Source organism: Syngnathus typhle, linkage group LG17 (genome assembly GCF_033458585.1).
Source record: "Syngnathus typhle isolate RoL2023-S1 ecotype Sweden linkage group LG17, RoL_Styp_1.0, whole genome shotgun sequence".
Taxonomy (NCBI): Eukaryota; Metazoa; Chordata; class Actinopteri; order Syngnathiformes; family Syngnathidae; genus Syngnathus; species Syngnathus typhle.
The window spans coordinates 5591667-5694917 of NC_083754.1; the positions used below are offsets into that span (position 1 = coordinate 5591667).

Below are 103251 nucleotides of genomic sequence, written 5' to 3' on the forward strand. Positions count from 1 at the left end.
ACGGGAGTCCACACGGAGTCGAACCAAGAATCTTTCATGGTTCTTGTGGCATCGCTCTACAAAGTTCTGGAAATTAGTAGCAAAGTGGTTCTCATGGCTGACTTTCATGCAGCTGGCGCGGTGTCGGTTCCCAGGCAACGTCCCATTATGCGATTGACTGGTGAGCAGTCAAGGATGAAGTCAGCTGATATCAACTTTGGTCACCCTGAACAGGATATAACGCAATAGAATGTTTTTTTTTTTTTGGAACCCTGCTAACTAATCAACGGTAATTAAAAGAATACGTCTTGCCTTCGTGCGAAGGACGCCGGCATTTCTCTTTTTTTTCTTTTTTTCCTAATTGATTGCAGATGCCAACCTGAATGGACTCAATTTGTTAGTCCTCCAGAAAGTCTCTGAAAAGAACACACACTCACACCCGCGTCATCATTTTGGAGTTTCACCTGCGGCCAACAACAGCTTGATGCCTTCCAGATGTGCACACGTTGTACTCTCCGCTCTTAGCTAACCTCGGATGCTAACCTTCAGCCGGGTTTTTACAGTGCCCAGGAGGTCTCTCTGAATGGGTGGGGGAGGAGGACTGTCCCTTTTTTGAAGCTCCTGCTGAGCCCACAATAAAAAAAAAAAGAGGACCTTTGCATCCTTTCCCTTTCACACGTTAATGGCTCGTCGATCTTCAAGCAGAGTCGGGAATGAAAAGCTGCCCGAGAAACACGGGTGTGGTTTGAAAAGACATCCTGGTTCTCTTGGGGAGAGGTGTGCTTCGGTCCAGATGGGTCGTGTTATTTGGTTTCACGCTGGGCCTTTGGCTTTCTTACCTCTCACGGCCTTACATGGATAATTTCCGCTAAAATGTAAAAATCAACGACTCGATTCTCAGGACTCAAAGACCCCGGTGTCAGACGATCCTAAATTTTGTTTGTTTCACAATACAGAGTCTGGAATGTCACATGTTTGTGTTCAGTTCCTCTACTGGGCTTGCTGTAGTATTGAAACAAGAGAGTTTGGTGTGATTTGCATGATTAAAGATAGGTCCTCTGTAGCTTTTGTTTGTTGCCACGATTACACACAAAAAAAACATTAACATTGAAATGGATGGAATTTAGGTGCATAGCTGCAGCTCAAGGAATTGATTTTACTCTGCTCGCCCTAATGACATTTTTTTCAGTGGCAAAAGCACTGGCGGGACTAGAGGGGGGGCCGTTGGGGCACTGCCTCCCCCCATGAAATATACTTGGACACCCCTAGGTGGCAGACCAGATGATTGACTTTTGTTTATTTTTCGAACCGATCAGCATTTTATGAATCATTCCCCCCCTCCCAAAGAAAAACTCCTAGCTCCGCCTCTGCTTCCCAGCAGGCCCGCCGAGACCGAACGCAAGCGCTACCCCCCCCCCCCCCCTCCAATCCCACCCCACCCGACCACGACAAAGACGCTGCGAGCTGGAACAAGCTCCAGACCTCTGTGAGAAAGTACCCATCTGCAGCGCACGCTGGAGGCGGCCCAAAGCAAACAAGTTAAAATTAAACCACAGCGCAGACATCCAATAGTTTCCATGTTTCAAGCACTTGCAAATGGAGAATCTTTACCATTTCACAGAGTGGAGAAATTGTCAGTATTGTGGTTTTGCTTCGCCACAAATGGACCGTGAATGTGTGTAACAGCTGCAAGGCTGAGGAACAATGCTGCAGAACAGCTGATAGAAGTTTGGAAGACATGAACGTGTCCACAGGTGGATGATAAGCTCCATTTATTTATGATTTACTTGTGAAGGAAATACGTCAAGTACAGAACGACTTGTGGGTTCTATTTATTTAATCGAGACGACAGAGTTAAACACACTTTATGTTGTTTAAATGTTTACTTTTGTTGTGAACAAAATACTTCAAGTGCTGGATAAACATTGTGCAATAAATATGGACAAGTATTCCACTCATTTCGTGAAAACTGTTCAGAAAAATCCCAATTCGATGACACGTAGCAACTTTATTTTTTATTTGGAAGCGAAGTAGAAAGAAATGGGTCAGCGTTGCCAGTGCGACGTCGAAAGTTCACGGCGACCTTTCTGCGGTGGCCGCGTTTCATTTCTTTCAAGATTGTCAACACGTTCAAGCCACTTCCAGTGCAACAAAGACCGCATTCATTTCTGATTCAGTCAACGTCTCAAGCAACGTTACAATTTATGCCTTTTTGACATAAATGGCTTCATGTACAGACTTCTAAGGAATACACTCTATTGACCTTGGCAAAGGTCAGGACTTCCCCTTGTTAGAAAAACACACTCATTTACTTTTCCTTTTTTAGCTAATAGAAAAACAAAATTGGGATTTCCCTCTTTTAATTTCAACACTAAGCCTTTCTTGGACCTTGTGAATTGAGCTGCTAGAGCTACAAAGTCAGTGTGTGGTCGCCGTGGTTACCAGTTGGTACCTGTTTGAAGCAGACCCCCGCTTCTTCCCCCCCCCCCCCCCCCCACTTTCAATCTTCTAGCATAGGTGAGGAATATGACATGATTGATTTTAGATGCTTTGAGAGCATGTGCAAGGCTTTTGGGTTTCTCATTTGACATTATGCTGCCATCTAGTGGTGACAAGCCACGTGAACCTCAGACATTATTTGTTGCACAGAATTATTTAAAATAAAATCAAGGATGCAGCAAAACCGTGCTTAACAACAACCTAAAATAGAACAAACACAAAGCGTAGTTCTCAAACTAACAAATCGTTCTGTTGATTTTTCTCAAGCTCTTGTCAGATCTCATTTAACCAAGAGGGGGCGCCATAGAGTTTCACATTTTATCCAAGCAGTTGAAAACACTGATTCAAACCTCGTGAGCAGATGTCATCGCATTACTTCTCCTTGGAGCCCGAACCCCCCCAAACAGTTCAAAACATTGACCAGTTATGACTCCCAGAATGCATGACATCATCTATCGCTCAGCACTTACTCCACCTTAACCCACATTTCTCACATATAATCAAACACAGACACACACACACACACAAAAAAAAATCCCCCGTTGATGACTCCCCTCACCATTCTCTTCAAACAATTTTCATTTCCATTGTGCCCCTCTAAATATTCACATATGTTGATGATGTCACTCCATTCTACTCCCCTCCACCTACGACACGACCTTAAGACATGATTAATTCAAGTGTGCTGTTTGGAAATATTGACTGAACTCCACTGCAAGTCCATTTTACGGTTTAACATTTTATAGAAAGTTGTGAAAATTTTAATTCGCCTTTTCTGAAAGTGACTATGCCAATGAGTCATTCTGGAGTTCAGCCTCACTTTAATATAATTTAGATTAAAAAAAAAATACAATGTTTTCTCTACCCATGATGGGGGCACCTGCTTAGCAACATGCAAACATCATCCAAAACAGTTTAATCATCTTGGAAATGGGCTTTTTTCTGAGTCTCGGGAACAACCCTGGCTCATTTCCACGTCAAAAGACTGCTCGCATGAGAAAAGCGGGGCAGCAGTGAGGATCAAAAATGAAAGTGAAAGGGAAGACTTTTAAAACAGATTAAAACCAGGGGGGAGTTGGGCCAGCAACAATTGAATTGACTTCACAGTGGCGCCACAGGAAGTCTTTGCAGTTAAGCAGACGCAAGCTCGAGTTTGCAAGCAGAACGTGTGGATTACTTGAAGTGAAATCCTTCTAATCAGGCAGGAAGGGAGAGCAAAAGAGAACCGGGGGAGGGAGGGTTCTGATAAGTAGTGAGCAGACCTGGAGGTCATCTGATAAAAAGAACAAACATCAGGAAGTCTAGCTCGCACCTCACAACACACTTCCTGCTTATATTTGAAGGAAATTTCACATTTCCAGACTGAAGCTGCCAGTCCATGTCCTCTTTTATTTGTAATATTTGTGGGTGTAATAGTTGTCAGTGGGAGGCAGAGCCCCACTTGCTTGTCAAGAGTGAAAAAATTAAGCAAATAATTAGAAAAAAATATTTTTGGATTAATTTAGTCTGTCTTTTATATTGATCTTTTTAAATCTAATAATATTTAGAATTAATTGATTGAAATAGCTACATTTGTTTAGCGTACATAATAGAATTGGGAAGTTCAACAGCCTCACTTCAGATTACAAAATCATACTCCAAACGTTAGCAGCAAATTACACAGAGCGCCATCCGTGCTACAACAGTTAACATTTTCACACCCTTATAAAAGACATTCTGATATTTCGTTTTCCTCATAGCATAAAACCCGCAGATAAAATGTGAGGTGAGGCAGACGGGGATTCTGCCTCCAGATTGTTCCCACCGTTCAAAGGATTCCAAACCGTCATTTGAAATAGAACTGATCAGGAAAGACTGACCTCACTGGCAATCACTTCTATTTAACATCAAGTAAAGATAACACAATATAGTTATTTCGTCATTTTCACATTGCGACATTATGGAAGCTGGAATGTATGGAAACGTGACCTTTCCTAAAAGCACACATCCATTCCAGTAAATGTCCCTCCCTGTTTTAATGATGTATAGCAACAATGGAATCCTTCTTTGGCAGACGGGCTTAAATCATTTTCACTCTCCTGATACACCCGAGCAGGATGTGTCAAGCCCGAAAGGGTCTGCAAAGAATCACAGGAAATGCGCTCAATTAAACAAACTATGGTTGGGATGCGAATAGCATTACAAAACTCTTTTAATCACTCAACCGCTTCCACTTTCGCTAAACATGTTGAACCAGAATGATTTACAGTCTACGATGTTATTTACGACTAAGCGGACCTTCTAAAGTCAATCACCCCAGAAGTCATCCATTTGAAAACTCCAATTATCAGTTGAGCCAACAATCGTAAAAGTTAAACCTGTTCAATATTTACGATAGCTACGTGTGTGGTCAAACCGATCCACAGACTTTGATTGTGGCGTGAAACTTTTTTACGACTTCTTCTTTGTCTATTTGTATGCATACCCTGTGGCACTACACTGCCTCTCACAGGCCAGTCTTGGTACTACAATACACATCTGATTTGGGGGTGCTCCTGAATCAGCAATTTGAATCTATGACTCAATGTGACCCATCATAGACAAATATTTAAGTCGGGGCCAACTAGGTTATCTCAAGTTGGCAGTCTCGCAATCCCTGACGTCGGCATTTGGCTGTATATATTTAGCTGATATTTGAGCTTTCCTGCTTTAGGGAAGCTGATGAGTAATAGGAAGCGTACACGGTGATTTATGTTGCCGTCTGAAAGGCTTTTGGAGGAAAAGGGGAGTCAAAAAAGATACTTGGATGATTTCCTCTCTCTTGCGCAAGAGGCACACGGAAGGAGCATTGTTGCTACAATCACGTTACACTCGGTCTTGCTTCGCGAAGTCGCTATAGTGTTCTGAGTTTTTTTAAAAAGGGGATCGAGGTCAGGGGTGATATTGGAGGAATAGCGAGAAAAAAAGCATCTGGCCACCAAACGCTGACGTCAAATTTATACAAGCGAGTTGGATAAGGGCCGCGCTGGCTGACAAAACTCATTATTCATTCGGGGGTCTGCACTGTGTTTTCATATGAGGCTGTTCCATTGTTCTACTTTCACAACCTTTTCCAAAACAACTTTGTTCCTTGACGACACTTTCACAACAATCGCTTGGTGATGTGGCAAGTGGATAAAGAGAAATTGGGTTGTTTTTATTGGCATAGTTTTGATTATTCCTATTTGTCACCTCGTAGTAGCTTTTGTATATTTGGGTCTTTGGTTAGGGTCAATATTTGCTGTTGATTTACTATTTTGAATTTTCAAACAGTAGTCTCGAATTCCACCTAGCAACAAGCAACTGTTACTGGGATGAATCACTTCATCTTTGTGCACACTAAGGCTGCTCAATTATGGGAAGAAAAATAAGATTTTTTTTTTTGGTAATAATTGAAATCACGATTATTCAAATGATCATTTGATACGAAACAGGAGAATTTTTAGATATAAATTAATATTAAAGCAATTTTTTTGGGAGCATCATTATGTAAGTTAGTTTTGGGCCAAACTAAATCTAAATTTTTTTTTATTTTAAAATAAAAAAATGATACAAATATTTAAAAGCAATTAAATATTCAGGTATGGGTTGCTTATATAAACAAATTTGAATCCAGATTAATAGTCGATTTTATTTTTACAATGAGGCCAATTTTGTTATCATGACGTATAATAATCGTGATTGTAATTGAATTCCGATTAATTACCCTATTTATACATTTCTATGACAAAGAAGGAGATGGCAAACTAGATGGGAGTTCTGCCTTTGGTTTCATTTTGTGTGCTGACAGAAACGGTCAAAGCTCATTAAGCGAATGTTTTATGATCTAATCGAAAAGCTTGTGCAAGCTATCTTGCAGCTCAGAGTGGAGAAAAGGGCACATGATGTGATTTGATAGAGTGGGAGTGTGTCAGAATCATGGCTGCAATTTCAACAATGTAACAAACTTTTTGCATGCTGGGCTTTAATTAAAAAAATTATCTTTTTTGAGATAATGCGGCATTTTAGTTGATACAAAGTGATAGTGGGAAATGTGGAATTTACCCTTTGCTAGTATTGGAACTCATTTTGTCTCCCAAAATGAATCCAAAGGTGATTCATTAAAAGAATTCCCGGACCCAACTAACATCCAAACACATCATGCATTTCCTGGAAATTCCTCAACTTCAGCTTCCATTTTAATCGGTGAACACGATGCAAACAGGAAGTGAATGGACAAGGTGGATTGTGGAAAGTCCGCAGTTTAGCTTGGAAGAAAATTCAAAAGGCTTGTGCAAGAGGACGGGTTTCGATTTGATTTCAAAAGTGACATTTTCTGAAATTCTCTTATCTTGTTATTGTAAGCTTTGTCCCATCGGAAATTACTGATAACAGACACTCCATTTCCTATCACCAGTATTAACTGCACAGGCAGTTTATTCCATCAGAAATTTTCTGAAAGCACATACATTTCTGCTTTTCATATATATATATATATATATTTTTTTTTTAATGGGTTGCTTCTCATTTGATTTAAGATGTTTGTCTTTTTGTGCGGTTACTGGGGTAGATTACACATGATGATGGGTGGTGATGCAAAAAAGTCTTTTTTATTTTTACAAGGGGAAAATGAAATAAAAAATTAATAATAATTCAACGATGAGCCAACTATAACAGCTACAGTAACTTTAAGAAATACAAATACCAAAAACTAAAAGTTGGGCTGTATGAAACTTTGATTTATTTATTTATTTATGTATGTATGTATGTATGTATGTATGTATGTATGTATGTATGTATGTATGTATGTATGTATGTATGTATGTATGTATGTATGTATGTATGTATGTATGTATGTATGTATGTATGTATGTATGTATGTATGTATGTATGTATGTATGTATTTATTTATTTATTTATTTATTTATTTATTTATTTATTTAAAAATATACCTCTCCCGTCACTTTACCTTGTTCAGCAGAGCTCTATATTTCTTGTCTTTTTTTTTTTTTTATTGTTGTAAATATTTCAGATGAAATAAAAATGACCAGCAAATATTTTCACAACAGCTGTGTGTTTGCATCACAGTTGTTTATTTCCATGTCCCAATTTGCACTTTCATGCAGCTGCTGCCTCAACTTTGCAGTGTAACACGGCCCAACTTATTGGAAGCAGGAATCTCACACGCACACATGCACACACACACACACGTATCAAATGAACACACCTCCTTTTCTCTCTCTCTCTCTCTCACGCTCTTTTTTTATCGAGCCTTCTCTTCTACTTGACATTTGTGCAACGCATGAGAGTGGTACACAAGTAGCTCTGAGTTGGAGAAAAGGAATCACCCAAGAGGGAGAAAGGGGAAATGGGCGAAAGGACAACTTTTACGCGCCTCTTGTTAGGGTTTCTACTCTGCACCTCAGGTAGGAACAACTCTTTGCGTTTTAGTCAAGTGTCACGAATATTCCAGAGTAACTGTATTTTATTTACTCTCTGACTGAGAACAGCAAATTTAAAGATTTACATACTGCACATACAACATTATGTCCATATTCAATATTAGTTTCTGCAACAAAACAGATTATTATCAAACAAATTGTTCATATTTTTTAGAAATAGTTAAAAATATGTATTTGAAGAAAAAGGTTCAAATAGGATTTAAAATCACGATTCCAGTGTAGTTGTAATGACTGTTCATAAAGTGCATGTTTGTCATTATGCAAGATGTTGACAGTAGAGTTGAGTTGAGGGAATACGATTTTTTAGCGTTTTCCTTTCTGGGCGGAATTAAAAGGTCGCACGGCCAGAGGAAGGAAGGGTTTCCTCGTTATGTCAGTGGAGCAAGGCAGTGACATATCCTCACTGAAACCGAACTGGACGGAAAACAATAATCACATGACTTTACGCAGGTGCCTGCTGCCCCATCGAGTTGAGCCCACCCAGAGTGGTGGTGCGATACGGAGACCCCGTGTCGATCAACTGTAGCACATCCGACCCCATGTACAAAGGAATGGGTTGGGAAGCTCCGCTAGGCGGCACGGGCCTGAAGCTTGTGCGCCATTTGACTTGGAGCGTGGACAAACTCACTACTTGGAACATCTCGCCGACGTGCTTCCTCAGCCACCGGGCAAAAAGCGGACGAGTGCAGTGCTCCAATAAGCCAATTGTGGTTGTTTACAGTGAGTGTTAAGCGATTCATTGTCATTTAATCAATGGTTTCAATTTTGGCTTCTCACAATTATGAAAACATCAGGAAAATAATTCATGTGTTTTGGTAGTTTGTCAACAATCACAATTGTTTCGGGGAATTCTTTTTTACATAATAGCTCAGCTCTATTCAACACATTGACAAAATGGTAGCATGGGGTCATGTGTCTGATCACTTCTTTTTCCTCCACCAGCATCTCCACAAAACATCTCCATCCAAGCCAACAGTTCTGTTGTAAAACACGGAGAGGCCATTAAAGTGGAATGTGTCGTCAACAATATAGCGCCGATTGAAAGCGTCACTGTGCGCTGGTACAACGGCGAAAAAGTCATCATGGAAAGACGCCCAGAGTTTTCCAGGAAAGGACTCGTCAATCTTGTTTTGGGCTACACCTATCAATATTCCCAGTCGTTTTCGGAAATGCAGCAGTTTGTCCGGCTCAGATGTGAGGTGGTGATGGACCTGACACCCGAGGGACCGTATCTCGATTTCCTTTCACCCGAGTTCAATGTCACTGTTGAACGTAAGATCACAATTTGAATACGCAGATTAGTTTGTGGAAATTAGCGCATATTTGATTGCTTGGCGTAGTTGAAATCATTTTTGTTCTTCCCTTTTTAGATAACTTTGAAGACATAGAGTTAATTTGTCCAAATAACTACACGGTGGTGGAGTACGCTCCTCACGACCTCAACCTCTCCTGTTATGTGGAAGGCGGCTCTTCCGAACCTCTGATAACTTGGTACAAAGACGGAGAGCAGGTGGAGTTATCGGAGACGCTGACAAGATTCGACGCGGGGCAATACGTCGTGGTTGCCGCGTTGTTTTCAAACACGGTCAACGCCACAGTGGACCTCAATGTTGTATGTGAGTCTGATTTCAGTTGCCATTGATGACCAAACGGGAATTTAGTTCTAACCACAAATTGTTCTGGGCAGATCCGCCCTCACCGATAGAAGAGCTGGAGGCCGTTGAAGTTGAGCTTGGCTCCGAAGTGTATCTCAAGTGCTCCAGCAGAGGCAACCCGCGACCCGAGTACTCCTGGACCGCACCCACTTTTCAAAACGTAGTTCAGGTTAATGAAGATGGCATTTCCCGTCTGCTGATCGAAAATATGGCTTCAAACCACACAGGCGACTACAAGTGCCACGCCACTAACGAAAGAGGGACTGTCGGGAAAAAAGTCACTGTGAGTGTGAAAGGTGAGGCTCATACACACACACACACCCCAGAAGTCAAGTTGAGTTTATTTCTATAGCTTTGAAATCAACAGTTTGAGAGTCCATTCATTGACATAAAGTGCTGCAGGTCGACTGCTCCAGCAAAGTGGTTTTCGAAGTAGCGAGGAATCACTGTACTTCCCTGGCCTTGGACTCTGTTTAGTCTGTCATAATATGTGTGAAAATGACAAAGAAAGTGTGTGTGTGTGACAGAGTGCGAGCCCGGTTGGTTTCGATGTGCAAATGGCGCCTGCATCTTGTCTCATCGGATGTGTGATGGAGAGGACCACTGCGGTGATGGCAGCGACGAACTACTCTGTGGTAATTATTATTATTATTATTATTATTATTATTATTTTAAAACATTATCATAATCTGTCACACATTGTTCGTAAATAACGAGCTAGTTAGTAACGGCGCTGTAATTGCTCATGCGCAGTTGATGGCGTACATAGGGAGGCAGGACCGCTGTTTCTTCCCAGGAGGGAGGAGCAAGAAATAGCCAGGCATGTAGCTTTAGCATTTAGCTCGCTCACTCAGCTGGAGAAGCTGACACACGCACACGCGAAAGAGGCGCCGCCCGGCCGGAGTCACCCTGGCTAGCTAACGGAAGCCGGGACAGTGCCGTTACGAATCTGGGGGCGAGGGAAAAAAAAAAACCAAACAAGTCAAATGGATGATTTAAAGTGGCTTCGTTTTCTCTCCGTCTTCTTGACTTTCGAGCTGTCGCTGTCGAACGGAGCCCAGTCGAGTGAGTAAAACGATTTGTAATGTGAATGATAAAAATATGACAGTTGTCTAAAAATAATCATGCGGTTGTTTGTATATTGTGCAGCCAATCGGTCAGAGGAAAATTCACATTCCAAACGTGTCTTGAATCAGAAGAACAAATGGGCACATTGTTTGCGATGAAGACTCTTTTTTTAAATAAATACATTTTAAAAAAAACACATATTCCACACAATTTTTCTTAAGTTTTTTCGACTTGAGGAATGTGCACTGAGATGGTGGATGATGCGTTCAAGTCCAACATTAAGACCTCAGGAGCAGTCTTTCCTCTGGGAGGGTCTTTCCTTCCTGACTGCCTTCCTTTCCTGTTGGACCTTAACAAACAGCTTTTGTTTTACATGCTCCCTCATGTCAGCACGACAGCATCGCATGCATGTTCGGGAAAGGCTCCATGTTGCAGCACCTGTGCACATTCTTCCATGTTTGTGAGATTTCGATCTATTCCCACAGGTGAGCACCACCAATGCCCCATTAGGATACACCCGGAGAACCTGGTGCTCCAATACAAGGGCGAAAGTCAGAACGCCACGTGCATGTTCACCAGATCCAGGAAGTCCCGAGCTATAGCCTGGCACGAGCGGGACCCCGTCCACCTCAACAAAACAACTTGGACTCCGGACACCCACACCGACTGGGACCCTGCTCCTCGTTGCACCGCCTTCTTCCAGGGGCAGAAAATTTGCCAGAAGCCTCTGAAATTCACCCTCTATAGTGTGTATATTTATTCTTTTTTTCCCTATTTTTATTCTATTTTTAACGTGCTTTTTTTCCATTTTCTTTCAATGACCACAACTAGAAATGCCGGACAGCGTCGCCGTCCGTCCAGTCAACGAGGAGATCTTTTTTGAAGGCCGGCCGTGCCAGTTGCATTGTGACATCACCAACGTGGCTCCCGCACAAAGCCTCGTTGTGCGCTGGTATCAAGGCAATCGAAGCATTGAGCCGTCATTCAGAGGTAAGGAGTCAAATATCATTTGAATTTGTTCTGAAACAAAAATGACAATTCAAAATACGTATTTCAAATCGTGTTTCAACACTGAAAATGATTGGAAATTCCAACACTCAACAAAATAGTTTTCTTACCACATTAAGTGGGAATTGGGTTGCTTCTTCTGGTGTGCACACCTTGTCCACATGGGGGCAGTATAATACACACAAACAGCTAGTGCATGAAAATCCTCATATAAATTAATTTCATAACTTTTTATTTGAATTTGTTCTGAAACTAAAATGACAATTTAAAATAGATATTTCAAATCATGTTTCAACATGGAAAATTAGGGAAATTCCAACAAAAAAAAAAGTTTTCTTACCACATTAAGTGGGAATTGGGTTGCTCCTTCTGGTGTGCACACCTTGTCCACATGGGGGCGGTATAATACACACAAACAGCTAGTACATGAAAATCATATAAATTAAATTAATAATTTTGAATAAGAAAAATGATGGCTTCTCAGTTTACTTTTTTTAATCTGACCAGAAAAATTAACATTTGTCTTTTTCCCCAAAATATCCTTCAGAGCCTCTACAATTGGCCGACTGCCTGCAAGATTCAAACACGTCGTGTGAACCGGGCGTCACCAGAATGCCAGTGAACGTGTCCGCCAGCGCCAGCTTCCTTTTGAACCGAACGCATCATGACGCAGCTTTAAGTTGCGAGGCTCTATTAGAGCTCGGACCGGCTGGACCGAGGCTGTCACCCTCCGTCAAGTCACGAGCTGTCAGCTTGAGCGTCCACTGTGAGCTCATCTTTCATATCTGTTAGTTTTTTTCTTTTCCGTGGTGTGTATCTACTTGTCTTGCCTTGAACAGACAAGCCGATCATCAACACCGCAAAGCTCCCCAGAGTCGTCCCGCTGTTCCGAGGTTACCCCGAGGAGCTGGTGTGCGAAGCTGACGGTCAGCCGCCTCCCGTCATCTACTGGTCAAATACCCAAGGCAAAAACTCTTTGGCGGGGGGAGGCAACATCACAGTCTTGGAAGCGGGCCGCTACGTCTGCATGGCCGTCAATTCCCTGGCTTCGGTCACGTACGAGGTTGAAGTGGTCCCAAAAGGTAGGACTCGCACAAAAACTCCTCCATGTCATCTTTCGCAGCTGTTTTCCAAAAGTGATGCTATGAATAAAATGCAAAATCCAACCGAGCTGGCTATTTTTTGCGAAACACAAATGTGATTTTTTTTTTTTTTTTTTTTTTGACGGCCTGCAAACCGTTGCTTCACTTTTGCTGTGTTGTGTTTCGACCGCAGAGGACTACCTGCCTCTCATCGCCGGATTTGTGGCGGCCACGGTGGTGATCATCTCGGCCATTTTCCTCTTCATCTACTCCATCTACTACAAGAACACCAAGATGCGCCGCTACAGCCTGAAGAACCCCAAACTCAGCGGCCACAACGCCAACGTGGCCCACAACGGCTGGGACTTGCAGTTCCCCATGACCAAGTTGTCGTGACCGACGAGCCGTCTGCCGACTGACTAACAGTCATGTCTTCTTCCAGATTTGACTCTTCATCAGATCCTTTTAAAGACTCTGGCTTGCGCTGTACCCGTAAGTATTTAATACTTCACTGGACGGGGAGGTGGCAAAAAAAGGAGACCACATAAGCTGGATTTTGAATGTTTGATAAGCACAAAAAGGGAGTTTGTTGCATATAATTCTGAAAATGGAAGTGCACTACTTTTTCTTTACTAATCAGCTGTGCTTGATTTGTGAAAAATGATGTGACGTGTGTCTATCACTGAGCCTTTTGCCCTTTGGCCGTGCCTGCCGTTAGTCACTGTGCACTTCTGTAGCCTCACTTTCTCTCTTTTTGTCTGTATTGAGGTCAGATGCTTTTCTATGAATGAATGAATTGCCCTTAATGTTATATTAAATAGTTTATATTCTGTTAAAACTTTGAATTTTAAGAGTGAACAAACACTGCATTGTGGATGTGAATATGGTGTCTACACTTGTGAAATTTGTTGTACATATTTATAACTGAAGATTTTTATTGGTGTTATTAAATGTGCCTTTCCGGTGAAGTTGCATTGTGCAGATTCAATTGTTGATAAAAACAAAACACTTGTTTTGTATGACACTGAGGATGTTGAAAATGTGCTTCCAGAATATGATCATTATTTTCATTTAAACATGCATCTATTCCAACATTATTTTGGATTGTTGGAAAGTCCCGATTTTTAATGATCATTATCGTGTGTTGCTTTCATAGTCATTGGGGAAATTGCGGATCTGACAAGCAACAGGCGAGCAAGTTCCCTGTATTACATTGTCATGACATGTTGACACAGTGACGTGATTGGCCGGATTTTGCTTAATGTGTCGAAACATTAACTTTGGCAAATTCTAACAATGACGCACGTAGGAGTAATGCGGGTGGGTTGGATTACTGTATTTGGTTTATTCACATGAACGCAGCTGGTCGTGTGAAGACAGACTTCGTTTCTATCATTTTCCACTACAGTTTAGTTTGACTGCGCCTATTTTACCACGTTCGTGATGATAATCATCTTACTCAGCTTCTTAATAACGTTTGCAGGTAAGAGTGGTTTTTGTCATTTATTCATTCGCTTGTTAACTTAGCTGCGTCGTTGTTTTAAACGTTTTGCTGCACCAGTCCATCCGTGAAATACTTTGTCGGTTTTTAAACCAGGCTGCTCTCCAACCATGCGTGGTTTAAAGTACGCACCCATTGAGTCGCGTGTTTTGCAACAATGCACATTAAGTACTATTTAACATTAATAATGATTTGGTTTCGATTTACTCTCATTTTCTTAGCATCATACTGCCCCCAGCTTGCCAAAACGTGCATGTGTTACATACCAGAAAAGAGTTGCGCAATCGCAATGATTTTTTTTTTTACAAGCATTAAAGTACAGATACCTGAAAAATCGAAGTACAGTGATCCCTCGCTACTTCGCGTTTCGTTTATCGCGGCTTCACTACATCGCGGATTTTTCCAAATTTAAAAAAGAAACATTTAAAAGTCCAAATAAAACTTCTAAATTGAGGAAATCTTCGTTTACATTCCTTTAGAAGTCCGTTTTCGCGAATAAGCATCTTTCCGATAACTCGTTACCCTGCCCGGTACTTCTTGTTGGTGACCGTACTTTGCGGATTTCGCTTTTTAGAACCAATTATCCGCGATAAACGAGGGATTACTGTAGTACAAAAGTATTTTACCGTTATTTCCCACCTCTACCCACCAGTTATGCTGAAGAATAGAGAACATTTTCATTTCTTTCCAGCACAGCCTGCAAGCACCACCTGTCCACTTGAAATTACGCCTCCTGCTGTGGCGGTGCCTTTTGGCGGCACCGTCTCGGCACTATGCGAGTCATCATCTCCTCAGGTGAAGGGAATGGGCTGGGAATCGCCATATGGAGGCACAGGACTGGTGAAGGGCGTGTCCAACCTTACCTTACAAATTGATTCGTTGCAAAAGTGGTCCGCGCGTCCCATCTGCTTTGTCAATCTCAATGCTTCTCAGTGTACTAAGGAATTAAACGTCACCGTCTACAGTAAGTAGCCTTCATTTCGGACGTGATGAGCCAAAGGTCAACTTTGCTCCGTGCCTCACTTTTTCATTTCTCCTTGCAGAAATGCCAGATGATGTGAACATAGGCTTATGGCTTTCTGACACCGTGGAAGAAGGGGAAAACTTTGCGGTGGAGTGTGAAGTCATTGAGATTGCGCCAATACATCGAGTTTCTATAAAGTTGCTCAATGGCAATAAAATATTGGGAGAGATGTGGGGCAACGGAAGTACCAGCTTTAGCCCAGTTTCCCGAATTTTTTATTTCCTACAAAACGGCACGAGAGAGTATAATGGAGTCCGGTTGCACTGTGAGGTAAAGATCGACCTTGGTCCAGTGCAAGATCTTCCAGCGACCTCCTCAAAGCCGTTCCAGCTGATTGTGCATTGTAAGTCGACACCAACTGGGGAAAGATAGAAACAAGGAAAGATTAGGACTGTGCCATGCAGTTCTTTAACAAATCTAATCTTGTCCCAACAGACCCTCCGACTTTCAGCCAAGCGGAGAACGAGACTCTGACACTTTCCGACGGCGATCAAATGAGTTTAAATTGCAGCGCCTCAGGAGAGCCTGCGCCACAGTACAGCTGGAACATTCCTCACATGTCCAAAGTGCCGAATGGAACTCAAGACATTTTCAATTCCTCTTTCAAGTACGCAGGCACCTACGAGTGCACCGCTGCTAACTCCCGGGGTGCCGTCACCAAGTATTTCACGGTCACCCAAGCTCCAAGTAAGCTCGTCACGCTTCTTGTACTGCTTCTCTCAAACAAAGCGGATTCAGAATTCCTGACGAGACAATAACGGAAACATCCATCTCCTGCAGGGGTTCGAACAACCTTGGCGGTGGTGCTCGGGGTTTTTCTGGCCGTGGCAGTCGTGCTCGCCATCCTGGGGATTTTTTTCCTCACCCCACAAGGGACGTTTTCTTGCAGTAAGCTCGGCTTCACTCCTGTGTCAGGTCCTGTATGAGCCTTATTTAATTTTGGGCTCCAATAGACCAAGTTAAATCCATTGTTGGCTACGAAACGGCAAATACAGGGTTTCTAATTGCACCTCCACATTTTCAGGTACCACTGTGCAGTGTGCTCCATGATTGTATTTGATGTGTTTTATTTTCTATTTGCACCTTTTTTTATATCATCGGCGACAAAGCTATTTTATGACGATTTGCATGTGTCTGGGAAGTTTTGCACTGTGAACACTAATGTGTAAGTTTGATTCTCCCCAATGTTTTGTCAAGACAATCATCCGATTTGTTGTACTTGACTATGTTAAGCATTAAATGGATGTAATTCCTCTGGTGTCAATTTTTTTTTCCATTTTTACACTACTGGATGAAAATATTAGTTTTATTTTACAGTGGTTAGCGTGGTTTTGTATTCGTACTTGTTAATAATAGCTGGACTTGATTTAATTATAAGGATGTTAATCATGTTAACTGTTATGTATGCCATTTATCATGTCAATTACGCAATTCCCCAAATACTCCACTAGGTGGCGATAGCGCCCTAAAAACAGCTTCCTGTTTCCTCCGCTGTGTATTGTTTTGGTAGCTTCAAAAGGTGAGAATACTTTATTTTTTAATCATAATGAATACAAATTTCCTTAATTTTTTATTGAAATAGTATTCTTTTATTAATAGTTTAAATTAACAACAAAATATTTTATTTGACACTAGATTTTGACCTTTAAAACCACTAAGCAATGATGTAAACATTCTCCAGAGGAATACTGATTTGTCTTGCTTGCCTTTAACTGTTTGCGTGCCAGCCTTTACCTCGCTTCGGCCCCCTCTTGGCCCACTGCTGCTCTCATTCACTTGTAGGTTGCAAGGCCGCCATACTAATTAGACGGGGAATGTAAAGTATAGCCTGACCCGGTTTGCCCATTTGCACCATATTCCTTCACGTTAAGAGCTCAAAAGTTCTATTCTGCTTAAGTCATGTGTTCCATGCAGCTGTCCACATTGTAAATACACCGCAGAGAATCCAATGGTGCTGCAGCCGTGCAGGATTCTGCTCACAGTGGGAGTCCGGGGAACAACAACAACAACAGCCGGCCCAGAATGCACATTCAAGTGAAAAGAATGGAAATAAATTCAGATTTGACCACCCACCATTTTGTAAGTGCTTTAACGTCATGTCTGAAATATGATATTTCATTCCACCTGGCAAAGTCGCCTCTTTCCCTTCTCAACAGACACACACACACAGTGAAGTCAGATGGGATGAAGGGGGCCCTTGTGTCCACCAAGCATTGTTCCCTGCAGAGTTGGCCAAGCTTGTGTAACTTGGGATTTGTCTTATCCGGGGCTGCTTCACCGCCAAGTGAACATGGCCAATGTGGCGCCTCTGCAGTGGATTGTGGCACTTTGCATGTTTTGTTCAGGTAGGATGCAATTTTTCTATCCAGTTAGCGGCATGATCCTTGATGTCACCGTCTCAGTTTCAGGTGACGGGTGCTCCCTAATCCTCAAACCCGCCAGGGCAGTGGTGGGCTTCGGGGAGTCGGTGTCTGTCAGCTGCGAGGCGACCCGGCCGGTGCGTGTGCTGGGCTGGGAATCGGCCATCAGCGCGGCGCACACGCAGCGGGGCCCGAGCGTCCAGTGGAAGGTGGACAGCCTCATCGACTGGATCGAGGAGCCTATTTGCTACGGGGTGTTCTTCAGCGCACCGCGCCAGTGCGAGGAAAAACTCAATCTCGTCCTCTACAGTGAGATTATTAATGCATATGTTTTTATTCCACCGATTTACTTTTGATTTTTTATACTCTGTTTTGGTTTTTGTTGTTCTCACAGAAAGCCCAGACAGCGTCACTATCACGGTGGTGAATCATACCGGGCCGATGGTGGCGGGAAAGGAGTATCAGCTGCTATGTGAGGTCCAGAACGTGGCTCCCGTTCAATATCTCAATTTGAAGTGGTACAGGGGCCGCAACGAGGTGTATAACCGCTCCTTTACCGACCTGACTTCTCCCTCGCCGGTGCAAGTTTCCTCTATCCTGGTCATCACGCCTTCCCAGGCCGACGACGGCGTTCGGTACAGCTGCGTGGCCGAGCTCGAACTCGGACCGGAAGGTCCGCAACCGCCTCTGACTGTCACCTCGGTGCCGTTGAGAGCATCTGTGTACTGTGAGTTTGTGTTACCAACAACATTGAACCCAAAGAACTACATTGCAGCTCTGCTTACCTCTTGCTTACCTCAATGTAGTTCCTCCGACGTTTCAAAGCCCCGAAGCGGAAATCGTGGACGTGCCAGAAGGTGGTGAAACAACGCTGAACTGCACCGCTGCTGGGAACCCGGCACCCGTCTACAGCTGGCAACCTGAGCCGGAGCCAAAAAGGGAAGATGACCAACAAGCCGTACTCGCTTCATCCTTGCTGCTGCCCGGAACCTACACCTGCACCGCCTCCAACGTGTTAGGGAAGAAGACCAAGCAGTTTACTGTCAAAGCCAAGAGCAAAGGTAGACAGAAGGTGTGAACCGACCACCAGGGATTTTTACAACACTCAGTATTTATGCTAAATTTGTCACCATTTTAACATAGATAGCTGTCTAGTTAAGTTTACATATAGTTGCTGATGTCATTAGCTTTGTCTGATTTTCTACTCTGATTTTCTACATTGTCAGAAAAAAGGTGCTAAATTTGTACCTCCAGTAGTTTGCCACTGGCGAAGTACCCTCAAGGTGCCCCGACCTGACAATCTGCACCATTTGTAGACAAATTAAAAAAAAAAAAAGCTTGTCATTGTAATCATTTAGAATGAATGTTCGAATATGTTCGTCTATGCGGAAAACATATGTGCTTGTTTTATACATATAAATGTATAACTGGCTTGAATGTCATATAAATACACCAATTTGAATAACAGAGGGAAATAAAATGTATTATGGTTCAAGAAACTTCTCCTCGAATACATTGCCACACTGCCATACCATTAAAGGTCAACAGATGTCGCTGTGACAAATTCCATTGGCTCGCTGTGCGTCACGTGATCATAACAAGGAAGGAAAAAAAATCGAAAGCAGTCTGCAATGCCAGCAAAAGATCCTTGCAAAAAGCATGCTTGCGCCATCCAAACGTGTTTACAAGGTATATTGCGGTCAAAATATGCTGTTGTCCAAATGACTTATGCACAATGCTAACTTGATATCATTCCGGCAGCTAACAAGTATGTGGAGAGCATGTGTGCGGATGTGATCGATGACATGCGGCGGTGCTGCCGGATGCATGGCGCAAACTCCCTCTGCTGCTCTGGTTTTAAAGAACCAAAAAACATGGAGAGGAAACCCAACACGTAGCCTCCAACAAGGCTAGTGGGACAACAGCAGAAAGCATCACTGGCTGCAGTGTAATTTATTAAATAAATATATGAATATATGAAATAGGTGCAACGTGACATCATTCGTATTTTGAGATTAATTTCAAACAGTTGTTCGGACGTGATGTTCCTTTAAGAACTGGTAGCGCAACACAACTCGCCGTGTGACGTCAGACGCACGACGTAGAGCAGAAACAAAATTACTTCCTTATTTAAATAAATTATTCTACTGAATAACTATTTTTTACTATAACCCCCTCCACAATTAATTACTAAATACAAATCTCGGTGCTGATTTCTTTCTGAGCAGGAGGATCTCAACACGCAGGCGCAAAATGACGTCAGACGTACGACGTGCACCGGAAATTTCCAGCAGTACTTTCTAGAATTTCTTGAGTAGCTAACCCGAGTGAATCAGTTTTCATTTTAGATTTCATCTTGGCAAAACGACGGGTCTTCCAACTCACTTTCGAGTTAAGCATCTTTGCTTCTTAGATTCGGCAGGCAGCGGATCGCACTAGCTTCTTTAATCATGTCCAAAATAGACTACAGCGTGTGGGACCACATTGAGGTGTCGGACGACGAAGATGACACCCACCCAAACATCGACACTCCGAGCCTCTTCAGGTGGAGACACCAGGTATAAATTGATGGGAAGGAATGATCACGAGGTTTATTGAAATCCATGAAGTTTCACAATGGAGATTTCTTTTGATAAACAAGAGTTAAATCGCTATGTAAACAAAAATGCTCGGTCTTGAGTGATGCGTTTCACTATGTAGTATTGGACATCTTCATTTTACTTAGTAGTGGATGGTGACATTTTATTGCACCCTCATTGCAGTATAAGTGAAGCAAAAACAACATCAAAATAAAATGGTGTGCCTTTTTCGACTGGTAAAAAAAATGCCGCCACTCATGCCATTTGAGATTTAAAAAAAAAGGCAATTGAGTTGTGTCACAATGCAGTGTAAATCCAACTGGGAACTTGTCGTTTCTAGGCCCGCGTGGATCGAATGGAAGAATTCCAGCAAAAAACACAAGACCTCAACAAGGGACTCGCCGAGTGCCGACGCAAGATGTCAGAAGTACAAAAGAAAATCCAGGAGCTGAGCGTATCGGCGACGGACGAGAGCAAAGCCGATCTGAGCAAAGTGCAGGCGGAGGAGAAGAAACTGAAGAAGGAGCAGCGTGACTGGGAGAGGAAGGTGGAAGATCATGCTCGGGAAGAGAAAAAGATGCCGTGGAATGTGGACACGCTGAGCAAAGAAGGCTTCAGCAAGGTGGGACAACCCGTAGGCGGCCAGCACATGATGATTCTCAAACCTTCTACTGCACTTGATGAATCACTGAAAATATTTTGTGCATAAAAGTTAAATCCTACTTAAATATTTATTTGAAAACAAACGGGTCTAAAACATGCTAATCTGATGTGTTGAAAAGTTAAATACAACTAAAAATGCAATGTAATGGATTGTAAAAAATGTAGCCTCTAACGTGTGCATTCATTTGCGTACCGCTAGAGGGTGCTGTTGTACCACACTTTGAGAGACTTAACCATACCTGGCATACAAAGGCACGTCTAATTTTCAGATGCACATTCATTCCCTCAGGACAGAATATTGAACCCATATTTATTTAAAGTGTGCATTACCACAGCAGTAAAATGCAAATGAACTATTAAAATAACATAATTTTTCCCATTAATAAGTGAATGAATGAAATAATTTCTTAGTTGTCATTCTGGCTTTACAATAATGATGCATGTATTATTTTATTAGTGGCCATGTTAGGCTAAATTATTTCACTGTTGTACATTTCTTAATTTGTGATTAAAATTAATATTCAGAATAGAAAACATTTTGTGTGGTACTGCAAAATGCTAACTGGGTGTAATGAGTGCTCAAAGCAGACCTCATCCGTGCTTCTTCAAATGACGCAATAGTGCAATGCGTCCTCTCACAAAAAACTTCCAACGGAGGTTGATAAAACTGTCAAAACCTTTGTGGTTTCCTGATGTACCTTTTGGGTCTGTTTTTGCAGAGTGTTGTCAACGTCAAACCCGAAGCGTCGGAGGAGTCCGAAGACGACAAAGAGAAGAAGCATAAGACCTTTGTGGAAAAACATGAGAAGCAGATCAAACATTTTGGTGAGGATAGGCATTTGGCTTGCATGCTTCCTTCCTGTTGAGAGGGTGTGCTAAATTTCCCTCCTGGTGTTGTGTTTCCCTCAGGCATGCTGCGGCGCTGGGATGACAGCCAAAAGTACTTGTCTGACAACCCTCATCTGGTGTGCGAGGAGACAGCCAACTACCTGGTCATTATGTGCATTGACCTCGAAGTGGAGGAGGTAATGCTCCCTCGCTTTTTTTAACTCGCCTGATGGATGGATCAAGGCTCAAAAAAGGTGGTTCCGTTGCCGTGGCGAGTCGATTTGCGCTTCATCAAAATAAGAAACGTGTCACTCGTCACCTCGCGTAGATTGACAGCTAGCAGCGGCGAGCTTTGGCTGGCTATTTGTGCAGCGAAACGAGAAGAAACAAAGGGAAAGGCATGCTACATGCCAAGCTAACTTTTTTTTTTAATTGTTTTCTCACAAAGGGATTACAAGGAAAGGATAAGCCATGCTAATTGCTAAGCTAACGTTTTGTGTTATTTTTAATTTGCTTTTGTTTTGCGTGGTTTCTGATTTACTCTTTGTGTTTAATGTTAATTGCACTTCCGACTTTTCGCTTCAGCTATTTAGCCGAGACACACAAATGTCCGAAAAGGCACAAAACATTCGCTTTGGCTCTTTTCAACAGAAACATGCCTTGATGGAGCAAGTGGCTCACCAGACCATCGTCATGCAGTTCATACTGGAGTTGGCGAAAAGCCTCAAGGTGGACCCCCGAGGATGCTTTCGTCAGTTTTTTGCCAAGATCAAGGTTGGTGGTTGTGCGTCATGCTGCTTCTGAAAATACTATTAGACGATGTAAAGAAATAAATATTTTGCACTATTTTCCTCCGCAGACATCAGATCAGCAATATCAGGATGCGTTCAACGACGAGCTGGAGTCTTTCAAGGAGCGAGTGCGCGGCAGGGCCAAGATTCGCATCGAGAAGGCCATGAAGGAGTACGAGGAGGAAGAGCGACAGAAGCGCTTAGGACCCGGCGGACTCGATCCCGTTGACGTCTACGAGAGTCTACCACAGGTCGGTCCCTGTTACTGTTTGAAAAATGTTTGACTTTCAAGTTCCTCACATTTTTTTTTTTTTAATCTACAGGAGATGCAGAAATGCTTTGACGACAAGGACATCCAAATGTTACAAGACGTTATTAGCAAAATGGATCCAACGGTAAGCAACTTCCTCCAGTCCCCAGTTTCAAAATTCAAAGTTTGCCCACCAATTAGAACGAACGCAAGCGTCACTCTATTTATTTTGTATCGATTTTTCTTGTCTGTGATTCAGGAGGCCAAAGTGCACATGAAGCGCTGCATCGAGTCCGGACTTTGGGTGCCCAACTCCAAGCTGGGCGACGGCGACGACAAAGATGAAGAGGCCGTCTACGAGGACGTGAAAGAGGAGCCTGAAGACGCCAAGCAGGACTGACGGGGGGAGCCTTTGCGAATGTACTTAATTAAACCCTGCTGCAAACTCATAGCAACTCTCTTAGGTGTGCGACTAGTTTGCCTCGTGAGAAAAACAAAGAGCTTGACACACACATCGAGCTTTTCAGTAATGGTTTGGCTGTCACACAATTCCCCGCATTCTTGATGAATTCTGCTTGGGAAATAACCACGGCTTGTTTGAGTTGTTGTTTTTTGTTTGTTTTTTTATATAATACTTGGACACAAAATTTGTTCTGTACGCTTGAGGTACCCTACCGTTGAAACGTTTGGGGTCACTTAGAAATGTCCTTGTTTTTTTTAAATAAAATTGCAGTTTTCAGGAATCAGGAAAAGCCCATTTCCCCAGCAACCATCCCTCCAGTGTTCTAATAGTTCATTGTGTTCCCTTGTGCAATTATGTTAGTTTTTATGGAAAACACTAAATTGCCAGGGTGACTCCAAACATTTGAACGGTAGTATATGTATTATTGTTGACTCTTATTTCCCCTTCAAACACGTTTGTTTTTATTTTTTTAGATGTAGAACTTCTGCAGTCGGTGTAGTTTGGTTGTATATTCCCACCAATTTTATATAAACTTAGAAAGGTTTACCCAAAATCTAAACAGCTTCTTTTTTTTTTTTTTTTGCATAACGCACTTAAATTATATCTTCCAAGTCACAGTTTCCTTTCGAATATAATTTAACATCAACAAATGAGTATCATTCACAGAATTATTTACAGAATTTCTTCTCTCACTGCAATGGCACAAGTCCAGAACTGACTTGGTTTCACTTTCGATTTGAAAGTATTTGCGTTACTTCGACGTGTTCGTTACTGTCAATACCACCATAAAGAAAGTGCCTATTTTTAATTCCGATATATTTTAGAAAGAAACCACGAGGTTTTTTTTTCCTTTCACAAATCTGATCTTTATCTGACTCGTCGAGGCATTTATAGACACGCTTCTGAAACGTCACTTCCGGTATTGATATGAGGAAGTAAAACGTTTCGAGCATAGGCGAGACATATGAGAGCGGGTGGTGGGTGTAAGATAACCGCTTTTAATGGAAGTCTTAACACCAATTTATGATCGTACATGGTCTGTAAACTGATAGCCCTGCAAAAGGTCGCCGTTGAAAGGTAAGCTCGCCGGTACTGCTGTCTTCTCTGACATGACAACGTTGCTGTAAAATGACGCGATTTGCCTCTAATTAATTAGTCGTCGACATACAACACAGATCCTCGTGTTGATATGTAATATACGTAATGTATCTCTCTTATTCCACAAAGTTCCCGGAAACTGCCAAAACTTATTTTTTTTAACTTATCGGAAATCACTTGTATGTATTGTTTTCCTGATTGCTGAATTCGCATATATCCTGACGGTACGGTACTTGTGTCATTCACAAAGTCTAATCACAATGTAAATAAGATACATACGGTTTATTATTCCTTTTTATTTTTTTATTATTTGCATCTTGTAGTAGCCAAATTGGACACCCATACTGTGTTATTAACCACAAAATGGATATTGCACAAACTAGATTAGTCATCTTCCGTATAGGGTAGATGTTGGATGATGTTCATTATGCTATTTAATTTTTTTTTCTCTGTATTACCCTAAAAAGATCATCCTGCAATTTAGAGGAGCCCATTAATCCGTTAACAAATAGGCTATAGATGTCAAACTTTATCAGTCAACATTATTGGCAGTACTACTTGATAGCATCTTTGGGTTTTTGAAAAGCGCTATACAAATTTAATGAATTATTATTATTATTATTAAGAGGTAGTGGGAATTATGTCAGAATACAAATTTAATGAGAATTCATCGTTTATCATAGATTAATAACGTGTGTGTGTTTGCATCAGGACTCTGCAGTCATGTCCGGCAGGAGGTGGTCCAAGCTTTCCAAGCGAAGGTCCTCAGTGCAATCCCTGATAACCCCACAGGATGACGGCATCCACCTCTACCTCTTCTGGAGCCCCGATGGAGAACGTTATTTATCGCACGCGGCTGCAAAGCAGGTCACCGCAGAGGAGCTGTGCATTTTAGCCGCAGAGGCTGTCGGTGAGAATGAAGACTTTCCGCTATAATGTATAAAATCAGGTTCTATGTGTAACCCAGTGTGTCTTAAACAGGGATAACGCCTGTATTCCACGTGTTGTTTGCTCTGTATGACCCCTTGTCATGCTGCTGGTACAGTCCAAATCACATTTTTCACCCAGAGGATGGGTCCTGTCTCATTCTTCACTACCGAATGAGGTGGGTAATATATTGCACACAACAAGGCGCTTCACTGCTAATACCTGTTTTGTCGTCGGGCAGGTTCTACTTTCGCAATTGGCATGGACTCAATGAGAAAGAGCCAGATGTAACTCGCTTCACTGTCAAAAGTGAGACGCATGCCGAAGACAACGGCGGACAAGCGCTGCTGGAAATCAAATCGGGCGAGTATTTATTCGCCCAGGTATGTGTCAGGCTTCCTCGCAGCGGGTTGACGAGACAGTCCCCTGACAGCGCGATCTTCTTACTGACAGGCTAAACACGACTTTGTTAATGAACTCATTCCAATGGAGAACATGAACACAGAAGAGGAGCTAAGTCGCTTTAAAAGCGAGAGTTTGGGAATGGCCATGCTCCATCTTATGCACCTGGCGTTGCAGACTGGCAGCACCTTGCAGCGGGTTGCAAAAAAAAACAGGTAATATTTTACACACAGGGCACGTGCACAATCTTATCAGCTGTTGGCCAAAGTCCTGCTGCCCTCATAAGATCATAAATCTATTTTTATATGCAATTACATAAAGGCATATTGTCAAGATTAATGTTACAAGGTCATGCTTTTGAGAAAAAGAAAAATATGCAAAATGCAAAAAAGATATATGACAAAAACATATTTTCTTAAAAATATGAAAAATATAAATTTATATTACATGAATAAAGTCATCTACTTTTGTGAAAAAAAGTATTATTAAAAGAAATATTAAAATTTATTATTATAATATTTATTTATTTATTTATGTATATTTATTTATTTATGTATTTATTTACTTACTGGAGTACCAAATGGGAGAAAACAAAAGGTCTCACTATTCTGAGGGAAGATAAAGAAGGTCAACATTGCCGCAGAAACTCCAGTGCACCATGAGTCCAGCTCATTTTTAATATTTCCATTTTTAATATCACTTGTTTTTGCTTTTCTTCCAGCTTTGTAAAATGCATCCCCAAGTCGTATGCCAAGCACATATCAGAAGACAGATTTTTGACAAAGATGAGGCTGTGGTGGATATTTGAGCGATCCATGCGCACCTACCAGCACCGCATGGACGCAAAGCAGCCGGACCCGAAGGAGATTTTCTGCAAGTACGTCCACGCTCTCGAGTGCTTGGCGCCACGTTTTGGAAGCGAGACCTTCGCCGCGCGCCACCTGAGGCTGAGCGGGGACGACGAAGCCGCAAGCGGCCATGCTTCTTCCATAGGCGACGGCGGGGCCTCAGCTACGCACGAGCTGATGGTATCTGCCACCAAAGGCCTTCAGTGGCGGGAAGCAACCAGCTGCGAGAAGGTTTGTTGTATTGTCGCAGGAAATATTCACCGCTTCCTGCTTCCTCGCTCCCCTTGTCTTGTTTGATCACGCAGGCCAACAACAACATGATCGGCGACTACGGAAGGAAAACAAAGCGACGGCCCGGGCAGACGAGCGAAGCCGCTCCCGTTGAGTGGACCCCATTCTGCGATTTCCCAGACATCATTCACATAGGGCTCAGTGAAGCTAATGTTTGCATTAGCACTCAGGACAACAAATGTATGGTGAGAGCGCTGCTTGGATCAGAAATATAATACGGAGACTCTCCACGTTTTGCTTTTTATTTCAGCGGCGGTCGACTAGTTAATTATGAATTAACAAAGAGCGCCATCTATCGGAACTCCCTTCCCTCATGCAAAGTTTCCACCAAAAATATTTTTTATATCCGTCCAATGCAGGGAACTTTTTTTTCTTCTGACATTTTTATGTCTTTAGAACGCGTCTGTAGGTGGCAGCTGATTTGCTAAGCGCCACTCGTTGTCTTTGTGAATGCGCACGTAGGAGGTTGAGATGAGCTCCGGCCAGGAGGCCCGCTCCTTCATCTCCCTGCTGGATGGATACTACCGGCTGACTGCGGACGCCCACCACTATCTTTGTCACGAGGTGGCGCCCCCTAGGGTGCTGCTGAGTGAAGCTAATGGACTGCACGGACCAATCCAGTGAGTTGTTGTTTTCAAGCCCTTTGTGGGACGACAAAATATAATCTGTCACGACTTTTTCCAGTGATGACTTTGTGCTACACAAACTAAAAAAGGAGCAAGCGGAAGAAGAAGCTTGCCTCGTACGTTGGAGTGTCCTCAACTATCACCGACTCGTCCTGGCCGTGACAAACAAACCACAGGTGAGTCGCCGCCATGTCAGTCCGGGTGAGGGTGTCGTCCTAAAAAAAGACTTCTCAATGGGCAGCAGAACGGATCGGCCAGCAGCCAAAAGCTGTTTTGCATCCAGCATAAAGATTCCGTCTTCTCGCTGGATGGCTGGGAGGAGAGATTCTCCACTGTGCAGGAACTCACAAACACCCTGAAGGACTTCATCCTCAAGTCCGACTCGGAAAGCTATACCATTCAAAAGTGCTGTCGGCCTCGGCAAGGAGGTTTGTGTTTCGTGAACATCAATTTTAAATTTGAGTTTTGAATTTTTTATTTTATTGTCTGCCGCAGAGCTTTCCAACCTCCTCGTAAGGAGACGTGGCAAAGATGGCGGAGCCAGCGCCCGGACTCTATCCCCGAACAAGTTGGAGCTATGCTTCCAGATCAAGTATAAAGACCTCGTTCTGGTGAGAAGTTTGTTCGTTGAAGTTACGATGCCCTTGTTCTGGTCGACCCGGCTGAGGTGCCGGGTGGTGTGTTTACGGACAGGGGCAGCATTTGGGTTTTGGCACGAGAACTCAAATCTACTCAGCGCATCTCCAAGTCGGGTTGGCGACTGACGGGCAGGACGACGACGACTTGGCCGGCGATCGATACAAAAAGGTCCAAGTGGTTCTCAAGGTTCTTGAGCAAAGCAAAGATGACATCACATCCGTAAGCGCCCGTCACACTGGGATCCGACTTTTGTCTGTTGATTGAAAAAAAAAATCAAACTTCATTTTCTCTGCTATAGGCTTTTTTTGAGATGGCAAGTCTCATGAGCCAGGTGTCTCACAATCACCTGGTGTTTGTCCATGGTTTGTCTGTCAACGGATCTGAAAGTGAGAACACACACTACTGACGCTTCTACTTCCCTCTTTACGACTTCCTCAACACGCCCACACACACGCACAAAAATACTCTTTCTCTGCTTTTTCTTAGTGCTTCACTTTGACAATAAAAATAAATAATAAAAACCCTACCGCTATAATGCTCATATTGATCTTGATATAGGTCTGATAAAAACTCTTGCGCTTTCCACTACAGACATTATGGTGGAGGAGTTTGTGGAATTCGGACCTCTCGACGTTTTCCTTCGGCGAGAAAAAGACAAATTGACTCCAAGGTGGAAATTTACTGTGGCCAAACAACTTGCCGGTGCCCTAAATTATCTCGTAAGTTTCTATACTTTCTCATGTCAATGTGTGTTACTTCCCCGAGACATATCCAAATTTTTTTTTTTGCCATATTCGTAAGGCTCAATATCAATCTGTGATTTTCCATTTCATGGTTTTCTTCTTCTAAGTAAATGCAGCCTCGTATTAAATCATCTGAAGCTGCACTAATGGTTCTCGTGACAGATGTGACGTTTATCATACCTGGCAGGTAGCTTACTTAAACGGGTTCTGCGTTCTTGTAGGCGACTAAAGGTGTCACCCATGGAAACGTTTGTGCCAGGAATGTCCTGGTGGCGAGGCAAGGTCTGGGTCAAGGTGCGTCTCCTTTAGTCAAGCTGAGTGACCCGGGCATTGCCGTCAATACACTTTTCCTAGAAGGTCAGTATTGTAAAGAAAAATCTAATTTTATTGCTTTGGTCCAAAAATGACATTTCCAAGCTCTATCTGCCGCAGAGCGAGTCGAGCGCATTCCCTGGATCGCACCCGAGTGCATTTACAGAAAGGCGCCCGTCGGCCCGGGAGCTGACCAGTGGAGCTTCGGCGTCACGCTGCTGGAAATCTGCAACGACGGCCAGCTCCCCCTGAGCGACGCCACGTTGCTGGAGGTCGGAAGCCGTCGCTGTCCCGGATGTAGCGGCCGCTAAGAATCCAATCACCATCTGTCTCCTCTCTGCAGAAAGAGCGCTTCTATCAGCAAAAGGGGACGTTGTTAGCGCCGTCCTCCCAGGACATGGCCGTCTTCATCAACAGGTGTCTCGTCTACGAGCCTGTGGAGCGGCCTCTCTTCTGCTCTTTGCTCCGAGACCTCATCGACATCATGAAAAAAAGTGCGTTGGCAAAGAACTAAAATGATAATTAGTCTCGGCGTTTAATGTTTTATGATTCCACTCGCACAGATCCGGAAATATGTCCCAGTGAGACTCTTCCTCAGGTTCAGTCCACCGTGTATCTCAAGCGTCATCTGAAAAAGAGGAACGTCTTGGGAAAGGTGAGTCTCCTCCCCCGCCTTTTTTTTTTTTCTTCTTCTTCCATGTAGCTGATGAACTCCGTCGTCCGACTTTAGGGTAATTTCGGAATGGTGACGCTGTACATGTACGACCCGGCCAATGACGGCAAGGGAGAGCTGGTGGCCGTCAAGGCTTTGAAACAAGAAGACGGGCCCTTGCCCAAGTGCTGGCTGAAGGAGATCGAAACCATCAAGTCCCTCCATCACACCAACATTGTCAAGTACAAAGGATGCTGCACTGAAATGGGCGAGTCCTCACGTAGCTTATGCAAATCGCTTTCAGTCATGAAAGGAAATCTCCCGAGTCTAGCACAAGCTGGCTTGAAAACGTTCCCCCCCCCTTCCTCCTCCCACCATCTAAAATAAACGTTCTAACTTGCTCCATTGACAGGAGGACAGGTGGTGCAGCTGATAATGGAGTTCCTTCCGCTGGGCAGCCTGGAAAAATACCTTCAAAAACAAGAGCAGAGTACATCCCAGTGCTTGCTGTTTGCTCAGCAGATTTGCGAGGTGAGCTGTTCAGAATCTATTTTGCTTTTTGCTCTGGAATGTTCTATTTCATCTCCTAAATGTTCCTAGGGGATGGAATACTTGCACTCAAAGCGATTCATCCATCGGGACCTCGCCGCACGTAATATCTTAGTAAAAAATGAAAGCTTGGTGAAGATCGCAGACTTTGGATTGTCTAAATATATCCCAGAGGATAACACCTACTACCGTGTGTCTGAAGATGGTGGTAGCCCAGTTTTCTGGTGAGTTTGTGATACACACACACTAGCTACCATTCTAGCAGTTTTTGATGCTTTGTTTCACAGGTATGCCCTCGAGTGCCTGAAGCTAAACAAATTTTCATTTCAATCCGACATCTGGTCCTTTGGTGTGACGCTTTACGAGATCCTGACCCGCTGCGATCCGAACCAAAGCCCCCCCATGGTACGCCGTGGCTTGCAAAATGCGCATTTGTATGTGAGTGTGTTTCAAACACATCACGTCCTCCATTTGTAGATGTTTAGCAAGATGGCGGCGTTGGCCTCGTCCCTCAGAGAGATGACTGTGAATGTGCTCATCGTCTTGCTGGAGACGCGGCAGCGCTTGCCTTGTCCCAAAAACTGCCCACCTGAGGTAAAAAAAATATGATGACATCATCTTTACTGGGTATCTAATGCTGTGTTCTTTTCTGAGGACAGCTGAGGAGAATAACCATGCAGTGTTGGGATCAAGATCCTGCAGAAAGGCCGTCGTTCCATGCTTTGTTTGAGCAGTTGGAAAATATACGCTCACAGCCAAGTGTTGACATTTTTCGATCTGGACTTCAATCTGTTTGTTTGACTACCACTTAGAAATGCATTTACAAATGTCAGCTGCCTTCCTCCACAAATTGTGGTCTGGCATTATTGTGATAAAGATGGAGCATCACGAGGAAAAGGTCAACAGACCGAGAGACTGTCAACTTGCGCATTTGGTTGTTGATTTTTTGTACATTTTACAAGGTTGTTAGATTTTACATTAGATTTTTATAATACAAATTATGAAATAGTTTGTTGATTTGATATTTTTTCCACATTCCCTTTGTTGTTTCCTTTTTGAACCACTGTGTATTGCAATTCACATTCATGATGGGTTGGCACCAGTTCATACACTTACTGGATAATTCCGTAGCAAATGTTTCCAGAAGGGTCCCTGGGAATTATACGAAAGCTTTCATGTTGGTCTTAGTCTCTGTGTGGTGGAGTACACAGAGGGACTTGCTCATTTTTTGCATAGTAAGACTGCTGCTACCCTTTTTTCGTGCAGACACTTTTTAAATGAAAATGCCCTTTTATACAGACGGTGCAAAAGTAAGTTTATAGTTGTAAGAGTAATAATGAGGGTTTATTATTATTATTTACCTTCTTTTATATTTTCAGCACACACAAACAGTAACAGAAAACTATGTGTAAATGACTAATGCATAAAAATACTAGGCAGAATTTCAAGTTGTATTTAAAAACAAAATCGAATTTGTCCCCTCCTTGACCATCATATTGGGTCATTTCCGGTTTAGGGTAAGGCTCAAACACGACATAACTCCACCCACTGACGTCACATGCCTCGTCCAATCAGAGACGGCGTTGTGCCCATGTGTGTATTGTTTAAACTGCTCAAATGCGACTGGCTTTTCCAGAGCAACCAAAAGTTCCACCGAGTCGAGTGATGGCGGCCGTCGTGTCTGTGAGCGCAAACGCCAAAGAAGAGAACACAGACACAGCGCTCGGCTCAGTCTCCCGTCCGCTTGACGAAAAGTACGACCTCGCTGCACCCGCCGACCGTGAAAAGTGGAGGCCCGGAGAGCGATGGCATCCGGAGCTCGAAGCCGGCGAAGACGTCCCGACAACGGGACACAGCGAGGGTCAGCGGAGGGCCGACGAAGACTGGACCCCACTGAGCCCACAAGAGATTCAGAGCCGCTTGGAGAGAACTCGGCGAGAGTTTTACAACCGCAGGAAGATTATCATCAAAAATCTGCCGTCTGACGTCAGCAATCAGGTATGACTAAAACTTTTAGTGATTGAGTGACAGAAGTCGTGACAAGTGTTAACCTAGCCCTGCTATGCTAGTTTTGTTAGCCTTTTGGCCATTAAACTCCACAATAGTTGTTATCGTCAATTAGCAACCCCATTGCCCATATTAAACTACTCAAAAATAGACGCATTTTACAGTACAAACGAATTACTGTATTTGTAAATTGTGCTTTTAAATCAAAATGGTCGTGTTTAACATAATTAAACTCCAGCCGGTCATTTATCTGTCAAGTGCGGCCTGAGCCGCCTGTCAGGCCTTGCGAACGTCCACCCCGGGGATTTAAATTAATTGGACGACTGTCCCAGTCACAATTGCGGCTCAGTCACGCATTAAGCTTGTACTTATGAATTCTACGTTTAAGCCAAAGTTACAAATTTAATCACATAAACTTGTCTTGTAAACGCATGATGCCCCCCCTTACCCCCCTCCCAATTATGTTTGGAACGTGCCTGACTCGTGGGGAGCGTTGGGGCCTGCGGGAAATACCATTGTTCAGGAAAAGAGAGGGGGTTTTAGTCGTTGGTGGGGTTTCGAGATGCGAGCTGTGTTCTAACAAAAGGTGGAAGGCGTGCGGACAAAACGCTTCAGAAAGTGCTCGACAGCACCGAGCATGGTTTGTGAATGGACAAACGCAGCGTAGAACAATTTTCTGCTCCTAACAAAGACTGTCATGGGCCTCGGTACATCCATCTCCTCCCATTCCTAGCGCCCTACAGGTGCACTAAACAGTAAAGAATACAACTTAGGCTTAACTTATCTCCCATTAGAATGTAGAATTATCAACAGATGCAATATTTTGCGTCGTCAAAATTTGTTATTGTCTATTTTTTATTCGTAAATGCATTAATTATTGTTTCTCTTATTCCAGGAGGTTCATGAGCTGCTGTGCAACTATGACCTGAAGTACTGCTTTGTTGACAAATACAAGGGCACAGGTGAGTCATGTTCGCCTACCCCCATATTGACAAGCCATGTTTTGTTAAAACTATTATTAGCCTCGTTGCCTGACTCACATGTAATTCTTCTTCTTCTCACCCCGCAGCCTTTGTGACGCTGCTCAACGGTGAACAGGCGCAGAGCGCCATCAAGGAGTTCCACCAGCACGCGCTCCGCGATCGGGAAATCTCCGTGCAGTTGCAGCCCACCGACGCCCTGCTGTGCATCGCCAACTTGCCGCGCTCCTTCACCCAGCAGCAGTTCGAGGACCTGGTGCGCCCCTTCGGCAACCTGGAGCGCTGCTTCTTGGTGTACCGGGCGTCCAGCGGCCGCTCCAAGGGCTACGGCTTTGTGGACTACATGAAGAAAGACTCGGCGGCCCGGGCCAAGTCGGAGCTGCTTGGGAAGCAGCTGGGCTCGCGCATGCTCTACGTGCACTGGACCGAAGTGGGCTCGCTCACGTACCCGCTGCTGCACTCAAAGTGTCTCTGTGTGGACCACCTGCCTCAGAGTGTCGTGACCGCCCAAGACATCTGCAACCCGCTGGTCGATGCTTATCGGCCAGTCTTCTGTCAGGTCAGACTCTCCACACAACATTTAGAACACACTTCACCACTCCCCGGTGACCCGTTCTCTGATCAGAGACGCGTTCGAGAAATGTTACACCAACATGGCATTGTAGTTCATTTGTGTCCACTCTTTGGCTCTTCAGGTAGTAGCGCCACCTGCTGCTTTGGCATGCACTTGGTGGACAGACGGAAAACAAGGGTAGATTTGACCCGATGGAAGAGGATATTGTAATTGTGGGAGGAAAATCCATTGGTCATCTCGCACTGCCATTCACCTTTAGCCTAGATTGCATTGCTGGTTTCCATGGTGATGACCACCTGACTCTTCCCCAGGTGGTGTCATTCAGCAGATGTTTCTGGAATGACAATGTCCCTTTAGAGCAGACATATGGTCAACTATTTTCTAGTCTTTTAGTTGTTGTTCCACGAATTGTGGCAAAGAGAATAAATGCAATTAATTGGTAAATAAGTTCAAGGCGCAGTGCTTGCTTGTCGATTTTTGGTTTTAAATGACCTGTTGTTGGTTTTGTCCTTTGCAGTTGGCCCAAGGACAAGATGGAAGTTTTCGGCGTTTTGCGGTGCTGGAGTTTGCCACGGCTGACATGGCCGAAGAGGCTCAGAAGCTGTTAGACGCCCGTCTGCTGGGCGGCACGCACATCCGGGCGTCCTTCTGTGCCCCCGGTCCACCCGGGCGGAGCATGCTCGCCGCTTTGATCGCTGCCCAGACCATGGTAAGTGCACCGAGCCCGCCTTTGGGCTGCTGGTTGACCTCCGGTTTGTTCAGAATGACCATAGGAAATAATCAATCAATACAGTTTGTGAACAGGGGCAAGGGTCTCCTCCCAGATCCCACCGCCATGCAGATCCTCTCGGGCCTGAACAACCCGGCCGCACTCCAGATGTTGCTCAACCCGTTGTCTCAGGGCCACAAACAAGGTGATGAGCCCTTCGTCCCACTTTGTCTCCCTTTGTACCGGCAAACCTGACGTCCTGCCGCGCAGGCCTCCTCGGGGCGGCCCCCGCCATGCCGCTACTCACCAACCCGGCCCTCCCTGCCATGCTGCTCCAGTTGCTGCTACAAAATCAGGCGAAAGCCCAGCAGGTGCCAACCTCTTTTTTTTTTTGTTTTCCTTTACTCCCTTCGCTCTACCCTTAACCACTCGGAGGGGTTTTTATTCATCCTCATAACGCACTCATCCCTTGCTCTCATTCCCACTTTGCCATCAGCAAGCCTTTCTGGGGAATCCTCTTCTTTGGGCTCAGGTGCTGTACAGTCACGTAGGCCCTCTAGTGCCCTGTGTGAGTGCTAATGCTGTTTTTGCGTGACCGTGTGAAGTGCTTCCTTCCTGTTCACACCGTCGCGTAACAAAACGACAACATCCACTCGTTCACCTGCTGCTTCATTAGGTATGCGTGCTCCATCTAATGAAAACAAAACAAGTCTGCCTTTTGAAAGGTAATAATGCTCATTTGAGAGAGAAGTGGCCCATGATGTTTGCTACCAAAGTAAAAAAACAAACAAACAAGCAACTGCCGTTGTGTAACAGCCCAAAGCTCATCCCTCGGGGAGCAACACGCAAACAGAAAATACGGTCCAGTTCTCCAGTCTCATTTCGTCATCTCTCTCACATCACTTGACTCTTATATGGCACAGACTGTCATGGCACTCGGCATCTTCTCCGGGATGCACTCTGCTCCATTTGGACAAGGCGCCTCGTCCTCGCGTCGCAGCTCCTCAAGACGTACCGCTCAAGAGAGTTCAACAAGAGCAGTCACTTTCCGCCGAGCAAAAAGGGCTGCGAAAAATGGCTAGATTTTATTTTTTTTACTTGATGTTTTTAGTCGGGCTCGCGTATTTAGTATAGGGTGCTCCAAGCCAACAAAAGGTGGTGAGTATGCAATGGTGTGGTGTTTTTGCACGGCGTGCGAGTTGAGTGCCTTACCACAACCAGACCGCTTGTGACCTTCCCTTGCCGCTCAGCCTCTGCTCTTTTTCTCCTTTGCCCAGCAGGCAGGACTCCTGGCGGAGAATCCTCTGACCCCGCTGCCCGTCCAGCAGGGAATCCATCTGCTCGGAGATCTGCCTCAAGGTCTGACACCGCTCCAATGTCACCCCCATTTCCAAAAATAAAACGTCTTACTTTTTTTTTTTTTTTTTAATTCTATAACATACAGGTGGTGTGGTCTCAGGTCTGGACCCCCTTCCCCAGCTGAAGCCGGCGCCCATGAGCAGAGCCATGGCAAGGGATCAAGAGTCCCCCAGCTTCCCGCAGACACCCTCCCCGACTCTGCAGGGTCTGTCTGTGCCGCTGCTGGGCGGCATGATGGGACCAGACGGCCTGACGGCGCAGGCGGTGAGACCCCACAGCGCCGCAAGCCGCCAAACTGCATGCCTCGTTTGGCTGGTTAATCTTCTGTAATCCCGTTATGCTTTTGAAATGGCCTAAATAGCCAATGTAGACGTTTTAGTCGGGAACATTAGTCCTGTTAACATTATTGGTCTTTCTTCTCCCCTAGGTCACCATCCTAGGAGACCCCACCAAAGATGTGACTCCGCCCCAGAGTTCCTTTCTCTCTGCCAATGGGTTTCCCTCAGGTGAGCGTCACACGACTGTGCTCCTGTGAGAGGCAAGCGTTTCATGCCCGTCGTGTCCTCCAGGAGCCAACTGCAGACCTCACCCGTACAGGAAGAGACCCACGCTAAGCAATGTCTCCAACCAGCACCTCAGCATGCACCCCAGCTACAGCCTGCGCCACCAAGACTCGTACAATGCTGAGTATCGCCCTGTCCACCAGGTAAGCGATGTCATGTCTGCTTGTGGCCACCTTCCTTTCTGTAAACGTCTACAGTCGCCATTTTGGAGGTATATTGCAGCCATTGTGATCCCGAGTTGAGTTTTCCCCCCCCGATGTTTGCGCTCAGGATGAGTTGCAGCACTTGTACGAGGAGCAGGAGAATCACCACATGGGTGACTTGACGAGCTTCGGACAGCAGGTAAGCTCCACATTTTAATCATCTGAATGAGTTGTAGTGGATGGCACCGAGGCGGCCGTGTGACAACTCCCCTGTGTTTGGTTAATGCAGCTCTCGCGTCCGTCAGACTTGGGCCAGCGCCACTTCAGTTTCCCGCCCAGTCCGCCCCCGTCCTCGTATTTCAGCTCGGACGCCTCCGCTAATGGCTGCCTGCCTCCTGGCCAGCTCAACAGGGTGAGTCCGACGCTGATGTCACTTTTTATTTATTTCTTTTTTCTTTTAAGCCTTCTCTTCAATGCTGCACTATTGATTTTTGCTTGTCAGTCTGTGTATATACATGTGTGTACGGGGGGGTAGCTGAAGGCGTAAAAAGGTCCCGTTCAATCACCTTTGCAGATGTTTGTGTACTAAAAGTAGTTTATACTATTATTTATATACTCAGGCGGTGGGCATGCCCCCTGTGAGCCACTCCTCTGACTACCCTCCAGGACTTGTCAACACAATGAAGGTAATTCCTTTTTACATTAGTAGAAAAATAGAAGAGCTAAGAGCCTTTGCTCCACCTAAAAATAACAATATTTAGATTAAAAGCATGATTGAATACTTGGAAATTAGGACACCCAACCACTGGGGATCACAAGCAAGACAAGAGTGGAATAGGAAATGTTTACCAAAAAAAATCAGAAATGAACTACCAAAGTATGCGTCCAAAGCCGGGCCGCCACCTCTGTCCTGCGGGTTTTAAATGTCGCCCTGATTCGAATGATCAGAATCGTTATCGGACTTGACGGCGAGAATTACATTTTTTTAATTGCGGTCGCACCAAAGGTTCCACGCACCCCGCCAACTTTTCCAAAGAATCTTAACCACCAACAAACAAAAATGGCCGGACCGGGGGCATTTCTCCGTCTTTGCCGCTTAAACTAAACCCAGAGAAGGATGTGATACAGCTGGAGTGTCAATCATCCCCCCATTTTTTTTCAATTTCATGCCATCAACGCCTACCTTCCCAACCTCCACTCTAGACCCCCGTCGGGAGCCACAAGCGCCTCTTCTCCCGCCTCATCCCGTCCCCGGAGCCGAGCCCCGAAGGCGGCTACGTGGGCCAACACTCTCAGGGGCTGGGCGGCCATTACGCAGACTCCTACCTGAAGCGCAAGCGCATCTTCTAAAAAAAGGGAAAAAGGACGTGACAGGGACTGGAAATCCTTCAAATTGCTTCCTGTTGGAATTCCTGGCTGTTGTCTTCCCCCCCCGCCCCTTTCTTTTTGGTGTTTGTGTATATATATACTATATAATTTTAGTGTGTTGACAATTTTTTGTTTTTTAAAATAGCTCTTTAAATTTATTGTTGGAGGCAGTTTATCATGTTTACGCGCAGGGGCAAGTTAAGCTAATCAAGTTTTTTTTTTTGTGTGGCGTGTAAGCACATACTTGGATCAGTATTTTAATTGTCGATTATGATGAAGTCCAAATCGGATGTCTTCCACATTACTTTTCAAACAAAGGGAAGCCTTCATCGTCAACGTAGACCACCACTTGTCCTTGCTACCCCCCCGCTCCCCCACTCCTTCACCAACACGGCCATCTTTATGGAACTGATAAAAAAAAAAAAAAGTCATCCCAAGCTTGTTTCTTGGTGTTTTCTTGTCCTATGATCAGCACCAGTGGACTTTTCTTGTTCCCCCTTTTCACTAGTTCCACAATGCCTGTTTTTTCACGTTTTATGTGGTTAAATGGTTCCCCTGGCAGTCCAGTCACATTTTTTTTTTTTTAAATTCAAGTGAAGTTTGATTATGAAGAACCCATTCCCTCCTTGCAAGAAGAAGACTGATTATCCTAAGCCTTGACGCTGTTACCGCCGCTGTATTTTTTTTTTTTTTTATTTGCTGTGTAAATAGTTTGATCCCTTGCTCTCTCTTCCCAAAATGTTTACCTTCCACGACCAGAATGTGGTCAGGTTGCTTATGAGTGAATTTACAGCTTATCGTTGTTATTGTTCACAGACGGAAAGACGCGGTCCAAAAACTTTTAATGGTCAATCTCCATTTACTTGCTCCTCGTAACTCTTCCGTGGTCACCTTTCTAATTTGTGTTTGTGAGAGAGAGAGAGAAAGTAAATGTTATTTAAACTCACCCTTCTGTCACTTCATTTTTCGAAGGGCCGTTTAAAATATATAAAAATATGTCTCCATAATATTTCATTAGTTACCTTGAGGAATGTGCTGTACAAAAAAAGTTATAGATGTCTGTTGCTATGGCAACTGCAGGTCACTCAAGCTGCAAGTTAGAAAAAGTAGAATTCTTTTGAAATCAGTGGATTTAAAAACAGGTTAGTGCAATGCTGTAACCTTCACCTTCCACCTCTAGTGGGACCTCTGTGTATTTTAGACAAGTGACACACACACACACACACTCTGTGTGTAACAAGTGAGCCAGTGGAAAAAGAGAGGATGTGAAACTGTGACGTAGGTAAATGCAAGTGAAGCATCTGCACTGTAAACAAGTCAAGTTTTAATAGCGGCCAAACATCTGCCGCCTGGCCCGCACGCTCTGCATAAGGTGACCTCTCTTCCACCCCCCCACCCCCCGTTCATGTGGCACGCTTACCCACCCTGTTATCAGGCGGGAAGCCCGCGGGCACCTCTAATGGGGCCATTACAGGCGTGTAACAGCGTCGGGGGGTTGGCATGAATATTTAGCAGCTTGTTGTGGATGAGGGAAGAATAATTGCCCTCAATGCTGGTAGTGAACAGAGTGAAGAGAGGAGAAAAAAAAATGTCAGGGGAGTTTAATGTTGCTGCAATGTTTGGATATATTTTGCGTTAACATTTTTTTCTTTTTTATTGCTGAGCTGGTCCCGATTATGCAGCACAATCTGTTCCAAATAATTTTGCTGACTCGCAGCGGCGGACCCATGCGAGTCCGGGAACCCCATTTTGAGTAGCCACCTTTAAAAACAAGCACAAGTTACAAAAACGCCCCAAATGTCATGGCCTCCTTCATCTCTTACCGCGTTCCAAACAAGAACAATTTATCGCGATGCTATGTGCTGGAAACATGAGAAAGAAAGAAGGGAAAAAAAAAGCTAAAAATGTAAGCAAGTGGAGCGCGAGGCAGCTGTTTATAGCAACATTAGTCAGAGCGAAGCAGCTCGCTTCCCCTCTCGGTGACAAACACTCCATTAAGCTGCACAGCGTGGAAGGTAGCTAAGGCGCGCTCTTTCGCGTTGTTGGACTCCATTTGGACCAAGTTTTAATGATCTTACATCTTATTACATGCCAGGAGGCCACAAATAATCTGCTTGAATGATGATGCATCAATTTGCAAACAATAGATAAACTAGGAGCAAAAAAATTGTGACTTTCCCAAAGTTTTTTTTTTTTTTTTTTTTAAACCTCATTGAATCGGACGACCTTCTAGCATTTATAGCACTTATTGAAGTAAAGTAATACCACACACTCTTTTCCAAACGTCTTTCCGCCGAAGCCGCCGTCTATCCTGCGTTTCCCGAGAGTAGAAACACAAAGCTAATCCAAAGATTCTCCTCGTCATTTCCACTCTTCCCTCATAAACAGCCTGCTCAATATTAATAGTCTCCACTTGCGTTCTTTTCCTCCCTCTCGTATCCTTGGCTGCCACTTGTCTGGCACCTGATCAGCATCCAATTACGAGTTCATATCAAAATATTCGCTATATATGTGTGTGTGCTTGCTATTTTTGGGCGGAAGAGTTGTTTTTCCCCTCTCGATTTTTCTTCTTTCTCCATATTCACGTGGTGGAACTCGTGTGTGGGACGCATCAGTCACTTTGCCCAAATAAAGCCCAAAAATGCAAAAACCCAAACTGTAAAAATCCTAATTGGGTTTTGTCTTATTCATGTGAATCCCCCTGTTTTATGTCCTTTCTACCACCGCTCTGGTCCAAATACTTTCGGCCCTAATGCTGTCATAGATTTTCCCAATGTGCATTTGTGCGTGCAGAATCGGGTTTCCTGGTGTCGTGTGTCCGCTAATGGTTTGCAGAGGCTGCAGACGAAACGACCGTGCGGTCACTCAGACTCTGGCCCCCCTTCTCGGGTTACTGCTTTTTTCATCCCGGCGACGCCATTAGCGTGACTTTCTCGGAGACCGGGAAGCTCTGAAATCGAGTATGGCGGTGGCGTCGACGGTCCGACGGGACTCCCTAGTCCCTCGAGCGGGCCTCGTCTCGATGTCAGCCGTGGAAACCCTCCGGTCCAATATGCAATCTCTCTCCACAGGAAATTTCTGTCACTCCTTTATAACCTTTTCCACATGCCGGCTGCCACGTTAGACTCTGACCAACCCCCTCCCTCATTTTTTCACCTTCTCTCCATGACGTGCATGCACTCATGGTTGACAATGAGGCGCTCTGAAGTGGCCACGCCATCCCTAAGCGCAAGCTGTCAACTCCCAAAAAAAAAAAAAAAAAAGATTCCCTCCTCCGCGCTCCTCCACCTTTTCTCTGCGCAGTCACGCAGAGCAGCATGAACGTTGAGTTTGCTCTCCTCTGGCCCATATGGCATCCATCCCCGGCATTCCCAACATTCCTAATCACTGCATTTCGCTGAAGCCACTCGAGCTTCTCCAAGGCCAAAATGCACAAATTATCCACTTGAAGATGTATTTAACATCACGCCCGCTCAGGCTAAAATAAATCTGACAGACAAATGCATTATTCATAGTCGTGCAGTGGAAGGTTGACTGGAGGGCAGCTGAACTTGCAGGTCCTTTTAGACCTCCCCAAGACCCCCCCTTCCCTGGCCAAGCCGTGACTCACACGATGGAGTTGAATCTCCGCAGATATTATTCATAACGTCGAAGACAGTACGGCTCCACAAATACGGGGGCCGCTTGACATTTCAATTATTGCTGGCCTACGTGAGCACATAACACGTACCCGAGACATTTTGAAGGCCGTAAAGTAAGCTGAAGGCTTACGGGAGCCTTCACTGACTCTAATCTTTTAATGCCGGCGGAAATGTTGTGCGCGGGGAAGACGGTTCCACTTGAACTTCATTGTTATAATTGTGTAAAACAATGACATTTAATAAAATTATATTTAAAAAATATTTTTGAATCATACCATTGAAAAATACATTCACAACTATGTAACAATTCAATGAAATAAATTACTAGAATGAAAAATGTAGAATCAATTAATGTGAGTACAACATTGACTTGAAAAAAATTAATACTTAAGTTGAAAATATCATGCAATTAAATAAAAAAAAATGTAATACATTAAATACAAACATGTACATGACACTTAACGACTAAATGCTGAAATACAAATCGAAATAAATCATTAAAATGAACAATAAATGTGAGGCAGCCGATGGATCAATCAGTAGATGATTAGTCTATGATGATGCTCCGCCCCCAACTATTTGTTTAAAAAACAAAAGTATTCTAGCAAGTGTAATTGAGTGTCTGCGTACATATTTCTGTACATAACGCAAATGATTTTCCTCCCCTCCCCTAATGACGCCGTTTTTCTTTCCACTGACATCCAAATAGCGTTGTATTGACGCTTCTGCTGGCTTGAGCAGCAAATAAATAGGAATAATGATTTAATTTCACGTGGCGGATGGGGCAAATGAGAAGAACGAGAGGGGAACGATCCTTCAGAGTGTCGTTTGTTAGCTGAGGACATTAATTAAAATATGGAGGCACCCGGGATGTAATGGTCATTACACGCTACAAGGCTCCTTTGTTGCTCTGTGTCGCGTTTTGGGTAAAAAAACAAAACCATTTATTTTCACCTGTCATGGAAGAAGAATGGAGAAACAAGACAGAAATGGTACTTTATACATTGTAAAAAAGCTCCATTATTCTGTTTGTTCTTCTTCATGGGTGTCTGTCTGCATTATACTGCCCCCAAGTGGCCAAGTCATGCATAACAGTAGGAGCAGTGCGATGTCTGTTGAATTGAAGGAAAAGTCATTTGGCCAAAAATACTTTTCCCATAGAAAACTTAATTTATTACCTTTTTATAAATGGATTTCCATTCAGTTCAAGCATGTTGAAGAACAAACAAAATCATAACGTAAGGTGCTTAACTCTAAAATAGCACACGTAAGTGTTCATATATCCTGTCAGCCAGGGTGTCAAACTGTTCAATAGTAATAGTAAATAGTAACTGACGTAAGAGCAAGCGTCACCCTCATCAATCAATCAGCCTATCAAATAATCAATCAAGGGTCAGACTTCAAGAGCCCTTCAAGATTACTTGCATTCAAAAGTAAGATTGCTTTACAATATTACAGTCTATGGCAAGTCATAAGTTACTTATTATGTTTAAGTTACTTTTTATCATTCCTCAGTGGGGGTGCGCACAAAATCAAAAGCCAATTTAGGCTAAAAAACAAACAAAAAACACATCTGGTCCATTTTGCCGCATGCCTGAAAATCCGAGAAAAAGACTTACCGTATTTTCCGGACTATAAGGGGCACCTAAAAACCTAAAATCTTCTCAAAAGCCGACAGTGCGCCTTATAGTCCAGTGCGCCTTATATATGGACTAAATTCCTAAATTCAAACTGGCCCGAAGCATTGTGTCCTGCTGAAGACTATGAATCATGAATCAAAAAGACTATGGATCATTATTTTGTGATTATAAAGTTATTTGTTGCATCTGAAGTTGAAATAAAAAAGATAGAATGGACAATGATTTGATTTGGATTAAAAATCTGACATGATGCATTAATGGTGCGCCTTATAGTCCGGTGCGCCTTTATATAAGGATTAAGTTTTAAAATGGGCCATTCATTGAAGGTGCGCCTTATAGTCCGGAAAATACGGTAAATGGTTGTCCTTCGTCGCAATGACTTTGAGTTTCATTTTACCCCCCAAGAGAACCGAAAAGTAGGGGAAAAAAATGACAGAAGTGATTTTCTCCGACGTATACTTTGGATGTCATGGTGTCGCGAGGAAGGGAAGGGGGGGGGGATACAACCACAATGGATGAGCACATAAAAGCTTGAGCTGACAAATCATGGAGCAGAACAGTCAAACAAGCAACCACCACGAAAGCCAGTAGACAGACAGAGCGAGAGAGAGAGAGAGAAAAAGAGAGAGAGAGAGGGAGGGAGAAAGGCAAGAGGAAGCCAATACAGTCGGAGAACTCCAGCAGTGAGGATGAGGACGTGGGAGTGATGGAACCACACTGAAGAAGAACCTCCTTTTTAACCCCCCTAATCGGGTTGGATGTGAAGAAAAAGGGGGAGCCCGGATGGTCAAGACGAACAAAAGTGTGGATGAAAGCGCATTCATCTCCACGTCTCTCCATGGAGGAATCTCGGGAGGCTTTCCCGCACCGTCGGGGCGCATCCAGCGGCTCCGCGTCGTAGCTCGCTGGGGATTTGTTGGAATTTCTTTGGAAGAGCAATAACGCTGCAAACCCCTCTGGCGAGCTTCTGCAATAAGTGGCTCGGGAAGAAAAGCAATACGTTCTCCTCAAACAAACATACTCCCGCCGGTGCGCCATGAAGCAAGAGGAGGCGTCAAAGTTCAGGAGAAGCCGCTTCTCCTCACTCGAATGCTGGACCAACCGAAAGATGAGAGATTAAAATTGACCATCATGAGATTAAGCAGATCGATGGTGATTTTTGGATGATTTGGACTCTGGACGCCACATGAGCACTGTGATTTCTAATGTTCTGTAGTCATGTGTGGACTTTGTGCTGAAGTGCTGCGGACATGAGAGATACAAAAGAGCCATATTAGTTTCTTTTAGTTCCTAAATCAATCGTTTTCTTGCGATTTCATTCATATTTTATCCATTTATTGCACCATGATGGAAGCGCCCACGCCGTGCTCCAAGAAGAGCCTGTCCCTCTCGTTACCGGTGCCTCGCGAAGGACAGGCGACCCTGAAGCCTCCCCAGCACCTCTGGAGGCAGCCGCGCACCCCCATTAAGATCAAGCACCGCGGCTACTCCGACACGGACCGCCACCACCACCAGCGGCACATGGAGCGCTCGGACGCCGTGGACACCAGCGACCGGCCCGGTCTTAAGAAGTCGCGCATGTCCTGGCCCTCGTCCTTCCACGGAACCACGCACGCATCCATTGGGAATTGCGTGGCCACTCGACGGTAAGGGAGAAGGTAGTGTGTGGGGTGTGCCTCGCCAGACATCCCAATGATTGCCCGCCAAGCGTATGCGTAAAACGAGAGGAAGGGGGTGGAAGGAGAAGCGGAGAGAGAGGAGGGGGTGGGTGAACTGGTTTTTTTTTTTGTGTGTGTGTGCAAATAACGCTGTTATCCGACGTGAGGTGATTTTGTGCGCGGAGGCAGCGGGACGTGTGGGTTTATTATTTTTTTCTTTCTTTTTTTTGGAATGCTGATGCGTAATAGTGGCTTTGAGTTGTCAGGTGAGATCCGCCCACTCGAAAGAAAGCAAAAATCAGTACAGCAATATTTTAGTGGTCACAAATCCATTCTGAGCTTTTTTTTTTTGTCGAAAATCACCCGTCATGAGTTTTTGTGGTCTTTGCGAAATGCCCTTATATGCCACATGATGTCGCCAAAGCCTTGTCTCATTAGGAAAGTAGTACAGCATTTGGTTTCAAGGAAGTATGTTAAAGTGCTACATCTTTAAGGATGGATTTACGGGTCACAGTTAGCGGCATGTTTACTGTTTCAACTATTGAGGAAGACAATTACACTATTTAATGGATGTTAATTATGCTTCTGTTTTGGCTAATGGTTGTGGGGTTTTTTTTGCCTCTTAAACTGTTTTGCAGAAATCTCTGGAATATCATTGGAAGCAATTTAAGTTGTGGCAGGTGTGTGCTGGCTAGTTTAACTTGATCTTGAACGTGATGGATTCAGTTTGAACGGCCACATTCCAGTGATGAGAGGGTGTGCACACTTATGCAAGCAAATCCCTGCGCTTGCTTATTGTTTTCTAATTGAGTTTTGCAAGTTGTTGGCCGCATTAATGGTGAACAAACGATTTGAATTGATTTTAAAAATCACAGAACCCAGAAGTGGGGTGTGTAGACTTTTTATAACCACTGGATCATAAGTCAGTTTGTAGTCGCCATCAACTGATTTGAGTGGCGTTTCCTTGCACTTTGCCGAATCGTGGGACTAATATTTCCCAGAGTTCTGAAGGGCGGCGGCGCGTGAAGGTTTTTCAGCTGCGTTCCGAGCCGACCGGAACGTTCCCTCTGTTGCGGTAAATGCATGTGACTAAGTTCGGCGACGGCGCATTCACCTTTGTTTCATCAATGTGTCACACGGCGGCTAATCTCGCTTTGGAGGCGATGGGCAAGAAACGCCGCAGCGAGCCACACGAAGCCCCCCCCCCCCCCCCAAAAAAAGTCACCCCACAAAACACATAGATGGTATTACGCAATGCGTGTTAATCAAGTCGATTAGATTAGCTGCATTTCATCAAGTGTGAGTCATGGAACAATGCGGTTTTTGATACGATTACGCTTGGCGCTCACACGACGGCAGCTCCATTTATCCTTGTGATAGCTGCAGCTGCTTCATTTTGGCCCGGTGGATGAAAACTTGTGCCTGGTAGACTGTAAAAGCTTACATCATCGCACCTTTCGGCCTCCCAATAATGTGACGCTAACCTTCAAACGTCTGCTTTTGTTCCTTTGACTTAGTCATGAATCTGTTTTGATTTCAAAAAAGAAAATTTGGTCCTCAATATAAATAAGCAATTTTTGTACCAGATGTACCGGACAGAGATGAGACATCACAGCGCCTCAGGAGTAATATTATTTCTCCTGTGCAGATGATAAAGAATATATGCATGTGTGCATAGTTATTTATCTAGTTTAACTGATATACAGGAACAAATTGTGAATTTGGATTGTGGATCGGGTGGTTTAAGTGTGCCAATGTATAGAAAGTGGACCATGCTCTTACACAAAACCAAATGTACTGCAACTGAGGTGTCTAGTAGGTTCAAGCATGGCTAGGATTGACCCTGAACCCCCTTCCCCCACTATGGCAATTGAAAGCAGTTATGTAGACCTCGTTGCGTAAAAAAAAATTTAAGAGCTAATCTCAAAGGGTACTGTAGAAGGTTAGCTTTTCTGGAAAATAGTCATAAAAATAGCCGAGAGAAAATAGATACTTGCTGTAAAAATAGCCACGGCCTTCGTCTCCATCCTTCCAGCTTGCTCCCTCCTCAGAGTCAGCAATAACAAATTCCCGACAGGGTCCCCAAAGGGCCATTAGTGTCCGTCTTCTCCGTCGTTCTTATTTGTATTTCTGCTTATTTCCCGCAACGCCGGGATGTTCCTCGCGGCAGGAGGCGGATTGATGGAAGAGGCCGATTTACATCAGGGTGGTCTTGGGGACAAGCTGCGGGGTGGTCCAATCTCCCACCCGCCGGGACCGAGCCCCCCTGCTTTTCTCCTTCTGTAGGCGGCTCACGGTGTGAGCGATGGAGATAATTTGATTCGTACAAGCACTCTAAAGTGACTCGCTTGGCGTGTGTTTGCGTGGGTGTTTGTGCTGCAGGAATGGAAGCTGGCAGATGAGTGTTGTTGTGCTGACAGTCGGCGTGTGTGTGTTTACGAGTGGGCCGCACACAGGTTAGTGTCTGACCCTCATTCCGTATGGAGCGCTATGCGCTTTTGTTTTATCTCCTTTTTTTTAATGCCCATATCAGAGGGAGCCCAGAGGAATTTCCGTCGCGTTTAAGCGCCGCTATTCATTCTTTTTCCACATATTACAATAAGCGTCCTCTCCGCTCATGTCCGCAGAGCGCTGGAAGCCACATGCCTCATCTTTTTATCGGGAGCGTCGCGCATCCGCCAGTTCTGCCCTTCATAGCTCAAGGCGAAGTGCGTTGGAGAAGCGGGCGCCGTGCAAGTCTGCTGGCACTTGTGCTTCAATGGCGCTCTGCCTTCGGGGAACGTGGTGTCATGTCGGAGATATGGCGGTAGACAGTCGGGAGATTTATATAAAAAAATAAATAAAAAAAGGGGGAAAAAAGGACAGTTTTGGTCTTGTAATAAGATTTTATTGGTCGCCTACAGAGCAAGGGGAAAAAGGATTATACACTTTTTGTCCTTTTTAAGCTGAAATGGCATTGTAAGCAGCTCAGATTCATCAATGCTATTTAGCGTTAGCATTAAGCTAACGTACCGAAAGGCTAAGGTTCTTTTAAATTCACAAAGCGTCATTTTTTTAAAAAAATTTGGTTTGACTGGGAAATTCAACTGACATTACACAGCTTGAAACCGACGTTCTGAAGAATGGTTCACTAATTATATCTGGCAAACTTGTCAAGTCTATTGACTCACTGCCACCGTACAAGCGCTTGGAACCAGAAGTGAACTAACTCCTTTTACTCAATTCACAAAAAAAACTAAAAACGGAGATGCCTGAATACGCGTTTTGAACAATAGGGAAGGAAAACGTGGCTCACAGTGTGATTTCACCATTGATATGAGTGTCAGTCACCCCCGCAAATGTGTCTAAGGATTGTTCTAGCATTACCTCAAGAGCAAACTTGATCGAGTGAGTGTGTGTCGAGAGGAAGTTAATTGCTCCTAAATTAGTCGGCTGCTGATCGACCCGACGGACGACCTCATTGTCGCGCGCAATGAAGTCCGTTCATTCACTCGGTCCGAGTCGGTCGAGACCTCATCTAGAGCTCGAGTGAATCAATCACCTTGAGAGGCACTGATGGAATAGTTTGGGACAAGGCTGAGGTGACACGATAAACAAGTGTGGGAGGAAATGATGCGGTTGTATAAATAAGATTTTTTAAATTTTCGGCATCTATAACAATTATATACAGCCATTGGGACCTTTGACAAAACGGCCGTCAAAATGGTACATCTTCCGCTTTCCCCTGCGGCGTCTTTTGTTTGACACTCCTGCCTGAATATGCTAATACAAGCGCATCAGTCACCGTGTCCCATGGCCGCTTTGCCGCGGGAACTTTCAAAGGGAAGCATCAATGACTGACGGCAAACATAAGTCTTTCCCCGCCATTCTGTTGCTATGGTTACTTCCTATTTTTCTGTACTTGTAGAATGGATCTCATTTAGCTCCAAAATAAACAAAAAAAACAACAGTGATGGCTTGGAAGGCACTTGACAAGCGTTTAGTTGCCTCATTCATCAACGTGTCCCAGTCGAGCGGCGTCGTAAGTTTGCCGGCTCGTAAAAGAGAATCGTAATCATTCACCCAGGTTTTACAAAGCAAGATCTTCTTGGTTAAAGGAGATATATGGTGTCGTTTTGCCAAAATACCTAATCGATCGAAAAAAAGATCCCGCTGCCTTGGCATGAGAGTTTAATTCGTTCTATGACCAAAGCACGTGAGGCCATTTTCCAAAAGTCCATTTTCTCTAAAATGGCCTCTTTAATCAGGGCGCCAAAGCGCTACTTGCGTCCTTGACAAAGAATGAAAACGCAGCAAGTCTCTACAGTGAAGCCGCTCTTTGCCTGCCTCATGGGCCAGCTGCCATCATCATTTAGCTCATAATGAGCAGCAGTTAATTAGCTCGAGCGTGGCATTTTGTTGTTGATTTATACTTTAATCGACGCTGAGGAGCACGAATCTCACTGAGAGAGTGTTCAGGAAAACCACCCCGGCAAATACAAGTCATTTGTGACCGGGCGACCATCTGTTGACGTTGCCGAGTGCACAGCGCGAATTCCCGCTTTGCGCTAATTAGCTTACGCGGGGCCGGGAATTCGGGGCTCTGGCACATGGCAGAGACGCCAGGCGCGAGCGGGTTGTTTGTTGACCGGGGAGGCACACGGCTGGCGTCCAAGGTCCGTCTTTTGTGTTTGCTCTCGGTTCATTGAGCTCGCCTCGCATGGGATGCCACCCGTGACCACTGAGCTCAGCTGGTGATGCTCTTTGTAGCTGCTCATAAATCTGCTCCACGCAGTCTGTCAAACTGAAAGTAAATGTTAGCCATTAGCGATAACTCTAAACTGTTCTCCGTTTTGGGTAACTTAGCAACTTTTCCGACCCCTCTAGCTAATATTCCAAAACTGAAGGTAAACGTTAGCCATTAGCATCTGCGACAACTCTAAACTGTTCTCCGTTTGGCTAACTTCGGAACTTTTCCAACCCCTCTCGCTAATACTCCAAAAATAGACTAGACTCAACTGCAGTCTCTTTTTGCAGAATATATTCCCCCCACCATGTCCAGACTGCAATCTCAGCCACCACCGACTCATTTAACCATATCGACTGAAGCAAATTACGAATTAGGTGACCCGGATTTACCCGGTTGTTTAATTTCACACTTGATCGGCAAGCAAGTACTCCAGAGAGCCAGCTGTTTATATACAAACAATGAAAGTCAACTTTGGTTTATGTGTCCCCTTTAATTTGATCATAATATCTCCAAAGCTTTAGCTGCGAAATGGTTCCACTCGCATTGATCTGATGTTGTAAAGTCAGTTCAGGATCCCCGGGAAGTCATGTTTTTTTGCTTTTATATTGCCGGAGAAGCGTGAAAGGAAACAAAAGCATCAAAAATTCACAAGCAAAAGCCACCTGTTCCTCCCGCCGCACAATCCCTTCCTGTCGTGTTTGCTTTGGCGTAATAACGCCACCAAACTGTATTACACGCTTTCCCGTGTTCAAATCCGGTGCTCCACTTCCATCGTAATGCAACATAACTCGCCATTGTGCAACAGAACTAGCCAATAACACGCCTCGCCCGACTCCTTTTGTGCTTGAGAGAAAAAAAAAAAGAACTGGCTGTGATTGCTCGGGTCTTTGTGTTCATTCGGAGCCCGGCGTAAATGACTTGCATCGATTGCATCGTCTCTCCTTTGCTACTGTGCGCATTGTACGTCTCATCTGCTTGCCTTCCCGCTCCAGTTTTGTTCTCGGTTGCCACAACAGGGCATTAATCACATCATAGATCTATCATCTCCAGCTCGCTTGTATTAGAGGAGACATATTAGGCACTGTTTTTGCAATTTCAAGAAGCTCTTGAGGATAACAAATTGGAGAACGCATTACGGAACACTTGCCAGACTTTTTATGTGGCTAGCTGGATTTCAAGTTGAAATTGGCCCATTTGAGAGAGCCAGCCACACAAAACATACTGATGGGACAATGGAGAGGAGGGATTTCATTACTGCGACCATTAGGAGAGAAGCTCGGGTTACTGAGTTCCAAATTGTTAGTCGAATTGTATAATTGGATGAGTCATTTTTTGATTTTTTCGGGGGGAAAAAAAACAACCACGGTGGACCCCACCACAAGAACTCTATCATAGATTTTAATTTTAGACAATTTACATAATGCTGAATTGTTGAGGTTGTAATTTACGGTGGTTGTTTGATATAATTTGGCATAAAAAGGTCATTTGCTAAGTCATCGCCACCTAGTGGGCTGGCATGCATATTGCAGAATTACATGGTACTTTTTGCATTAATATTTTGGCAAGACGTCACATTTTTCTAGGGAGACACACTGGGACATCCTGACTTACATGTCTGCCTCGCAGTTCTGGGTTTGAATCCCTGGTAGGCCATTTCTGTGCAGACATTGTAGCTTGTCCTTACATAGATTTCCCTCCACATTTCAAAAACAAACAAGACGGTTGAGTTAAAAGACTCAAAGTTACTGTTTAATCGTGCCCCCGTGATTGCCGTCATACCTCTCTCCAGCTCCACCCATGACCTAGAAGAAGCTAAGCAGAAGATGGATGGATTCATGTTGTCGTGTCGACATAGCTTTTGTGTCAAATGTGTACCACCGAGGGGGAACGTCCCCCAGTGGAACGCTGCTGTCTGTCTGATTGAGGATGACAAATGCGCAGTGGAGCGCGTGCACACACACACACACACACACACACACACACACACACACACACACACACACACACACACACACACACATACACTGAACAAGCGATGCGGAAAGAACAAACGGCGTACACCTGTCGAGCAGAGCGTCCTGTCACACTAACGTGAGTAATGTCATATAGAGTGACTGGTTCAAGTCACTCTCTCATGTGCACGTCACACTTGCCTCTTATAAATGTGATGTTGTCAATTGTCAAAATATCCTTCAAATGTCATACTGAAGAATTATACTGTCATTTTGATGATAGGTACACATGGCGAATCATTGAATGTCATACTGTAAGATTATTTTAATTGACATGAACCTGTCGTATCTGATATACCGTAATTTTCAGACTATAAGTCCCGTTTTTTTTCATAGTTTGGGTGGGGGGGGCGACTTATACTCAGGAGCGACTTATATACATATATATGTTTTTTTTTCCACTTTTTTGGGCATTTTATGGCTGGTGCGACTTATACTCCGGTGCGACTTATAGTCCGAAAATTACGGTATTCAATTTTTGGACGTTTCTGAGACACGCCTCCCAAAATAAGCGCGCTGGAGTCTTCAAAGAATGAACACAGATGGTGCTGATAGTGGCAGACTTCTCACTGTGTGTGTGTCTCAGTCCAATCCAATCACACTTCAACACTTGTTCATTTGCTAACCGCTATGTGAATCAGACTTTTAGTATTTGTGCGTTTAATTACATTTATACTTACATTTAAAATAGTTCCCCATTGTCGGTGTGAGAATGAAGGCTGCGAACGCTTGTTGAATTCACTTCACGTCGTGTTCTGCCTTGGCAGAGATAACCAGGGTTTGTTTTGATTGATGCTATCAGACAGGTATTCATTTAGCATTGTGCACCTTTCGCGTTTGGGGTTTAGCGCCTCGCTTTGTATTTTGAGTTGCATTGTTCTTTTGGAGAAGGGTAGAATTATTCGGCCAATTCTTTTCAGCAGTAATTCAATCAGGGCTGGACCTTCCTGCCTACGATATTTTGGACAATTCTATGCTAGCTAGGCTAGCCAAATGGACCATCCTTGAATCTTTTAGCACGCCATGGATCAAGATTTGAATCCATGTCCTGCTTCGAGCTTGACTGGGATTTATAATTCCTCGCTTAGATCATCAGTACGGCACTAATTTGAGTCATTTTGTAGGCTGTAATATAGCTTGAACAATCAAAAATGTATCCATCGGTACAAATTGGTTTGTCGTTTCTGAATTTAAACAATTTGAATAATTTGGGCTTTGGAAAACTTTGTTGTTGAAGAAGTCCACCAAATATCTTATAGGCTGAACTAGAGCAGAGCTGATAAGATAGAAGATCCAACACCAATGATTGGATCCGTGGTTCACCGTCCCAATGCTTTTATTCCACACGGCGTCAAGATGGAACATAACGCCGACGTTGCAGGAGATGATGTGCAAATGAGCACAAGTGGAAACGTGTAGGAGGAAATGATGATGCTGAGGAGGGAGGGTGGGGGGAGGACGTCACAGCAGCTCGCAGCTTCATTTCAGAAGCGGTCGTGCATCCTGCGCTGGAGCATCTGGGAGCGATTGGAGCATGAAATATATGTCAACCTTTGCTACTAAAAACACGCACCTCCTGCTCTGTTGATGTTGCTGCTGTCAAAGCAGTGAAATATGGAGTTTGGGATTCAAAATGTCAGCCAATTGCTCATTCTAATCATGCAAAGCCGGATGACAAAAGTGCAAAATTGCAGGGACACTTTTGTAAGTACACTTAGTGCGAAAAAAAAAAAAATCTGGAAAAAATAGTGCGATGGTTAACACTAAATCTGTCGGTTAATTCTTTTGTCGAAGAATGCTTGCAGCTTCAGAGGGAAAATGGAAAAACAAATGGACAAAATAGTCCTGGCGAATGGAATATAAGCGACCACCTGCAGCCGCCACAAGAATTTTCCACGATGCACAAAAGGCGCTCAGGGCGAGTGTCGACGTGGTCGGGGGAGCGTGCCCGCATCCACATGTGTCGCCTTGTAGGTCACACACACGCTCGCGTTCACACATCAGCGCGCCGCTTTCACTGTGTCAGAGGTCAGACGGCAAAATGCACCGCCCGGAGGTCAGGGGAGCGCCTCCTCCTCTTCTTCTCTCGTCCTTCCAACAAGTCCTATTTAATTCAATTAATTTGTGCTGGATTGATTTAAAAAGAATAATAATTTTATGCCTCATTACAAATTGTCGCTAATAAACACAATAATGGGAGCAAAAATAACTGTCATTAAAATAAAAAAATACAGGAAGTGCCACATAAACAAACCCACACTGGTGCAAATAGAACCTTCTTGATGGAGGTAATTAACTCCCTCAGTCTGAGTTCCCTCTCGCTCTATGTGAGCGTGTGTGTGTTCATAGTGTCGTGTGTGTGATTGTGTGTCCCGAGGCTGATTGTGTGATTACTTGTGGGAAATGAGGCTTTTTCTTCTTGTGAGAGGATCAAAATTGAGTCCTCTCTCAATACATTTGGCTTCTCTTTTCATTTTTTTTTTCTTTCCTTTTGGCAAGGTGACCATTCAAAAGACAAACATCTTTAGACATTTCATCTTTGATGGAATACGACGTCCAAATTCTCATTTGCTGCTTTCATGCTAGCTGCTGCGCTGAGGAAAGTTGTCTGGTTTTTAAATTTTTTTTTTTTTTTTTTTTTACATATGATCTTTTTCCGTTTGACACGAGGGGCCCCCTCATGATTGGCATCATCGTTTGCCACTCAGTTGCATAAGCAACATTGACGACGGCGCACATACGAAGGCCGGCCTTTCTCTTTCTGTCAGGCTGCTATAAATAGGGCCAGAGGAGCCTGGGGGCTCTCGGTGTAATGAGATTAACACAACCAGCCTCGCTTCTCGCTGTTTCATTGAGCTTCACGTCACTTTCCAGCCTCTGGTTGCCATAACCCCCCCCCCCCCCCCCCCCCCAAATTTGTCCGTTCTTGACCACTTTGGAAACTGTCACCAATTAAAGTCGTTTTGTATCCTAACCGTTAGCATGTGAGCAGTGTTTCTCCTCAAAAGTAGTGTTCTACTTCCATTTTGTGTCCAATTGGCATATTTTCACGATTGATGTCAGCACTTGCTCCCTACAGGCTTCTTCATAAATTCAGCACTGCTCGTCCGTAGACAGCTCCCATTTCTGCTCCATTTCAGACTTTGCGTTGCAGGCGTCCTCGTCCATAAACTGCACGCGATGCACATTTATAATCAAAACGGCAACCCCGTGGAAGTGAAAAAGAAACAGAGCTGAATGTGTGGGCCTGAGAAAATGACGTTTCAATCTTCTGAATGTATCACACTTCTTGCAGAAAGGCAATAAAAGCATAGCACGGCGTTAAAAAAGGAGAGTGATTTCGCTATCACTCCTCGACTGATTCCCCTTTACTTGATCCTCCATTGTTATTATGGTGCCTTATCTGGAAAAGCCCTTCCTCGGGCTACAAATGGCTCTGCCGCTCCGACGCCATCTGTTGCTTAGTCATGCGCTATGCGTGTGTCTTCAGGTGGACATAACCGTGGAGATTTTGGGAAGGGAGTCCAAAGTTGTTTACGTGGACCTCGCCCGAGACTGATAAAGAGCGTCGTTTGTGCATGCTGAGCAAAGCATAGTACGCTTGGCCGGTTGTTGTTTTTTCTTTCGTGTAAAACGTTTGTCGCCATCATGCAGCTCGTTTCTATTCGACCATCTGTTGTTGCTACGAATAGAGCCCGACCGAAACACTCCTTGTTTGTGGAAACGAGAAAAGGCCCTTCACGTAACACTACCTGCTTGCCTTAAAGGGGAAGTGAAGTAAAAAAAAAAAAAAGCTCTATGTGCCCCCATGAGTCCAAAGGCGTTATTTTGGTTAATATTGCAAAAGGAGAATATCATAAAACCTACTCTAGCTAGAAGAACTGAACTCTATCTCTTAGGTCACATGCTACTTTTTTAGTCACTCACAATGGCAAGCCCCCGCAACTCCCTCCAGGCAAAAAGCACCGAGGCGTAGGCAAAAGCTAATAAAATAAAAATACACCTTTCACGATTTGATTTAAACATCTCCCTGCTTCATTTGGCCGACTCGACTTTTCCAGACGTCTTGGACAACAGACGGCGTGCGTCTGGTGCGAGGTGATGCCAAGTGGAAACAGAAGAAGCACATTTGAATTATGGAACATTTTTTTTCTGCAGGGGTGGGGGGAATTCTGCTGCCTTGAAAAAAAAAATAAGAAATGAGACAAAGGCTGTTTGGGGCAGCCTGGAAGTGAGTGACACGAACAAACACGACAGGCAGACTGAGTCATCGGACAAACGCGGCTCATTCGCCGGGCCGCTACGAGGACGATTTTTGAGGACAATACGCACGGACCAACCCGCTTTTACCTTGCTAACGGCCCATGACTGCCAGTTTATCTGTGTTGTTAGTCTAGTCCTACTAATGAGATTCTCCTCTCTATTAACTCTTATGGGAATTGTACTCTAATAGTGGAGTGCAGTTATTCTAATTGCTACATTTCATCTCCGGGGAGGCCAGGAAACATTTGCAACAGGGATAGTAATTACATGGCTCTATTAATTCATGTAAGGCATAACATAAAAACAGGATCATTTAAATGGTGCTTTCGTCAAAAGCTTATCAGCTTAATGTAGCAGTAGGGTAGCTATAATGCAAAAAAAACCTGTGACCCCTGCAGAGGAGCGTTTCGGGGGGTTTTAAGTTCTTTTTTTTTATGTTCCTCAAATTCCTCGTCTAGTGATCAAGCAATTCAACAAGATTTTGTCCTTAAACCAAACAAATTGAATCCATATTGACTTCATTTTAGCAGTTAATGAACGTTACCGTTAGCATCATGTTTTAGCACGTAGCTATGAGGCAGCTAGCATACATTTTGGACATGATGAACCACAGGGTTAAAATAAACGTATATAAAAATGTTTACAGATGTATTGTTTGCCCGCTGTCGATGCGATCGATGATGGACAACGCAGCCAAGTAAACAAGTCAGGAATTTCCTTGCCTGTACTTCGCCCACATAGCTAACAAATGAAAGGACAGTTTAGGCGTGACGTTTTAAATGGACCATTTTCGCTGTCAAATCAACCTTGAACGCTTCTTCACTCAGCTGCATGCTGGGCAAGGCTTATTTGCTCGCCGTGTTACATCACCGCTCTTAATTACCCGTTCTTGCCGAGTAATGGTCGGCCCGCCGTCATTGTATAGCATATGATGCAAAGGCTGCTTATTAGTGGGCGTTTTGCTTGTTGATTGGACTCATTGTGCCATGAATTCATATTAGGAAAGAGGATACGGAGAGACTGGATAGATGGATGGATGGATGGTTTAGTTACTTTGTAATTAATTTCAAAATGTACACCACAAGATACAGTAGATACTATACGGCTAGGTAGGTTTGCTAAGATAGGGATATAGTTACATTTGTTACATTCTGGTAGCAGTTAAATATAGATAAATACTGTCATCTATTGCTAATTAGCTGCTAGCATGCGAGATATATTTGATTTATTGATTGATAGATTGTAGATTTTTTTTCTAACTTGTTTCACACAAACAAAAAACATTTATTTGAATTGTAATATAAATAAAAAAAACAATACATTTCATCCCATATCAACACACTGTGCTGCCAGTCCAAAAAAAAGTGGTTACGTTAATTAGGTAGCCACTAGCTGGACTTTTTACATTGTGTAAAACAAATCTACAATAGTTAGCTTGTACATGCTAACTAGCTTGTTGCAGTGTAGTAAATAATAAAATCTAAAATAAATTAGAATCTGGCTAGTAAGTGATGTAGAAATACTTTCTATTGGTGGTTCTTTTTTTTTAAATTTTAATATACAAAATTTGGAGTTCGCTCATTGAATGTTCACTAGCTAGCCTGCTAGCAAAATAGCCCAATCGTTAGATTTGTACCATAGTAAAGATTATATAGTGAATACATAGGGAACCATATACAGTAGTTAGCTAGTTCCCTGCTGCCTTTCTAGTTAGCTACGTGGCAGTAAATGATAAAAATCTACAGGAGATTGAAATCGAGCAAGCCAGATAGCTTTATTTCATTGGAGGAACCTCGAAATAGATGAGGGGGAACGGAGTCACAGCGACACGGCGGTAGCTATAGATGAGTCACACTCGTCTTTCTCGTTGCGTTTTTTGTGTTTTCTTTTCTCGGTGTGTATGAAAAGAAAAGCCTACAGAGAGGGAGTCACCATCTACTAAAAATACACTCGTGCTTGTGTGGGCCTGTCGGCTGAGGGAGGGAGGGAGGCCGGAATGGCGGTCCACCTTCCGTCAACTCGTTTGCTTCACGCATGGACACACCGCTGGCTGTAATTGGCTTGCTAAAAAGTGCTCTTCCGCTTTCGATGAAAACCGGCTAAAAATACGCCTCATTAAATTCAGCAGGATGCCGCCCGGATATTCTCCTCCGTCCATTCGTACCCGGACAAAGTCCATTTAACATCGAAAGCCTCCGGACGAGGCACTCACAAGCGTTTGTGTAGCTCAGCTAGTCATTTGTCTGCGAGTGGCGGGAAACTACAAAGGCGTGTCAGACAATCCATCTGTTTCGGAGATGAGGAGGAGGAAAACGTTCTGAAGGAGGATGCTCATTAAACCAAGAGCGGCTCTTCTTTGGAATTCCGATTGGCGGGTGTAAACACAGCAGGGTGTGGGGAATCACGATTCCCAAATGGCCTTTGGGAATTGAGATGTGAGTGTTAATTGAAAAAAGAAAAACGATTCAGTTAAAAGTTAGACCGCGCTAGCAACCGATACGGTGCTCCCCTGCGGAGCTGCAGTGAGGGAAACGGACATTCGCAAGATGCGCTCAGGTAGCGGGAGCCTTGATCAATCAGCCTCTTGGAAATAATCCATGACATTTTAAAGTGCACGCGACAGCTGCGGTGCTGAAAAGCCAAGTAACGATTTGACCTTTTTGACGCCGGCTACACTGATGAACGGTTTGGTATTGTTCAGAATGCGTACCTGAATCTCTCAACTGTGTTTGTAAATACTTTTAGTGAATAGTTAAGAAGACATCTTGGTTCCTTTTGGAAAGCTTTGCTTTACAATTTCCTACACTGGGAGTCGTTAGTGAATGCAGCAAACATGGAAATGGCCAATTTCTGGGTTTTATTCGAGCATCCCCTCCCCCAGATCTTCATTTTCCATATCAGTCAGCAGTGTATCTCGAAGCCATCTGTCATCACGACCTGGCAACCCGACTCCCATCGAAAGGCCACGTTGGCAGTCGCTCTTAAAGCGCCGCCGCTCGGGGCAAGTCGGACTCGGATAGAGCCGCGGATCCAAGCGCTAAACATTACCGTGGCGATTCAGCGGTGACAAACACAAAGCACTTAATAAAGGAGTCAGGCGCGTCGTGGGCTGACCTTTTCCATCATTCCCGGCGAATGTCGCCGGGAAGTGGATGTCTGTCGCCAGCAGCGTGACGACTGAGAGTGACTGTGAACTCGTGTTTTATTACGCAGCTTACATCTGAGACATTGTTAATCTTTCATAGGTGACAAAAAATGGACAAAACAGCAGAAAGTCACATCAATCATTTTACCGTAAATTTCGGACTATAAGTCGCGTTTTTTTTCATAGTTTGGGTGGGGGGGGCGACTTATACTCAGGAGCGACTTATAGTCCGAAAATTACGGTATTATTAAAAAATATTACTGTTGGGCCTTTTTTAATATAAATGTTGCTGGCCAGAGTATGGTGAGCTAGTGATTTGCATCACAGGTTCTGGGTTTGAATCTTGGTCGATGGGAGTGTGGGAGTTTTATATGCTTGCTGAATCATGATTTTTCTTTTCTTTTTTTTAATCAGAGACACACAAGATATCTGAAGGACTGTTTGGCTTTGGCCTGCTTATCTTTGTAACGGCGGATTTTTTGGATAGAACTCGTGTATTGAATCGCATCTGTGGAAGATAATATTTGAGGCAGTGCAAAGACTCGAATTTGGCAATATTCCCTTCGTAGCAATAATGTAGTTCGAATTTAGTAGGCCGTAGAAAAGCTTGGAAAACTGTGGCTCCCCACGAGACTTTCAGGGCAATTCCCTCAAATAAAAACCAATTGTGTGTCTCATCTGGCCCGCTAAATCCAGGTTGAGTTTATCGAGCATTAATAGATTAAAAGGCTGCTAGATGGCGGCCGTCTGCCAGCAACGTTACGGATCCGGTAATCCCCTCCGGTTTAGCGCATCAAATACATCTATTTCCCTTGGAATCGAGCAGGTGTCAGATTGTAGCCGACACCTGCGGTTCTGTAAATTCAGTGACCTGAGCTTCTGTGCTCGAGTCGCGATCCAACCGGGGAAGGATAATGTGCCGTAATCCTTGGATATGTGAGCGGACCGCACGGCGTGCGACGCCGAGCACAACGGGCTGAGGGAGGCTGACTGTATTTACCGTTTTTTTCCGTGTATAGTGCGCCCCCATGGTATATGCAATCTGAGATAAATTGCACTTCCTTTTATTTGAATGAGGAATAACGATTTAAGCTACAAGTGGTTTGGTCTTGGAATGAATTCAACTGCAGACACTACATGTCTCCTTGCAGGTCTAGTTATTTTGAGTAATAAACCCTCTCTCACGCATCCAGGATCAACTTGGAGAGCTTTTTGAGCTATCGCATGCTGGAACGTACTCTAATAAAATTGTCTTCTGCCAGGAAATTAACCTAAGGCGGGTCCACTAGGACCTTTGTGTTGATTGTTAGAGCTTCTGGAAGGATAGTGCTGATGCTGTTCTTGACATTAAAAAAAAAGAATTTATTTGTCTCAACATGTCTGCATTACACTGAGGCGCTTACTGGAACCCTCTTGCTGATGCCCCGCCCATGCCCCGCTGTTCCATCTTTGGCCTTGAGGATGCCTTCATCCTGGATCTCCAGTGGCCAGATGGCTTGGCCTCCCCCCCGGGAACTTCTGCTTCTTGTGCATTGTACTGTAAATGCCAATGTAAAATAGAGCGTGTCTCTGTCAACCCTTGTCCTCTCGTCCATTGCTTGAGAAGCACACAAAGGGCAAGCTGGGGCAAGCGGACACGAACGTGTCATTGGAGATGTGTCAGTCTCGGGCAAGTTGCCGCCTAAGCGTGCCCCGGCCTGCAGAATCAAAGCGTCTCAACATGCTCAATGGCTCGCTGGCAGGATGATTCACTCGCTGTGATTATACAGTATGGTCAAGCCAATAGCAGCCCTGCCCTTAACCCCCCACCCCCCTTCTCCCCTTTTGCAATCTCTTTACTCCCTCTTCACTGCACTCCCCCACACATCTAGCAATCAGCCAGGTGCTAAATGCCTGGGTGAGGCACGGCTCATGGGTAGGAGGACGGAAGGATGGATGGATGGGGGGGGGGGGATTGGCGCTTGGGCCTGAAAATAAGCATCTGTGCTTGCTTGGCAGAAGACGAAGCGGAGGCAGGAAATAACTGTCATTCTCCTCCGAGGCTGAAACGCCGCGCTGGAGGGGGCGCGAGGGTGATGTACTCGGGCAGGTTAATCATTGAGTTGGTGATATGAAGAGATTGTGCGATTGGCTAGTGCAAGAAGAAGAAGTCCGAATCTTTTCAGGAAATCATATGAAAGAGAAAAGGCATCGTTTCTGACCCAGTCTTGCGTAAGCGCCGCTTTCACTGAGAGCTCTGATTAATGGCTGCGTGTAGCGCGGCGGCAGGAGCTGACACCCTGCGAGACTTTTGGGAAAACGCTGATGTGGCGCCAGCTCGCTTCCTCATCATGAATCCTAATGAATAATCAATGGCAAGAAAAACTCCGCGTGGGGACCGGGGAGACCGGGCAGGGGTCAGCGTGGAGGGAATATGTGTTGAGGTTTAATCAAACTAATCGCTGCATCGCTTTTGAAGGTTGCTGTATTAATGACACCTAATCCACCCTATCTGTGCAAAGAAAGAGAGAGGAGAGGGGGAAAAAAAGTGCTGCAGCATAACAGCATGATTTCCGCATCTTATTTGGCACATAAAGACCCCCTGAATGATGACCCTACAAGTTGAAGTCGATTTGTAGGACATGTTTTCCTTGGTGGAAGTTTTAAAGCTTTTTACAAGTTCCACATCAGCGATCGAATGGCGAATATGGGCTTTTACTAACATCCATTACCTCAGGCGTTGTCCAGCAGCGAGACTTAATGTGTTCTGCATCCCAGAGCCGACACTCTGCAATCTCCCTGTAAAGACGGAGCAGCTCAACCGGCACAAATCGGCGTCCTACCGAAAAGTCTCTGATCATCACTTGAAATGCTTGTCGTGTGTTAAAAAAAAAAAAAAAACGGCCGCTGCTTATCGCCATCTTGCGTCCGCTGTGAGTGAAAACAGCAAAGAGTGCAACATGGGGGTGTTTTTATTTTTTTTGTGCTCACTCTGCGGGCATGAGTCACTTAGCCAGCTTTCATCAGCTATTACGCAGGCCGGGCTCACTATTTGACACACGACGGAGTAATTGTCAGCTCTCTGCATATCACAATAGGAGCTGTCATGAGCGTGATGATTCCTGACGTTTTTCCCCTTGAAGTTGTCTTTTTTTTAAAAATGTGTGAGTTTTCATAAGCGGGGTGTGCACATACTGAGTAGTTCTCCTCTTGCAATCAAAGTCAGTAACATCCCGATTAATGGCTCTGAAGGTGATCCCCGAGCGATTATCCAAAATTGTAAATCGTTACGTATTCTGATGAGTTCATGGATGACACAAATGCAGATAATCCGGCTCAATTAGTATGGTTAGGGTTAGGGTTAGGGTTAGGGTTCCACCCTAACCCTAACCCTAACCCTTTCCCCCCCCTCCCTCATTGTGTAATGGTTCTCACATTTAAATAATGTGTTACCATATCCAGCTCTTAACTTCCTCTTCAATGACCCAATGAAAAGTCCCCGCGCTGTCCAAATGCCAACAATGTTGTGAATAACAATCGATGCGGGCTCTTTTTATTGACGTAACAAATACCAGCTCAGCTCTTTCCGTCAGTATCGTAACGCCCTTCTGGTGCAACACGTCCAAATCATGCTGCGTTCGAACATCCGGCCATGTAAGTGTGACATCCCGCCCTCTAACCCGGCGCCTGTCGAATATTCTTTTCTCAGACGTCATCGCCGAATTAGTCTTGCTTGACCTGCTTGCACCTTGCTCGAAAAAGCTATTTCATGGTCTAATTGTTGCTGGTAGTGATGATGAAGATGAAGTCGTGTTCTTATCTAAAGGCCACGCAAATTGTTGCTTCCTTGCAAGGATGTTGGTGTCAAAACACTCAAGTGTTTTGGGCACATAGCCCCTCTCCTCCACCCCCCTCCCTTCCCCTACCACGACCTTTAGTAGAACGTGTAAACACCGGGTCAAGAGGGTCCTGAGTCAACTGTTGCCTTCCAAAACTTGCTCTTTTTTTTGTTTTTTTTTTAACTCTCCCTGGGTGGTTCCCTATCTTGCAAATCCTCATTGCACACAGACAGAGAATGTTGTTGTGTTGCCTGTGGTCTCTTACTGATCAGCTTTCCTGTTGCTGCAGAGCAACTGTGAGCTGTGAGATAAGGACATTGAGAGCACATGCTAGCGCAGCCCAGAGGGAAAGGAGGTGAAGAGTGAGGGAGGGAGGGCAGACAACCCGAGTCACAGAGATATTCATTTGAAGGGCGTGAAGTTGATTAATTAGAAGAAATAAGAAAGGGAGGGCTGCGCTCCGGTCGAGGGCTGCTCGAGTGGAAGTGTGTGAGGCGATGTCTTCGCCAGACCTGAAAGGACCCCGGCGCATGCACGGATTAAGGAGACCTGCATAAATCTCGAGAACAAAGTCGAGGGGGGAGTGGAAGGATTTGAAGCATCCGAGGCCTGAGGATCCGAGAGCGGGATATGCATGTTGATGCACTTTGACTCAGCTGGCATGCGGGCGAGCGGGACCAAAGGGAGGATCGGGGCCTTGTTATTTGATCCGCCGCTCGAGTCCAAGTCGAGGCTAGGTAGTCGGGGGCACTCGCGCCAGACGGGACGGACATTTTGAAGCGGAGCCTCGGGCGGCGATGACTCAGAAGAAACTGACGCGACAGCTGACGTTATGGGACGGTTCAGAGGGGCCACCTCCGGCCGACTCGATCACCTCGCCCATGTCGCCGGGCGAGCAATCCCGCGGACCCACAGGATCCACCTTGTTCCGCCGACTGAAACTGAACCGAAGCATTCAGGAGCTCAGACGTTTATCTCAGAGTCACTGCAGGTACATTAAAGCTTCTGCGGCGTGCCTTTTATTTACTATGCTCTTTAAAACTTCTGATGGCTTTCTACTCACTGAAAGTTGGGGATGTCGGGCTTCGGGTGAATTTTCAGAACAAACACTTTGATAAGCAGTTCAGGGGCGCCTGTCACATCTTTTTTCTCACACATGCCGGCGGACTGCGACGTTTTTATCCTGTCACTATCAAACGAGAGCACATATTAACGTTTCTATCTTCCTCCTCCAGCTTCGATTCAGAGAATGGCCCGTCGCCGGGACGAAGTCCGATGGATTCGCAGGCGAGTCCTGGCTTGGTGCTGCACCCTTCTTTCCCTCAGAGCCAACGCAGGGAGTCCTTCCTGTACCGCTCCGACTCCGACTACGACACATCCCCCAAAACTATGTCACGCAACTCCTCCATTAACAGTGAGGGGTGAGTAAACAGACTTCAACCTGGATCTCATTCACTCAGTTAAAATTGACGTCTATATCCGTCATTGGCAGTGAATGAGTGTTAGGACTCAGGTGTGAGATTTTTTTTTGTAACAGTTGTCATTCACAGGCATGCTGAAGACATGATCGTCACCCCTTTCGCTCAGGTATTTTGACGACAGTATGCCAATTATTGTCGGTATGTTGCTTAATTGTGGTGCCCCCCCCCCTCCCCTCCCCTCCCACCAGGTGTTGGCCAGCCTCCGATCTGTAAGAAGCAACTTCACCATCCTCGCCAATGTCACCACACCCACTAACAAGTCAGTATCATTTTGTGTTTGATGCTCCTCCGACATGGTCAATAACTCTAAAAAGGATGCTCTTTTTTGCGATGCAGTGGAATCGAGACGATTGTTTTTGGCAGTGCCTCAAGCGCATCAATATGATATAAAAGAAAAAGCATTGCAGCAGAATGATCAGCATTCTATAATTACGCGCTGTGTCCTGAAAAAGCCTCCTGCCTCGCATTTTAATTATAAAGGCTATTTGAAAAAATTTTGGGAATATTGCACGCTATCCAGAAATTCCGTACATGCTCGCCGCCATTTTGTTGGTACATAGCTATGATTTATATTCATGAAACGATTTCTAAACCATAGTGAGTGTCAAAATTATTTTTTTTAAACTCATAGTGAAAGGATGTCAAGGATCGACAGAGGGCGGCAGCGTGCCGTTCCGCTTTTGATGTAATGATGTGTTTGTCCACAGGAGGTCGCCCGTCACAAGTCAACCGACCGTTCCCCAAGCAACCCTTTCTGGTAAGGATGAATATTTTATCAAAGATTGTTTATACACAGATGAATAATAATAATTATACAAAAATATTGTATAGCTAATAATAATTACATTGACATATAATAGTCATCAAAATAAGGACACAAATAATATAAAGTTAAAATAAAAAATACTTCACGATAAGTAGAAAGAATGATAAATTAAATAAGTAAAAAAATATAATTAAAAATAAATAAGTAATATTTTTTCAATGTAGAAAATAAGTAGCAATTGGCCTCCTGAAAATTTTGTTGATTTATATGCAGTCAATTTTTGGTTGACATGAATTATGGAAGCAATCAGCTTTCCACAATATCGTAATTTACAGAGGTATATTTGTTTGAAATGGCTTCAAGTTGAGTATGTTTCCTTGCCTCCTTCAGAGGAGACATACCAGCAGATGGCCCGGGAAACACTGGAAGAGTTGGACTGGTGTCTGGACCAGCTGGAGACCATTCAGACCCACCGTTCCGTCAGCGAGATGGCCTCCAACAAGGTGCCCGTCTGCACAAGCATGACACCAAACAAACTCAGATTTATTTCTATGGCGCTTCTATTTATTGGACACTCACTTTACCCTTTAGGTTAGGCAGGCAAGTAATGTTTCCCAATCTCTATTGAGCCGAGGCACATATTTTTACCTAATAAAAATGTACCCAGCCGTGGGAGAGCATTTAATTGTTCCGCCTGTCACTTTGCATCAGTGGATGGGAATCAGTGTGGCATAAAGCGTCTTGTGCTTTACTACGTCCTCATGGCAGCGTGCCTACGCAGCGTCTTGAGCGTGCACACGCAGGGCAAGGTCTGTGGGTGGTGAGCACATGAGTGTGTGTGTGTGGAATTGAAGGGGGAGGGGTTGAGGGGAGGGGGTGTTCTGTGGTCCTGATGCTGATGTCTCCGCTGTAACCTTGGTTGCTATCGAACAGCAGCAGGCTCTGCCTCTGCCTTTTCCTCATTGGTTGGCCATGCACACCGCAAGCCATGTGGTCCGGGCGGGACCCAATGACATGGCGTGCGACGCTCTTGTAGTAGTGTTCCATCTTAAAGCGGCAGGCGCCGTTTGTTCTGTCGAACGTCGTCCCTTCTGCTTTTCATCTATTGAACATGCTGAGATTCAGTCGGATGTCTTTTTGGTGAAGGTTTAGTGTGAAAACCTCTCATGGAGGATTTGCACTGCGACCAACCTGCATACATCCAACATGGAGACACTTGATGGCTGTATTCCCACTCAGTCTCTCACACACACACGCACATATTCTCGACAGACGTACACGCCGTCTGGCCGCGCAGGCGCACTGGGGCCGCCATCAGAAGCCAGCGGGCGCAGGCACGCACGTGCATGCGCGTGCAGCCACAACGCCCGATTAGCTTGCGAGAGTCGTCTACGACATCCCGGCAAAATAGAGGCGCCACGGGCGACAGCATCCGAAGAGGAGGAGGAGGAGTGGCTGGCTAAAGGCGGCGGGGATCGCTCTACGGCATCCCGTGGGCTCGGACTCACACGGAGCGGGACGTCAGGCTCAGCTGGGGACAGACGGGGCCGATCCACTGATACGAGGACTCGGCTGGCCCTCTTGGGGGAGGGGCAGTCGACGCACAGAGGAGCCTGTTTTTCCAGACCGCGATTATAAGAAACTGGCCCAGATTCCTTTTCCCCATCATCTTGCCGTCCTCCCCATGTTGTCGATTCTCCCGTCGTTCGATACTCGGGTCGTCCCGCGGTGCTGCTGTCACCAGCCGCCTCTCTCATTTGCTGCCGTCGTGTAACTGTCCTATTTTTTTACTGTCGGTCGAGCATCCCTCGTCCTGCCCGTCTCTCTCACGTCAACCTCATCTTCCTCTGCAGGCTTGTCTCGGTGCCCTTCAGACGCTCCCGCTCTGTTTACCTCAATCTCCCCCCTCTCCGCTCGCATCTCCCTCGACCCTGCGCCGGCGCTACATTCGGGTCAGCCGGATCACCAAATGGGATGAGATGTAGTCTCCACAGCTTCCAGATCCAGGGGGGGCTCCTGGGCCCCGCGTCGTTAGCTCGCAAGCGAGGCTGGACTCTGGGCCGAGCGGGCGGGCCACTTTGGGGTGCTGCATGTAGGCCAGGCTAATCGGCCCCCTTCCCTCGCCCCCCTCCCCCGCCCCCCGTTCCTTCACCCCCACTCGGGGCAGCCTTCACTCTGGAGTGCCCTGGCCTCTCCCCGCGTGCCCTGACGACACCCTCATGCCAATGGGGCACCTGCAGTGCTCCCACCCCGCTCCACTACCACACCACCTGCCTGTGCCACCGGCCCAAGCCTCCTGTCACCCTCAACATGGGTGTGGTGGAGGCCATTGACCCCACGCCGTCACCCTGTCCCTCGCCTGTACCGGGGGGCTACCGGCTGCCCCGCTCCTCCAGCTACAGCCCGCTGCAGGGGAGGGCAGGGGCAGAGCTGGACCTCGGTGAGGCGGCCGGAGGGGTCCTGGAGGGGGGTGGGACGACGGCGCACCGCAGGACCCCCTTGGTGGACCTGTTCTGCGAGACCTGCTCCAGGCCCTGGCTCATCGGCTGGTGGGACCAGGTAGGGCTCACGGAGGACGAACGAGGCCTGGCAGTGGCCATCTTAGATTGCCGGAATGATCAAGTGTCCCAAACTAGCATGCATTAGAAACTCCTCTTGTTAGCATTTGTGATTTGGAGTAGCATTAGCGCATTCACAGCAAGGGAAGATCTTTTGTTGATGTTTTTTTTTTTTGCTGAGTTTGTTTATCCAAACGTCTCTGCTTTGCATGGTCTGCCATTTTAGAGCCAACAGAAGTCTGGTTGGTCCTTGAAGTATTTTGAACAATGACAAAGTTTGCTTGATGAATCCATACTGTATGAGATTTTATTGCTGGTTATGAGTAAATTAATCTTAAAATAAGATTTTGTTTTAGGGTTAGTCTGTGTAAATACACTTGGTTACTTGTCTCAAGAATTCTTGCCAAGTCCCCTCTTTAATTGGCAGATCATTTTCTTGTATTTTGAAGCCTGGTTTTATTGTATTGGACTCTTCACTTTTCAGGCTCACATTGGTGCCTATTTCCATTTTTGTCCCAAATCTTCTAAGCTGAGCACAGTTGTCACTAAATCCTGAGAGGAGAGACACAATGGCCTGCACTCGTGTCGCCTTTGCGCACGTGTGTGTGTCATGTCTTTGCAGGGCTGGCTTCAGTAGACAGTGTCATAGGAAGTGTTGTTTGTCCTGGCGCCGGGCGAGTGTCGGTTGGCAGCTATGACTCAGCATTACAGCATCGGCGACAAGGAGAGTGACACGGTTTGGGGGCCGCGAGTACCACTACGCGTGGACTCCCTGATCCCGCCCGACAGCATGTCAGAGCACCTCATTGTGAGGCCGAGGAAAACAGCGAATGATGCTAAATAAAATGGCAGGAGGGGAAATGGGTTTGTTTTTAGGTCGTGGTCTTGTTTTAGGAGATGCAGGAAGGAAAGGAAGAAGGAAGGAGCGTGTCGTCACTTGACCTTGGTAAAAGTCAGAGACACCTGCCTACTCCTTTTCGAATCGTCACCCAAGCAAGCCGCCGCGCTCACGTCAAGCTCAAGTGAGTGGCTGCGAGGATGGAGTTGCCACGGCAACCGTTCGCTCGGGTTGCCTAAGAGATTGTTATGTGTGAGGGATCGGTCAGTAGGACATCGCATTGTGCCTTGGTCATTCAGACATGCTGCTTTTACCTCCCCGAGAATGAAATGGATTTGGAAGGTTTGCAAACATGGAAAAACAAAAGGGAGTCAGATTCATTTTGCAGAACGTCGGTACATGGCCATCATCATGGACAGCATTGTGGTGTGAAAAAAAAAAGTGTCATGAATCCTAATTGGTTTTCTCACCTTTTGTGAATAAGGACGAATTGATCATCGATGATAAGTGAATTCAACTCGTGACTCTTTGTCATATTTTAATATGATTTAGTGTGGCACTCAATGCACTCGGGAATCCAAATTTGAACCTTTACAAAGATGTCGTGAAACAACAATAATTTCTCTTTTGTTGTCTTCATTTGTTTCGACGTTGTGTGGCACTTTGAGTGATTATCTAACAAAAAAACAACAAAACTGTAATCAGGATTACTTTGATGCACATTAAAATCACCACTATTCATTTATTTCCAAACAAAAGCCAACCCAACCCTAGTGTGACTTATTCACGTGATGTACTATAAAGCAAACCATATTTATGTTTCTACTCTTTAGTTCAAGAGGATGCTGAACAGAGAGTTGTCCCATTTGTCCGAGATGAGTCGCTCAGGGAACCAGGTGTCCGAATACATCTCCACGACCTTTCTAGGTAAGCCGAACCCCATGATAAACTATTTTCCTCCCACCCGCCGCCGTATCTGAAGTGAAATCCCTCCGAGCAGATAAGCAGAACGAGGTGGAGATCCCATCCCCGACTTTGAGGGAGCGGGACAAGCCCATGTGTCACATCAGCGGCGTGAAGAAACTCACGCACAGTTCCAGCCTTTCAAACTCCACCTTGCCTCGCTTTGGCGTCAAGACTGAACATGAGGATGCGTTAGCCAGAGTGAGTGCAGACAAACCATTTCTGTAGTTCTCGTCCGAAAAGTTCCATTTCATTTCCTGCGCTGTGTCCTCAGGAGCTGAACGACTTGAACAAGTGGGGCCTTAATATCTTTCGTGTGGCAGAGTTCTCGAACAACAGACCCCTGAGCTGTATTATGTTTGCCATCTTCCAGGTGAGGGGGTCGACGCATGAACGCAAGAGTGCTTAATTGCTTGGCGGGCTTCATTTTTTGCTGACTCAAAACCAGCCGCGGGCTAAATGCTAGCAGAAACGATGACCTACATTCACAACCTTAATTCAAACTTTTGTTTCATGGAATATTAATGTATTCCCAAAAGACCATTATATTTTTCGGGGGGGGGGGGGTCCAATTAGATTTCTGTGTCTATGCTATGCTGGCTGATGTTAGCTAATTGTTTTGCTAATGGGATCGTTTTCACGAATCAGATTTGAAATTTGTCCTCAACGGGCCTAAATGACTCATTATTCGTGTAGTCTATGTATTTGAGTAAAACTGTAAGAAAATATCTGTAGCCTAATATTGAATATTTGGTTACTGTGGAGCAACTGCTAACTTCTTTAGCATTAGCTTAAAAGGTAACATTAATTGTCACATAACCAAAACAGACAAGAGAAACTCATAACTTAGGCAACACAAGTTAACAACGATAATGATTTATGAGCGCTGGCTTCTTCCCGGCCGCAGGAGCGAGATCTACTGAAGACTTTTCGCATCCCAGTGGATACGTTTGTCACCTACGTGATGACGCTGGAGGACCATTACCATGCCAACGTGGCCTACCACAACAGCCTCCACGCCGCAGATGTCACTCAGTCCACACACGTACTGCTGTCTACGCCGGCTCTAGATGTAAATGTCGCCAAATGTGTAGTTTGTCAAGTATTATGTACATATTTGAGGTGGATACTAATGTGTTATTTCTCTGTTTCATGACAGGCTGTGTTCACTGATCTAGAGATCTTGGCCGCGTTATTTGCGGCCGCCATCCACGATGTCGACCATCCGGGAGTGTCCAACCAGTTCCTCATAAATACCAGTGAGTAGAGACGCATGACAAGACAGATGGCACAACATCACAAGTTTTGCAATCTTCATTTTAGTCAGTTTTGGCTGGAAAAAAAAAGTACTTGTTACACCCTGCAGACTCTGAACTTGCACTGATGTACAACGACGAGTCGGTTCTGGAAAACCATCACCTGGCTGTGGGCTTCAAGCTGCTCCACGAGGACAACTGTGACATCTTCCAGAACCTTAGCAAGAGGCAGAGACAGAGCCTGAGGAAACTTGTCATTGATATGGTGACTTTTCATACCCCAACTCTCGTGACCCCTATCATCTCCCTTACTAATACTAATAAATGATTATGTGTCTATGCAGGTTTTAGCAACAGATATGTCCAAACACATGAGCCTGCTGGCAGACCTCAAGACGATGGTGGAAACCAAGAAAGTGACAAGCTCGGGTGTTCTGTTGCTGGACCACTACACCGATCGGATACAGGTGAGGAAATAAGGTGGGCCAGGGGCGGAGCTGAATTGTATGCTCTCCTGTCACCCCACTGGCCACCCCCGCATCTGGGGGAAGATTTTATCGAAATTTGTGAGTAATTTTATTTCATGAATGCCTGACTATGGATGGTATTATAAATAATGACTTCCCGGCCATTAATTAGAGAAGACAAAAAAAGGCCCAAACTTTTAAAGGGTCTTTTTAAATGTTTTTCCGCCACAAGACTTTGCGCCTTAAGATTCTAGACAGTTGTGAGGTCCTGATCCTGTTCCCTGTAGTATATTTTCAATTTGGAATTTGATCTACTTTGTGATCATATTGCCGGGGCCACACTTTAATGAAAGACCGAGCCGCTCGTTATTGTCTGCACGGAGCTCGAGGGAGCGTGACATCTTAACCTGGAGGCGGCAGGCGGCCGTGCACGCAAGCATTTGACCCCAGTTGACTCACAGCGTCGTGGGGAGATAACAAATCAGCGTCTCAAAGCAAACAACTCTAGCACGCATTTTTAATCAGACATCCCGTCTCCACGCAGAAGTATATTTTTGACCACCGCCAAAGTAGGTCAACCGATTAGTGTTGTATGTGTCCAATGTTACACAATTAGATCTTCGTTCTCCGGTGTGGGTCGTTTGAAAGTGATTTGTAAAGTCATTAAAGGTCATGTATTTTGAAAAAGGCAGGTCAGCGGTCAGGACTTGGGTAGTTTCCATCTTCGCCGTGGCCTTGATGAGTTGTTGAAAAACAAGCAGATGACATCGAGTGACACCCTTTGAGTTGTTTCTTCAAGCGGGTGACTCACCCACTAATTAATCGCGGCATCTGCGACTGTGTCCGTGCAGGTCTTGAGGAACATGGTGCACTGCGCCGACCTGAGCAATCCCACCAAGCCTCTGGCAGTGTACCGACAATGGACGGAGAGAATCATGGAGGAGTTCTTCAGGCAAGGTGACAAGGAGAGGGAACGAGGGATGGAGATCAGCCCCATGTGTGACAAGCACACCGCCTCGGTGGAAAAGAGTCAGGTAAAGTCTGGTCCAGCTGTTTGTGCGTGGGTTCGGATCTCAGCACCACTGGGCAGCTGGTAGATGCTAGCCGTGCTGGGGTGGTTTGCTAAAAGCAGTACTGAACAGAGAGTGAGCTGGCATCTGGGAAGGCAGTAGTCATCCTCCCACGTTGTTAATGCTAATTTGTTATGGAGTCCGACAGAGAAGCTTTATTCATTCAGAGGCTGATAAAAAGTCTAAAAAAAAAAAAAATTTCAAGATCCATGTTGAGACCACTGGTGGCATTATACAATTATCTGATCAAAAACATTCCTGAATTGTTTATGAAAAGATTCAACATGAGTTTGTCTCGCTGCCTCTTAGTTAGCTAGCTAGCCAGCTTGCTAGCTTTTGATATCATAGTGGAACCGTGGGGCATAAATAATCCACTGAATACACTCATAGCTGACGTCAAGAAGCTCTAAAGCGGCCAGGCAAACTGTTCGGGGGTGTTAGCAAAGCTAGCTAGCGAACCGCATGATGCAATAAGTGCTTATGTTCTTCTATACCGAGGGACGGGTGACTTATATTGGACTAAACCGGCCTAAACAACATGTATTCCCTCTACCGTGTAGGTTGGCTTTATCGACTACATCGTCCATCCTCTGTGGGAGACCTGGGGGGACCTGGTGCACCCCGACGCCCAGGACATCTTGGACACTCTGGAGGACAACAGGGACTGGTACCAGAGTACCATCCCACAGAGCCCGTCGCCTCCTCCCATGAGCCAGGACAAGGAGCTCAACGCCTGCGTGGACAAGTTCCAGTTCGAGCTCACCCTCGACGACGGTTCTCAGGCCGAGTGCGACGAGGGCGAGGCCGCGGCGTGCCCAAACCACGTGGAGCGAGACGGCGACAAAGGGGACGAGGGGGAGGACGTCCTGGCGGAAGAAGAGGAGGAAGAGGAGGAGAACGAGGACATCATCGAGGAGGAGGAGGACGACGAGGAGGTGGCGATGGAGGAGGAGGAGGAGCAGGGCGAGGAGCTGAAAGGCAAGCCGGAGACCGAGTCCAAGAAGGAGAGACTTTCCGACACCAGTCCTGTAGAGGAAGAGGAGGATTCTTCTTCGCAAGCCGACGATACATGAGTACGGGCGGTTCTTGCGTCTCGGAGCCCTCCTCACTTGCACATGTGATCTGTTTTCATCCTTTCACGAGGCCAAAAACCGAGAACAATAATAATAAGAACCCAGTGACTAAACAGACCTTTAAATCTATTTTTCAAAAAAAGGGAATCAAGAGGAGTTCATCACACAGCAACTGTAGATGCAAAGTAGTGAGCGTTGGACAACAAGGTGTAGCACTCTGGGACGGGAATGCACACAGATAAACACGCAATTGTTTTGAATGCGGTGTGCGCACGCGCGCATATATGCAGAATAATTGAGCATCGCAGCCCCCCCACCTCCCTCCCCCCCTGGGCTGCTGTTTTCCTGCAAACACACACTTGACTGTATGTTTGTATGTGTGCATTTACACAAGGGATCGCTAACAATGATTCGTTTCTTGTTTTGTTTTGTTTTGTTTTGGAAAAAGCCATCTCTCAACGGAGTGTTTAGTCCCTTTTAGCGATTCATGTTCAGTAGAATCCCAACAGGAACTGTTCTCCTCAGCAAAGCGAGCAACTTTAATTTGTATTTTCCATTTCTGTCGGAAAAGAAAAATGAAGAAGTTGGACGTCACTGAGGGAAATATGGATGTCCGGGCGCCCCGGGTCCCGTGCCCCTTTACGAGAAGATGGCTCTGTGCCTTTCTGACTCACCGGCCTCCAGAATGGAGAGCAGTGGTGAAGCAATGCATTGTGGGACAAGAGTGTGCGCGTGTGCTTTTTTTTTGTTCTCACTTTTGATTGTCCCCTTCGTGGAAGCTACTGTCCATGCTTTTGTGGTGTGTCTGTGGTGACATGTTTTCAGCTGTCAAGTCTTCCTTTGTTGCTCTTCTGCTGGTATAACAGAGCAATCATAATTAACCCCCCCCCTCCCGCCAACTCTTATTTCTTTCCTACTATATATAAGCCATGCGATGCTTCGGTGCATACGTTTTTGCCTTTATTTTCTATTTAACAGTGGGAGGAAGATTGGATTGTTATGCCATCAGCGGATCAATTTTACGCCGCGCCCGCTCGCACTGTGTTCAAGTCCTCATACAATGATCACCAAAGTTGACGAGTAAAGATTATGGGAAAAGGAATTCAGGAATGTTGGTCTGGAAATCCCTTGTAGTTTTATTTTGATGTCGAACCACTTCACGTACACGCCCACTTATTCATTAGGGAGTCAAGCTAATTCCATAGAGGTGGTCACTGCTAAAAGGTCTATTGTCTTTATGTTTTTTTGCCTTAATGTCGGAAGCAGGATTTATAGTTGCCGCGATACGTAGAGGAGGAAATACATCCTGCTATAGTTTTGTCTATGTACTTGTTTGTTTCAATACATTGGTCAGTTATTTACAGTATGATGTGGCTGTGATCTGACCAACACGAAGAATGTTTTTGTTGTTGAAATCACTACCTTGCAGCTATTATAATTGTGTTGTGTATTAGTGAGCGTTTAAGCGGGGTGCATATATTTTGATAATCGGGCTGAGCTGAGCCTGTTCCCCCCCACACACATTGCAGTTTCCATAGAAGCTAACCATTATCTTAGCTTCTTCTGTTTATTTCTTCTTTGTATTTTCCCGTCACGTGTGGATGTCTCTGACGTTTTAATAATTAGTCAGCCCGTTTGTATCCTGCTTTTGACTGACTTAATCATGGTTGCGCGACAGTTTGAGAAAACAAGGCCTAAAATGATGTTCAATGTATCGTTGCCCACTTTTTTTTGGTTTTTTAAAAACGTTTTCACAGGGTAAAAAGCAAAAGATGGTGAAAGGTGGTGAGAGAGCAGATTCTGCAGGTCAGAAACTAAGCTCTTTCTTCTGTGTGAGTGTAACCACGGGAATATGGAGAAACAAGCATTAACACAACATTCCCATACAGTATGCACTGGCCTGTTCACTTTCAGTAAAATTAATAGTTTTCTTTGGGTGGCTTCTTCTTGTGATGTCATATAGCTATAAGAAAAAAGTTACTATTTAATTGCCATACAAACACGATACTGTAGCAAATTGTTTCTTATTAATAAGATTATTCAGTGGATTGATTGCTGCCATTCTTTTTAAAAATGACGAAAAAGAAAACCGCAGGAAGTCTGTTTTCTTTGAACAATTTGTGTACAGTTTATTTTTATATCATTCCGGTGGCTGGTGGGAGGGGCAAATAAAAAGAAGATTCACATAGGTGTAAGCATAATCACTATTGTATATAATGTATATTGCATTGTAAATGATTGGACAATACAAACACACTGCAGGCCACAACCTTCACCTCTTCAGTATGTTCTTGTTTGCCTGTACCGTCACCTCTTTGTTGTTCAAATATACGTGTACCAGCACTTTATTTCACTAGGCTCGGAGGCAGAGTTTCAAGTTGTGTGTGTGTGTGTGTGTGGTGTGTGAGTGTGTGGTCTGAGCTGGGTGGGGGTTTCACTATTAATTCTGCTATTCTAATGGGCCAAATCACAAACCCTCAATGTAGAGTCAAAACGCTTATCCACCCGCCGCGTGAGAATTAATTAATTTGACATGTAAAGTCAAAACTTGAGCGGCTATATTGTTGTCACACAATATGTGACGCGTATATAGATAATAAGTGCGTCCTTATCGATTTTGACCATTCATTTCTAGCACTATCACCTCCTCTTGTTTCTTAGTAACTTTAACTAATAGCCTGCTTGTCAGGTTGGAGTGATGCAGACTGACTCCCTCTAAAGAGTATTTTTGTTAGCTTTAATTCACGTGTGTGACTGTGTGCGATTGTTTGTGTGTGTGTTTTCACTAAAGGGGTAGAAATTATACAAGGAGGTAAAGATAACACGAAATGATTGTAATATTTGTAAATTATCTTGCTGTAACATGCAAAATGTGTCCGGTTATTTTTTATTGTTATTTTTATGAAAGTTTTTTTTTTCCTCTTAAAAGAGCCGAGGTGTCATTTTGTGAATAAACACATTTATTAAGCAAATACCTATATATAAATTAAAAAATGACAGTATATCCGTATATATTTTTTTTTATTTCACTGTTCAGTACTGTAAAGTGTGTTAGAAATACAATAAAGGTCGATTTTTATATTACATGGTACCTTCGAATGGAGATTCCTTTAGTCTTTTGGGTTACAACTCAATATAAATACATATAGTTTAGATTATGTATTACAATATTAGGATATTAAAAATTAAAATTATATGATGGCAGTATTAATAACAATGTTCAGAAAATAATAAGCAAAATAATTTGACCTTTTGAAAGTGTCAAAACTGACACGAGATGGCTGCGACGTATTGAGTGACATCCCTTAAAGCCAATCGTCATTTACCATTAAGATTCAATGAAACTGAAAGAGGATTGTCCAAATTTGAACCAATCACAATCATCGTTCTGAAAAGACCATCCAATCACATGCTTACAAAACAGCCCAAGCTGTACACACATGCGCAATGCGTCATTACGGAACTGCGGCGCGAGGCTAGGCTACGGCTAGCCATTAGGTTATCTTTTTCGAGGGGAGAAAGAAAAAACAACGTTACAGGTACGTTTGTCTTTTCAACTATATTATATTTGAAGTATGATGGGATTATTTTACTTAACGTCACACGAGTTTCAACGGTCGTTTGAATTAAAATGGATAGCGTTCTTAATCCCTATGCAATTTGCTCTCCGGATGCGTTTTGAGTTTACTCGTGACGTCAGCCTGGACAGAACATCCGGTTTCAATGAACGGTCCAGTTGTGTTCGAATTTTACATTTACCTTCTAACTGTGTTCGACAGAGAGCAAAGGCGGAAAAATGGCAATGGTCTGTCAGTCTCTCATCCCTTTGCTGTTGCTGAGTGCGTCAATTTCGGCCGTAGAGGTACAGCGACCCCGCGGTGTCCCCCTTTCAAGTAAGACGGAATTTGAGAAAAATGCTCCTTTGACTTACGAGTTTCAATTCGTTACATGGCGATGGTCAAAATTCTAGATCTCTCGCATTTTAAATTGGAAATCTGTTCATTATGTTGTCCAACAGAAAAGCACTTCTACGTGGAGGGCAAACCTTTCACTTGCTTGGATGGCTCCCGCACAATTCCCTTTGATAGGGTGAATGATGACTATTGTGACTGTCAGGATGGTTCGGATGAGCCAGGTTTGTACATCCGGCAGCGGCTCTCTCTTACAAACTCTATTTAATACATCAGACCCATTTGTTCTTTGGCAGGCACTCCGGCTTGCCCCAACGGCAGCTTCCACTGCACTAACGCGGGCTATCGACCGGTCTTCATCCCATCGTCCCGAATCAATGATGGTGTATGCGGTAAGATTACTTATTTCTCTTTTCCTCTCCTACTTGTGGTCAAGATTTATATTCAATGGAAACGTTCCCATTACAGACTGCTGTGATGCAACAGACGAGTACAACAGTGGCGCGAGCTGCCCTAACACTTGCAGGTAAAGGTGACTATTTGGGCCATCGCTGAATTGATTAATTAGCTTATTTGAATAGATTATGTACACCCACACAAAGTGCAGGCATAAAAAATGCTCTTTTCTGTTTCCTAGGGAGTTGGGTCGCAAGGAGAAGGAGAGTCTGCTAAAACTGGCAGAGATTGCAAAGGAGGGTTTCATTCTCAAACAACAACTCATTCAGGAAGCCAAGAGGGGTCTGGAGGAAAAGAAGGTGGGGGGGGTGATATTCAAATTGTATTTCTTTCTTAGTTAACACATCATCATGTTTGGAAAAAAGACACTAATTTTCCCTGGCAGACTAAAGCGTTTGAACTGGAGGCCAGTAAGAAACAACTGGAGGAGAAGTTGGAGGCTCTGAGAACAGTGAAGGAAGCGGCAGAGGAGCCTGAGAAAGAAGCGAAAGAGCGCCATCTCAAGGCTTGGGAAGGTAAGCAAATCTTTCTCAATGTGGATAAGTCAATATTTATTAATATTTAATCGAATAATTATTCATGCAGATGAGAAGGCTGCGGTACGCGCCGAGAAGGACCACGCACGAATGGCTGAGGTGTTTATTGAACTGGATGATGATGGCGATGGCTTGTGAGTATCAACGTCAAATCAGAATGATGCATGAATTAATTGACTGTATTTTTAACAATCATTTTGACTCGTGCCAATTATTCCCACTGATGTTTATGACATCCTTTTAATGGTTTGATCCACTAATAATATTTATTTTAATTTCAGTGTCTCCCTGACTGAGCTTCAGTCCCACACTGAACTCGACACAGATTCGGATGGTTCTTTCACTGAAACGGAGGCTCAGGTAATAAAAACCAAAAAGCCCTAGTGTTGAGCACCACGTGTAGTCATTTTTAAAATTTGAACCAAATTTGAAAATGTCAGAGACATTAAGCCCCTCAACGGCTGTTAATACACTACGCACCGTTAATGTCATCCTCATCTTCGACTTCGACAGGCCCTTTTGGGAGGTGTGGACAAAGCGGATAGGGTGGCATTTGAGGCTGTCTGGAAGGACATAAAAGACAAATACATATCCGAGGTAAGATTCCGGCAACCCCCCTAACCCCCCCCCCCCCCAATCAAGTTTGCTAACATGGATCTTTCTTGGCGGCAGTCCCAAGCGACGGCGGAGTCGCCGCAGGAGGAGATGCCGCACGGGGAAACGAGGGAGCCGCGTTCTGACAATGACTCTGAAAACTACCCGGAAGGTGAAATCCCGGAGGATGATGATGATGACGATCAGGAGGAGGAGGATGACGAGGAGGAGGAGGAAGATGATGATCCAGATGAGGCGGACTACAATGTAAACTTTTGGAGCTTGTGCGCTACGTGAGAAAAGTTCATCCCTCTGACTCACTGTCTTTGGGTGTGTGTGCTTTATTTCACAGAGGCCTCCTGCGGTGCAAGAAAAGAAGGATGACGAGGGGACGATGCCGCCATACGATGGAGAAACGCAGATCCTCATTGATGGTAAGGGCTTGTATGACTCAGTGATGAGTATTCACAAAAAATGCACACCTGAATACATCTTGTGTGATGTCAGGAATGTTGAAATATTGCTTCAAACATGGCATGTGCTTTACGATAGCAGACATCTTGAGGGAACCGGCGTGGAAATGTCTTTCTCATCCGAAGCAGTACACTAAAGCAAACAATTTGATCTCATTAGACGATGTAGGCGTGCGTACCTAATGTTGTGGCCATGTGTGCATTAAATTCCCCATCAAAGCCAAGTAATTGAATCTGGCATGTTTGTTTTGCTAGCCGCCCAGAAGGCCAGAGAGCAGTTTGATGAGGCCGAGCGAGCTCTCCGGGAACTGGATGATCAGTTGAAGTAAGTACTGTACTCGGAATACGACGCACATCTTTTCCAGTAATGCCAATACGCCTACAGTCTTCAATCCGATACTTGTTTCAGATTTTTTTTTTCTCTCCCATTTCAGTTGACACATTTGGTCAATTTCTATCACCAATATGGCTTTAAATGTAACTGTGTTTAATTTTGGGCCTCGCTGCAGCTGACAATTGTTTTCTGCAGGAGCATTGAAAAGGAAACAAACTCTGACTTTGGACCCAGTGCTGAGTTTGCCTACCTCTACAGCCAGTGCTACGAAATGCCCACTGGCGAGTATGTCCTCGGGTGTCGTTATTCTTTTGTTTGTGGTATTTGGTGTTACTAACGTTTGTTTTCTCAGGTACATCTACAGGTTCTGCCCCTTCAATCGAGTAACGCAGAAACCCAAGTACGGCGGCTCAGAGACCAGTTTAGGGTAATGCAAAAGGGCCTCCAGCGAATGCTTGGCTCGTTTCTTGGCAACTTATGTTTTTAAATGTATTTGTTTTAAGGACATGGGGTCATTGGGATGGTCCCGAGGGTGACGTCTACGCCGTGATGAAGTATGAGAATGGAATGGGATGCTGGCAAGGTCCCAACAGATCCACCACGGTCCGTCTTTGTCCACCTTTCCAAAGTGGGACACAAAAAGCATTTGCTAAAATTTTGGGCTTTGTTTTGCAGGTCAAGCTAAAATGCGGGCAGGAGACAGCAGTAACGTCCACGTCTGAACCCAGTCGCTGCGAGTACTTAATGGAATTCACCACTCCCGCCCTCTGCCAGGAACCCAAGAACCTGGACCCTATGCACGAACATATCGAACTTTGAACCCACTCCATCTGTGAGTCATATTTTCATATGTCATCCAGTATAATAATGCATGTGCTGCAGTGAATGGCTTTGCATATTTTCCTGCCACCTTACCTGAAATTGACTCGTGAACACAAAGCTCACTGAATTAAAACGAAATTAAAACGTGACATCAAAGCGCGTCTCAGCATTTGACGGCGAGGAAAAGGGTCGGCGTGCCTTTATGGCTTCCTCTTTTTCTGTGTGAAGAACGAGCCAAAGCACAGCAGAGACAAGGTAATGGTATCTTCCTAAAAGTTCATGACGTTTATAGAGAGACAAGAATGAATTAGATGTGACAGTTTAACGACGCGACGTCGGACAGAAGAATTTGGCAGCGTTGAAATGCCGCACTGCAGTCATTTGATGAGAAAAATGTCTTTAATAACGACAGTATTCTCACTTAAATCATGCATACTCATTTCATTGTTGTTGTACCGTAGTAGCTTGTCATGAATAGTAATTTCTGATTTCTACTAATCATGTGTTGTTTTCTACTAAAGCCTGTTCTATGTAATTGAGCATAATACTTGCATGTTTTTGCTTTGCTGATGGTGGCGTCGTTGTCATGTTATAAATCGAATACAATCAAACGCTGACCCTAGGTTAGCTTACAAAATGACTCTCGGAAATTCAACCCTACTGGGATTTGACACCCCACTCAAAGTGAACGTGTTTGTGCTCCTCTTGCAGTGTTCACCAGGGACCATGTCGCCGCGGCAACAGAGAGTTGTGAGGAGCCACCGCACTGCTATTTCATTGTGTTAAGTAAATAAATCGAGTTATCTTACATGTTCTTGTGGTTATTTGAAAGTAATGCAGAGTAGTGGTTTCATTGTCTAAAATGATCATCTTATAATTCTTTTAGCATTGTAAGACAGTTTGATTTTTTTCTTTTATAGTAATCAATGTCCAACTTTGTTATAAAATCCTACATTAATATTTGAACCGTAGCTTATTGTTGTAAGTAAGGTAAGGTGTAATATTTTTATCTTTAATCTTTATAGTTGTTAGATGTAAACCAGATTTTTTTTCTCATTAACAATTAAACCATCCAATCTTGCGACTGAGAAAATGACCGCGAAAGAATCTTTGTTCACTCAACAAAATGGGGCCCACTCGTATTTGTAACTTTTATTTTTTTCTGGCATGTAAAGTACAAATAATTAAACAATCCCATGAAAAAGTCTTCAAGCGTCTTCAGCTGAAATCCCAGTAGTAAATATTCTAGACTAAACCGAAAGGTTTTTACTTGTATTTTGTTTGTTTGTTTCTCATTGCTCATTTGGTCTTGTCTGGAAGTATGTATGACTGTTTTGTATTCCACTACTTTTGATCGTTTTTTTGATTTTTGTTCTACTGTTCCAGGAAAAATGTAAGAAAAACATCACTAATAATATACTGCGTCCCCTCTTCTAAATAAATAGACACAAAATATAGTCGGTTGAGAAACAGAAGCACCACTCGCCACCGCGGACAACAAAAATCTTCCTGCTGCTTGTCTTTCATCAACAATGAACAAACTAGCATCCTTGCTCATTTTTTTTGGGGCACAAAACAATGTAGGTGCACTTTCTTCATCCATTTTTAGACAAGCGTGTACAGGAAAGCATCTTGCGAGGGACAACCCCGCCGCCTCCTTCTGGATGATGGAGGGGCTGTCCCGTTGTCTCGCGGGCTGACTGAGCGGTTTGGGTAAAAAAAGCAAGACTGTGATTAGGTTAAATAATTAAAAGATTTTTCATTGAACAAGACAAACAGAACACAGGCAGTAAAGGCATAACATCTAGCACACAGCATGTATGTTTATACAGTTCAATTAGTTAAATATAGCAGTGCATTCTTTGACTATGGAGAACGTTTTTCCAAATCGAACTTCTAAAGCTGTTTTTCTAGTCGTCCCCCAGTTTTTTTTTTTTCTCTCGCTCTCTCTCTCCCCAAAAAACGAAATGGTGTAACCACAATTTTGGCAAAAAACTTTTAACCTTGCAAAATATAACGAAATAAACCATAAATATACACAAAACATACTTCGTACGAGGCAATAATAATAATAATAATAATAAATAGTTTTTAAGTTAACAATAAGTTAAAACTACAAGCTTAAAGTCGCCCAAATAATACAAGTTTGTTGGCGCTATTTTGATTTTTTTCACTTTAAATTATTTTTATGTTGCAACAAAAGCTACCACAGACTTTTACAAACACAATCGAACACAGTTTTGATTGAACAAAAAGAATCTAACTAAGTCTAAAACCGGCATACACTTTCAAAAACTGCAACTAATCAGATAATGGAGGAAAAAAGAACAAACCGTACCCAATCGATGCAACCAAACATAATCTTGACCCATATGTGTGTTCTCTATGGCAACATCAACAAATACACTCATTTAACAAGTGAGTTCTGATATGCAATTGAAATCAATAAATTACAAGCAAAAAAACAAAAAGTCGACATGGGCTAAAAAACGGATGATCTATTAAGACAGTATTCCTTTCAAGGTCACTGATGATTGCTCTGTTTTTGTCGGAGCGTTTGAGCTCGCGTGGTCAGAGCGCAAATTACGGGGGCTGAGGAGGTCGTTATGGAAATTTACAGATCAGAGCTCTCATTTGATTTCTCCCAACGAGCCGTCTCGTCCGCGCGCGGTTGGTCGTCTGATCTCTTGTTTGTTCCTTTCGCTATTTCCGCAAACCTTTTCAGTGTGACGTTTCATTTCTTTTTTAAAAAATATATATCATTTGTTCTCAGTCAATATAAAAACAAAGCACATTGCACTTACTGTTCCATAGGAAAGTTTTTTTGTCTTTTTTTTTTTTAAATATGATTATTGTTGTCGCTCGAGCGGTGTGTGTGTGTGTAAGTGTGTGGTACTCTTTCCCGTTCCTCGGTTCTCTTCTGTACGTTATGAGTTGAAGGTGGTCTGTGAGTATGGAAGTTCAATCCGGGTTTTGTGGGTGGACTGAGATACATTGAACGGCTCTGATCTCAAAAGCGAACATACTCGGTATCCGGGCGCTAATGCCCGACCGAAAATAGCCGTATTAGTCCTGCTAAATAACAGCGGTGAGATCGACAAAGATGAAGTATTTGAAGCGGCGTGATGAGTCTATGGATCAAATCGGTGGTGAGACAAAAGCTGATGATGGAAATATCGAGGGAGGTAAAACTCGATCCAATGCTGACTTAAGAGAGGTGATGCGATTCATGGCTTGTTTCTGATATGCCTTCTTAACGTTCGTCGTCTGCGTGAAATGTGTGCAAATGGGATTTGCTCGCTGCTGGGATGTATCAGCGTAATAGAGCTCACTGGGTTTTAGGATCCACAATTGATATGCGCAGGAGAGATGTTCAAAAAGTGTGGAGAGGGTCCTTAAAGACGGCATAAATAACAGATTTGTACAGCAATTAATCAGGGCGGCGGGGGGAGGGAGGGAGGTTGTTGTGATAGATTAAAGTTTCACAGACTTGCAAAGCAAACTCTTTGGCAAAAAAATCAAATCTATCCAAGGAATCGTGCTCGGTGGTCACCGCAAGGCCGCATTGTCATTTCAAATCTGCACGTTTTTGTTTTTTTGCGTTGCAAGCAGCGATTCGTTTTGTCAGCCGGGCAATGAGATGGTCTCACCGCACTATTTTTTTATATTTTTTTCCCCCGTCTGGGATTCGCACGTCAAAGAGCTAGCACGAAGCAACACTGTACACGAGTTGCGAGCACTCCATAGAATAAATGCGTGCCGTATCCCCGAACGGTTCAGCTTGACCTAGTTTTTATTTGATGTCAGATTCGGTTGTGTTCTTCTTAACTGTCAAGTTTGTCTTCAAAACGTTAGCCACGGTCGAGCGGTTTAAGTTGGTGTGTTGCGATACAATGTTCCTCTGCCCCATCCCGACATCCCCACCCGCACACCGCATGCTCGTTTCCCTTCCCTCTCACGGCGGCAAACATCAGAGGGTTTAAAATAAAGCCATGCGATGTCCCAATTTTTTTTTTTTTCCCAAGCTTAAGAATCTGTAAAAATTCAGCACAAGGTCTTGTTCCTTTGTATGTATAAAAATAGATTTATCTCTAATGTAATCCTTTCAAAGAGATCGTCCTCTTTGGCTAACACAGCGTCATTTAGAAAAGCAAAAAGCAGAACCTGTCTTGAATATAGTTGACCCTATCTAATCTAAGACCGTGGGCAGATATCGAAAGACGTTTGCCCCTCCCCATGGTAGAGCTGTGACAGACACTTCAGATCAGACGGGCGGGCCCTTAATGTTCCTTCAAGGGTGCCGGTAATAAATTCCACGTCACTGGGTTGGAGATATTTTGAGAAACGTGATGCAAATCAATCAGAAGTGCAAGTTCGACACTATTTATCGTCTCGATGTTACTCGGTTGTCTTGTTAGGGCGGGAGTTTGGCGGCGAAGCCATCGAGTTGTTGTTCGAAAGGGATAAAAACCGAGAAGCGTCGGTCAAAGCGCGTTATTTCTCTGCAGATCTGACAAGCCGATTTAAATGTTATTACTTTGTCAGCCGGCAAGAACCATCGTGTCAGGTGTGTGGTTTAGGTTCGTATGTTTCTTCAAATGTTTTGATCGCCCGAAGCATCTCATGCCAGATTACGCACAGATGCGCTTAAAGCGTTGCAAAAACAAAAGCAAAAAATGTCATTTCGAAATTGAGCGGATAATCGATCTCAAGCCCATCAGCGAGTTCTTGATGTACCCCCTCGCCCCTCAGCTTTGAGAATACAAAGAGTCTGCTTCGGTTTATTCCACCTTGAGGATAGTTTAGGAATTATTTTGCTCGAGTGGACTCGACTCGTTTGGGGTGACACTGCGGGATGGGGACGAATTTCTAATTCCACTTCCCAGATTCACAAGCTTACTTAAATGGCATTGGGTCAGAGCGAACATGCTCACATAGGGTGGAGAATCTGCCTTTACCCTCGGCACCGCCTAAAGCAGGTCAGGAAACAGTAGTCGAGGTTTTTAGAAAATGCTTACATATACGGCTATTATTACCACCTTATACCTGTATATTGAATATATAGTTATATTTTCGATAGACGTATATAAGAGAACACTGTGTCTTAATTTCATTTTCTTTGATCTTAAAAAAGTCACTGATTTCAAAATGCCCAAGTGTAAAAAAAAGAAAAGAAACAAAAATGAGTACATCTTCTCCAGCGTGATACCGGCAGAGATTATAGGGGTAAAAGTTTGGGGTAAATTGCACATATTTGTTAAAAAATTTGATCGATATTCTTTTTGTCTTTTGTTCATCAGTTGCCATCATTTGCCTGAATTCAATCAAAGCACACATTCGTTGTCACATTCATTCGACTGTCTCCTAAATAGATAGCTCTTAACCTTTTTTTTTACCCAACAAACCAGCTACGTACCGCTTCTAATTCAATCCAGGCAAAGACAGGGAAGGTTCTAGCGTGTTGTGGAAAGAGAACGGAAAAACTCCACTAGTGTGTTTGGTTGAAACTCTACTGGTGGATACTTGCCTATGGATAGGTTTGGTCATGTGTGTCGGTATCCGTGTTTGCACGTGTCTGTGGGTTCTGCGATTATATATCGTGGATTTGTGTGCGAAAGCGTCAGAGAGAGACTCAGTCCAGGCCCATATATAAAGTGATGGCACGGGGAGACCCGGTTAGCCCCCCACCCCGTGCAGGTCAAAGGTGCTGGCGCCCAATGGCCCCTCTCTCAAGCCTTGTGCTGCTTGCTGGTCTTGAAAGAAACCTGCAGCACGCGGTCGCCCAGGCGGTAGCCGTTAAGGCTCGCGATCGCCATGGCCGCCTCGTCGTAGTTGGTCATGGTGACAAAACCAAAGCCCTTACATTTGTTGGTGGTAAAGTCACGGATGACCTTGACGTTGGTGACTGCGCCGAACGGCCCAAAGAGCTGCCACAGGACACTTTCGTCCGCCTCGGGCGATAGGTTGTACACGAAGATACACCAGCCGGCTCCGGTGGGACCGGTGAGGTTGACGCCGGCGAGGCTGGTCATGCTGTCGATGGTGATCGGGGAGAATCTGGGGAAGAGAGTGGGAGAACTACCATGGGTGTCATTCTGAAGTTCCACACAGCATTCACTGCTCTACTCTATCTTTGATGGCAGAGTGTCTTTTAAGCTTTTCGAAATCGATAAGGAGTCACAGGACCCCCATCCCCATCTTATCCAGTAGCGGATGTCTCCAAACTACCTGCTTTTGTAACAAATTGACAACCCGTGCCCCCGAGACACAGACGCCCACATAGTCTGCTTATTGTCTCGGCTGGCCAAAAGCTTTTCTGCAAGAATCCAACATACATGAATCACAATGTTCAACTGAAACCACAGTGTTGAACGAAACACAGAAACCTGGAGAGAAAAGCAAATTAAGAGTCAAATCATACAAAAACTGGAGCAAACAGACGCAAAAACGGAATCTGGTATGTCCATGCTGGTGAAAAAAGGGGACATTAAAGCAACTGAAAGGACAATGTTAGTTTGTAAATAATTTCGATCGATAACATAAAACCAAACAAAAATAAGGTTAAACAAAGCCATGCCAGAATACCCTGCTGGGATGAGGCTACGTGATTGCCGTTACAAGCTCTCGTTTAATTTCCAAATCAGCAGATGGTATTCCGGGAACTTTGTTTGAGATTTTATTTTAGCATGGATGCTTTTGAAAGTACACCTTTTTTTGGCATTTACCTCTTGACTCCGTAGCTGGCGTTTAGTAAATTGTCGAGTCTGCAACGCAAGAGGGAGAGTGAAGGGATGGAGAAGTTAGTTCGGAGATCTACAAGGCAGGGCTGGCCTTTCAGTCTACTAGGTTGCTGCTGCCAGCTGGCCTCCAGAGGGCATCATCCTTCATTGCAGTGTCGCGCCAAACCATCCTACCACATTCATTGGCCTCGGACAATTTTGTCCAATCTTCCAAATGGATTCCACGATTTAAAGCATACCCTGTATCCCTGCTCATTTCACATCAATTGATTAAAAAAAATAACTCTTAAAAATAGCATGCCAGTCTTAGACCACTTCAATCTAAATATATGAAGAATATGTTGTAGTGAAAGCAGTTTAAGCCAGTTAATTACAATCCCAGTGACGTGTTAGCAAGATCTGAAGGGGTGGTCAGCATGGCAGTGATTATGAAAGTTGTGTTTTTAGGGTAAAAATCTGGTCTCTTACATTGGTTTTGAGCTGTTATTTGGATCTGGTCCCTTTCCCAGAGAAGGGATCACGCTGCAATTTCAAAAGAAAGTCAGAGAAAAAGATATTGTTTTAAGGATATGCACTCTACCAATCTAGCATTGTCAGAGTCTTACTGAAAGAACCCAAATCAAAGGCAGGCTACACCTTTGGCTCCCCCCTTTGAGCTGCAAATGGGCTTGTTAAACCTGTTCACCCTTTTTCTCAGGGACAACCTTGTAGTATATTCATTCCTTTTTTAAGCAGACTGTAACACAGACAAACGACGTGCAACTTGGCCTGGAAACGTCATTGCCTCTACCGGTTAGTGATGATCCCGAGGGCGATGTGAGGATGTTAAAATTTTCAGTACCTGAAACGCTGCGTCTGGTGGTGCAGGGGCCCCGTGTAGCGTCGGGCGGCCGTCTGATACAGCTGAGTCAGCAAGGCCTGGCCTGTCTTCTGGCTGGGGTTGTTGGCAAACTTGACGGTGATGGGCTCGGCAGCGCCCAGAGGCTTCTGTCCGTTCAGACCCTTGATGGCCTCCTCCGCCTCGTTTCGTTTGTCAAACCGGATGAAGCCCACTCCTCGTGATATGCCTGCTCCGGATAAGAAAACACGCTAATGTCACTACCTTGGCATCCAGGACCGGTTTCCTATGGAGCAACCCTTTCGAGATCTCCACTTGGTTTCTTTACGCTAATGTGAAATAAGGCTATACCTGTAACTTGGTCCACTAAAATGCGAGATGTGATGATGCGACCGTATTGGGAGAAGAGTTGTTCCATGTCCTTCTGGCTCATGGTCTTGGGGAGACCACTGACGTAGAGGTTTGCATCACGGATAGAAGCAGAGCTTGGCCGTGCATATGATACCTACAAATAACACAAACCTCATCAAATCAGGAAATAAAGACTTCTGAATCAAAGTACTAAATCATCTTACGTCCCTTTGAGGGACGGAATGACGCACTAGCGCAGCCAATCGAATCAGTCGGGTGCCCCTCGTCCACATGTCAATTGGTTTAATACTCCAAACCGGCATAACAGTAAGTCTTAAGTGTTTTGTTTCTAAATTGCTGCATCTGTCCTATCCCAAACACTTTCCATCCCTTCTGTTATTTGGCTTTGAGAGAAGCGTCTGTAAAAACAAACAATATGTTCTTGTTTGCAAGCACGAACGAGAGATAGCCCAGCTCAGCACGTCGTCGTGTGTTGGAGACAGAGTGCGTGTTGTCTGAGATAGGCTGAGCTGCCTTCCCGGGCTCTGCCTCGTTTTCCTTTGTCTCAATCCTCCGGGGGTGGGTGGGTGGTTGGAGGGGAGAACAGCCCTACCGGCAAACAGTAAACAGCATCGCAAGACTCGCCGGATCCTTGACAACCCTTTGACACAAGGCTCGGGCTGGTTACGCTCGAAGACCCTGAACGTTCTGTATAGTTTCCCCAAATCAAACCGCTTGAATGATATCTTTAGCAATGAATACAGGTGTTCGCCAAACACCGAGTGTCTATTGTGCGCACTGTGCAAGCAGGAGGGTTGTGCCGCGCAGTGATTAGGGTGTTCTGGACGGACCGGGTGGGGAGGGGAAGGGAGAGAGGGGGGGTGCTACATTAGGGGAGCAGAGGCTGCCCTATAATTAACCCTCTCCTTGCCTCTCCCACAGTACAGATGGTGCCTGAGGCCCATATGGCCTCTAATCCTGTCAGATCTACCCCCTACCCTTCTACTGCTGCCCCCATATTACAAGCATCCCCCCCCCCCCCTTTCGCAATTTTCATTCATGCCTCATGTAAAACCTGGGCAAGGAAACTGGAGAAACAAGAACCCAAAGAACTAGCACTAGCTAGTTCGTTGAGAAAGTATCGTCCTTAGACAGCAAACAAATCCGATTTGATCGGTTGTCCTACGTAGACTATTTCCCCTGCAGCTGCAGTCATAAGTCGGAATTAATACGTCATTGGTACGCAGCTGTTGGACAATCACCTGCTCTGCCCGGCAGGAGATTCGATTTCTTATAGTGCTGCACTTTGCCCCAATAATCTTTGAACTCAACTTGGAGGGGGGGCCGGCGGATGGACGACAGGATGACGGCGATTAATAATAATTTCTTCCCCCCCCCCTCTCATCTGATTTGGGGGCAACCGAAAAAGAGACCTAATTAGCCCCGATCGGAGGCAGATGGGGGTAACCTGGCCTGACCCCTTGTGCGCCACAGTGAGGCTTCCTAATTACATTTCCATCACAATAACGTCAGCGTGCTTTCTGACCTCCGTCCCTTTTCAACCTTTTCTCCCACTTTCTCTTTGTTCTCTTCGCCGCTGCCTTCTGCCTTCCCCCTACTCCCCTCCCCTCCCTGCTGCCGTGTCTGTCATCAACTCCCTCAAGCCCCTGGATGGAAATCTGGACTTTCTCTCTTTTTGGATGGATTTGATTTATCTATGCGTTTATATATATTTTTAAAGTCCTCTCACCTTGATTGTTTTAGTCTGTAGTTTGAGACCATTAAGTGTGTTGATGGCCTTGTCGGCGTCGTTCGGATCCACGTAGTTGACGAAGCCGTACCCCAGACTCTGACCTGAGGAAAAGCAGTTTTAGCGGAATCCAAGTATCGATAATAATCCGGCGGGTACGGAAAGAAGGACTACCTGTTATCTTGTCCCGGACAAGCTTGCAGGACTCGATCTCGCCGATGCTACCGAACAAGCTCTTGAACTCTTCCTGCGTCATGTTCTGGGGCAGGTAGTTGACAATCAGGTTGGTTTTGCTGTCGTCCGTTGCGCCGTTGGTGCTGATGACTGGGCCGTTGGGCAGACTGGTTCCGCTCGGACCGTTGGACACCTGGGTTTCCATGGTGCTGATTATCTGCTGGGGGAGACTGCAGCGTCAGATTGGCTGACATTTTGTATGGTGTGCAAACGCTGATGGTAACCATACAGATAAGCACACACACACGCACATGGCTTCCCTCTTTGTCCTTGTCTCAGGGAAAGGTCAGGAATCAGCATTGCTAAAATGGAGATGGATGCTCAGGCTGATTTAATATCCAGTCCCCTCTACCCTCCCCCTTCTTCTCTTCCTGCTCCCTGCCTCTGGTCCTGCAGATGTCACAGTCCCATTTTCCTTCCGCCACCACCCTTCCCCCCCCCCCCTGCTCACTTCCAGGGTCAACCACCATTACATCACAGGGATGGATGGTGGCCATAGCGCATGGGGAAAACACACCTAGGAGGATTCGGATATAAGAATAGCGATATTTTGCATCTGTGCGTGCAGGTGACGTAAACGTTCCTGTTCCTGTGCCAGTGTTTGTGTTGCTTAATTTGTTCCACGGGGGATTCTCACGTAACAGCCGTGTGGTCAGAAAGGAAAACTTCCCGCTCCACTTTTTCGTTTTTAGCCTCCTCCCTCCTTTCCTTTGCTGGCTTACTCTCCTGTCTTTGTCTCGTTATTTCCGAGCCTGCGTTTCCACGTTTCCTGTAGCGGACGCTTGTCGTGTATATAAATATAAAAGACAATCTTCCAAGTCTCTCGGCGCGCTGAGACCTCAAATTGCAACCTGAAAACATCAACTCAAAACGCTATCTAACATGAACTCATAATATCCATCTAAATTTGAATGATCCAATTTTCACTCCCAAACGTTTTCACATTTTCAACCACAAGTTTCCCATTTCTATTTTTTTTAAGAGTTAGGATAAAAAATGGTCTGAAAATAATCTGGAATTGAATGATGTTCAGAACGAGCACTTTGTCTCTTCCGTCATGTCTTTCCAAGAACATGTTTTACGTTCCCACATTTACCCCCCTCCCCAGCATCTATGAATAGCTTCATCCAACCTGTCTCTTCCCCTCATGGCTGAAACCTGCAGCCTTCTTCCCAGCCTCACCTCCCCTCAGGTTGCCCGGGCAACCGCCCCTCAAAGACTGCATTGTGTCTAATGGCTGCCTCGCGTGGCTTTTTCTTACTCCAACCTTCTAATACACCGCCGCTAAGACTTCTTTGTGTACGCTGCAAGCAAGGCAAATTGAAGATGACAGAAGAAAAAAAATCGCTACGTGGGGACACTTTGCTTGTCCTAAAAATAAAAATCCCCACTCGGTGTCGTTATTGTGCTTCAACTACTTGATGAGAAACAATGCTTTGTTATTTACGTTATGTGATGTGACGCGGCCTACTAACAGCAATATGAGCAATTTGCGTGTGTCCCAAATATGACAAAAGCATTCAAAGTAGGGTGGGGAGGGGCGAGAATATATTTGGCCAGTGAAAAGGAGTAAAATTATATCATTAACAGTTGTGCGAGGATTTGGCCTCAGAGATTAGCAGTCACAGCCAACACCCGCAGATTAAGATTTTCATCTAGAGGCTGCTTTAATAAGCCTTTCTTTTTTGGGAGGGGGGGGGATTATTTTATCAGTAAAGAAATCTGGAATGATGGGGAGTGAATAATCACAAATAAGACTATAAATCTTCCCTAGTTGTAGTGGCAAGTTTTTTTTTTGGCCTTTTTTTCAAAACATCCTGTTTGCTAAAAAAAAAGAAAAGCCTTAAAATGATCATTTAGAAACCCTCTTTTAAGATTTTTAATGAATTCAATTTGTTATGCTAGCGCTGTGTGGCCTGCGCCACCGCTGCTGCTCACCCCTCCTCCACCCCGCCCTCTTCTATTTTGGGGTTCTGTGAGATCTGCCTTAATATTTAATCGACTGCATCAGCATCGCCTACACATGCTCCCAGACTCGCACGCAAGCACGAGGCCAGCCTCTTCTCACACACCCAGCCAGACTCGCACGCAAACACAAGAGTCCTCCTCCTCCTGCCTCGCTCGCTGCCAAGCTCGCACGCGGCCTACACTCGGAGATCACCTCCAAAAAAATAATAATAATAACAAAACAAAAAGCGAGGGACTGCATGACTACACCTAAAACTATTTTTTTTTCCTGCTCTCCTTTCCTTTTGAGTAGCATGTAAACAGGGCCCTGCCAATTCACTTCTGCTCCAAATGCGGCCGCAGCACTGCAGGCTATGTGATGTACACTGCAAGTCATCACACGTTACGTGCGCTGCGAGAATCACTCGAAACTAACTGAAACTGAGATGTGAAGCCAAGGAAAAGCGTGGAGCGACCATCAGGAATAGGTTTCTGAAATTTACAACCCAAATCAAAAGTGACACGGGAAAAAAAAAAGCCTTGTACTTTCTTGATATTTTCACGTCGCATTTTCAAGGCATTTTTTTTTTTTTATCATTGTGACTACCGTAAAAACAGATAGCTCGAAATAACACATAAAACATTTAGAGTACTTTTGATGTCATAAAATGCGTTATGATGGAGTTGCAACATTTCTAAAAATAGGCCATCAAATTACATTCAAGTAAAAGACTGACCTTGAAAAGAGGGCGTATGACCCCTGCAATAATAACAAGCCACTTTCACCTATTATGTCCGCTTTATTCGATCAAATTTCCCTCTTTTGTCAACTCAAACGCATGCTAGGCTGAAGTGTAAATGAGCCGTCTAAATAACACAGATTACGGGATTATCCCAAACAAAGGGCATTAGGCACACTCTCCGCACTTTAAGGGATTATCGTGGCAGCTGTGAAAAAAACAAAAAAGAAAAGAGGCGACAGGAGTCAGCGCTCATGTCAGCCGCCATCAAGCTTTTTACTTCATTTTTTCAAACAAAAGCTAGCAGTCGAGTGCTGCTTTCATCAAACGGCGACGCGTTGAAATACTTTCAGTCGGGGCGCTACCCAGCGTGCTGGAAAAAAAAAAAAAAAGGGAGTGGCCATTTGACATCTTCATCTCCCGCTCTGTCCTTTTAATAAATATGTCAGATTTTTTTCTGGTTAGTATAACCTCCAGCCAAACGGTCCTCCGCGTCCTCATCCCTCCCCGCTAGCTCTGCAGGCATTTGCCTTCTTTTTTTTTTTTTTGCTGAATAAACGTATTGACAGGGCCAAACAAAAGAGCCACCCGTTCCCTCCTCTTCTCCCTCTTGCACAGGCCGCGGCGGCGCTATGAATATTAATGCCAACAGTGGCGCTTTGTGCGTGTGCGTGGCTGCCAGGCGGGGGGCTGCGGGACAATGACTCTTACAGTCAAGTCGAAGGAAAAATAAATGTCACTCCTTTTATGGCTTTTTAAAAAAAATAATAATAATAATTAGCAGCAAAATGGTCACCATTAGCCTTTGTTTGCCTGATATTTTGTTCAGTAATATAATAAGCAGCAACTCAGCATTTACATAACATAATTACGTAGGGGGGGAAAAAAGATTAGGATTCACTTTGAAATCAGTTGGTAATATTTTGAAACAAAATAGCCATTGAGACAATTTGAGCGCCACGGTGGCCTCAGCTCGTCCTTGAATTGTGTAAGAGCCTCGGGAAGGTTGTCTGACTCAACGCTTTTTTAGTCGCTTTGGCACTGCGGTAGCGACGTCGGAAGAGGGCTGCGGCCTGTGTGTTGGGGGTAAGGGGGGGCACACACACCGGGACTCTGTCCATGTGTTATAGGTTATGAAATAAAAGTAATATTAGAAAATTGTAGAATTATTTTTGATGTCATTTAGTTTGAATTATTTTGTGCCCTGAATTTGTATTTTTAACAATATAGTTAAAAAGAAAATGTGTGCTGCCTTTAATGGGCAATTTATTGAAGTAGAGAGTGCAGTGTGGACAGCAGGCCAAGCTGGGCTTAAGGCCCGGGTGTCCATCCTGAGACACGCCCAAAAAAAAAAAAACATCACAGGCCACAGAGCCGAGCCAATTCCTCCCTGCAGCTCTTCATTTTTTTTTTTTTTTTACTATCAAGCATGGCGGCCATGTGTTGTATTTCTTTAGAAGCAAGTAAAATGGAGACCGCTTAACTCTCTGCTCACTCGCACGCTTACGCCGTAATTTTCAAAATTCCTTTTGAGAAAAGCAAAGGACGTCTCTCCTCCCCCAGCATGGAGTGACTCAACCCTTTTTTTTTTTTTTTCTCCTCGCTGGATGGAGCAGCCTCCGAGGCATCGCGTTTTTGTCTCCGGCATCCTTGTGAAGGATGCGCCGGGCCGAGAAAAGCCAAACAAACGCATTTCATTCCATACTGCCGTCAATCGAGACGACACGAAGAGACTCAAATCTAAAATGGAAGAAGAAACACGACTCTGGAACCCATATTGCAAAAATGGCAGCGTATCCACCCTATGTCCCCACTTTGCCCAGATCACCTGAAATGTGTGTTTACGCTAACTATGCGAGATGGCCGCATCACATGTGCACACGCTAAGGCAGCGCAGCACACCCATGAACACAAAGGGGCCCGAGAGACACAACATGCAGTCCCAGCATCCTCCCCCCAACGCCACCCCAAGAGAGACCAAAGCCATACGTACAGTAACCATTCTTGACGTGCAACCACAAGGAAATCTAGGTCCCTCTTTTCTGCGGAAGCTCGGCGGCGCTTGTCGGGTTGCTCTGCTCGCACGGCCCCCCTCTGGAGTTCCCCCCCCCAAAAAAAGAGAAAAAAAATACAAACTGGAGCCTGATGGAGGGTCTCAGCCTGTCGCGGTTGTATGGGGGGGTCCTCTATAGGATGAAAAGGAGGAAGAGAAGAAGAAGGGGGTTCTCGGCAGGACGATGGAGGAGGAAGAGAGGAGCGTTCTCTCCGATAGTGGAGTGCGATAATAAAAAAAATAGTAGAGCGGAGAAGCAGTGATCCTCGGCAGGGTGTGTCCAAGGATGGGAGGAGGATGATGATGAGAAGGAGGAGGAGGAGGAGGAGGAGGAGAAGGGGGGGGCCTTCTGATTCGGAGTGTTTTTTTTTTTTCTCCGCGTGTGTTCGATTCCCTGCTCGTCTCGCAGTCTCCTTCTGCGCCTCTGCTGCAATGTTCTTCTTTTATGTGCGCTTCTGGCTGCTGGAGCCTGCCGCTGATTGGCTAATTGTACAGGGAGGGTACTACACGGCGGCCATTGCGATGCGCTCCTCACCCATTATCCCCTTCAGGAGAGAGATCACTGAAAGCCCCCTCCATCCACGAGACCCCCCCCCCCCCGCTCCTGCTCACTTGCTTCCCTCACTGCCCTTCCATCACTCCACTGCCTGCATCTCAATGCCCGTTCTTTCTTCCTGGCCCCCACCCCCTACCTCTTCATATATACACACACATATACACACATACACATACAACAGAGTGAATAGGACTCCACCTGCACAAGCGGAACAGATGGGTGCAGCACTTCTCCCTTCTTCCTTCACCCCTCCCTCACATCCTCCATTTCAACTTCACTCCTCCAGGCTTAGCAAATACACTTTTCAAACCCCCCCCCCAAATGAAAAAGGAAAACGCATGGCAAGGCCACGGAAAATGTGTCCATGTGTGAACAACGCTGACTAAAAACAAAGCATGGAGAAGTTGCGATGCGCCAGGCAGATGGCCAGCCATCAGGGTCGGGGGGGGGGGGGGGGTGGTCAGGTGCACGCGTGGGAATAACAAATTAGAACCCCCCATCACATCCCCATGCTAAATGTGCTCACCATCCAAAATGTCAGATTGCCAAAATGTGGCCGGCAGTGATTTTATGTTTACTTAACGGCGTCCCGGCGTGGCCCTTCCCGGGGCGTCCTGGTCGCAGGTCCGCCCACCTCTCAACGCCGTCCCGGCTGAGTGCTCACTGAGACATGCTGTTTGGGCTCATCTATAATGCAGGCCCCTGCCCTGAGACATCATGTGTGACAAATGACCTATTTCTGCGCAGACCCCCATCGGGCTCCGACCCGGGGGGGGTGGGTGGCTACCGGGGCGTAAATCAGCGTGTTTGTTTTTTTGCAACTTCCGCCAAGGAGGTTATGTTATTAGCCTTGTTTCGTCGTATGTTAATTAGCAGTATTAACTTTGGATCCCGATTTAGTGGTACATTCCAATTTGGTGTGGAGCCAAGATTGTTGTGGCAATGCATTTTTTGTGATTTACTAGGGAATTTTCTGGAATTGAAGATGAAATAAGCAGGCGTTGGGTAATTATGTACAGTTAGGTATGGAACTCGGGTTAAAATTGCGCTCAACCAAAATCTAGACTAGTCATATGACATTCACAAGATGAGCCCTTAGACACTGTGATGTCATCTTAAGTCGACAGCAAGCGGCAAAATGGTTGACATCTATGGCAGATTTAATGTTTAATGTATATTCCAAAAACTGTATTTAGACTAGTAAGGGTGGACAGAATTTTGTTTTTATTCGACTTCAAATTTTTGCGCTCCGATTATTCCTAATATAAACATGTGAATTTTCCATTTTTTATACTCCTGTACTTTTTTTTTTTTTAAAACATTAGTTTTCAACTGTGCAAGGAATTGCACTTTTTTTCCCCAGTAGTTTATTTCCCTTACTTTTTCTTTGTTTGCTGATTTTACTTGCCTCTTTAAGATTTGCCTTGTTTTGGTTTTCTCAGCTTCTATAGAGTCTCAGTGGCTTTTAATGAGTTTGGCGCTTGTCTAAATTGAGATTGCCAGGCACGATTCAAATGATGATGACCACAAAACTTTGTTAACTTTGTTTGTTCGACCGGCAAGGCCTCCTCCGCTCTCCTGACATGACCTTGAGGAGTCCTCGGATGTCTGGCACTGGTAGTGAGCAATGATGGCGCAAAGGCAGCAAGCTGTTCACATCGCTGGCTGCTCGCCCGCGTTTGAAAATATATGGCGCAGGAAACACGACGACGGCGGTTTCCGTCTCCCGCATGCCCCGGTTGCTCTTTCCCGGCTTTCCGTCGCCGTCCTTCCCGGTCGCTTCCCAACACGGGCCCGGGCCCGGTGGTTTACATAATTGCCTTACATAAGTAGCGGGCTCGGCTCGGAGCTAGGGCGATATTAGCGACCATGAATATTGCATGAGGAAAGCACTCGTTAATAAGAGGATGGAGATGGAGCCCCGTTGTCAGTCTGTCTTAACCCCGCCCCCACAGTCCTGTTAAGCAGTGACTCAACTCAGCCTGCATGCGTTGGAGCCTTTGAGTCACTTTGTCAGCAAGAGAGCGCATTGCGCATGTGCGTGTCTGCGCGTGCACGTCAGAGGAGAGAAGACGGTCTTCTGTCATTAGGTGCTTGTGTTGTTTCCGTCTTTGTTGGCGGCATAAAAGCGGCCCTTATCGCACAAAAGGAGCCCAAGTCGGTGGACTGACTGCAGGCCCACTTACAGTTCCCACTTCATGCCAATAAATGGGCCTAATTGTGGCCCCTCATTAGAGGGGCCGGTTAGCAGCGCGGCAGCTGAATCCTTCACGTGGCTAAAGAGGATATTTCGAGCACCCATTGGATGCTCCTGAATTGCAGGATCAAGAAGTGTGTTTTTTGGCTGCATGTGGAAAAGCGCCATTGTAGTTCCAGCTGGTTATTGTCTTATTGTTTGACGCCTCCTTTTTGTCACATGTGATTAGGAGATTTTGCTTTTCTACAGAGAAATGCTCAGGGGAAAATGCAAAGTTTATATCTAGATATGTTAAATATAGATGAATAAAATATTTCCATACGCATTGAAGTATACCAGGAGTAAAATATACTATTTTAGGGATTAAACTTGCGATAATATGAGGTTGAACTTGTATACATTCAATGAAAGTTTTTTTTTTTAAATGTATTTCATAGTACTACAGTAATGTATTTTTGAGTCGTACATTTTTTTGGGGCATAAAAATTTTAAATTCATATTTTTTAAAGTCTTCTAACTAGTATTTTTTTTTAGATTCATAAACTGTCAAATTGAAAATGATTTATTTTCAATATTAAATATTAGAAAATGAAAGAAATTATATATTTTTGAATAATTTAAAATATTTATAACATTACAAAATTAAAGTTACAATTTTCAGAAAGTCCAATATTTTTTTGAAAAACAGACATATCACATGCATATATTGCTTTATCCTCTGCAAAGAATGACTAATATAATTGCACACGTCACATGACCAAACTCAGAAAACAATGCAGTGCTTGGACTAACGTGGGCGCATAGACATGAAAGAAAGAGACCAAATTGTTAACTTGACTTCCCTTTGAGGTTATCTAGCACATTCTGAGAAGCAGTCGACATTAAGCGCTGAGGATGCCTGCCTGTTTTTTTCCCGTCAGTACTCAGAATGTGTGCGACATTGTGACAGTGTGTGTGTGTGTGCGTGGGGGGGGGGATGGTCTCGGCTTCTCCCTCTTGGCACTTTGTGGACAGCAGTGTGGCTGCAGCAAAGGTCCAAGCATACATATAGGCGACGTTGCATTAACGACGGAACCTTCATGTGTGCATTTGAGAAACGTTCTTTAATGCGCCGGGCTCCCTCGTGGGTTCACCTTGCAATCTTTTTTTTTTTTTTTCATCCGGTGTTGTCTCTGGGCTATTATTAGAGTCGACAACCTGGTGGGAGGAAGTCTCTTAAGTAGACGCTCCTGTCATCTTTTTATTTATAGATATATGGTTTGCTGACCTCCACCTGCCCCTTCATTCTGCACATGTACATTTTAAACTGATTTTTTTTTAATCAAGCTACTATTGGATGAAAGGAAAGTCCCGATGACGCACATAATTGTGGAACGACGCTGCTCCAGTGAGCGCACGTGAACGCCTCGGAGATGAAGTGAACTAGGACTGACCCCCGTTTCTACAGACACCCTGTTTTACTCCAAAGCTTTTTAAATATAAAACCAGCGTTTATGAATCTTTCATTGGCTCCTGTCTGATTGGGTATCTAGGGAAAGACCTTAAATACACATAGCTCTTAGACATTCTCTTTGTTTTTCCACCCCTTCTCCTTCTACCATTCCTGAAGTGACAAGACACTAAAAGGCAGCTCCCGTTTAGCCGTGTCTGTTTTTTTTAAAGCTCGGCAAACCGAGCAAATACTTTCTGAGAGCGTCAATAATGTAGAGATACCCGAGAGGTTGTCATGTAGCGTCAATTTTATTTAGCTAACGCTTAGCTGACGAGACGAGCTGCGCCGCAGTTTTGTCATTGCGCTCCTCCGCTTGCATTCCAAATACTTGCTGATTTTACAAATTGAATGATTTTATTCTTTTAAGAACTGAACTTCCACAGATTTGTATAATTTTAAATGAAACAAGAAAACCCGCAGATGCAAGTAAGCTACTAGCAAGGTTAGCTTGTGATGATTTTTTTTCTTTTTTAATATCGCAACGAGTCTCTATTAAGTCATTCATTCAAATCATGACATCATCCTCCTTTTTTTTTTTACAGTCCAGTTATTGCAATCAATCCTCTCATGCTCTCACTCCCTGCAGTCCAGCAGCCGCACCCCCCCCTTATGTGCCCACATCTACTCGGCCCCTTCTTCTTCTTTCAGTAATAGGAGAATTGAAATCAATAGCGCATTAGTCTAGCCCGGAAACTCTTGTGGAATTAAATATGAATGACTGAGATTGCAGCTCTACCTGCTGCTCCCAAAGATGCATGATGGCCCTCGGGGATATGGATGGAGCTCTCTCCTCTGCCTTATAAACAGGCCATTTTGTGCTCTTCTTAGCTTGTTTGTTTACGAATCAAAACGCCAGACACTTTGTCAGCCTCTTCGGTGTGATTTGATGATGTCAACATGAGAGTGTACATCATAAAGCTGTGCAAAAATCAAGGGCCCTTGCACCGCACTCACTCTCACTTTTCTGATTCTAACCAATTTTTTACGACACCCCTAATATATATGTATATTGTATACATACATGTTATTTTCTTTCGATGTGATGCTGTTATGTCTTGTGGGGGAGAATAATATTCATGGTGTTTAGCTTCAAGTGTGATTTGCAAGGCGGTTGGCGACTTCTCGCCAGTGGGTGTACGGTAATCAAATACAAAATAGCCGCTCGCTATATATACTGCGCCGCTTCTGGGAGTTGCAGTAAGCTAATACGTGCAAATGATATCAGAAGATATAAAGCTGGATGTATTTGCGAGCTATATTTCATCCCGTCTGAGATGAAACACTCTGTGACAGATGGAGTGATATTGTTCCTCCCGTTGGGCCCCACGAGCACCCCCCCCCCATCCTGCGGTCCCTCCCTGACAGATGTAGGGGGAGGACCGCAGTGCACTCTTCTTTCTCTCAATTGATTTGGGTGCTCGTGCCCTTAGGGACCAGAAGATGCTGGTGTTGGGGGGGGGGGGTTGGTGGGGGAAGGTAGCTAAAATGATTGAGAAAGAGAGGGGGGGGGGGGTTGGGGAGGGGGGTTCAATTCCTGCAGCCAAGGCGGCCTGCAAAATGTCCAGAGTGAGTGCAGTAAAGAGGCCATAAATACATGATATGCATACATCTGCATGGATTGTGCAGTACACACTGAGGGGAACATTTCCATAAATGTTTGTTAGTGAGTGGCAGGCTAGCATGCATGAAATATAGGCACAGCACAAACATTTGGGCCCCTAAAGCTTTGTGTACTATTATTAATAATAAATTGTATTCATTGAGGTAAGAAGGCTTTGATTGCTATGTAGCAAACATGAATAGCAATATTGATGCAGTATTTGTTTTCTACCAGATTCATAGGGATGTTTCATTCTTGGAGAGGAATTTTTAGAACCGGCTGTGGTTCTTGTGGGTCTACCTGTCTACCAATTTTCGGAGAATGATTAACTCAATTTTTTGCCAGCAACCCACCAACCCTTCCACAGGAGCGCTAACAGCTGTGAAGGAGCAGATGTATTCTCTGGTTGGATCACCTCACTGGCCGTGCCTGGAGGGCAAAGGTTGAGACAAGGTTGGAGGTTGACGCCGAGCTTCTCCCGTAGATGCTGATGACACTTTGACGAGAGTAAAAAAAAAAAAAAAGGAGCATCTGCCCTTCGGCCCTTGTAGTGCTGCGCCGCCGCTGAGGCAGGCAGATATTAGCGTTATTGATGAGATCAAACCGAGGGTCAGAATGTATTTGTGTATTTTTCTGCTAAATTCAAACACAAATGCAAAATTAATCTCAGTTCTGTTTTAATATGCGGGAACACATAGAACATATTTTTATAAAGACATTTTTTTACTTGATTTCCCCTTTAGTTTTTTTTTTTTTTTAAATACAGCTAATTTTGGTCGATTATCTGATTTGAGGGCACTCTTAAAATCCTGAAAGCAGCCCCTCACTCCAAAAAAGTGTTTAATGATTTTAATAGTAGTCCCTAGTGGAGCGGGATGGAGGGGGCCAAGGTTACGGGGGGGGGGGGGGGGGGGCAAGGGGAGGGGGAGTGCATGGGCGTACCCCGGCTATGGGCGCGTGGCGGTGGAGCAGGTGGATGACGGGCAGCTGAGTAATGGCCTCTCGGGGTGGAGGGGTCCATTTTGGAGGACTCTTGGGGTTGAGAGAAACCTTGTTTGGGGAAAAAAGAAGGCAACCCCATCTGGAAGTGAGGTGGGGGCCGTGGAGTGAAAGAGATCTAGTGGGTGGTGTCTGACACTCGCTCTTTTGTTCTTCGCTTGCACAGCAGTGGCGGCGGCTGGGGTGGTAGGAGGAGGTGGAGGGGTGTGTGTAAGGGGGGGGGGGGGTCTCGCTGTGGTGGGGGCTGGGCACTGGAACAATGGTGCCGGTCGAGGAATTGAAAGCCGGCGAGGCAAGTAAGGTGCGAGCAGAAAAGGGAAAAACGGAGGAGAGGCAGGCTCAGAGAAGGAGGTGGGGCTTGCAACTACTCAGGCAAGGCAAGGACGCTGCAATGTCACACAAACACTGCAAGTCGCATTCAAGAAACAGCTTCCTGCCTCTGATTTGCACGAACCGTGTTCTGTTTGTGAAGAAAAGCAGCACAAAGAGAAAAAGGCTTCAGAAAAGACCAAATTTTTCAGCCTTTTGTCTCTTCATGACCTTTTCTACTACGCCATTCATACAGCCAGCCGCCTTATTGAAGGCAGCTCGGCTACCTGCAGACGCTCTCCAGGGTGCTGAATAGTGGGCTAGGAGGAGGGGAGGAAGAGGCTGCTGCGGCGTGGCTGTATTCATTCTTAATAGGCAGCTGTTGGTGGGTGGGTATGCAATGAGTTCGTCTGAGGATGAGGGACCGTCACAATCTACTGACAGCTCAACCATTAGTCATTGTCATTCCTCATTTGTATAAAAATACATACATTTAGAGGTGGTCATTTCTTCATGCGCAGTGATGAATTGTTTTAAAGGTGTGAATGGTCATTTGGGACATGTGATTGATAGTCTGGTGACCAATCCAGGAAGTACCTCACCTCGAACCCCAACTCAGCTGGGCACAAGATCACCAATCTCCCGAATGAGGATAAGAATTATATAAAAACAATAGATGGATATAGAAATTTCAAGATTTAGTGCATCAATTATAGCTCTGTCATTATGAAAGTAACATGTTTGAAAAAACTGCAGAATACTTCATAACGCGTTATCTCCCGTAGAGGTCAAATGTGACAACCGGCTGTTTTTTTCTTTCTTCGTTTGTGGTCTACAGCTCCATCTGCAGGCGTTTTCTCGCTATAGCACCTGAGGATGACGTTTGCCAGCCTCGATGTCCTCGATAGGTGTCGGTGTTGTGCAGCCGCACAGCGTGACGTG

At 44.7% G+C, this 103251-nt stretch overlaps 9 protein-coding genes across 16 annotated transcripts; 8 read left to right on the forward strand and 1 right to left on the reverse strand.

Annotated features, from left to right (window-relative positions):
* Window positions 1-7743: 7743 nt before the first annotated feature.
* Window positions 7744-13718, forward strand: icam3 (intercellular adhesion molecule 3). Of its 2 annotated transcripts, none has more exons than XM_061302576.1 (11): window positions 7744-7901; window positions 8388-8657; window positions 8880-9209; window positions 9278-9553; window positions 9625-9888; window positions 10120-10227; window positions 11146-11406; window positions 11492-11650; window positions 12216-12434; window positions 12508-12750; window positions 12944-13718. In XM_061302576.1, the coding sequence occupies exons 1-11, from the start codon at window positions 7844-7846 to the stop codon at window positions 13144-13146; spliced, it is 2391 nt and encodes a 796-aa protein (XP_061158560.1). In that variant the 5' UTR covers window positions 7744-7843; the 3' UTR covers window positions 13147-13718. The 2 variants fall into 2 exon arrangements, with proteins under 2 accessions (XP_061158560.1, XP_061158561.1); XM_061302577.1 differs by having other exon boundaries at window positions 9308-9553.
* Window positions 13719-13915: 197 nt separating this feature from the next.
* Window positions 13916-19134, forward strand: icam1 (intercellular adhesion molecule 1). The gene is made up of 9 exons (XM_061303875.1): window positions 13916-14233; window positions 14943-15215; window positions 15295-15618; window positions 15711-15962; window positions 16056-16200; window positions 17466-17620; window positions 17678-17944; window positions 18030-18362; window positions 18442-19134. Exons 1-9 carry the CDS (start codon window positions 14194-14196, stop codon window positions 18711-18713), a joined length of 2061 nt encoding a protein of 686 aa, XP_061159859.1. The 5' UTR covers window positions 13916-14193; the 3' UTR covers window positions 18714-19134.
* Window positions 19135-19205: 71 nt separating this feature from the next.
* On the forward strand, window positions 19206-19617 carry cmc4 (C-x(9)-C motif containing 4 homolog (S. cerevisiae)). Its single transcript, XM_061302711.1, has 2 exons — window positions 19206-19324; window positions 19397-19617. Exons 1-2 carry the CDS (start codon window positions 19267-19269, stop codon window positions 19531-19533), a joined length of 195 nt encoding a protein of 64 aa, XP_061158695.1. The 5' UTR covers window positions 19206-19266; the 3' UTR covers window positions 19534-19617.
* Window positions 19618-19879: 262 nt separating this feature from the next.
* On the forward strand, window positions 19880-23768 carry LOC133170022 (hsp90 co-chaperone Cdc37-like). Its single transcript, XM_061302653.1, has 8 exons — window positions 19880-20193; window positions 20555-20836; window positions 21597-21702; window positions 21787-21902; window positions 22357-22479; window positions 22565-22747; window positions 22820-22891; window positions 23006-23768. Exons 1-8 carry the CDS (start codon window positions 20086-20088, stop codon window positions 23144-23146), a joined length of 1131 nt encoding a protein of 376 aa, XP_061158637.1. The 5' UTR covers window positions 19880-20085; the 3' UTR covers window positions 23147-23768.
* Window positions 23769-24121: 353 nt separating this feature from the next.
* tyk2 (tyrosine kinase 2) lies at window positions 24122-31307 on the forward strand. Of its 2 annotated transcripts, none has more exons than XM_061302541.1 (24): window positions 24122-24286; window positions 25019-25217; window positions 25289-25412; window positions 25476-25617; window positions 25688-25851; window positions 26358-26715; window positions 26790-26960; window positions 27238-27395; window positions 27460-27577; window positions 27643-27829; window positions 27897-28012; window positions 28095-28259; window positions 28339-28426; window positions 28632-28759; window positions 29005-29140; window positions 29216-29367; window positions 29439-29589; window positions 29659-29750; window positions 29826-30015; window positions 30160-30278; window positions 30348-30520; window positions 30584-30701; window positions 30774-30890; window positions 30956-31307. In XM_061302541.1, the coding sequence occupies exons 2-24, from the start codon at window positions 25031-25033 to the stop codon at window positions 31106-31108; spliced, it is 3507 nt and encodes a 1168-aa protein (XP_061158525.1). In that variant the 5' UTR covers window positions 24122-24286; window positions 25019-25030; the 3' UTR covers window positions 31109-31307. The 2 variants fall into 2 exon arrangements, with proteins under 2 accessions (XP_061158525.1, XP_061158526.1); XM_061302542.1 differs by having other exon boundaries at window positions 27646-27829.
* A 571-nt stretch (window positions 31308-31878) lies between these two features.
* On the forward strand, window positions 31879-38945 carry raver1 (ribonucleoprotein, PTB-binding 1). Of its 3 annotated transcripts, XM_061302587.1 has the most exons (15): window positions 31879-32294; window positions 33199-33265; window positions 33373-33842; window positions 34375-34566; window positions 34651-34771; window positions 34837-34937; window positions 35063-35098; window positions 35847-35925; window positions 36011-36189; window positions 36353-36431; window positions 36495-36631; window positions 36759-36830; window positions 36921-37043; window positions 37252-37317; window positions 37835-38945. In XM_061302587.1, exons 1-15 carry the CDS (start codon window positions 31914-31916, stop codon window positions 37979-37981), a joined length of 2250 nt encoding a protein of 749 aa, XP_061158571.1. In that variant the 5' UTR covers window positions 31879-31913; the 3' UTR covers window positions 37982-38945. The 3 variants fall into 3 exon arrangements, with proteins under 3 accessions (XP_061158571.1, XP_061158572.1, XP_061158573.1); XM_061302588.1 differs by lacking the exon at window positions 35063-35098 and having other exon boundaries at window positions 35844-35925; XM_061302589.1 differs by lacking the exon at window positions 35063-35098 and having other exon boundaries at window positions 31880-32294.
* Window positions 38946-43940: 4995 nt separating this feature from the next.
* pde4a (phosphodiesterase 4A, cAMP-specific) lies at window positions 43941-76461 on the forward strand. 4 transcript variants are annotated; one of them, XM_061302580.1, is made up of 15 exons: window positions 43941-44926; window positions 64141-64326; window positions 64456-64492; window positions 64575-64645; window positions 65094-65143; window positions 65543-65655; window positions 69382-69475; window positions 69549-69712; window positions 69786-69884; window positions 70419-70583; window positions 70671-70770; window positions 70878-71032; window positions 71112-71234; window positions 72086-72268; window positions 72865-76461. In XM_061302580.1, the coding sequence occupies exons 1-15, from the start codon at window positions 44625-44627 to the stop codon at window positions 73375-73377; spliced, it is 2355 nt and encodes a 784-aa protein (XP_061158564.1). In that variant the 5' UTR covers window positions 43941-44624; the 3' UTR covers window positions 73378-76461. The 4 variants fall into 4 exon arrangements, with proteins under 4 accessions (XP_061158564.1, XP_061158566.1, XP_061158565.1 ...); XM_061302582.1 differs by lacking the exon at window positions 43941-44926 and adding an exon at window positions 62613-62720; XM_061302581.1 differs by lacking the exon at window positions 43941-44926 and adding an exon at window positions 62819-63896.
* A 339-nt stretch (window positions 76462-76800) lies between these two features.
* Window positions 76801-81311, forward strand: prkcsh (protein kinase C substrate 80K-H). The gene is made up of 18 exons (XM_061302607.1): window positions 76801-76916; window positions 77157-77270; window positions 77396-77512; window positions 77585-77680; window positions 77757-77814; window positions 77926-78043; window positions 78130-78259; window positions 78330-78414; window positions 78562-78640; window positions 78794-78877; window positions 78953-79141; window positions 79227-79308; window positions 79603-79672; window positions 79877-79966; window positions 80034-80108; window positions 80185-80284; window positions 80357-80513; window positions 81215-81311. Exons 2-17 carry the CDS (start codon window positions 77174-77176, stop codon window positions 80498-80500), a joined length of 1614 nt encoding a protein of 537 aa, XP_061158591.1. The 5' UTR covers window positions 76801-76916; window positions 77157-77173; the 3' UTR covers window positions 80501-80513; window positions 81215-81311.
* A 2179-nt stretch (window positions 81312-83490) lies between these two features.
* elavl3 (ELAV like neuron-specific RNA binding protein 3) lies at window positions 83491-95483 on the reverse strand. Its single transcript, XM_061302652.1, has 8 exons — window positions 95097-95483; window positions 90357-90573; window positions 90183-90286; window positions 88433-88586; window positions 88085-88310; window positions 87712-87765; window positions 87229-87267; window positions 83491-86560 (listed from the first exon to the last, which is right to left on the reverse strand). The coding sequence occupies exons 1-8, from the start codon at window positions 95103-95105 to the stop codon at window positions 86233-86235; spliced, it is 1131 nt and encodes a 376-aa protein (XP_061158636.1). The 5' UTR covers window positions 95106-95483; the 3' UTR covers window positions 83491-86232.
* Between the last annotated feature and the right edge of the window lie 7768 nt (window positions 95484-103251).

Coding starts and splice junctions, on each gene's coding strand:
- cmc4 (XM_061302711.1), top strand. CDS start 19,267: ATGCCAGCAAAAGATCCTTGCAAAAAGCATGCTTGCGCCATCCAAACG. Junction 19,325..19,396: donor CATCCAAACGTGTTTACAAG/GTATATTGCGGT, acceptor TCATTCCGGCAG/CTAACAAGTATGTGGAGAGC.
- tyk2 (XM_061302541.1), top strand. CDS start 25,031: ATGTCCGGCAGGAGGTGGTCCAAGCTTTCCAAGCGAAGGTCCTCAGTG. Junction 30,016..30,159: donor AGGATGCTGCACTGAAATGG/GCGAGTCCTCAC, acceptor CTCCATTGACAG/GAGGACAGGTGGTGCAGCTG. Junction 30,702..30,773: donor CGAACCAAAGCCCCCCCATG/GTACGCCGTGGC, acceptor CTCCATTTGTAG/ATGTTTAGCAAGATGGCGGC.
- LOC133170022 (XM_061302653.1), top strand. CDS start 20,086: ATGTCCAAAATAGACTACAGCGTGTGGGACCACATTGAGGTGTCGGAC. Junction 20,837..21,596: donor GCAAAGAAGGCTTCAGCAAG/GTGGGACAACCC, acceptor CTGTTTTTGCAG/AGTGTTGTCAACGTCAAACC. Junction 22,892..23,005: donor TTAGCAAAATGGATCCAACG/GTAAGCAACTTC, acceptor TCTGTGATTCAG/GAGGCCAAAGTGCACATGAA.
- icam3 (XM_061302576.1), top strand. CDS start 7,844: ATGGGCGAAAGGACAACTTTTACGCGCCTCTTGTTAGGGTTTCTACTC. Junction 9,554..9,624: donor AGTGGACCTCAATGTTGTAT/GTGAGTCTGATT, acceptor TGTTCTGGGCAG/ATCCGCCCTCACCGATAGAA. Junction 9,889..10,119: donor AGTCACTGTGAGTGTGAAAG/GTGAGGCTCATA, acceptor TGTGTGTGACAG/AGTGCGAGCCCGGTTGGTTT.
- raver1 (XM_061302587.1), top strand. CDS start 31,914: ATGCGACTGGCTTTTCCAGAGCAACCAAAAGTTCCACCGAGTCGAGTG. Junction 35,099..35,846: donor ATCCTCTTCTTTGGGCTCAG/GTGCTGTACAGT, acceptor TTTGCCCAGCAG/GCAGGACTCCTGGCGGAGAA. Junction 36,432..36,494: donor TGCCAATGGGTTTCCCTCAG/GTGAGCGTCACA, acceptor CGTGTCCTCCAG/GAGCCAACTGCAGACCTCAC.
- pde4a (XM_061302580.1), top strand. CDS start 44,625: ATGATGGAAGCGCCCACGCCGTGCTCCAAGAAGAGCCTGTCCCTCTCG. Junction 70,584..70,670: donor TGTCTACGCCGGCTCTAGAT/GTAAATGTCGCC, acceptor GTTTCATGACAG/GCTGTGTTCACTGATCTAGA. Junction 70,771..70,877: donor CCAGTTCCTCATAAATACCA/GTGAGTAGAGAC, acceptor TACACCCTGCAG/ACTCTGAACTTGCACTGATG.
- elavl3 (XM_061302652.1), bottom strand. Junction 90,287..90,356: donor TGTCCGGGACAAGATAACAG/GTAGTCCTTCTT, acceptor GCTTTTCCTCAG/GTCAGAGTCTGGGGTACGGC. Junction 87,268..87,711: donor AATAACAGCTCAAAACCAAT/GTAAGAGACCAG, acceptor CTTGCGTTGCAG/ACTCGACAATTTACTAAACG.
- icam1 (XM_061303875.1), top strand. CDS start 14,194: ATGATAATCATCTTACTCAGCTTCTTAATAACGTTTGCAG. Junction 15,619..15,710: donor GTTCCAGCTGATTGTGCATT/GTAAGTCGACAC, acceptor TTGTCCCAACAG/ACCCTCCGACTTTCAGCCAA. Junction 17,621..17,677: donor ACTTTGCATGTTTTGTTCAG/GTAGGATGCAAT, acceptor TCACCGTCTCAG/TTTCAGGTGACGGGTGCTCC.
- prkcsh (XM_061302607.1), top strand. CDS start 77,174: ATGGCAATGGTCTGTCAGTCTCTCATCCCTTTGCTGTTGCTGAGTGCG. Junction 80,109..80,184: donor GGCTCAGAGACCAGTTTAGG/GTAATGCAAAAG, acceptor ATTTGTTTTAAG/GACATGGGGTCATTGGGATG. Junction 80,285..80,356: donor GTCCCAACAGATCCACCACG/GTCCGTCTTTGT, acceptor TTTGTTTTGCAG/GTCAAGCTAAAATGCGGGCA.